Genomic DNA, 144,179 nt, shown 5'->3' with positions numbered 1-144,179 from the left:
GATCAAGAATATATATACTTTATGGAAACGTCTCCTTCACTGTGTTCAAACTTCTGACTGAAATTATTTTACCCTATGCAAGGATATAAAAATAAAAATAATATACATTATTTCGATAGCTTTGGAAATCTTCAGCCACCTAGAGAAGTTGTTAAATACTTGGGTTATAGAATATAATACAATTACGATAGAGTTCAAGACTTTGATACGAACAACTGCCTCGCTTTTCTTCTTTCTTTCGTAGAAGATGTGGAGTCATAACAGGTATAAATGGTTGGTTAATTTACATTTGGGGGGTTGAAAATCAATGTGTGGGTACGTGTACGTGTGAGCTCTGTATGGTATAAAAAGAAGACCCGCACGCGTAGTGAACTTTGATTATTTTTAACAATAGACTAGAACAGCTGGTAAAAAATAACAAATAAACAGAAAAAGTACAGATACAGTACAGTTACAGTACAGATACAGTACAGATACAGTACAGATACAGTACAGATACAGTACAGATACAGTACAGATACAGTACAGATACAGTACAGATACAGTACAGATACAGTACAGATACAGTACAGATACAGTACAGATACAGTACAGATACAGTACAGATACAGTACAGATACAGTACAGATACAGTACAGATACAGTACAGATACAGTACAGATACAGTACAGATACAGTACAGATACAGTACAGATACAGTACAGATACAGTACAGATACAGTACAGATACAGTACAGATACAGTACAGATACAGTACAGATACAGTACAGATACAGTACAGATACAGTACAGATACAGTACAGATACAGTACAGATACAGTACAGATACAGTACAGATACAGTACAGATACAGTACAGATACAGTACAGATACAGTACAGATACAGTACAGATACAGTACAGATACAGTACAGATACAGTACAGATACAGTACAGATACAGTACAGATACAGTACAGATACAGTACAGATACAGTACAGATACAGTACAGATACAGTACAGATACAGTACAGATACAGTACAGATACAGTACAGATACAGTACAGATACAGTACAGATACAGTACAGATACAGTACAGATACAGTACAGATACAGTACAGATACAGTACAGATACAGTACAGATACAGTACAGATACAGTACAGATACAGTACAGATACAGTACAGATACAGTACAGATACAGTACAGATACAGTACAGATACAGTACAGATACAGTACAGATACAGTACAGATACAGTACAGATACAGTACAGATACAGTACAGATACAGTACAGATACAGTACAGATACAGTACAGATACAGTACAGATACAGTACAGATACAGTACAGATACAGTACAGATACAGTACAGATACAGTACAGATACAGTACAGATACAGTACAGATACAGTACAGATACAGTACAGATACAGTACAGATACAGTACAGATACAGTACAGATACAGTACAGATACAGTACAGATACAGTACAGATACAGTACAGATACAGTACAGATACAGTACAGATACAGTACAGATACAGTACAGATACAGTACAGATACAGTACAGATACAGTACAGATACAGTACAGATACAGTACAGATACAGTACAGATACAGTACAGATACAGTACAGATACAGTACAGATACAGTACAGATACAGTACAGATACAGTACAGATACAGTACAGATACAGTACAGATACAGTACAGATACAGTACAGATACAGTACAGATACAGTACAGATACAGTACAGATACAGTACAGATACAGTACAGATACAGTACAGATACAGTACAGATACAGTACAGATACAGTACAGATACAGTACAGATACAGTACAGATACAGTACAGATACAGTACAGATACAGTACAGATACAGTACAGATACAGTACAGATACAGTACAGATACAGTACAGATACAGTACAGATACAGTACAGATACAGTACAGATACAGTACAGATACAGTACAGATACAGTACAGATACAGTACAGATACAGTACAGATACAGTACAGATACAGTACAGATACAGTACAGATACAGTACAGATACAGTACAGATACAGTACAGATACAGTACAGATACAGTACAGATACAGTACAGATACAGTACAGATACAGTACAGATACAGTACAGATACAGTACAGATACAGTACAGATACAGTACAGATACAGTACAGATACAGTACAGATACAGTACAGATACAGTACAGATACAGTACAGATACAGTACAGATACAGTACAGATACAGTACAGATACAGTACAGATACAGTACAGATACAGTACAGATACAGTACAGATACAGTACAGATACAGTACAGATACAGTACAGATACAGTACAGATACAGTACAGATACAGTACAGATACAGTACAGATACAGTACAGATACAGTACAGATACAGTACAGATACAGTACAGATACAGTACAGATACAGTACAGATACAGTACAGATACAGTACAGATACAGTACAGATACAGTACAGATACAGTACAGATACAGTACAGATACAGTACAGATACAGTACAGATACAGTACAGATACAGTACAGATACAGTACAGATACAGTACAGATACAGTACAGATACAGTACAGATACAGTACAGATACAGTACAGATACAGTACAGATACAGTACAGATACAGTACAGATACAGTACAGATACAGTACAGATACAGTACAGATACAGTACAGATACAGTACAGATACAGTACAGATACAGTACAGATACAGTACAGATACAGTACAGATACAGTACAGATACAGTACAGATACAGTACAGATACAGTACAGATACAGTACAGATACAGTACAGATACAGTACAGATACAGTACAGATACAGTACAGATACAGTACAGATACAGTACAGATACAGTACAGATACAGTACAGATACAGTACAGATACAGTACAGATACAGTACAGATACAGTACAGATACAGTACAGATACAGTACAGATACAGTACAGATACAGTACAGATACAGTACAGATACAGTACAGATACAGTACAGATACAGTACAGATACAGTACAGATACAGTACAGATACAGTACAGATACAGTACAGATACAGTACAGATACAGTACAGATACAGTACAGATACAGTACAGATACAGTACAGATACAGTACAGATACAGTACAGATACAGTACAGATACAGTACAGATACAGTACAGATACAGTACAGATACAGTACAGATACAGTACAGATACAGTACAGATACAGTACAGATACAGTACAGATACAGTACAGATACAGTACAGATACAGTACAGATACAGTACAGATACAGTACAGATACAGTACAGATACAGTACAGATACAGTACAGATACAGTACAGATACAGTACAGATACAGTACAGATACAGTACAGATACAGTACAGATACAGTACAGATACAGTACAGATACAGTACAGATACAGTACAGATACAGTACAGATACAGTACAGATACAGTACAGATACAGTACAGATACAGTACAGATACAGTACAGATACAGTACAGATACAGTACAGATACAGTACAGATACAGTACAGATACAGTACAGATACAGTACAGATACAGTACAGATACAGTACAGATACAGTACAGATACAGTACAGATACAGTACAGATACAGTACAGATACAGTACAGATACAGTACAGATACAGTACAGATACAGTACAGATACAGTACAACCACAGTAAAGAAACAGTACACCCCTGTTCATGTAATTACCATCCAAAACCAAGTCTAAACCATCAATAGGTCCCACGTAATTTTATATGATTTTACTGGAAACTTAGTTTCGGAGCTAATGTAAATAATAATATTTTGATTATTCTTGACCTCTCTGACCGTTGCATTTTTGTGCTTATCGGTCAATATACGAGTATGCTGACGTTCTCTTGGAGCCAGATATTTTTCACCGCAAGTAGGACATAAAAGTTCCATTTTAAAATCCTTTTTGTTCTCGGTAATTTTAATTTTTTGGGTTGATTAAGGTTTTCCTTACCCTCCTCCAATCTTATTCGTTTGAGAGCATTAGCGGATGTTGTAGGATGGTCGTCTAAATGTTGTAGTCCTTGGTTTAGTTTTTGTTGTTGTTGTTTTTGATGCTGTTGTTCTTCTTCTTTTTTTTGTTGTTGCTTTCCACCATTCATTTATAAAATGCATTTTTGGGTCCTTCACAATTTTGATAGTGCTCATCAAAGTCATAATTGCTTACCTTAGGAGAGCACAAGTCACATCTCTAAAGCATTACGAGGCTTTGAGCACTTGGCATAATGAGCTTCAAACTCACTTATCTTCACATTTTTAGTGCACAAATCACAAACAATTGATGACTCCATTTATCGGTTTTAGTTTTTGTTTTTTTGTTAAGTAAGTTGGTATAGGTATATTATATAAATATATAATATGTGAAATAAATGTTAATAAATTTAACCGAAATAAAAGTAAACGCGCTATAACCGGCACCAAAATGGATCGATAATTTAAATAGAATGCAGTACTACGGCATTTAAAGAACTTATCCTCAGCAATTTGGGGGGTGTCATTTTTATAGTCTAGAATGTTCACTTAACAGGTTGTCACCTACAGGGAGTGCATACAAGCATGTTGTACTCCTAGAACCAATCCGATTGGTTCTCGAATATAGGAAGCAGAACAAGACCTCAGTCGAATGAATACTAGAGAGAAAAGGAAGACAAGGATTGCTTACCGGGGGGTGAACGTGGTGTAGAAGGGTTCAGTATGTAGGTAAATATCGATGGTGCAGCGGCTATGGGATAGGTTACGCTTACTAAAGATAATTGTAATTGTAGAGGGTAGAGGGTGATACTAGAGTTCGTGGGTATGCAAGTGCACTTTCTCCTGGACATTCTCAGAAGATAGCGAGGGGTCAGAATATTTTGAAATGCAATAAAACGATAGAATTCCCTCGGATAGCAAAAAAAAAAACCGTCGAAAACACCTCTGATCCCCCTATTATAGCTAGTGGAATAGATGATTCCAGTATCCCATATTTAATATATATGCCTCCTTCTCTAGCCAATATCCTTCTTCAATCATTAAAAGTGATTTAAAATTGTATTGAATACTTTGACACCTAGCCACACCCACCAGTGTGTTGTAAAAAATAAATATACGAGTATATATATAAGACATAATATAATTTATATAATAATAAAAATATAATATATAAATGAGAAATACAATTTTTAACATAAATATATAAGGTAACCCCTTCCCCTCCACTATCACCAGCGAACAGAATAGATAAGTTCCAGACCTTTATATCTGACCTTTTTTCTTTTTTCGACTCTAGGATTATGGTTAGCAATGGGTGATTTGCTTGATGGGACCTAAATTATTAACAGACAACAAAGGATAATATTGACCATTAGTTGTGGGTACACACATTTGATATGGTAATAAAAAAAGAAGGGATAAGCTTATTTGGTTTTGTTTTTACGTACTTACACCAGAGTGATTTCAACTATACAGAGAGAAATATTGAAATAAATAATCAACCGCCACTTCAACATGATTCAAGCACCTTAAAAAAATTTTTCAATTTTCAAAATATCATTACATATTTAATTTTTTGTATATCCTTGCATAGGGTAAAATAATTTCAGTCAGAAGTTTGCAACGCAGTGAAGGAGACGTTTCCATAAAGTATATATATTCTTGATCAGCGTCACAAGACGAGTAGATCTAGCCATGTCCGTCTGTCCTTCTGTCTGTCCGTCGGTCCGTCCGTTTCTACGCAAACTAGTCTCTCAGTTTTAAAGCTATCGGGCTGAAACTTTCCCAAAAGTCTTCTTTCTATTGCAGGTAGTATATAAGTCGGAACCAGCCGGATCGGACAACTATATCTTATAGATCCCATAGAAACTATCTGGAAAAATTTTTTTTAACATATACCTTTATACGCTTGGATATAACATTTTTAAATTACTTCTGAATTTCGAATTAAATTTTATCAAAATCGGACGACTATATCATATAGCTCCCATAGAAACAATCGAAAAATTAGTGGTAAAATAATAATGAAAAATTATATCTTCGGGGTTTTTTAACTTATAACCTCCTACGCTTGGAAGAATTTTTTATTTGGTTTTGAATTTCGAATTAAATTTTATCAAAATCGAATGACTATGTCATATAGTTGCCATAGGAATAATAAATATTATATCTTTGGTGTTTTTGAACATATAACCTTATAAGCTTGAAAATAAAATTTTTTTTTTGGTTTTGAATTTCGAGTTAAATTTTATCAAAATCGGACGACTATATAGCTGTCATAGGAACGATCGGATAATTAATGGGAAATAATGTGAAACATATTATAGCATTGGGGCTTTTTGACATATTGTCTTATAATATTGGGAATATAAATTTTTATGTTTTTAAGAATTTCGAATTCAATTTAATTATTAATTTTTTTTATAGCTGCAAGGGTATACAAATATTAGACCCTCAATGTTTTCAAAATATGTAAATGGCTAATGGTAATGACTGATGAATCAAATGAAAGTTTTTAAAAATTGTATATATTAGAAGTATTTATAAAAAAAAATAAATAAAAAGTAATAATAATTATACAAAATTATCTTATCAGTGTCTTGCGTCGTCGCATGTCTCTTTTATCAGTGCCTTTCGACTTGGGTCGTCACTATCTATCCAATAATCAAGTCTAAACCTTCAAGTTAATAGTTAAATACAACGTGTAGCCACGTATAAGACACGCATTGAAATTCACAGTCTAAGTCTTTACTTCACATCGATCGTCATCTAGTGAACAAGAACTTTGATTATTCTTAACAATAGACTAAAACAGCTGGTTAAAGTTGACAAATAAACGATACTGTATAGATACAGTACAGCTACAGTATAGAAACAGAACAAGTAATTACCATCCAAAATCAAGTCTAAACCAACAACGGGTAACACCATAGGACGTCCAAAAAGCTCAATCACCATCATGAACCATGAAAACCAGAATATTGTAATCAAAGAGTTCATTAAATTTAATAAAAAGACGCTGATATCGAAGACAAGGATGCCTGAAAATGTAAGATTCCGGATCCTCAAGGCGAAGCGCAAAACAACAAAGGTTGGAGAATCTATTGAGCCAGAAATCAGACGAAATTACAAGCAAGTCAGAATCAGACAAATGAATTACATTAACTTGTTAAAGAAAATAAAAACAAAAGATATCTAATGTAAAAGACAGTATAAAAGTAAAACGTGAATTGAATAAATATACAAAATACGATGATGATGAGAAAGAGTTGGACGATTTATAATCGAAATATAATTTCACGAACGTCTTCCGATGAAAGTAATTCCTATAACGAATTCTTTTCACAGACGAATATAGAGGAAGATGTAGAAAAAGAGAAAAAGGAGACGGAAAAGATTGAAGAAAAAGGGGCAACACCTTCACCAATGTATACAGAAGAGCTCGATATGGGTCTGGACGCAGATCTAGAAGATAAAAAACACAAACTATAATTAGGTTTTGGTTACATGACCCTTCAGCAGCCATATCCAAAGTACGTATACTGAAATGATGTTAATGAGTTAGTTGTACGATTGGAAATTTTAGTGGCATCGAAAGCAGCGGGTAACACTAGTCACAATAATGAAATTTTTTCTATACTAGAGGAGTTGCGTGAGGAAAGGATTATATTTTAATGTTTTACAATTATAAACAACATGTCTGTCGACAAGTTTGGTCATTTTTCTGTTGATAAGAAATATCAGGAAATTTGAAAAGACGTGTTAAGTCTACTGAAGGATTATTCATCGATGAGGACGAAAAACTAAATGCTCAAAATAAACGTATCAAGAATGGAACAAAACCTTTAGATAACGATGATATGATATACTGATGAAAACATCGGAAAGTTGGGAGAAAATTTAAGCAAAAATTATAACTATAATATAAAAATAATTATAGCTCAAAATATTATTCGTCGGCTCAAGAAAATTTCAAGCTTAGAAAATAAAATTGAATTGTATAATAAGTGGGCAGACAGCGCTGACCAAATTTTTGCTAAAATTCTAGAAAAGATTAAAAGCATTGAGGATTACATTTTTAAATATGTAACAAACCCAATATCTTTGCCGAAAAAAACCACAATTGAGATAGGTGTCGCTTTTTAGCCAATTAGAAAAATATGATTAAGCGAGAAATTGTAAATGAGTTGCATGGACCATCTCAAAAAAAACTTTCAACAAAGGCGAGTGATTACAAGGGGTATAAATGATCTTTGGCAAGCAGATTTAGTTGAAATGGGAGCCTTTTTAAAATAAAACGATGGGTACAGATACTTGTTACTGTTATAGCCACATTTTCGAAATTTGGTTGGGGTGAAGCATTTAAGTCAAAGAGTGCTAATGATGTTTCTCAAACCATGGAAAGAATATTTAATAGGGTCATGGAACGCCAAAAAAAACTGGAAACTGATGATGGTACTGAATTCTTTAATTCGAAATTAAGAGTATTAATGAAAAGTTATAGGATAAGTCATTACGTTTTAATAGAACTCTTAAAGAACTAATGTGGCGAGAATTTAGTTTCAATGGAAAATATAAGTGGATAGATATGTATAAGCAATTAATTCATTAATACAAATAATATAAATATATAATCGGGTGCACAGAATAATTAAAATGAGTCCAAGTAATGTCAATTCATCCAATGAAAAACAAATATTACAAACGTCCTATAATCACTTAAAAATATTTGCTCCAAGTAAATTCCGTAAGAAGGACCACGTTCGTGAAATCTTTAAAATTGGAAGGGTGAACTATAGCTACCCTAAAACATACTTACTTAAAGATTTAGATGGTAGTCCGATTCAGTGCGGATTCTATAAAGAAGAACTCAAAAGAATACGATTCCCCCATACATACCTAGTTGAAAAAGTTGTAAGGCGAAAAGGAAGTAAAGTTTTAGTTAAGTGCCTGGGGTTTTCAAAGACTAGCTGGATAAATAAGGAAGACAATTTTGAGTATAACAAGTGCTTTATTTAATTTATTTTTATATATATATATATGTTCAGCTTATCTTATACTTAGTTTAATAGTATTTTTGTACAATCTTTACTTAAATAAATTTTAAAATAATAAATAACCTTCTTACAAACCCAAAACAATATTTTCTAAAGTCTCGATCATAATAAACATCTCCAATTCAATTGATTTATAAAATAGTTCTTTTTTAATGTATTTTTTTTTTGCAACTTAAAGGTATCTAGTGATTCTCCATCGTTAACATAATTGTTTTGTATCATCTCACCTAAGCTAAAAGTATTACTTTTTAACCATTCAACATTTTCTAAAATATCTTTTTCAATTTGTCTCTGATGTTTTATTGATGTCGTACCATGATCTACGTTTTCTTTTGTTATCTTTGCCACAAATAACTTTTTTATTAATTTTAACTGTAGTTATTTTGTGTGCCTTTGGTCTAAACATTGTTATATTGCCATAAAGTGGGGCGCCAGTTAATAAAAAGTTTTTATAGTGTTCAATTGTTAGATTTCGTGAACTCACTCCCTTTGCTTTATTGTGTGAAGATTCAACTTGATCTTTTTTATAAGAATAAACCTTTGAACATATACCTACAAATTCTGTCATGAGCTTACCATTAAGCTCATCTTTAAAAAAAACCTAAACCTTTTTATTAACTCTTTTAAAGTTATAGAGTTTAATCCTTTCGTCCGAATAGTCCGATGTATCTAATTTGGCTTCAAGATCATTACGAATATCGTTATAAAAATCCTCAGTTTTTATTGTTTAGATAAATGAATCAGTATCCATATAATTCAATAGTAACTTTTCCTGAAACTTTGGCTTCATATATTTTCCATTTCGATAAGTCTAATACTGCAAATCCTAAATACATGAGCTTATTAAATAGAACGGACAATCATTTTCATTTGAACTGCATAGAAATTTTCATTAATTTTAGTTATACTATGAAAATTTGATTTTGAAATTTAAGTTTTGGCACAATGTGTTTTTCGTCCAGTCTTGTTGCTATCCGGAGCTTCCCAAGTACTAACAAGTTTTATATCGACTCTGCGCTCGGGGTCCTCCATGATTTTCCGTAAACAGAGTTGTTCATCAACTTAAAAAAATCGTTTTCAAATTTATTTATTGCATTTTGCCTATGGAAAGTATTTAGCTTTTGTAAGAATTGGACTCCTCTATGGATCTTTTTCAGTACTAAACCATTCTGTACACATTGTTGCAAATTCCGACATTGTATTACATTATTTTTCTTATTTCCTAGGTCAGCAATTAATTTTTTTACCTTATCCTCTTTTGAGGCCAGACAATTTGATGGACAAAATGGAAGATCATTATGAAGATCATGTATCATATATTAGGTCCACTGACAAAAAATAACCATATTTGCCATCAATTGCAATATTATGAATATTAAAATTTTCTATGTCTGTGGTAGACATCCACTTAAAGTCTTTATATGGTAAAGGTTGTGACATTGCCCAACCATACAAGTTATTCGCATCCACATATATTAAAAATAAAGACTCCTTCGAGGAATCGCAATCTTTTGTGTATCTATGACAACATTGGACTGAACCACCTCGATTTTTTGAATCTATACATAATTATATCTGTCAATTGAATATTTGTGGTTTTCAACATTGCCTCGCAAGAAAGACCTGGTGTCGTAGAATACTGAGCTGGGTCAAGTGGATAAATTTGCATACAAATTTTTTATGATTTATAACTTTCTAATAAAATACTGAGATGAGGTAGCAACGAAAATTCAGCTTCACTCAAGAAATTTTTAGGTAGGATCAAGTCTGATCGATCGTTTACATACATGTAATGCAATATTTTTCCCCTGAATCATTCAGAAATTTTCTTGACTCTTCCATTAAGGGGTTGAATTGCATTTCGCTTATGGGACTCTGAGCAGACATGATTTGACCATCGACTTTTTTGCACATCACACATGCAGGATTGACAATACTGATTTTGGGTTTTCATTTTTTGATTTTATTTAATTATTTTTCACGATCACTTTTTCACTTTAACTTGTGCTTGATGCAGCAGACTAACCGACTTCAATACTTTTTTTAGAGGACTAACTATTGTCCTAGGCCATTTATAGTGTTTGAAGTGGGCGTGTACGATATATTGAAAGTGAGAGGTGCGTATTTAGAATTTTGTAAACTTAAGAACAATATAGATAGTTCTAGCAGGGCACAAATACTATTCCTTGGTTAGAAGAGATGAGAAGTATAGGTTTTGAAAAATGTTTGATACAAGTGTAATCAATAGTATACCATCAATCGATCAAGGAGATCCCCGCATATGCAAATGAGTAGGGGGGGCCATTAATATGCTAATTGTGCCAGAATCCGCGTTTCCTATGTACTATTATTCCACACAACTTCCATATTGTTGAATTAACTTTTTCTATACCGTGTGATAGAGTTTTAGAAATAGATTTTATTAAACAATATATTATAAAACATAAGTAACAGCATGTCTCTTGTCCTGAAGACTGATATCATCCAGCTATGAAATTCACAATTTGCCTCCCCTGCTCTGATACCCTCTCTCCGTTAGTTTCTCCAACTAAAATGAGATGTTTTTATTAATGGGACTATACTCGTAATAAACATAACGGTAAGATTTCTGATTATAATTAGACAGACTTGTACAATTGTACAGACATTGAAAATGCCACTGAACTATTCTATATAGTGCTAAATACTTTTGTTAATGAATGCGTTCCTGTTAGGTTTCATTCAAACCTAAACAGGCTTCCTTGCTCTACCAATGCACTTCAAAGACTTAAAAACCTTAAATCAAACACTTATAAAAAGTATAAAAATTGGGTAGGCCAGCAGATTTTTCGATATATGTGGTGGCTCGAAAGGACTTTAATGTTCTCAACAGTCATTGCTATTCTATGTATCTAAATCGATGTAAATTTCTATAGATCCGAAAAAGTTTTACAACTTTGTTAATGCCAAGCGTAAGTGATCGGCATCGGTACGTCTAAACTCTATAGAGTCATCGACGGATTCTGAAATTGCTGATTTATTTGCTGAGTTTTTCCACACTACTTATATATTGACAACTCGGTCAAATTCTAACTACCCTAATCCCTTAAATAGGGCAAATTGTATTTTTATACCCGTTACACGTAGAGTAAAAAGGTATACTAGATTCGTCGGAAAGTATGTAAGGAAGCGTTTCTGACCCCATAGAATATATATATTCCTGGGCTTCCTGCGCAACGCAAGTTTGTTTCAGCGGGGTGCTACGCCCACTTTAACGCCCACAATCCGCAAAATCTGTAACGCAGTTACAGTTATTATAATAGGATCAAAATTTCAACTGAATTGTGTTCGTCTCATCAATACCTATCGATTGACCCAACAAAAATGAGTCACGCCTATTCTAACGTCCACAAACGGTTTAAACGCAAAAATCTGACTGCCTGATCTACTGAAATAGCCAGTAGGTTGCACCCTAAAATATCGATTTGCTGGCTATATATCTTAATTTCCAATTTGCTCCCTTAAGCTGAGTATCGGGTATCTGATAGTCGAGGCACTCGACTATAGCGTTCTTCCTTATTTCCCATGTAATCACCGAAAGCTCTCTCTTAAAAGATTTAGCAACAACAACGCCAACTTTTTCTCACGGTCCAGATGGACTTCCCGAATGTGTGCTTAAGTTTTATGCGTCAACCATTTGTAAACCGATTCTTAAACTTTTTAATTTGTCTATTTCATCATCAGTTTTTCCTATTAAAGACTGTAAGTACTCTTTTATTATTCCACTCCATAAAAAGAGTACGAAGGCAGATGCCCAAAATTATAGAGGTATTTCCAAATTGTCGGTAATTCCTAAAGCATTTGAGCGTATTATCACTTCTCATTTGAAACATTTATGTTCTTCGCTTATATCACCGTGTCAGAAAGGTTTTGTTAAGCGAAGATCGACAACCACCTTCTTGAATTGACATCTATTGTAATAAATAGGTTTAAGAAAAAAATGCATACTGCATACCACTACATATAATGCATAATTTGATAAGCTTGGGTTTCCTGGTAATCTATTTTCTTGGATTTCTTATTACTTGAATGGTAGGACTCAGAGGGTTATATTCAAGAAATTGATCTACATTACATCTGGAGTACCTCAGGGTAGTCATTTGGGCCTATTGCTTTTTACTTTGTTTATTAACGATCTTCCCTCAATCATAAGACATTCTCGTATACTATTGTTTGCTGATGATGTTAAACTTCGTTTATCATATAATAATATAGCGGCGGGATTTAACTTACAGTCAGATATTGATTGTTTTCATGAATGGTGTGAGTACAACCTTTTAAATTTGAACTGCCTTAAATGTAAAGTTATGAATTTTGATAGGTGTTAAGCTTTGTTTATCATAAAATGATATAGCGCCGGGACTTAACTTACAGTCAGATATTGATTGTTTTCATGGATGGTGTGAATACAACCTTTTAAAATTGAACTGCCTTAAATGTAATGTTATGAATTTTGATAGGGTTCCCTACGTTTATTATTTACTTTATTAAAAATACGCCACTCGGCCTATATTTTATTTTTTGCAACGCAGTGAAGGAGACGTTTCCGACCCCATAAAGTATATATATTCTTGATCAGCGTCACAAGACGAGTCGAGCTAGCCATGTCCGTCTGTCCGTCCATCTGTCCGTCCATCTGTCCGTCCGTTTCTACACAGTCTCTCAGTTTTAAAGCTATCGGGCTGAAACTTTCCCAAAAGTCTTCTTCCTATTGCTGGTGGTATATAAGTCAAAACCAGCCGGATCGGACAACTATATCTTATAGCTCCCATAGAATCTATCGGGGAAAAAATTTAAAAAAAATTATATCTTTCGTGTTTTTTAACATATACCTTTCTAAGCTTGGATATAACATTTTTTAATTAGTTCTGAATTTCGAATTAAATTTTATCAAAATCGGACGACTATATCAAATAGCTCCCATACGAACAATCGGAAAATTAGTGGTAAAATAATATGAAAAAAAATTATATCTTCGGTGTTTTTGAACTTATAACCTCCTACGCTTGGAAATAACATTTTCTATTTGGTTTTAAATTTCGAATTAAATTTTATCAAAATCTGACGACTGTATCATATATCTGTCATAGCAACGATCGGATAATTGTTGGGAACTAATGTGAAACAAATTATAGCTTTGGGGCTTTTTGACATAGTATCTTATAATATTGGGAATATAAATTTTCATACTTTTTAGAATTTCGAATTCAATTTAATAAAATTATTGATTATTTTTTAAGCTGCAAGGGTATACAAACTTCGGCTTGCCAAAGTTAACTTCCTTTCTTGTTTTGACATAACTTCCTCCTTGGAAATAACATTTTTTATTCTGAATTTCGAATTTAATATTATCAAAACCGGACGACTATATCATATAGCTCTCAGAGAAAGAATTGGAAAATGGGTGGGAAAATAATAATAAACAAATTATGTTTTTTGACATATCTTATAATATTGCGAATATCATTTTCTTCATTTCTAAGACTTTCGAATTCAATTTCACTGCGTTGCAAACTTTTGACTGAAATTAATATACCCTTTGCAAGGCTATAAAAAGACCCTTTTCAGGAGATCGATTTATAGTATCGGTTTGGATTGTCACGACAAGAGTGCATAGATAAAATTGTGTGGGGTTCGAAGATTGAGTCCTGCTCAAATCTAATTGATTTTGTGCAATACAATATAGTTCATAAAATTGCTAAGGAAATATTTTATGTTTCCCAAAAACATTCGACTTTCTCTTACTTATGTAATTCATCGGACTCTCGCGCGGAGAACCCCGGATCGATTCCCACCTCGAAGAAAATGGAATTGAATTTTTTTTGCGGGTATACAGTATTAAATTATTTGTATTCACTATAATAAACGATTTATTTATATATTTTGTATTATTATCGTCAAATAACAGTTAGCATTTTTTTTTTGCGAGATCTAAAAAGCTGCCCATCTTTTTTCTGGGTGAAGGTTACCTTCTTGCCTAGGATTTATCACTTATTTTGGGACTATATAAATCGAAACTTCCTAGTTTTGACGTTAAGAAAAAATACACTTTAAATTTGGATGCCAGACGTACAAATTAGCGTTATGGGCGTTAGAGTGGGCGCGGAACTTCGATCAAACATACTTGCGCTGCGAAAAAAAGCTTAATATCAACATTCTAGCTTTTATACTCTTGAGATTTTAGCGTTTATACGGACAGATAGACCAAGACTCGCAAGGCAAGATCGACTTGTCTTCAATCGGAAAAATCACCATTTTGGAGGTCTTAAACTGAGCACAATTCTGGTTTAAGTGAACATCAACTCAAAAAGTTTTCAGGACCCTAAAAACCGTGTTGGGACAATCTGACAAAAAGAATATGACAAACAAAATAAAATGTTTACTTTAACACTTTCACCGCTCTTTATCCCAAACCAATTGATTTTTTAAAGTCCAGTAGGCAACCCTTTTTATACCCTTGCAAAGGGTATAGTAATATATATTAAATATAATAATGATTTCAGTCAGAAGTTTGCAACGCAGTGAAGGAGACGTTTCCCATAAAGTATATATATTCTTGATCAGCGTCACTAGACAAGTCGATCTAGCCATGTCTGGCCGTCTGTCCGTCCGTTTCTACGCAAACTAGTCTCTCAGTTTTAAAGCTATCGGGCTGTCTTCTTTCTACTGCAGGTAGTATATACGTCGGAACCAGCCGGATCGGACAACTATATCTTATAGATCCCATAGAAACTATCGGGAAAATTTTTTTTTAACATATACCTTTATACGCTTGGATATAACATTTTTAAATTACTTCTGAATTTCGAATTAAATTTTATTAAAATTGGACGACTATATCATATAGCTGCCATATGAACGATCGGAAAATTAGTGGTAAAATAATATTGAAAAATTATATCTTCGGTGTTTTTTAACTTATAACCTCCTACGCTTGGAAATAACATTTTTTATTTGGTTTTGAATTTCGAGTTAAATTTTATCAAAATCGGACGACTATATAGCTGTCATAGGAACGATCGGATAATTAATGGGAAACAAATTATAGCATTGGGGCTTTTTGACATATTGTCTTATAATATTAGGAATATAAATTTTTATATTTTTAAGAATTTTGAATTCAATTTAATAAAATTATTGATTATTTTTTATAAATGCAAGTGTATACAAACTTCGGCTTGCGAAGTTAACTTCCTTTCTTGTTTCATATTATTTTACCACTTATTTTCTGATCGTTCAAATATATATTTTTGAATAATACATCGATGGTTATAAAGGGACTATACGTAGTTTCGATTGGACACTTTAAGTACAAATGCTAAATTAGGCTTCGAGTAGGCGGTAGAGTTAGCAAGTCAATCCATATACTCCATGTTCGTGGGGCGGAATAACGAGTCACTTAATTTCAACAATTGCGTTAGACATGTTAAACTTTTTACTTAGACAATGGAGCCTGGTGAGAGGGATGAACAGTCGTCCGATATTGATAAAATTTAATGCAAATTTCAGAACTAATTAAAAAATGTTATTTTCAAGCTAAGAAGGTTATATGTCAAAGAGCACCAAAGCTACAATTTATTATATATTATTTTCCCACCAATTTCCCGATCATTCCTATGACAGCTATATGATATAGTCGTCCGATTTTGATACAATTTAATTCGAAATTTAGAACTAATTAAAAAATGTTATTTTCAAGCTTACAAGGTTATATGTTAAAAAACACAAGATATAATTTTTTCATATTATTTTACCACTAATTTTCCGATCGAAATTCTGAACTAATTAAAAAATGTTCATTCCAAGCTTAGAAGGTGATGTGTTAAAAAACACCGAAGATATAATTTTTTTTAAGTTTTTCCCCGATAGTTTCCATGGGAGCTATAACATATAGTTGTCCGATCCGGCTGATTCCGACTTATATACACCTGCAATAGAAAGTAAACTTATGGGAAAGTTTCATTTTCTCAAAACTGAGAGACTAATTTTATTAAAATCGGAAGACTAAATCATATAGCTGTCATAGGAACGATCGGGAAATTGGTATGAAAATAATAAGTAACAAATGATAGCTTTGGTGCTTTTTGACATATAACTTTCTTAGCTTGGAAATAACATTTTTTAATTAGTTCTGAATTTTGAATTAAATTTTAATAAGATCGGACGACTATATCATATAGCAGTCATAGGAACGATCGGGAAACAATTTATTTACTAGAGTTGATTATTTCTTATAACTGCAAGGGTATGCAAACTTCGGCTTGCCGAAACTAACTTCCCTTCTTGTTTTTTTTATATTTATTTTTATCTATTTTTGTATTTTTTGTATAATTTATTTTAAAAAATTAATTTTGTGTGTCTTCTATGAGTTGAGTCTTTAGACCTTGGTCAAGGTTTTTCCAATGCCTGTATGACCTCCTTGTACTGGATCATCATGTAGTGTAGACAATATAGCTTCTGTATCTTTAACATTTGTTAATGTGGTCACCGGGTTGAGTAGCGCTACTCTCATTGTTTTCAAGAATTTTGTGCCTATAATTTTGAAATTATCTTTTGAAATTTTTTCAAAGATATTTTTCTACGGTGCCATTTTCAATTGACTGATTTTTAATATACCGGATTATTTTTCGAGCCTTGGAAATAGTTGTCCTAAGTCAATTCTTGCCATAATTTTCTTACCATGTTTAAGAAAACATAGCATATCTTTTATATGCAAGCTTATTACTTTACGTACTTCATCATTATTAATGACTTCGTATACGTTGGGCTGAGAAGCTGCTTTGGTAGATTGCCTTGGCATCTCTACTATATTGTTTTCTGCGCATAATGTTACTCTACTTGATACCTGGTAGTGAATTTAGGACTTTAACTTGTATGTCTTGAAGTTCTTGGATGGTTATCTTCGATAACACATCGGCTACAAAATTATCTTTGCCTCTTAGGTATTTTTTTGTAAAATTATACTCCTCTAATTTAAGTCTTATAAGCGATAATTTAGACCTAGGGTTTGTCATTGAGAACAGAAATGTATGTGGTCTATGTTCTGTTTTTACTGTGAAATGAGTTCCGTAGATATAGCGTCTAAATTCGGTTATTGCCCAATGAATAGTTGTTAACTCTTGTTGCGTCGTACTCTTGTTACTTTCTCCTTTGGTAAATGCTACTGGAAGTTGAATTGTGGGCTTGTGTTAGTACTGCCTACAGGCTTACTGTGATTCTACAAAATTCGTTTGTAAAATCAGGATATTGTAACAAAGTAGGCTTAATTAATTGAGTTTAAGATATTCAAATGCATTTTGACATTCATCAGTCTATTCAAATGGAACATTCTTTTTATGTAATCTTGTTATATGAATAGAATAATCGTCAAAATTTTTGATGAATCGTCTGTAGTAATTACAAAATGCAATATAACTTTTATAGCTGTCAGAGTCATGTGGAACTGGATAGTTTAATATGACATCGAACTTTTTGTCATCTGGCAAGATTCCCTTATCTGTGCATTTGTGCCCCAAAAATGTGACTTCTTGCATGAAAAATTAACATTTTTCTGGATGTAGCTTGAAGTTGTCTTTCCTACAACACTAATTAAATTGTTAAGCATGTGTTTTTCGAAACAATCCATTACGATTAAATCATCCATATAGAGGCATGCCTGTGACGGTTCAAGTCCAGAGAATGCTATAGTCATCATTCCTTAAAATGAGTTTGGCGCTATTTTCAAACCAAATGGCAATCGCCTGAAGCAATAAGATCCATTCGTCTAGCTCATTCTGAAGGAATCCTGGCATTAAGTGAAGGCAAGATAAATATTTTGATCTTCCTAGTTGATCTAAGATATCATCAATCCTAGACAGTGAAAATATGTCGGAAAGTAATTTTGTATTAATTTCGCGATAGTTAATTACCATTTTTTTTGGTACTAATAACAAGGGACTGTTTTAGTGAAACTGAAGATTCAACTATTTTATTTTTAATTAGTTTATCGACTTAAGCTTGATTTTCGTCTTTTTGACTATAAGGATTTCTATAATTTTTTGTATATACATGTTCATTATTTTTTAATCTAAGTTTCTGCTTATACAAATTATTTGTTGTTATTGATTCGGTATCAAATAAGTCTGTGTATTTACAACAAAGTTCTTTTACATATTTAGTAAATAATTTTGGAAAATTTTTAGTTAACTTTGACATATTATTATTCGTTCTAGTTTTATTATTTATTTCGGATATATAATTGTTTGATAATGGCTTATAATTTAACTTGTTTATATTAATTATTTGATTGGTACTGTATTTGGTAATCTCGCAAATGCTTTTGCAGTTGTTACTGCTGTATCAGAATTTGGACAAAAAAATTATTTTTATACCCGTTACTCGTAGAGTAAAAGGGAATACTAGATTCGGCGGAAAGTATGTAACAGGTAAAAGAAAGCGTTTCCGATATATATTCTTGATCAGGATTACTAGCCGAGTCGATCTAGCCATGTCCGTCTGTCTGTCCGTATAAACGCTGAGATCTCGGAAAGTATAAGAGCTAGAACAGTCAGACTTGGCATGCAGGGCTTTCTGCGCAGCGCAAGTTTGTTTCAGCGGTGTGCCACGCCCACTCTAACGCCCACAATTCAGAGGATTTTATGCAAAAGACATGAAATCAATCGGATAACTACAGATGGAGATATAGACGTGAAAACAGAGGGTACTTTTTAAAAAATAACGTTTTATTCCCTTCCAGAAGGTATAATGATTTCAGTCAGAAGTTTACAACGCAGTGAAGACGTTTCCGACCCCATATAGTACATATAGTCAGCGTCACTAGACGAGTCGATCTAACCATGTCCGTCCGTTCACAAACTAGACTCTCAGTTTTAAAGCTATCGGTCTCAAACTTTCCCAAAAGTCTTCTTTTTTTCTACGCATGGAAATAACATTTTTTAATTGGTTTTGAATTTCGAATTAAATTTTATCGAAATCAGACGACTATATCATATAGCTGTCGTAGGAACGATCGAAAAATTGGTGGGAAAATAATATGAAACAAATTATAGCTTTGGGGCTTTTTGACATATTATCTTATAATATTGGAAATATAATTTTTTATATTTTTAAGTATTTCGAATTCAATTAAAATAAAAATCGGACTACTCTAACATATAGATGACAACAAAATTGTATGAAAAAACAGAATGAAATACATATTTTTTAATATCACTGAGGTCAGCAACAATCCTTAAAAATTTCACAGAGTGTTACTAAAGTAGTTTATTTTTTATAACTGTAATGGTATGCGGCTTGCCGAAGTTAACTTTCTTTCTTGTATTTACAAACTTTAAAAAATTATAGTAAAAAAAAATTTTTTTGGCCAAATCATGATACACGTAAAAAAGTTTCAGGCAAATCAAAAATTTGAAATTACATATACTCGTATATGTACCTTTTTCCACTGGTCGAAATCCATAGCATAAACATAGTAACAGATAGGCCTTGCTAGATCGACTCGGTTAGTAATAAGGGGTATTATATTTTATACATACTTTCCAACGATTCTAGTAAGTTAATTAGGTTGATGCGGCACAAACAATTGAAGATAGTGTATTATTTACTCACTTTTACTAAGGGCCTGCTTAAGATGCTTCAAATTTTTTAAATTTCTAATTTTTGTTAAATTTTTTTGGTTTTGTTTGTCTCGGATGAAAGTTGCGACCTGCATATTTCTCACCGCACGACATATGCACACTCGAGGCGCCCCGGCATATTGCTTGTACATATTTAATAGAAAAAGTTAGAGAAGATGATTGAACTGAACAATAATAAAACCTGAAAGTTTCGATTTAATCAAAAATTGTCTCCCTTCCCAAAAAAAATATCAAAAAAATAAATTTTTTGAAGCTTCTAGAGCAGGCTCCCCCTTAAAACCAATTTTCGTCACAAAAGCTGATATCAGACCAATTTTTTTTTTAATGCACGATCAAAGCAATTTTATTCTTGTTTGATATCAGAAGTTTAAAAAGGGGCAAGTAATTTCATAGCTAAAGCCTATTGTAAACTTAACCTCAACTCAACCACTTGTAAACCATTTTTATGATTACGGACTTAATAAAGTATATACGTATCGGGACCACTAGTCGGGTCGATCAAGCCATGCCAATGTCTGGAGATCTAGAAAACTATAAAAGGTAGTAATAGGAAGACCATTAAAAAGTTATGATCAAATAAAGGAATCTGCACTAGGTCGTGCGGTTACGGGGTGTGCACTATCTACCCTTAGCTACTTACTGGTCCCTTATAGTCGAGGCTGTTGACTAAAGCGCTCCCTCTTATTATACCCGTGACTCGTACAGTAAAAGGGTATATTTTGTTCAGGAAAGCTTTGGTGCAACACGCCCATTCTAGTTCCCACAAACCGCACAAAGCTATGAGGCCCACAGTTATCAGCAATGTTAGCTGAAAAATATTTGTCTCATCTTTTCATTTTGTATCAAACCATACTAGCAAATAATTTATTGCTAGATAATTTAAAAATCGGGCCATCCATTAGATAATTTGTAAGCTACCTATGTTATGACGTAGATTCATTAATTTATTTCCTGTCTTTTGTTTGGATAGATTATTTTGTCAGAAGTGGATTGTAAATAATAATTAAGAAATCATATTTATAGACATTATTCAACAAATAAAGTGTTTTCGTGCCTTGGTCATTACCCATTACCGTTCAATAAAATCAGATTGCTTCTAAATTTGATTTCGATTTAGATTTCAGCCCTCTTACTAGTACTTTTTGTATTTTGGGGGTTTTGTTGGTGGTCATGACGTCTAGTATACATACGCTTGAACGTAATGACTCTCGGCCATACAGACTAAGATTATAAATGTTCCTGTTTATCTGTACATGGGTATATCAATCAAATGGCGATAAGTCAACTCGGACAGCTACTTGACTCCAATGCACCTAAAATATTAGACAATTTTAGGCTATTTAATATTAACAGACAACTTGTTTATTAGGTTTGAGATGGGTAAGTCCAGGAGGCTGCCGTCGGCTATTAATGGAAACTTTTAGCAGATATTTTGTTCTTTTTATTATCATCAACACTACTGTTATTTTAATAAAATAGTCATTGGATGCATTCAACAGAACGAAATGATACCGTATAGATTTCCCATGAAAGTTTTACTGAACCCACTTGAAAGCTTATCATGATGCACAAATTTTTTCATCAGGATTCGTAAAAAAGCAGCTAAAAAATAGTCCGCTGTCATTTATTGATAAATACATCGTGCAGATGACCGAAAACGCAATTTAAATTAAAAAAAAAAAAACAATAAAAGAAGTAACTTCGGCAAGCCGAAGTTTGTATACCCTTGCAGTTATAAGATATAATCAACTTTAGTAACACTATGAGAAGTTTTTAAGGATTGTTGCCGACTTCAGTGTTTAAAAAATTATTTTATTCTTTTTTTCAGACCATTTTTGACATCTATATGTTAGAGTAGTCCGATTTTTATTAAATTGAATTCGAAATTCTTAAAAATATAAAAAATTATATTCCCAATATTATAGAGTGATATATAACAAGAACGCAGAAGCTATAATATGTTACAAATATTTTTCCACCCCTTTTCGGATCTTTCGTATGACAGCTAGATGTACTCATCCGATTTTGATAAAATTAAATTTCTAAAATTTATAACTAACTGAAAAATGTTATTTGCCAGCGCAGAAGGTTGTATGTTTAAAAACACCAACTATATAATTTTTCCGTATTTTCCGACTAAATTTCCGATTGCTTCTATGACAGTTCTATGATATTTTCGTCCGATTTGATAAAATTTAATTCGAAATTCAAAACCAATCAAAAAATGTTATTTCCAATCGTAGGAGGTTATATGTTAAAAAACACCGAAGATATACGACTTATTATTACCTGCAATAGCAATAGGTCTTTGGGAGGGATTCTTCAAAAGTTTTGATATCAACTTTTGTGACGAAAATGTAATCTACGATCTACTTAATAAATACACTACCAGTAGGATGGTACTGGTGCACTTTGGATGTAAATTAGTGTGTGACTACTCCACCTTAGTTCCGATATTACTTTCTCGGTCAACTTGCTAAATAAATACTTTCTGTCAGCAAAGAGTCAGGCAACTTGTGAGAGTTCCCCTTTTCTGGTGCGTAGACCCGGTACAACTACAAAATATTCATCAGGCTGATGAAGGGGAAGGACCAAGGAGAAGGATCGGGAAACGCCGTTAAGGAGGAGGAGTAGCTGAGTAGATGGAGGGGCTGCAGAAAAAGGGAAATACATCTGGCCATAAACCGGCAACCTGCACAACCGATTTAACTCGTCTAGAAGTACTAGAGAGATATCTTGGTAAAACCGTCGATGCGAAGTTACTCCGCTGCCTCTGTCGACGTTACCGCCGCTGCCGCTGCCGCTGCCTCTGCCGACGCCGCCGCCGCCGACGGCGCTGTGTATTGTTAAGACGGGCGCGAGCGGGTCGCAGTAATTAGTTGTTCGATACAATTCTAGCCAAGCGGATTGCCAGAGTTCGCCAGCGACGAGAACTACCGAGTACCGAGAACGGAAGTCCGAAACTTCCAATATCGGAATACCAAAAGTTTGAATTTCCGTGGCAGAAACGAATTCTAGCGCCCCGGTGCGCATACGCCGTGTGTGTCAAGGCACAATAAAAATAGTTTTAAGATCGGTTAAAGTGCCGCCAGCACGTGCATTATCTGAAGCACTTCGTCGCCGCTTGTTTTTGTTTTTTTTTTAACACTTGATATTCAAAATGGCCAAAACTGGCCCCCTTTTGGCGGGCATATTCATAATAATATGCGGATGCCTTTTAGCAGATACTCAAGCGGAAGGTGAGAGCCAATTGGTGACCAACAAAGGCTGAATGAATGAAGAAATGTTAAATTTTTAGAAAATGATTTTAGTCCGACGACTACTTTATATACTAGTTGCCATTAAGCAGTCAAATATATATGTCTGCGCTGGGATACAAACCTTTTTTATATTTCTAGGACTACGAATTAAGTCTTATAAAAATCGGCCTGCCATAATATATACCCGTCGTAGAACAAAGCGGGCATAATATATTAGTCAGGAAGTATAAAAAAGCTTGAAGGAAGCTTTTCCGACCCCATAAAGTACATATATTCTTTATCAGGATCACCAGCCGAAGCGACCAAGCCATGTCCGTCTGTCCGTTTAAGCGCTGAGCCCTCAAAAAATATTAAAATTAGAAGGTTGGGAGAGTCTTGGGCTTCGGCCCACTAATACTCGCTTAGCGCCCACATTTTTAATGTATAACATTTTATGAGAGTTATTTCCCAATACCAACCTACATGCCAAAAATGAAAATCGGACTATTCATTATAATGTTACAACAAACAATAGTTCAATCCAGATTGCACACCACATGCAGCAAATAAACTGTTTTCATTGGTACGCCCCCAGCTCGCTAGGGCGCTTTACTGGCGATATAGGCTAGGTGGCGCAAGGTGGTGCTAGCCAAAAGCAAGTATACCTCTCGCAAATACAGCCTATCTTTAACTGCTTTTACCAATAATTATGCTATAACAAATACTTAAAATAAATTACAGCTTGAATCAATTTAAATGTATGCGCAAATTGGGTTAATGAATCATTTCAACATTATAGTTCGGCTAGGCCCCATAGATTAGTTTGAGGACTTGAGGGCTAATCAAATACAGCCACTAAAATGTTTACCCTTAAATTAGAAATGTTGCCAAATATTTGCGTGCCTTTCCGGCTCTCCACCAGTACAAAGGCTTTAGACCCTAGCCTAATCATTACCACCTCGCTTATCTAGACTTCCTGTCGCCCAAAAGCGGTTCAGTCCGCACATATTACTGGATGTATGGATCGATTCGATCGATCAATAATGTCGCACTTCCACATCGACGGCAAATGGATGATTCCTTGGCCATTATATTGGTGGGTTGCTTTTATATTTTCGAGGATGCACGGGTGGCTTGTTCCCTTATCAGAGCACACAGAGTAAATTAAAGTGAGTTACCCGTGATTCAAGCCCGAGGTCTGTGGAAAAACGCGAGTCGCCAAATGGTACGTATGGTGCCTACACCAAAAGGGACTTAGATCCGAAATAGTCAGCGCAGTTATACCTATTTTTGTAGTCGGCCACTATCTGGTGTTCCGGTCATTTAAATTGTACCGATTCCATTATCTCCACAAGCCAATTTCCTTTCAAAATTCTTGATTACGCACTATGGGCTGAAACGGCCGTGAACACAATTGTTTTTCACTTATCTAGGTGCTCTGATATTTTCACTGAACTTAATCTGATTGGACACTCTCCCATTAGCAACACTTCAGTCGAGATTTTCAAATAACCTTTGATTAAATGTGTCAAAAAAAATTTACGGATTAGAAATGTATAAAATAAAAAAACCGACAACTCAAATAAATTGTACTGCTACTTTTTTCGTAATTTGGTAGTGTACGTGAGAGCAGATACAAAAAGTTTGACTCTAGGGCTATCATATGCATTCAAGCAACACCGGACTTTTTTGTGTTGCAGCTTCTAGAACTTCTTTCGCAGCGCAGGGCGTGACACTCTGACGCCCACCTTAACATTCACAAAAGCCCATAACGCTAAGATAACACCCACATTTTTAAAATAGTAGCTGAGGCTTAGTTTGAAATATCAATATCCATCCACATGCCAAAAATGTTATAAGCAAATAAAGGAATCGGCGCTAGGTGGCGCTCTTTTAGTGGGTGCAATCTTGTCGCTTTGCTGCGGCCTATTCCATCTCAACTGCACTACCCTCAGCAGAATAAGGGGTATCTGATAATCGTATCCGTGGGCTATAGCATTCCTTCTTTACTATTTTAGTTCATTTGGTTCAACCTAGAAAATAAGTTTTCAACAAACGTTCAAGTAACGTAACATGTTCTCCTCCCATTGTTACCCACTTCAAGCTGACTAATTTGTCTATTCATGATCTTGATCTTTAAGTGAGCACACTCATCGCCTAATCGACTTGCACAATAAAGAGCGGCGCTTGGAGACTGATTTAGATGGGTAGTCGATGGGTAAACGATAGCAGGCCGACCAGGTGATTCCCAGATTCCTTAGAAACACTAATATCATCCCAAACCCAGAGCGCCGAGATCTATAAATACGATGCCCACATTAGATGCCATATGCGATGCGATATGCTCACTTGGTGTTTGGTAATTCCGAATTGCAATTTTCGCTGGAACGATGAAAGGGAATTTGTGGGTTGGTGACGTTGGAGGCTGGCTGCACTTAAGCCACAGATCAAATTTGGGAAGTGCCAGCCGGGGACTTTTCGCCGAGCTATAATTGTCCACTGGGGCCAGTAATTACAGTCGTTTTCCGTCAGCCCCCTTTTCCTGTTGCCGATCTTGAGTTCGAGTTTAAGCATTACTATCTATTTATTTATATTCACCTATTTGTGTAGTGCTGCCCGGTATTGTTTTGTTTTGTTTTGCTTGCGCAAACAAGTAAACAAGCTCGTCCGTCAACGTGAGACAACACCGTGCAACATGAGTTCAGAGCACTTATTTCTCCAGATTTTAAGAATCATCCGCATAAATAAATATTCCCATATGTATGTACTCTTGACAGCCACGTGAAACAAAGAGATTTTTCTTTCTTCAGATCAATGCTTGAATGTCAAAGTAGTAGATTTCCTAAAGTTATTTTAGAAAATAAAATAGCTTAGGCATTTTAATCTTAATCTATAACGTTTCCATTCTGCATTAATCCCCAATCTTAAAACACATACGAGCAAGCAAACAATTCTTTCTATTTTAACAGTTTCTGAAGTCTGTACATTGTTTGAGAACAATATTTAAAGAACATTACAAAATATTTTAATGATTTGATATTCAATAATTTAAATACTCATTCGCCATAGGACAACTAGCAGCGGAACAATAAATCTTGTATACGAATACATTCGCCCATACTCTTGAATTCTCCGAAACTTTAAAGCGAACTCCCATCTTCCAAACTCATTCGAACTCTTGATTGGGCCCTTGCTTAAGGTAATTGGAACAAAGAAAAACCATGGTAGTTTGATGCTCCACAGTTGATCGAATCGATGGGTGGTGCCTAAGGTTGCTGATTAAGCCCTGAGCGAGGGCTTACGGCTTGCGGCGAAATTTCCCAATTTCCGCCAGCCGGCTCAGCTCTCAGGCATAAAACTCGACTTTGACTGGAATTATGACTCTACTTTATATTGGGTATTCCAATACATCTCATTAGGTATGCGCTGCAGCCAAGAAACCTTTTCCATGAACTCAAGGGAGTTCCCTTTATTTTTAGATACCCCACACGTATAAAACTTTTTATACTCATTTGATTCCTTCCCCTTTAAAAAACTTCGCTTCTTGGAACTTGCCTTAACTTGAAATTTAGTATTCTTTGCTGCAAATGTTGCAGGTCAAATGCTTTAGTTAGTATTAGTAGAGGGAAGGATTTCCCAAATACTATAAGTACACTCAGAAGAAAAATGAAGCATTTTCGGTGTCAAATTCGCCAAGCGTGGAAAATATAGAACTCGAGCACAAAATCCTGCTTTCAAGGACGAATTTTTAAGACCGAAAATACAGGTAAAGACAAGAACGACTTATTAATAAAGGATACCGTGTAATTTACGTGCTTTATATAGCGAGCACTTTCAGAATAAACAAATGGAAATTTTAGAGTTGGTAGAAATTTTTAGCACAATGTTTCCCTGAGTGTACTAAAGTGTCACTTTTAGCGAAATAGTTCTATGTCAACAGTCAACTATAATATAAAGGAAGATCGTTTAACCAGTGTTGACAAGCACTAAAAGGTAGAATATGGATCGGAAATTTATGTTTGTAAAATTGACGGCCAAAACCCTTCAGAAATCTTTCTGCTTTCCAATTAGTCTACTTCTTACTCTCGTATCCGCAAAATCCAGGTGTTTAATGCGATTCCTTGCAAATTTCCAATCCGTATTCCAAATTTAATGCGGCCATCCTAGCATTTTAATTTAACTTTTATCAATTTTTAATCTAAAAAGCTGTGTAACGGGTATTTCATAGTCGAGACACTTGACTACAGCGATCTCTGTTGTTGATCTTAGGGTATTAGGGACTATATTGGTGTATTAAGAAGCTCGAGAAAAACATTGAGCGATAAAATGTGCAACCCGTTTCAGTGCTGTGGGAAAAACATTCTACGCTTACTTGAATGCCCAGAAAGGAATATGTTTAATATATATTTTGTAGGTTTAAGAAAAACATTTCAAATCTTGTCTCGATTAAAACTGTTTTAGAAACCCCAAAACCAAACAACGATAAACTACAAATAATTTAAATTGAAATTGGGCAGAAATCTGCATGCCATAAATAAATTTGAATGTCAAATTTTGGGAGAAAAAGGCTTCTACAAAACCAATACACCTTCCAAAATATATTATTCGGCAAAATGTGCTTATTGCGGAGGTAGAACACGCCTACCCTGTTCTTTGTAACTCTCTAGCCCTGTTAGAAATAACAAAAAATCTTACTTCTAAGCAATCCCATTTTCAGTTCAAACTAGCTTTCCCAATTTACTTCGAGTGTTTCCACTTCAAAGTGGCAGCTGCCAACAAGTTCAATAAACTTGTTTGTCTGCTGAGCTCGGCTCGATTCGGGTTTCGGCCCGTAACACTCGTAGACACGTTCTTCGACTGTGATTACGACTGAATGCATTCCAGATGCAATGCCAAGTTAGTTTTCAGTTGGCCAAGACTTTTCTTCTCGGCGGGAAGCGTCATGAGTGCACATGGTTGTGAATATGACTTCGACCCACTGGGTTTGAGCGCAGAGAGTGTGTAAGATCGCCCGATGTTTGCTTTATGTTATTTGCCTTTGTTTTCCCGCCGCAACTGGCTGCCATGTTTTAATTTTCCACCTGGCGATTGCAGGTCGACAAACAATAAAACAATTATTGCTCTTGTCGCGGGATGTTGCTGCTGTGCAATCGTCGATGTTGCTGCTAAGCTGCTGCCGCAATTCTTGGCACGCAATATACAAAATAGAAAAAATTAAGTGCCAAACAATGGCCAAGTGATGAAAACCCATTGAGCATTGCTGAAGCATCGAGATCACCTGGGAAACGAGTCCAGAGGTCGCCCCCCCTTTGTGGAACTTGGACAAAAAACGGCACAAAAATAAAAATATTTGCTGCCAGTGACACCGAAACAGAAAATGATGACTGACATTGGTAATTAATTTACTCGTCGGGGGGTGTAAAACTGATAACGCTCTAGACCTAGACGGAGTCCTCGCCCTTCTGCAAGATAAAGAACCCCCGGTTGGGAATCATAAAACAATTGCACAAAGCCAGCCAAACATAAACAAATCGTCAGTCGGCGCCCATGACTGTAGCACTTATTTCGGGTCGCCAATGCAGTTTTTCAAAGCCAAGGAAATTAACAACCAGCAGGCAACAAATAACAATGTTGTAAAAAGTTTCCAATCAAAACCAAGCAGAGGCATTAATTAAAGCCATCCAACTTAATTGCGCGCACGGCAGTATAATTGATTATTTGACCACGAGTATGAATGGAATGTTTTTGTTTTTCTTGAGCGTTTCGTGCGAACAGCAGAAAATATAATGAAATCATAATAGTCGGGAACTAGCAATGAGTAACTTAAAAGCCAATAAAAGCTATCTGGAACAAACTGTAGATAAGTCCCCTTCCACGGAAAGATGGATACTAATTTCCGACTTTAGGGAAAGTAAAATTCATTGTAATCTTAGATTAAAAGTTAGAAAAAAATACATCAAATCAAACAATAAAACCAGAACAAGTCTGTTTGAGAACCGTTTAGGAACAATTGTTCTTAAGGGCAGCCGAAACATATGCTTGACTTGGTTTTTGACGAACCCTCCGTTCTCAATCTCGTTTAATGTGGGCCGCTCTTTTACAGGCCGAACGAATTCCGCAATATATTTTCTTACGCCTTTTAAGTTGCCTGAGACTTACAAAAAGTACAGGTTTCAAAGGATTAAGTACGAAAAAAGTAGAAATCAATCAGATAAATGCAGCGAGAGATACATATAGAGACTTGTTAAATTTCTTTTTAGTGTTTTTCTATAAATTTGTGACCCAAAAAAAGGTGTTCCGTCTGTAACAGGACGGCCTATATCTGCTTTATATCGATAAGGCAGTTTTTAGAATACCTATGTCCTTTTTTTAGCAAAATCAATCAGTCAAAAGTCGCGCCGTTACTTCATTTAATATGCCAATCTTTTGGGTCTTAACCACCTTGACAACTGAGGTTTTGTTTTTCTTTCTCTGCACCTTTATCTCATCGGTCAGAGAATTCTTCATCAACATAGAAGACATATCCATCTCAAGAAGCCGATGTCAATCGATTTATAAACTGCTCTTGTTTTTCCCTCTAGCAGCAATTGGCAATGAAAGCCATTTTCTAGAAATATCACTGCGGTATTTTGACGAGCAGCTTCTGCTGGATATTCTGCCACGTGCCACGTGTCCTGGAGAGGATGAGGGATCTCCGATGGACGAATTCGCCGACCTTTTTACGGGTAAGTTCACTTCCGGCTCGTGCAGAGATTACCGTTATCTACTAGTGACCCAAATGCGCCGAGCGAGTGTGAGCTGTAAATAGATTCCGTAGTAAACTTGAACCTATCCGTGGACGATGCCTGTCTGCCTACGCACTGTCCGGTGCTTTGGCTCAATGTCTTTTCCTGATTTAGCTCTATCAGCCGCCGCGATAATGAGCAATTCAGTGGCAAATAAGTAAGGCAAGCCGCATAGTCTGTTCACAGAGTCGTCATCACATATATCACCCACTGGAGTTACGGACAAACGGACACGGGACTGAGCACTCGCGGATCGCTTTCTTATCGCTGGCAAAAGCATACTTGAGAACTTACAGCTCAGATGGTGATATCTCCGGGGAACGAGTCTAGATTTCAATAGCAACCACGATAAGATTTCGTCTTTTTGAGGGGTCTCAGTCGTACACAAAGCAGTTCTTTCGGGTCTAAGTTTAGGAAATGACTACGATCGATCGCGTATTTAATTCACTGTTCGTTGCTAGATTTGGATCTGTGAAGTGTGCGGCAGCTCCAAATGAATGAATATTTTAGGCAAAGGCACAAATTTTTTTCACATTTTTTAACTTTTAAATTTAATTTAAAATATTTTTTATGGAATCGTTTGACGTCTAGTTGACTACCATTGAGATTCTTATAGAATTTTGAAAAAATAAAAACATTAGAAATTATGTTCGAACAATATTGGCGCCTTCTTGAAACAAGGAAGGAACAACAATGTAGTTGAGTGTATCGACTATCACATACCCGTTACTCAACTAAAGAAAGCGAAAGGGACAAGGGGTCGTTAACAATTTCAGTTAACTTTTCTTTCTAGCATCATCACAGTTTTTGGGCGTAACAAACGGGCGCTGCGTACGAAGACAATAAATCTTAATTTGATATGTCAACTCACTAGATCTTCTTATCTCAATACCTGTTAGGAAAGCCCGTTCCACCACAGTTTCTTGCTTAATTTTATTATAAAATTGTTTACCAATTGAAAGCCTATATGAGTCCGAGCGAGAAAGGACAAATAAGATTTCCGAACGAGATTATTGCTGCTAGGGGCAGAGCATTTGGCAAAAATGGATTCAAGGTTCAATGACTGCGTCCAGCAGAACAACATGATACCAGATCACTGATGGAATTTATACTATAGTTCTGCTGAGCGCACATGACTACTAACCATGATGGAAAAATTCATACTTCATGATCAGTGAAAGAGGAGATACCTCTTTGTGATACCTGATACATTGCTGCTTTCGTGTATCGATGAGGCAATTATCGATAAGAATTAACACACCCAGAAAGAAAGAACGACACAAATCAAGAACATTTTGCATGATTTGCGAACAAACCGTTCTTCATTTTTAGTTCTCACTACTCGAACGTTTGTTCCAAAGTTAAGACCGAAATGTTCCCAAACTGACCCCATTCGTTTGGAACGCCCGTTCATAGACTGTCAACCAACGGGCTTAGGCACTTTTTGACTTTTGAACGATTCGAAAGGATTTTTTCTGGGTGTAGAATTAATAATAATTAAAATATTACGAAGTAAGTCTTTGATTTTTACGTGTCAACAATTGCTGATCGCAAAGGTGCAGTTGCAGTGGCCACCAATATCGTTTTTGCATACGACATTTCAGTTATAATCTGAAAACTGATTGTTTTGCTAAACACGCTAGTTTCAATTTCAAGGCTTACTGCGTAAATTACACGTGTTAAAATAAAAGTTCACCTGCAAACGACTGCAAGGTTGTCAAGGGTTGTTTTTATCACATGTAAATACTTACTCTTTTTAACTGTATTTACGTTTTAAAATCGTAAATAAAAATGTTTAAATGCAATATTAAAAAAAATTTGTTTGACTGAGGGTACGTGTGCCAGGTACAGTGAGTCATAAAATTAAAAATGCTATAATATCTTGTGTTATTTCGATTAACTTTCTTATCCGTTACTCTTGGTGCAGTAAATCCTGTAATCCAGTAATAGTCGTCCGATTTTAATAAAATTAATTTGGAAATTCAGAACTAATTAAAAAATGTTATTTTCAAGCTTATAAGGTTATATGTTAAAAAACACGGAAGATATAATTTTTGTTTCATGTTTTCCTACTAATTTTCCGATCGTTCCTATGGCAGCTATATGATATAGTCATCCGATTTTGATAAAATTTTATTCGAAATTCAAAACTCAATAAAAAATGTTATTTCCAAGCGTAGGAGGTTATAAGTTAAAAAACACCGAAGATATAATTTTTCAATATTATTTTACCACTAATTTTCCGATCGTTCATATGGCAGCTATATGATATAGTCGTCCAATTTTAATAAAATTTAATACGAAATTCAGAACTTATTTAAAAATTTTATATCCAAGCTTAGAAAGGTATATGTTAAAAAACACGAAAGATATATATACTTTTAAATTTTTTTCCCCGATAGTTCCTATGGGAGCTATAAGATATAGTTGTCCGATCCGACTGGTTCCGACTTATATACTACCTGCAATAGAAAGAAGTCTTTTGGGAAATTTTTAGCCCGATAGCTTCAAAACTGAGAGACTAGTTTGCGTAGAAACGGACGGACAGACGAACGGGCAGACGGACATGGCTAGATCGACTCGTCTTGTGACGCTGATCAAGAATATATATTGATTTCTGACTGAAATCAAAAATGAAAATGAAATGAAAAATTCCTTTTTTTTGCGTTCTCCCCGCGGCTTTTGCAGGATGCCCGCCGAGGTCGCAGTCGACTTCGTGCTGATTGAGCGCTTAAGACGTGTTCAGAAGGTCGTTCTTGTGGGACCATTCCGATTTTTAGTAAACTAAAGACTAATTATTATTATAATACATTTTAATTAACTACCGTCTATGTTTAACAAAAACAAAATTTAACGGTCTTGGTATTATTTGGACATTATAGCAGCTATTGATAAAATCGTACGGGTTTCTTTAAAGTTTATTCGAGATTTTGAAATATTCTAAAATCAAAAAGGTAAAAAAAGAGTTTTATTTTTTTGTTAAAACGTTACTTTTAATAATCCTTTTGGATCTATAAATACAGTTTTCGAATCCGGCTCGCTCCGACTACAATAGAACTAGGAATCTTCGAAAACTAAGAGATTAACGGAACGCGGGACATGGCTAGATGGACTCGTCTAGTGATGCTGATCAAAGTATATACAGTTTATGGAGTCGGAAGCGGTTAAACGCAGCTCGAGAAAAAGTTAATCATGGAATTGCCAAAGAAAGTCTTTAAAAATCCAAAAGGGAGATGGAGATATACATACAAGCAGCAAGGCGAGATTTTAAGGCCTAAATACACGGTTAGAGCCAGAGTTTTGGGAGGTTGGAGAGGGTTAGAGTGAGCGTGGCAGACTCTCGTGACAAACCTGCGCTGCTTACGAAGAAAAGGAAACTAAATGTGAAATCCCAATTCTCTATCTTTGATTCTCTTTGACATATCAGCCTTCAAATTTACGATTTTGTGAAGTTTGTGGTTGTAACAAGCTTTATCGGCGTACGAAAATAAGGTCTCTAAATCTGAAATCTTAACCCTTTAGCTCTTATAATTAGAGCGTTCATGCGGACATGGCTAGTCAATCTAGCTAATCCGCTAATCAATTATATATAGAGTATATACTTTATGGGGTCGGAAACGCTTCTACAGGTTACTTACTTTTCCCCGAATAAAATATACCTAAGAGTAACTGATATAATTAAAACAATGAAGAACGCTATAGAACGCTATCAGATAACCGTTACTCAGCTTAAGAGAGCAAAAGAGAAATTTAGATAAATAAGCAGCAATGCGATATTGGAAAGCGCCACCTACCAGCTAATTCAATATATGGTAATGTGGGCGGCAGACAGATGTAAGCGTTTTGGACATTTGTGGGCGTTATAGCGGGCGTTTCAAACTTTTTTTAATTCAATCGATTGATATGGGTAAGGCTAATACATTTAGTAAAAAAAATGTTGTTAGTAAAAGTGGCCTTGGTCTCAGTTAAAATTTAGTTTCTAGCATAAAAGCTGTAGGCGCCATAGTCTTTCGCGAATTGTGGGCATTAGATTGGGCGTGGCACGTGCTGAACCTGCCTGCCAAGCCTGACTGTTCTCGCTTTTATAGTTTCCGAGATCTCTGATTTCATACGGACGGACGGACATACAGACAGACGGACATGGCTAGATCGACTCGGCTTGTGATCCTGATCAAGAATATTTATACTTTATGGGGAAACGCTTCCTTTAGCCTGTTCATACTTTCCGACGAATCTAGTATACCCTTTTACTCTACGAGTAACGGGTATGAAAAAATAAATAAAGCTCTTTCTTATACGACAAATTTGTGAAAAGTTTAAGTTTTTCACGGTTCAGCGCAGTAACGGATCGAGTCGAGACACTCGATTTTAAAGGTTTTTCATTCATAGTAGATTACCCATATTTTTTCTTCGATCTCTAGTGGAACAACTCCGCCAGGGCTGGGTGGTCCTCCACGTCTTTGCCGCAGTTTACTTTTTCATCCTACTGGCTATTATCTGCAATGACTACTTCCTGCCAACGGTGGAATGCATCTGCGAGGACTTGCACCTGTCAAAGGACGTCGCGGCGGCCACTTTTATGGCAACGGCTACTTCCATGCCCGAGTTTTTCACAAACACAATCAGTACGCTAATCTTGGAGTCGGATATGGGTCTTGGGACGATCATCGGTTCGCTAATGTTCAACACACTGGGCGTGGCTGGACTGGCCGCACTCGCCATCGATAAGGTAAGGAGCAGAAATGGACATATATGTATACAAATTTTCAACTTCGGCCAAAATTATTTTGAACTAACTAAGAAGTTTTATTTTTTAAAATATAACATTTTACCGATAGCCATTAACCCAAAGGGCTAAAATATGAAAGCACGAAAGCATCTTTTTCCGAGATCGCCTGGCGCTCCGAGTGGCAATTAAGTTATTTAAAAAGTCAGATCTTTTACAATTTGAAGACAGGTATACTGGTATAAATTACCATAACTTAACAAAATTTTTTAAATCTTAATTTGTATCCTTCAATCGATCGCTGAAAAACAGTTAGAAAAACGGTTTTAACACGGAATGACCCCCCTAAAGTGAATTATTCCAAGCATGTGCGTTTAATATTTTCTCATTTTTGGGCCAAAAACAACTAAAAGCGCCCTTGAAAATTCCCTTGAAATTAGAAAAGCGGAGGATAGCCGCCTAATGCGGTAAACTTTCAAAACCTTCTAAAATCATCTGAATCACATCACCATTTATAATACACAAAAGGACACTGAGCCCACAAAAATTAAAAATACTGTCCAAGGAAAGTTTATTGAAAGTGGTTGCCGAGAACCAGCAAACATGTCCCGATTTTTGATAACAATTATTATTTTTAATTAGGACACTTTAAGGGAATTTACCTGGTTTTGCTGATAACTTTTTAATGAATGGTGCGCATATAACCATTTTTGGCATGAGTATAGATATTTATAATCGAAATAAGATTGCTTTAGAATGGACGAGGCACTTCCGCTGTGCATGAAGCTAAAGAATATGCACGCCAAGTCTCAAATGTTGAAATTGATGCACTACTTTTCTTAACCCATTCGATACTTATTGAAAATTACGAAATGTTGACGAAACTTTCATAGTCTTCCTTGCCAAAAAGCAAATACATATATTTATTTGGAAACAGAAATTATGCATTTTTCTTAAATTGTTTTAAAAAATTTAGTTTTCCACAAATAATTTATCCGTTTTATACCATTATTTCAGCCAGATGTTTGCAACGCAGTGAAGAAGACGTATCCGACCCCAAAAAGTACATATATTCTTGATCAGCGTCACTAGACGAGTCGATCTAGCCTTGTCCGTCTGTCCGCCTGTCCATCCGTTTCTACGCAAACTAGTATCTCAGGTTTAAAGCTATGGGGCTGAAACTTTCCCAAAAGTCTACTTCTTTTACCAGGTAAACGCAAGTGAAAAAGACGAAAAAAAACGTGTGTCTACCAGAAAAACAACAACAACGGTTTCGCACATGGAAGAAGGGTTATGCACTTTATAACTAAAAAAAAAATATATTAATCTTCCCACATAATTTATTTAAATTATTTGTAATAACGTTTACTAACAATTTTGCATTATTTAAAATGCAAGGGTGTACAAAAGCTTACTTACTTTAATTGCTAGGCCTATTTACCTTCACCCGCATTTTTCAGGGAAGACATGCAGAACTGCAGGGAACAACTACAAATAGCTAAATTTTGTACACCAGAAACTTACAAGCCACTAAAGCTACATGTTATTAGAAAGGTATTTAAATATGTGGACGCCTTTCTAACACGATATGTTGAAATATAAAACAAAAACTTTTGATATAAAAAAACACCTCTTAACGAGGTAAATGTATAGTGTCGATCACACCTTTAACAACCAAAAGTTCTGATACCACAGAAGTTGGCGAAAATGTAATATACGATCTACTATATAAATACACTTTCTAACTACACTTTCTACATTCTACAGTATATATTATTTAGTAGTCGTATTTTGCATTCACAGAATTTGATATCAGAACTTTTGCAGAACATCTGCATTTACTTTTAGTGTGTATTAATAAGATCGTAAACAACACAATACAACTTTTAAAAGTCAAAAAGAAATTAATTTACGCCTAGAGCTGTAGAAGTTAACTCTGCCTTTATTTTCCATTAGACTTCTCCAGGAATAAGACTAAGTTGCCAGTCCGAACTAACATTTTTTACTATTAAAAAAAAAGAAAAAAGAAGAAAAAAAAACAAGAAAGGAAGTTAACTTCGGCAAGCCGAAGTTTTTATACCCTTGCAGTTATAAGAAATAATCAACTTTAGTAGCACCATGAGAACTTTTTTAAGACTGTTGCTGACTTCAGTGATATTAAAAAAAATTATTTCATTCTTTTTTTAGACCTTTTTTATTGATTTCCGATTTTTATTAAATTGAATTCGAAATTCTTAAGAATATAAAAAACTTATATTCCCAAAATTATAAGACAATGTGTCAAAAAGCCCCAATGCTATAATTTGTTTCATATTATTTTTCTACCAATTTTCCGATCGTTCCTATACAGCTATATGATATAGTCGTCCGATTTTGACAAAATTTAATTCAAAATTCAGAACTAATTAAAAAATGTTATTTTCAAGCTTAGAAAAAAACACAAAAGATATAATTTTTTAATTTTTTCCCCTTTAGTTCCTATGGTAGCCTTAAGTTGTCCGATCCGGCTAGTTCCGACTTATGTATATACTACCTGCAATAGAAAGAAGACTTTTGGGAAATTTTCAGCCCGAAAGCTTAAAACTGACAGACTAGCTTGCGTAGAAACGGACGGACAGACGGACATGGCTAGATCGACTCGTCTTGTGATGCTAATCAAGAATATATATACTTTATGGGGTCGGAAACGTCTCCTTCACTGCGCTGCAAACTTCTGACTGAAGTCATTATACCCTTTGCAAGGGTACAAATATGTATACCGGTTAATAAAAACATATACTAAATACCTTCTGTGATATCATCAAAATAATTAATCTAACGATACACAATGCTATTTTTATATTTGATCAACAGCCGGTGCAGCTGGACTGGTGGCCAATAGCACGCGATTGCTTTATCTACATATTCAACACGATTATCCTGCTGGTCTTAGCATGGGGCGGAAGTATTAGCTTTACAGAGTCGTGCATAATGATGGGATTCCTAGTACTCTACTATTTAATCACGTTCAACAACAATAAGTTTATGCCATCCATCCGCGTGTTTATCGAGGACCGGATGAACTGTTGCTTCTCCACACGATATGGTGTGTTTATCTAGAGAAACACTTAACATACAGGTTTCATAAATTCACTTTATTCTATTCAGACCTTACGGAGCCTCCAGAGAACAGTGCTAAGGCCCAGCTGCCGCTCAAAAAGGACCCACTTTCCGGCGATGGCCTCTTTGTGGTCAATCTTCCCGAAAACACTTCATCCATGTCCTCCACAGCTAACCTCACATACTCTAAGCACTGTAAGTTTGCTTTCGCTTTCCTTCATTGCAGTTTGTACACGAGTAACCGTCTGCACCCACATTTTTATTCATTATAAAAATTTAAATTTTATTTTGCTTTGAATATCAATGTCATTCTACAAGCCAACAATTTTTTTAATCGGATTATTCATTCTAAATTTGAAAGTTAAAGTAAGTGTGCCATTTTGGGAACAGTCGCTTTCCTACCTACGCATTTGCATATTCCTCGCTTTCCCCTTAGCTACGAGCAACGGGTATCTGATAGTCGATATAGCGTTCTCTATTGATTTTTTAATATAACCATTTATAATATCCAGGGAATGGCGAGGATGACGAGCAGGGTGGTATGCCCGACAGCATATACTCTTATCCGCAGGATGTTTCTGGATGGATGCAATTTTGGTGGATCTTCGTCTTTCCCATTAAGTTCACACTGTCCCTGCTCATCCCGCACCCGATGAGGTATCGCCGTCTGTATCCATTATCCTTCATCATGTGCATCCTATGCATCGGTGGGAATGCCTATCTTATTGTCTGGATGCTGACTGCCTTCGGTGTGGCAATCCATGTACCCACTATTGTGATGGGTCTAACCTTTCTGGCGGCTGGGTCTACTATGCCAGAAGCCGTGTCCAGTCTTATTTCGCTAAGAAATGGTAAGTAGGGAAAAAAGTCCTTGTTTATATACCCTTGCAGAGGGTATAATGATTTCAGTCAGAAGTTTGCAACGCAGTGAAGGAGACGTTTCCGACCCCATAAAGCATATATATTCTTGATCAGCGTCACAAGTCGAGTCGAGCTAGCCATGTCCGTCTGTCCGTCCATCTGTCCGTCCGTTTCTACGCAGTCTCTCAGTTTTAAAGTTATCGGGCTGAAACTTTCCCAAAAGTCTTCTTCCTATTGCAGGTGGTATAAAAGTGGAAACCAGCCGGATCGGACAACTATATCTTATAGCTCCCATAGAAACTATCGGGGAAAAAATTTTAAAAAAAATTATATCTTTCGTGTTTTTTAACATAAACCTTTCTAAGCTTGGATATAACATTTTTTAATTAGTTCTGAATTTCGAATTAAATTTTATCAAAATCTGACGACTATATCATATAGCTGCCATAGGAACGATCGGAAAATTTGTAGGAAAACATGAAATAAAAATTATATCTTTTGTGTTATATAGGTTATATATAAGGTTATATGTTAACCCTATAAGCTTAAAAATTACATTTTTTAATTAGTTCTGAATTTCGATTTAAATTTTATTAAAATCGGACGACTATATCATATAGCTGTCATAGGAACGATCGGAAAATTGGTGGGAAATAATAATAAAAAAATTATAGCTTTGGAGCTTTTTGACATATTATCTTATAATATTGAGAATATAAGTTTTTATATTTTTAAGAATTTTGAATTTAATTTAATAAAATTATTGATCACTTTTTACAACTGCAAGGGTATACAAACTTCGGCTTGCCGAAGTTAACTTCCTTTCTTGTTGTTTATGATGTTGGCTTCGGCAAGCTGAAGTTTCTATACCTTTGGTATTTTGCCTATGGGAGCAATAAATGTAGAAAGCTGTGGCACTTTTATAATATTGAAAAATAAAAATTGCAGAAATATATTACTAGCATATATGTTTAAGCGATAGCGAAATACGTTTTTTTATTATTTTGACATTAGTTTTTGATATGTCCTATCATACACACAGTCCGATTTTTATTTAATTAATTTTAAAATATAAAAAATTAAAGAGTAGAAGAGAATATGATCAAAAATAACAATGCTATATTTTTGTATTATTTAAGTCAATCGTTCTGATGCGTCTTTATGACATAGTCGTCCGATTTTCAACAAAAAGTTCATTTAAAATTGTATGGTATTGGTATTAGCAAAACAGAAATTAATACAGAAATAAAACAGAAATACATTTTAGCAAAAAATTCCTAGCATGAAAACTGTGGCCACCATAGTAAGGTACTGATAAGACAAATACATTTCAGATAATTTTTTTCTATCATAAAAACTGTAGGTTCCACAGATTTCCCCGGATTGTAGGCGTGGACCCCGCAGAAACAAACTTACGCAGGAAGCCCAGGGATCTGCATGCCAAGTCTGATTGTTCTAGCTTTTATAGTTTCCGATATCTCAGCGTTCATACGGAAGGATGGGCAGACGGACATGCCTAAACCGACTCGGCTAGTGATCCTGATCAAGAATATTTATACCTTATGGGGTTGAAAACGTTTCCTTCTGTCTGTTACAACTTTCCGACGAATCTACAATTCCTGGGCTTCCTGCGCAGCGCAATTTCAGCGGGGTGCCATGTCCACTGCTACCCCCACATAACATCTAACCGGCTAATATACCCTAATATATCGCGTTGCTGCTTTATATCTCCGTTTCCCTTTTGCTCCCTTAAGCTGAGTAACGGGTATCTGATAGTCGAGGCAATCGACTGTAGCGTTCTTCCTTATTTTTGCCGAGGTCTTTGATTTTCATTTATTCACTGAAAGATCAATAAGTAAACGCACAAACTGTTGAATTTCAATTTGACAGTCTGGGACTATATTTGAAATGTAATTATCTGCTCTATTTGTGCCTTCTTAATTTTATAAATGCATCTAAATTTGGATAGAGTAGATGGGTAGACTTTTGGAAAAGAGTTTTATAGCTGTTGGTCTTATTCTGCCCTTTCCGCACTATAAGTGGAAAAGTAATTCTGTTCAGGTATACTCACTTTTTCCAACATCGATTTGTTTGCAGTACGAGTATGTCGTAGCAGGAAATGCGGTGTAAGCAAGAATAGCCAATATAATGCCGAATACGACTATGATAATGCTGAAGATGGTGAATTTTAATAGTCCAGTCAATTTTTTCATTGGAATTAAAAATAATTTTTTTGGAAAAGAAACATAAATATGTATTTTCACCGAGAGCTCAAAATTTTCAATTTTTATAATTTTTGGGGGTGGAAGGAGTGACAAAGTGATATTAAAAAAATTGTTCAATATTTCTCTGATAGTTATAGCTTATACAGCTATATGTTAGAGATGTCAGATTTTTCTTAATTTAAATCGAGTGTCATAAAAATATAAAAAATGATATTCCCAATATTATAAGATAATATGTCAAAAAACTCTGAAGCTATAATTTGTTTCATATAATTTTCCCACAAATTTTACGATCGTTCCTATGATTTTAATAAAATTGAATTTGAAACTCAGAACTTATAAAAAATGTTATTTCCAAGCCTAGAAGGCTATGTGTAAAAAACGGCGAAGATACATTTTTTCATATTATTTTATCAACAATTTTGCGTATGGCAGCTATTTGGTATAGTCGTCCGGTTATACGTGAAAAAAAACGTCTCCTTGACTGCGTTGCAAACTTCTGACTGAAATCATTATACCCACTGCAAGGTATAAAAATACCTGTAATATTCCATTTTTCGTTTTCTGGGGGGACGGGGCCAGATAAAGTGGACATTTACCCCTTAGTGCGTTGGACTACCTATTTTTGCGGTAGTGTAAAGAGCTATAAAACATCATTAAAAATACATTTGCTTTTTTCTACAGTTATTTTCGTAAACAAAAAGTAGCAACATTTGATGTTTTGAGTTAAAATAATAAAAATATTTGCAAAGGTAGTCTGTTTTGTGAAGAATGAAGTTGTGATGAATTAGTATGGCAGACTGACGAGTCCAACCTGCTGTCCAGGCTTGGCAAGCAGGTCCAAGGTCAGGGATCGTAAGCAGTGAAGTGTCACCAAACGATGTTCCCGTATGGTCCCTATCCAGTCAGTGATGATCTCGATCAATGACGTACCTGAGTACTTCGCTTGGTTGCTAAGGGTTAGACTGCTTTGGTTTGGAAAGGGTTAGAGTAGGTATCTAGGACTAGTTCGGTTTCTTCTGTGTGTACACCCAGTCCACAGGCCGTTATCCACCATGGTAAGATGTATAGGACTGTCTCCATCAGGTCGCAGTGTTTGGGAACATGTTCCTGTTGTTTTCCGCATTCTCTAGAAGCTTGAGTTTGTCTACTACACCTACTGGCGGGGCTCCTCTATTAACATTGCAAATCGCTTGGCAGAGCACTGAGTGGAGTACACTATTCCGCTGGCTAGCATGGCATGTAGGAGTCCCAGTGTCGGCCGCCAATTTCCAAGCTCAGTTGGTGCTTCAGTGAGAGTTTTTAGGGTGACTTTGTTGAAAGCGCCTCCTATCTCCAGGGACGATTCCAGAGAGTATTCAGAGTGCTAGGCAGCTGAGGCACATGACCTTCAGGCAAGGGGAGGGTTGTGTTCAATGTCAACTATTTCATATAACTGAGGAAGAAACAATCGGAAGTTAATAAGAAAAAAAGAACAAATCCCCTCCTACACTTTAGGACTTCAATATTGTTCAAGGTAAAAGAGAAAAAGATGGCTAAATGTATAACAAAGTTGCAGTTTAATAATACGATAAGGCAGTTAAATTACTGTCAATATAAATCACAAAGTTAAAGTCCTTGACAGATCTATATTTTAAAACTGATTCGAATGTACCAGTCGGGACTTGAATAACAAATATTCTAATAATATATAATAAATAGATCTTAAAATAGCATTTGTTCGTTAAGGGACATATATGTTAGAAACTGCTGTTAAAAATTTATTTTCTTTCATCCTGAGGATAATTTCATAAAAAAATTTCTCTGTTTTTAGATATATTTATCTGTTTTGCTCCACATTTTAATTAAAAGAAATTGAACAAACTTTTTTTCGTGGTGATAACTGTTACACTTCTTCTTCTTATTACACCCTTGCAGAGGGTATAATGATTTCAGTCAGAAAATTGCAACTCAGTGAAAGAGACGTCTTTGACCCCATAAATGTTCTTGATCAGCATCTAGTCATGTCCGTCTGTACGTCCGTTTCTATTCTATTGCAGGTAGTATATAAGTCGGAACATCGGAAAATTGGTGCAAAAATAATATGAAACAAATTATAGCTTACGGGCTTATCTTATAATATAATTTTTATATTCTTATGATTTTCTAATTCAATTTAATAAAAATCGGCCTACTCTAACTAACATATAAATGTCAAAAAACGGTCTGGAAAAAAGAATGAAACATTTTTTTTTTTAATTTCTCTAATGTCAGCAGCAATCCTTAAAAATTGTATACGGTGTTACTAAAGTTGATTATTTTTTATAACTGCAAGGGTATACCAACTTCCGCTTGCCGAGGCTAACTTCTTTTCTTATTTGACATATTATTTACAATAATTGGGGATATCTTTTTTATATTTTGAAGAATTTTGAATTAAGTTCATTAACAATCGGACGACTTTAATATAACTGTCAGATAAATAATAAAATAATTTTTTTAATGTACTGAAGCTACCAACGATTCTCAAAAATTTAACATGGTGTTACTAACGTTGATTATTTCCTATATCTGCAAGGAGTTCACTTCCTTTCATGTTTTTAATGTGTTCTTTTTATTTCAGGTGAAAATGGCATTGGAGATTCAAATTAATGTGTTCTTTTTATTTCAGGTGAAAATGGCATTGGAGTTTCAAATTCGTTGGGTGCCAATTCGCTGGCCATCTTGTTGTCCTTGGGAGTGCCGTGGTTCATCAAGAACTGCATCCACTACGGAACTGGGGAGCCCCAGCAGGTTGGCACCCAGGGCATAGAGTACAATATTCTGATCCTGATCATCTCCACGGTAGCTCTTTTCGTAATCCTCAGTTTCAGTGGCTATCGCCTTACCAAGAGGGTGGGAGTAGCCCTCTTCACAGTCTATGGGGTCTTTATCATTCTGCAGATCCTTATCGAGATGAATGTCTTCTTTCCCAGAGACTGCAGTAGCTAGTAATGAAACTGCATTTGGAAACCCAAAGATGGGGAAAATCAAAATTATGGTGCTGGCACCATAAGGCTATAACCCCAGCAAACCCAATTTCAGGTCTGAATTCGTTTTTAACAATTTTTGGGTACTACTAGATCTGATCAGCTTGGATTCAATTGAGACGATAAATCCGACTTAATGTAACTTGCTATTATCAATTTAATAAGCAACCAAAAATCAGATACAGTGCATACCCAGTATTTTTTTTACACTAGTTTACGCTTTGATTATTGCCTAAGACTGTCATTAGGTTTAGACGACAAAGCTTTCAGCAGCGACTTTTTTTATTTCGCGTTATACACATATTGTTAATGTTTCTGTGTATATTCAATAGCATGTAATACCACCCAAGAATGTTTAAACCGTTACCAAAGTCCAAAATGAGATAGTAGCATTAATATTTACCAATACTGCCCAGGCCCGAAAACGCAATGAAAAATTTACAAGCCCACATACAAAAACCTTTTTTGATATTGTGCTCTTTCATGTATGCTTTGCGCAGTAGAAAGGATTTGTTAATGTTATTGATTACCCTTAATGCCATTGTTATTAACTTATAAATACACACTAAGACAAATGTTACTTATCATGCCTTTCATTTCTTATTATTTTGTAATGTCGGAAATTCCTCCTCGAAATTTCTGACCAAAGTAACAATACCAGTTTTAGGGTACAATAAAGCAGTAATACTCGGATGGCGGTTTGTCTTTAAGTTTAGTTTCATTCGCATTTCAGAAATATTCGAAATATCTCGAAGTACATCACAAATAATACATTTAAATGAGATCAAATAGATTATTACACACAAAAAAAAATTGAAATCAATTTTACTAAAAATACCTAAGCTAATTAATAAATGTGTATCTGGGTTTATAAATAACGTTCCTTAAATATAAATTTATAAAGGTAAATATGATCGGAAGCTTGATTCGATTAAACATAATTTATAGTTATTTTGGGGGTTTTAGTTTTTTGTTTGCACACAATGTGTTGGCAAGTGCTTGGAGTTACAGGGTTAACCTAACCGTTTACACAAATAAATACTTACAATAACTAGCTTGGCTTTAAATCGTTTTTTTTTTGTTTACACAAATACGCATACTTCATTTGGTATGCCAACAAATGCACACACAATGTATAATAGATATCGAAAAAGTTTTAGAAACTGGTCAGGGACTTCTGCGAATGAGTGTGCGGCCTTGACATTGCTACCTGTCTCACTTTCAATCTTCTCATGTTCAATAAACAAATCAGTCTGATCAATTACAATTCAAATGTGCCTGTAGTTCGAACTGACACCTTTTAGCTGCCTTCTAACAATCTCTCGAACCAATTGGCACAAATCTCGATCGATATGCCTTCGCATACGGATAGGTGTGCTCTGCATATGGTAACTAAAGGCGGCTTGCGTGCAACATAATATCCTGTCCAAGCTTGGACATGGACAGTGTCGCTAGTGAGGATGGCCAATTATTAGGTGCAGCATTGGTGTCCGTTCTTAACGTAGTAATTGTGCATGGCCACTGTGCCGTTTTTGCTATAGCTTCCGCTGCCACTGCTACTATTGTACTGCATGTTGGACGTGGAGCTACCAGCTCCGGACCCACCTCCTGGTTTGGGTGAGTCGTCGGTGCTGGTGGCGGCGTCGAAGGCCTTGATGGGATTCTGTATAATCTTGCATGTAAACTGGCGATGGGGACCAGGTTCCTGCTGAAAATATTTTACAAATTTGGTTTACTACAACTTCAAAGTTCCCGAGAAACCCACCTTTGGCTGTATGGGGAAGCAGCACCACAGGATGAAGGCTATAAACGCCACCAGTGTGCCAACCAGCAAAATGAAGTCTTCGATTGTCTGTGCAAGGTATAAAGTTAATGTCTGCTGTTGATCGGAAGCGCGGGGCCCACTTACCGGCTCCTCTCCCAACAGTACATGATTGATCAAATAGACAAAGTCGTCGAATGGTGTCATCGTGGCTATCCAGGTGCTAGATTCCGCAACGGGGACGCGTGCTTGCACTTTGTTGTGCGATTGACAACTGCAGCAGCTGCAAATTACGAACGCCGCTGCAAGCCGCAGAACTGCATGGTCGCCCGATGGATTAAAATATTTTTTTTTTTTTTTTTAAATATTAAGTTACTTCCTTCCGTGAAGAGGGAAGAATTATTTGGCCGCCCCGTTGGAACGGGTTAACGCCACTGCCAGGATTAAAATATAATTTTCATGGCATGGCCTCCGAATATTACTCGATTTTCATACGGCTTTCTGGCTATGTGACCAGGGGCTAAGGTGGAGAAACGTCGATTTATCGATGTTTTTAAAGATTTCAAAAACATCAGTCCTTTTTGCCGTCTTTCGATGTCTGAAACATCGCGAATAGCCTACTCACACAGATGGGGTTTCGGTTTCAGCGCCCAAATTCCGCCCCAGAGACTTTTTTATTCATAACTCTAATACTCGTTACAGTAGAAGCTAGCCAGCCATATGCAAATAGGCGGCTGCTGGGTTGGGTCTGTTTTTCAGCGCGAAACTCAGATGAGCTAAGCTAATACCAGAAAAAATACCAAAATTTACATAGGAGGTCAGTGCAGCCTAAGAGATGCTGGTCATTACCGGAATCAATACGGCAACAGGGCGAAACCGCAGAATAATGACAGTCCCGGGAAGAGTACAATCGAGAAGCCCATTAGAAGGAGCAAGACCAATGGGACTTCGCTCCAAATAAGGTCTCCGTCATGCTCTTCATTGGGGAAGCACTAGTCTCTACCATTACCAGCTATTTGTCGGCTAATACGGAGCTGATGGACGCACTGGCTTCTTTAGGGAAAGGAAATAAGGCCAGCCGCTGAGGGACAGCTGGATGAGCCATTACCAGCCACTGCCTGTACGCTGGCCGCCCTTCTGCATCATCAGCGGTACAACTCCGTTCCCATCCCGGGTCTAACTCCCCCAAGGTCCATGTCGGCATTGGAAATCGGAACTGCACGGAAAAGATGGCGGCTCTAGAGGAAAGGCTAAGCCATTGATTAACATAAATAAAAAAATTCCTTTAAACATTCAAATTATTTTTATTTCTTTGTGCACCAGCCGATTCGTCTTTTTTAAATTGTTTAAATTTTTTGCGGCTTGACAGTAAAGCCATGCTACGGAACTTTGAAATCTAGTGAAACTGAGCCGATCTGAGTACTAAGCTTATCCATATATAAATGGGTATTAAGTAATAATGAAATTTATCTGCTTTTTGGCTTATGAAGAATAAGCAAATGCTGTTCTGCAATGTAATTGATTAATAACATACCATATTATTTGAATCCATGGCCACAGGAAATGCTCCTGGAAACAACACTGCGTGGACTATCTAAAAATCCCAAAAATACCGCGTCTTAAGTGTTGTTTTTTAACCTAAAGTAGTATTTTTATGGCTTGGTGGTATTTTTATAGTTATTGATGCGTTCACACTGATCATCACGGTATTTATGTTCGCTTTGGTCAGACTGCCTTCAACAGCTGACGAGACGTTAGGAAAAAAGGGCATCTTTTCATAACTTATTGTTCCTTGATATTGAAGAGTTTACACAGCTAAATGGGCAAGCGACGTAGTCGGGAGCGTGCTCGCGACCAGGAACCACATTTACCCGGCCATGAGGGGGTCACCAAAATGAACGAACGCAACTCGACCAAAACGCTGAAATCCAAGCGAACGCGGGACCGCCATTCCTCCCGTACATCGGATTCTTCTACGGGAAGCAAGAAATCGAATCGCAGCAACTTGCCAGATGGAAAAAAGCAAAGGCCCGTCAGGAAACCCAGGGCCTCCCCTGAGGCCCATGAGAAGCACTCCAAACAGGCGGCGAAACTCTCAGAGGAGGTGCAAGAGCAGCGCTCCAAGTGGGACAGTCCGGAACGCAGCAGTTCCCATCGAAACAGCACAAGGCAGCGACGGCACAGCCGCAGTCGATCCAGGGATCGCGGCGAGCGTGAAGGAGAACGGGAGCGGGACAGAGATCGCGATCGGATCCGCGATCACGAGCGGAATCATCCCATGCACCGCAGCGGAAGAGACCAGGAGCGCAGCAAGGAGCGACGTCAGCGATCCCCACATCAGCAGCTGCCTCGGAGCAGCGAGCGCAAGGATCGCCAACGGAGGTCGCCGGAAAGGAAGCGCCTTCGGTAGGTAAAAAAAATTACAGCCTTAACAATGGTAAAAAATCAAAAAATAAAACCAATTCATTTAAGATTAAGTTCGATACACAGAGCAATCAAAAAGCCAAGAAGCAAATAGTGCAATACCTGAAAGTAGAGAAGAACTAAGCTTTAGTTTAATACATGTTATTCATAGAGTTGTTCTGGAAAATGTCTTAAGCAGGCAGAAGGAAACGACTCCGACCTCATAAAAGACAAATATTATTGATCAGGATTACTAGCCGAGTCGATCTAGTCATGTCTTTCTGTCCGTGCGAACCCTGTGATTTCGAAAACTATAAAGGCCAGAGGATTGAGATTGATACGCGATCGTGTCACGCCCGCTCTGAAATTGTGGCTCCTACAATTTACATATATTAAAAAATAAGTTATACCCTTGATTTCAGTCAGAAGTTTGCAACGCAGTGAAGGAGACGTTTCCGACGCTTCTTGATCAGAGTCACTAGACGAGTCGATATAGCCATGTCCGTCCGTTTCTACGCAAACTAGTCTCTCAGTTTGAAAGCTATCAGGCTGAAACTTTTCCAAAGGACTTCTTTCTATTGCAGGTAGTAGGAACCAGCCGGATCGGACACCTATATCTTATAGCTTTTTAAAAAAAAAAAAAGATATTATTGGTGTTTTTTAACATATAACCTCCTACGCTTGGGCATAACATTTTATAATTGGTGTGGAATTTCGAATTACATTTCATCAAAATCGGACGACTATATCATATAGCTGCCATAGAAACAATCGGAAAATTATTTGTAAAAGAATATGAAAAAAGTATACCTTCGTTGTTTTTGTAACATACAACCTGCTACGCTTGGAAATAACATATTTTATTTGGTTTTGAATAAGAATTAAATTTTATCAATTTTGGACGACTATATCACATAGCTGTCATAGGAACGACCGGAAAATTAGTCGGAAAACAAGAAATAAAAATTATACCTTTGGGGTTTTTTAACATATAACTTTCTAAGCTTGGAAATAACATTTTTAAATTACTCTAACACATGTCAAAAAAATGGTCTGAAAAAATAATCAAATAATTTTTTTGAATATCACTGAAGTCAGCAACAATTCTTAAAAATGTTACATGGTGTTACTAAAGTTGTTTATTTCTTATAACTGCAAGGGTATACAAACTTCGGCTTGCCGAAGTTAACTTCCTTTCTTGTAGTATCTAAAATCTATTGGTCTTGTCAATAACTATCGATTGTCAAAAAAAATTTGCACGACCTCTCCAATTCCTACGAACCGTCAATAACAGTGGCGTCCGCAGTTTTAAAGCTGGAAAACACTTTTAAGTGAAATGAATTTTTCTCGTAAATACCTATTTATTGACCTAAAAACCCGCTTATTTACTTATAGAAATTGCGGGTAGGTGACCCGTTACGATTTCGCAATGCTAATTGTATAACTCATCCTCCTTTCGCTGCCTTTAGCTGAGTAACGGGTATCTGATAGTCGACGCGATCGACAATAGCGTTCTTTCTTGTTTTATTGATATTATTGCCTAACTAATTTGGTAATACACCGACTAAAAACATTTTATTTGCTATACTAAAATTTAAAAAAAGAGCCCTGTAGCTGTAGGGTGTAGAGAACATGATCAAAAATTATTGAAATTATTAAATTGATCCTGCGGAGATTTTTATTTCGGAGATTATTGATGCTACTATTATCGCTGACACATATATTTACATACGTACTTATGTTTGTTGTGATTTACAAAAATATTTAAGCCCCAAAAAAACGCTAAATAAAATCCATCGAAGGATCGCGGATTGACTGTAAATGTTTTTCCGGGAAAATGTGTGATTCTCCAGCAACTGAATAGAGAAGTATAATGATTTCAGTCAGAAGTTTGCAACGCAGTGAAAAAGAAGTTTCCGACCCCAATAAGTATAGATATTCTTGATCAGCATAACTGGACGATCGATGTAGCCATGTCCGTCTGTGTGTCCGTTTCTACGCAAACTAGTCTCTCAGCTATCGGGCTGCAACTTTCCCAGAAGTCTTCTTTCTTTTGAAGGTAGTTTATAACTCAGAAATAGTCGGATCTGAAAACCAAATCTTATAGTTCCCATAGGAATAATCGGGAAAAAATTGCAATGATATTTTTGTTATTATTTAACATATAACCTCCTACGCTTGGAAATACAATTTTTTCATTAATTCTGAATTTCGAATTAAGTTAAACAAAAAACGTGCGGCTCTAAATTACAGCTGTCAAAAAAACGGTCAGAGAAATAATGAAATAACTATACCCGTTACTTGTTGAGTAAAAGGTAAAAGTAAGACCTCGTAAACTATAAGAGCTAGAACCCTCCTCGGGCGCTTCGTCACTGACAATGATAAAAAATAAGAGAGCTATTCATTCGTTGTCACATTAATAAGAATTCTTAATTCGAAATGTGTATATGTAATTATAAGTTGGGATCACTAAACGATTCGCTCTACCATGACCTCTGCCTTGTACATATGTAGCATAAAAAAACACGCGACTTTTAAATTCAATCGGGGGCACAGTCCCCTGTTCTATACTATTTCCAAACACTACGAGGTAATCGAAATCTTACATCTTTACATTCTAATTCTAATTTTCTACATTCTAATCTATTTACATTCAAATCTATTTACGATTTTAAATATAAAATGAAAATGTAACGTTGTCTTAATAAGTTTTAGTTTTATATTTGAAGATATGTATTACTTAGGTATAATAATTATATAAACCCAACCTGCAAGAAATCAATTTTTTAATTTTCAGCCGAAGTAAAAGTCCCCGTGACCATTCTCATAGCGGTGGGCCCAACTTTGGTCAAGGACGACATCAAAATCGGCGTCGCGACAACTGTAATAGGAATGATGACGAGCATTACAACTGGGGAAAGTCAGGTGACGATAAGGCGCCGCCCGAAGACGAGGAGCCAGTAGACAAGGAAAAACCAAACTTCGGTCTAAGTGGCGCACTCACCGAAGACACCAACAAGGTGAATGGCGTAGTGGTTAAGTATTCCGAACCCTCGGAGGCCCGCAAACCCAAGCGCCGCTGGAGATTGTATCCATTCAAGGGTGAAACGGCGTTGCCCACTCTGCACATTCATCGACAGAGTTGCTTCCTGGTTGGGCGAGACCGCAAAGTGGTCGACCTAGCGGTGGATCATCCCAGTTGCTCAAAACAGCATGCCGCCCTGCAGTACCGACTGGTCCCCTTCGAGCGGGAGGATGGTACCCATGGGAAACGCGTGCGGCTATACCTCATTGATCTAGAGTCAGCAAACGGCACGTTTCTAAACAACAAAAAGATTGATGGTAGAAAGTACTACGAGCTGATGGAGAAGGACGTGATCAAGTTCGGATTTAGTTCGCGCGAGTATGTGCTGCTTCACGAGAACAGCAAGGAAGACCAGGAGGACGACGATGTACATATCAAGGATGAGCCTCAGGATGCTCTTGCTGAAGTGGCCAATCCTTAGGTCGCATTTTGTCTTCAGTTGTATTTGTTAATTTCGTTAAGCCAACTGCAGTCTTTTAATGTATTGCGTTTAGCCACAATGGCCTTGGGCGAGAGAAAATGTATGTAAAAAGTTTTACGGAACACGGTTTTGTGTGTTTACTGCCAACAAAAAATAAATTGTACTCGAAACTGACTTATCTCGAAAAATCTACTGAAGGCCAACCGAAAAGTGCTGACCCCGTGTATTCCGTGGCTTGCAATATCTCCAAAAGTTCTGTTTTCACTTTATAGTCAACACCATGCTCTGGAAGATGACGATATTGTGGCTCTTTGTTTCGGTGTATGCCGCACCTGTTTTAAGGTGGCGGCGGCAAATAGTGACGCCTAAGCACTTGATGGGACCCCCTTTGCCGACCGCCCTACACGACAAGGTAGTAATCACACCGCAAAAGCTAAAAGAAGTGGCAGACCTGAGGGCCAAGATCCATAAGGCCATCGATGAAGACACCTACGTGGTGGCCGCTCCGCCATCGACAGTGAGTAAACCAATTGTCCTTCAACTGTTTAAGATAAAAACATAGACCTAATAATGTAGTGATTCAGGCGCTTTCCTCAGTATTCTTCTTCATGGGCTCTTGAATTCGTAAAGTATTCATGTGCATCCGGAAGCAATTTTTGTGAAGTCAACGTCAGGGTGGGGTCGTAAAATCTTTATGTACAAGGTACATAGTACATATTTCATAAATAAATAAGTCTCTTACTGCAATTGTGTTCCTGCCAAATAAGCAAATAATATCCAATTAAAAATAAGAAGAAAAGTATGTCGATTAAAACGGAAAAACGTTTGCTTCATGCAAAAGCCGCGCACTTTTTTTACGGTCATGCAGCTGAACGCGCATAATACAGTACGAATAAAACATGATTTTTTCACGATTTTGTATACTCTTGCGAAGGTATACATTTGTAATGCAGTAAGGAAGCGCCTACAGTGTTTTTTCATGTACTGGTATACCTTTTTTTTGATGCATTTTTCCTTGACCATGATTTTTTGAAGCCTGGTTTATTTATTTGTTTTGACTGCTATGGTATTTTTACAAAAAGCTTTCGTATTCACCGTTGGGGGGTCATCGTAATTTGAGACCATAACTTTGGGGACAAATTTGGTTCAGAACGCTCTACGGATTACGACCTCCACGCTACACCCTACGGCTTATCAGTAATAAGAGGTATATGTATATTTCATTTGAATTAAACTGTCTTTTTTTAAACATTTCAATACTACAACGAAACGTTTAATAAAACAAATTTTAAAACGTAAAATGTATATTCCTGTACTTGATGGCTTGGGGGTGACTCAGGAACCTTTTATTTGCATGTAATTTCCGAATACCATCTTTGCTATGCTCATATTAATGTATCACCTTTTAAATCAATAGGATTTTTTAACTACTCTCGGTGGAAGTTGGCAAGCACCTTTATTTTTGCTCCAGCCCTGGACTGCACCAGCCTTTAACTTTACCATCGTTTGGCCCAGATTTGGCTGACAGCATAACCAACCGTTTTATTTCATATTTGTAGCTCTTAATAAAGTCAAGATGACCGATTAAAGAGATGCGGAAGTCGAAGTTGCTTCGAACCGCGGCGCTGGAAGAACTGAAAATAACAGAGATCAAATAACAAATGGATCAAATAGCATTTCTTTAGTTTTTATTGTTACTCAAATCGACAAATCGAAAAAATAATTGAAGTTCTATGTGAAATCAACTACGAAACAGTACTGTATAAAAAATAACGGTTGTCTTTTTTGTTAAGAACCCATTTTAAATGTGTAATATATGTCTGTACTATATGCCTGTACAATGTCTTTCTAACTATTCAATTAGCAGTAGCTCTTTATTTAACAAATAATGTTTTAAAATATGTGTTTACGCTATTAGATATTAGGGTGTGGGATCGAAATCAAAATCAATTACGCAAAATCGGGGTGACACACAGTTCTCTTAGCAAAAAAATGTAAATGTAGTTCTTACAAACTAGGATATATTCATTTAAACGTCAATACAGCAGAGGTCCTTCAGACATTATTTCAGCGCTAAGTCGTATAAAATTTATACGATGCACATAAGAAACTCAACCAACTTCGCGCTCTCCGATTTATGTGACATCCTCGTATGTTTTACATCGTATATAACAGCTACATATATCTAGGCCAATATATCAATTTCTTTAAATTTTAAAATCATTTTTTTCGACTTGCTGCTTTTGTTCCCATTGCAATGAAAAACAATTTCCAATGAATTCTCAATGACATCAAAAATGGGAAATAAGAATATCTTAAACTTATATAGTCGCTCATATCTCGACTATTTGGCAGCCCAGCACTCTAAATGATAGTAGGTGGATTAGAGGGCATCTACAGATTTCATTTTATTTTACTTTTTAAATCAGCTTTTCTACAACACTTACACATTTAATGTGTATGTTTTCAATTGTCTAATTTTGTTTTTTATACTTAGATGAGTGCGAGCCAGGAATATCATTTCGATATATTCGGTAGTTATTGAGTTAAGGGGTTCAATACACGTTTGCTTGCACTTTCTTAAAATATATAGTTTTAAAAAAGTCACACAAATTTCATTCCAATCGGTCCGTTAGCACCGAAGATAAAGTATTTTATTGCGAACTACCTTTGTCTTCCCAAACGCTTTATCTCGAAAGATGCTTTCCCGAAAATGATTTTGCGATGGCCACTTATTCAGGACCGATCGTTTCCGTTTTTTATGTACTTTTTCTAAAATGGCGTTCTTGATCGATGAATGCTAGCCCAGTCGATATAGTGCACCATTCCGTGTGAAGGCTGCGATATTGGAAACTTTAAGAGCTAGGGGTTCAGATATCAGATTTATATTAATTATTTTTGTAAGCAGTGAACATACCACGCCCCCTCAGACGCCCATTACCGTGCAAAACTGTGGCTCTGAGTTGAACCAGCAAAAATATTGCCACGCACACTGTTACGGAAACAAACCGGTCCCGAATTTAAAAAATCGTAGGTTTGAACCATTGCTATCTCGAAACTATCAAAGATAGACAATTGGGATTTCAGATTTAAATCCCCTAGCTTCGTACGCAGAACAAGTTCCTTGCGCGAACATGCCTCGCCCACGTGGCGCCTGAGGTATCTGATAGCCGAGGCACTATACTCAAGCGTTCTTTTATATGGTGAAAATTAGTGTAAGCATGTATAAAATGACTGACAAAAGTTGTTGATTTAAAAATGGTGGAAAAGGCCGTTTTATGGGCTCATTCACAGACTTATTCAAAAATTAGAGATTTAAATTGCCTTGAAGTGATATTTCCTACTACATATTTTTAGTTGGTAATTAAAAAAAAATTGGGTGTGCTGGGTACCTTTCCACCTTAATACAGAGTGCGGGGCGCAGAAACAATGCGAGTTTCATACAGTTAAATTGGTTTGCGTACATATGTAGCTTGTACATCAGTAGTAGTTTCTAGTTCAGCTTGAGTTCAGCATAACTAGGTATTCGTTTAATTTAGCTTAAAGATGTCGCAGTTACGATAAGGCGAGCTGCTCAAGTAAAGAATGAGATGAAGCAGCAGATACTCGGGAATGTCGTCTGTACTTTCTGTGTTCTGCAGATATTAGTTATATCACACTAAATTCGTCGGAAAGTATGTAAAAGGTCGAAAAAAGCATTTCCAACCCCAAAAACCATAAATATTCTTCATCAGGATCAATAGACGAGTCGATCTAGCCATGTCCGTCTGTCTGTATAAGCGCTGAGATCTCGAAAACTATAAGAGCTAGAATTGTGATCTGGCAAGTAAGTTCTGAAACTTCGTGCATAATAAGCAAACTCAATAAAGTACGATAGGGATCAAGATGTATTTATACACAAATTTTCACATTATGGGGAGGGTAGTGAAATCTAGAAAACAGTCGATAGAAATTAACGATAGGTGACGCTTTATTGAAAGCTGGGCAACTGGTATATTATAGTCGAACCCGTCGACTACAGCTTTTCTCTTGTTTTGGAATAAATCAGGTCACTGTCCGGGAGAATGGTATAGTATAGTTATATGGCTCACTACATGCTAACACAACGGATGGCTAGGCTCATGATTGCACGATCTTAAATCGTAAAATAGGTAATATTACGCGAATGTCGGTCGGGCTAATGCATAAATCAAAAATTTATCTCAAGCAGCAAGCCATCTAAACCGAGTCCGATTGATGCTGCGGTCCAGATGGTGATGCTGTGGATGTGGTCGATACTTGTTGGCCAGACGGGTGGAGATGTTCTTGCGATTGCTTCAGCTCCTCCTGATGATTCTTTTGCTGCTGCTGATGAAGATGTGCGGAATGGGCGTGGAATCATACATAGGGAGCATATATAGGTTTTATCTAACCTCGTCGACGTCCTCGCCCTCTGATGAGCTCCGTATCGTGTTGTATTGCGAATTGCGGCTGCGCAGCATTCGCAGAAAGCTTCCCACGGCAAAGATAGATCGGCGATGTCGATGAAAAATACCCTGGTATAAGGCCTCTCGTAATGTCTTCCGGTCCTCTACGTCTACTGATGACGTCAGCGATGTCTGATGCGGCAAACGTGCTAGAAGTATACAAAAAAATTCAGAATACATATTTTGTAAACAGAAATCGAGCCGCAATCGAATCAATAATAATAGTAAATGCGATAAGAACTGCTGCCAGAGAAAATTCTGGCAATAAGGTCAGATTGCTGGCGCAAACACGAAACGTTCGTGAAAACAAAAGAGAACACTGCAGTCGTGTGTCTCGACTATCAGATACCATTTAATAAGTTTACCTATTGTACTTACTTATGTCCCAGATGGCTCTACAACTGATATTGAGGCCACTGACAGAAGTTTGCAATAACGTTGGCGAACGAGGAGGAGTGGCCAACTTTTGTCTAGGTATAAACATTGGTGTTGACAAAACAATAAATGCTAAACTTTCAGTTCGAACACATAAATATTTGTGGGGTACAGATTGACGGAGCAATTTAAATTGAATTTACTTTCAAATAGCATGAAAACTGCCCGCTCTGAGATGTCTGTCCATTCTTTCTGGGACCGCGCATGCTTAATTCAGCATGGTGGCACACCTACTCCAACGTCCACAAACGACCATAAGCCAACTTAAGCGCACACAATTTCAGAAAATGTTGTAAAAGGGTAAATATATATGTTGTTTTGTTCAGCAATATCCATCTTCAAATCGGACCATCCATCAAAAAGGTGTAGTGGGATAGCTAAGAAAACACAAATTTTTCAAAATAAGGAGAGTCGGGGTTGTCATTTGTAATATTTCGCATTACAAATAGTTTAGATTACAGACATAAGATATGAAAAAATGTTTTGTTCAATGTGAAGTCAATGCTGTACTACTCCAATCAGTTATACTAACCAGCTATAGGTGACTTGGGCGACTTAAGTGAGTATTCGTCGCTGCTCTTGCCAGCAAGATCCAGTTTGAGGACCTTATTGGTGATCTGCTGGGTGGCCGCCTCCATGTTGCTGGTCTTTTCTATCTTGATATCAACGCTTCGCTGGCTGACTGCGCTCTTAGTGGGCATAGCCGCCTCCGACCCAGTCGTTCTTGAGTTTGTCGGTGCAGTTCCTTTGTCCGCATCCGTCATGTTATTGTTGGTGATATTGATGTTGCTGCCACAATGGTCGTTCTCTTTTTCCTGCCGAATATGGTCCTTCTGAGTATCCTTTCGACGATGGAAACTCTCCGCTTTCTGCGGCGCTTCTGTATTAGTCGTTTTTGTAGTTGTGTCTGTATGATTGTTATTGACCGCTGTTGCTTGTGCACAGCCGACAAATGGTGGAGACCCAGCGGTACCGCTTTCGACACCACTGCTGCCGCCGCTCCCGCTGCTGCTGCTGATGTTTTTAACGACGTCGGCAGCGGCAAATACAACAACCATTGTTCGAGAGCTCAAGCTTTGCTATGTGTGTTTTACTTTGTTCTACTTAGCATATAAACGATTTCCGCTGACGTGCAAGCGCCTTTGGGATCGGTTCCGTTCTGTTGCAGGTTACGCTGTCGCTTTCAGTTCGCTCGATCCGATCTAGTGCGATTCCCTTTGATTGAACTGTCGATTGTTCCTTTCTATACTGATTCTACGTGGCTTTTACTCTGAGATTCGGTGGTCTGGGATCGTTGGGCATCTGCAGCGCCCCAATGTCGAGACTGGCACTATGCAGAGCCACCTGTTGAGCGGTGCAGTCGGCAAGTGTAATGGCGGGAAGGGTGGGTGTTAGTTGATGGCCGCGTCTACTGGTATCTTCAATGCTCAGGTGGCTCAGATTGTCGGTGATCTCATAAAGACGTCGTTGGTCAGGGGAAATGAATGTGGCATCAAAAAGAGCAGCTTCGTTCGTTGAAGTGGCGAGTGTGACTCTGGTTGCGGAATTAGTCACTCCTGCGGCTAACGTTTCAGTGGGTCCACCTGATTCTGTAGTTGTACAGCCCAGAGCATAATAATCACACATGCTATCCAGCTGCTCTGGCGGTTCCCCTTCTTGCTCCTCCGTGTCAAAGCCCTCCTCCTCTAGCCACAGCTTCCTCTTTGTTGGCTCCTCTCGCTTGAACGACCTTATGCTGACCCAAAAATCGGGATAACCTACCGGCTCCTTGGCCGCCTTGTGTCGCAAACTATTGAGCAGTTTAAGCAGTCGATCGCTCAACCTTTGGACTGGGCTCAGGGCTCGCTGCCTTGCGTCCAAGAACAAACTCAACGGCGGCGTTATTGCATTACGGTCCAGCTGTCCAATCGATTGCAGGTACTTGACGTTGGCCTGCAACCCCCGCTCGTAATAGCTGTTAGCCAGTTTCAAGTAGCCGTAAAAGTCCAATGGCAGTTGCTGTTGTAGGCTTTCCACGGGGCACTTATTAATATTTAGCCTATTATTGAGACGGCCAGTTTTGCTGGTTTGGCTTCCGGGCGCGGGGGCCACCTGCGCCTCATAACTGCTTCTACAATTGCTCCTCCATTGAATTCGGTGGACCAGGTGACGCAGCTGCTCGCAGCTCTCCGCGCGCTTTATGCGGCGCACAGAGACGTTGTAGGTTTCGTCAGGCGGCTCACCGTCGCACACTGTCTGTCGGCCTCGCGACGCATACGTGTTATCGTCGGCTCTGTAATTAGTGAAAGCACCAATTAGTCGAATAGAATGAAACCTAACAAAGCATTAATTACAATGGCAAGTGTAAGCACGTACGACAAACAAGACAACTTCAGTCCCCACTTGTAGTCCTTAGCCGGTACCTGATGTCAGCTCTAGGCCTGCACTGGGGTAGTGTAATTAAAAAGACAACTACCGCTCCTCATGGGAAAATGGCTGTCAATTTGTTTCCTGTTTATTTCTTTTGAAGCCCAGGAAGCGCTAAAAAATTTTTGTTACCCAGGCTTTGTCATATCGCATTGATCAAGGCCCCCAATATTCTCAATTTAAACTTGAACTACTTTTAAAGGGTTGGTTAATGAAGCTCAATAAACGTAGAAGCTGAAATGTTGTTTAGACCCGTTGCTCGTGGATTTAAAGGTAGTAGTCGTAAGGTAGAAGGACCCATTTCAGACCCTGTATGTTATATGTATTAATTATCATGGAGTTCTGCAAACAACTGTGTAAACAACACAGGCTTAAAAGAACAATGATTTTAGTCAGAAGTTTGAAACGCAGTGACGGAGACCTTTCCGACCCCTTGAAACCATATATATTCTTGATCAGCATCACTAGACGAGGCGATCTAGCCATGTCCTTCTTCCTGTTTCTAAGCAAACTAATCTCTCGATTTAAAAGCTATCGCTCTGAATCCTTACCAAAAGCCTTGTTTCTACTGCGGGTAGCAAAATCCTTAAAAATTCAACATGGTGTTACTAACGTTGATTACTTCTTATAACTGCATGGGTATACAAACTTCGGCTTGCCGAAGCCAACATCCTTTCTTTTTTAATAATTATTTCATTATTTCTCTGACCGTTTCTTTGACACCTACATATATGTTAGAATCGTCCGATTTTTACTAAATTTAATTCGAATTTCTTCAAATAACAAAATATGATATTCTCAATAGTAAAATATAATATGTCGAAAACACCGTCAATTTTCCGATCGGTCCTACGACAGCTATATGATATAGTCCTGCGGTTTTAATAATATTAAATTCACAACTGAGAACTAATTAAAATGTTAAAAACACCAAACACCAAACCTTACAACCTTAATAACCTTTTATTTTTTTGTGAAACTTTTCCGCAATCATACTATGAAAGCATATTGAATGCAGGGCTGGCGATTTGGGTAAATAAGTACGAAAATTCCATTCTAAAGAATTTAAAAATAGTAACTTTATTTTGCCCTTAGGACCTTTTAAAAAAAGTATAAAAATGCTATTTTTCTTATTGACTAGGATTCAATTTTGAAACGTCGACCTTAAAGAGCTGTGATCGGAGAAATAGTCATTCAGACTACCTCTTCTTTTTATTATTTAGCAAATTTGAAGAATCTCAAAAAATAAGCCTACTTTAGCAAGCCGCTAAAATGTCACTAAATAATCAATTTCATTATGCACGAAAACGAAGTCATTAAAAATGTGGACACCGGGCAGATTTTAGAATTTCGTGCGATTGTTGCCCCACATGTAAGGAAACATTTTATCACCTTTGCCAGTTTACATTTACATAAACTACAACATACTACTACAATAGACTTTAGCACGGAAATTCGAGCTGCAGCGTAAACAGCATGACAAAGATCTGTTCTGCTAGTACCTAACTACCTAACGGCAGACACCGTCAAAGACTTCCACACTCAAGGACTCGTATTCAGAGGTAAATTGCCGGTGGGCAAAGGCTCCCACAACCCCCACCACCAAACCTGGGAAAGTAGTGCACATTGGTTGGCCACACATCGCGGAGCTGCGCATATCCTGACGTTGATGAGGCAGATGTATCCAACACGCGCCTCCTCCTGCGTCGCCGATGGCCCAACGATCCGGATCCATAGTCATATCCTAGACGCTGCTGGCGGTGATTCTGCTGCATCTTGTAATCCTTATAGTGATTGGCCACCTCGTGACAATAGCGCTCCGGTCGAAAGCACTTGGTGTTGTATTCCCTTTTCATGGTCAACCTGGGAGAAAACTGGCGACCACTGCCCAGCGGAATGCCTTCGACGACTAGTCCAAGAGAGGAGCACATGTTTCAAGGATCCGGGAGTTTGATAGCAGACAGCCAACCGTCGGCGAATATGGGATAATGAGCCGCTTTATGCCAACTGGCTTGTCGGAAGCCACTAAGTGATCTACAAGGACTGGGATTGATGGCTCCTTCCAATCGCCCGTTGTTGTTATTGGAAATTGAAATGCAAGGAAGAGGGGTACGGCGCATCTAAGTTGCACCGTTGATGGGTGCTTCGAATTATGTACATACATTTATTAAATAACCAAACAATACGAATTCTGTTGGCAACAGCAATTTGTGGTTATTTGTTATCACGTCAGTTCGCGATTTGATGTCGTTTATTTGACAGGGATATGGAATAGGACCATTAAAGGAAAGACGGGTTGTTCGATTGGTGCACAGAAACTCGAAATACCCTTTAACACTATGGAGATACACAAGGCCATAGCAATAGTAAAACCTACTAAATGATGCGGTAATATATGTGTCTCAATCAGGGTTTAATTTATATATTAAGACTAAGGAACCGATGAATTCAATAATAATCAGGGTAAATGAATTTTGCAGATTTGTTTTTCTGCGACAACAAAAGCCGCTTAAGCTTTATGAGCGAGGGTAGCCCTCTCTCAATGCAAAAATAAGTAGCATTTTCTATGGTCCCTTGACCTGGTACAAATCGGTACAATTTGCATATTTCGACTCACGATAAACTACAATAAATAACGACACAAGGAAAACAATGTTAAAGAACGTAAGAAAAGCTGTGGAATAGGTTTTGAGGGTGTACATTGTACCAGTCGTTGTCACCACAACAAAACTCGCTCAAAGCCCCGTTATTTTGATAGATGTACATGTAGTTCAAAAAAGAAATATTAGCGTAAATTCACTTTCACAGCCGTACGACTAAAGTTCAGTTTTTGTTTCATAGTTTTTTTTTTGTTAAAGCATAAAATGCTTATTAAATGCCCTTATATATGAGGTTTTCAAAAAAGTCCTGCGGTTTTCCTTATTGGAATTTACTTAAAATGGTTTGTAAAGGTTTGATGACTTATGCCCAGCTTTAAACATGCTACGGACTCTTTCGACTAATTCAGCTATTTTATCGCAATTTTCGACGGAGCGTGGCGCATCTTCGTTGAAATCATCGTTGTGCTGTGGAAATGAAATCTGTATCGAGTCCATAAACTGCACACATTATTGGCGACGATGTCTTGGCGAAGATGTATTTTTGCCATTATCGTAGTAATACTGTAAAATATGCCGCATTTCCAAATTATTTTGCACCATGATTGCGACGCTATAGCTCACAAACGACAAAAAACATGAAAGGAAGTTAGCTTCAGAAAGCCGAAGTTTGTATACCCTTGTAGTTATAAGAAATAATCAATGTTAGTAACATGTTAAATTTTAGGGATTGTTGCTTCAGTGATATTACAGAAAAATTGTTTCTTTGACAACTATGTATATGTTAGAGTCGCACGATTTTTATTAAATTTAATTCAAAATTCTTAAAAATACATGTAGGCAACCAACGATTTGAAGTATTCTTAGCTATACCTGGTATGTGATTTTACTTAAGAGGATCCAATTATCATAGAATACTAGAAAGGCGTGGCTTGTTGGCGTAACCTGCGCTACGTACGTTAAAAGCAAATATCAACCACTTAGCTCTTACAGTTTCCGAGATCGCAGCGTTCACACGAACAAATGGATAGACTTGGCTTGAAGGACTCGGTTAGCAATGCCGATAACGATTAATATACTGTACAGGATCGAAGACTCTTCCTCCCACCAGTTAGACACTTTTCCTTATCTTTTACTCCACGAGTAACGGGTATAAATATACGGATAGTTCCTATAACAGCTATGTGATGTGAGTCGCTCCATTTTTGAATAAAAAAAATTAAAAATTCTGTAATATTTAAATAAAGTATTTCACTATTATATTTTGCGATCGGAATTTTGACGTATAAATTGCATCGGGGCTTTCGACTCCTCCAGATCTTATTTAACCTGTAGGCACACAAAGCTCCGTATATTTTTACCCCCAACTTACTATCTAAGGCTATGCCGCCAACGGAGTTTTAGACCCTTACAGATAAGGTATGAATATTATAAGTTAAATTGGTATTCGGGACTGATGCCATGAACCCACAAATATTAAGGAAGTGGTCTTCTTGCATCAAGCTAACCCAGGTTTTTAAAAACATTCACCACTTTGGGGCGGTTTTTTTTCGATCAATGAATAGATAGTGATGAGACAAATACATTGCAGTTAAAATATTGTTTTATCATAAAAAGTGAATTACATTACATCACTACATTTTCGCGGAAACAAACTTTCTGTGCGCAGGAAGCCCAGGAAAAATAAAGGACATATTTTGTTAAGGCTTTAAACTTAACTTTAAGGACACTAGCGAGGAAATCACATTGAACTACGAACACAAAGTTAAAACTGTTATCACAGTGGGTATTATGTTTAGGTATGTACGCGTTACTATTAACCTCAGGTACAATAATTCTTTAAAAATGTCGGTCAACACAACATTCAACATTAACATTGTGATCCGACTTTTGTTTACATTTGCCTATTCCTAGACTTTTTAATTCAATCCATTTGTGTTTTATGGAGCAGAAGATTTCAAATTTACGTTTATAATGATCATTTTTAAGAAACCTTATCTTTTTTGGTCACGATATTCCTAGCATTCTTATATTGAGTATGAAACTTCTCTGTTCTATAGCGCTTCCATTTGGTATATGCTAAATCTCGCATAACCAATCCAAAAACTTTGCTTTGCAAATTAACATTTAAAGCATTTAACAACTATATCCTATGGCTCCCAATAATAATAATATCTTTGATGTTTTTTAAATATAACCTTTTAAGCTTGAAAATAACATTCTTTGACATATTATCTTTTAATATTGGGTTCTTCAAAAAATCGACATTTTCGAGCATTTTTTTGGGAAGGAAAGGTTTTATTGTTAAATCGTCTTAAACAGTCTTCTTAAATTTTTTCAATTTATTATATGTCATAAGGTATGCATTACGCCGAGGCGCCGAGAGTGTGCACAAGTCGTGCGACGGAAAAGATACAGGTCGCAAATTCTATCCGAAAGAAAGAAAATCAAATGTTGTACTCTTTTTAATAGTGTAGCTTTTAGTTAAACCTTAACAAATAAACAAATGAGAACTTCAGTATTGTTTTCAAATAAAAAAATACGATTTTTTTTAAACAATTTTAGATTGCTTAAAAAGTGTGTTAATCATAACGTACTTTTTAGGTACATTTTGTGCCGAATATAATAAACGTTGTCACTTTTTTCCCTATCATTCACGCCAATTGGGTAAAATTGTGTACGGAAAAAAATCCGAGAAATCGCACGTCAAAGTTGTGCGGCCAATTGTTCACCTCCCCGACGCTAGTTCACTATTCCTTTAGTAACTTAAAAGTACTTGGAATTTACTTCTGACACTTTGGGGACACATTATTGGATAGTTGGAGTACACATTTATGCAAGAAAAGATATATCGTTTATCTAAAGCCTCTAGAGAAGGCTCGCCCTTAAAAGAGTTCCGAGTCGGAAATTTAGGAATGTTTGCGTTGCAAACATCTGACTGAAATCATTATATCCTCTGCAACGGTATAAAAAGCTAGTTTTCAATTTGTATGTATATTGTGCAATATTTACATCGGTAAAAATTATATATTGTTATATTTGTTATAAATTATAAATTCGTATTATACATGTACATAATAGAATATATTAAATATCTTCCAAAATACCAAAAAAGAAATGTGGACAGCAAGGGCTGGACTGCGTAAGGATAAAAGGACAAAAAGTATACAGTGAAGTTAAACACAGATAATAAAAATTATGAAATTTAATTACAATATTATGTATTTATCGGAAAATCTTAAAGAAATTGGTGCAGAATATATTTATTTGATGCATTTCTTGGTACAGCTTGCAGTCGCTTTACAAAAGAGTGCGTACACAATGTGTTTAGTTGGTGCATTCCTGGATACAGATTATAGGCGCATTCTAAATGAATGAGCGCCAGAGTTTGTTTAGGTGGTTCATGCAGGCGCATTCTAAATATTTGCATCTAGTGAGCACTCACTATTAGCACTCAAGAAAGAAGGCATCAACTGCCAACTGGGTCTGCTCCTCTTTAAAAACAATAGCGTCACTTTGTGACACACTATTGCGCCTTATCAGACACACAAATACACATGTATAAAAAAAGTGAATGACGAGAGTGGCGCTTTTCTTGTCGGCTATTAAACCGTCAGAACGAATAAGCAATGTGCCAACCGGAAACAAGACCTGAACCTTTTACCAATAAATAATTAATTGGACAGCAAGAGAAGCCAGAGACAAAATGTCTATTGATTCAGATTGCGATTGCTTACCCTTGTACCGCTATTCCACGCAAAAACAGCTGGTTGGCACACCTGCTCCTGTTTTTGTATTGCTATCCTGAAACTCGCTTAAGCGTGTTTGAAGGCAAGCAACTCAGAGTACCACTTTCTCGTTCGCTCAATACTTTTGTGAATTTTTTAAATTGTTGACCAAACTTCTACTCTGGGTTTATTCTGTATTTTATAATCCCTAATCTATCATTCCGCTACTAAATGCGTTTAGTTTCGTTTAGAGGTGGAGAAACATCGATGCTAACATCGATGTCGCCGATATTTTCAAAACATCGCTAGCATCGGCTTACTAAACATCGATGTTTTGCATCTCTGCGTCTGTAATATAACCCTTTAAAAATGCAACTTTGTTATTTTCAAAAATATCGCTTCTATTAACAAATCAAAATGTGTCGCAGCACACAATTTTTCATAACTCAAACAAAATGCACTATGTCTTCTCCTTTTGGTTTCTTGCTTAACATAACGGAGAGGCGTAAAAAAAGAACCGGCCAATAGTTGTCTCTCCGAGTGCCGAGGGTAGGCAAATTATAAGACACAGAAAGACAGGGAAATCTCCGAAGATCTGAAACTGTTTGTTGCACGATCGCTTCCGTCGGCACTCTTCTACTCTGTGCCGACTCCTCTGCTTGAGTCGACAGCAACTCCTCTGCTTACGTAGGGTAAAATTTGGTGGTCATAGTTTAAAATTGCGATTCAAGATCAATTTTTGATGTTGCTTTGGACCTTATCAATCCAGTTTATTTGAAAGACTGTTGCCAGTCTCGAACCATAATGCGTATAGCTACCATAATTGATACTCGCTTCAAAAAGCAGGGATTTCTAAGCCAATCCAACTCTGAAGCTTTAAGAAAAAGGAAGAATGCGTTACTAGAAAATCTAGAAAATCATTTTCGACCGTCACACTAGAATTTCTTCTGCGTCGTTAACGAACTGCTGTTCCTAAGCCCTAGTATTTATATATACTGTGTTTATACGATGCCTAATTCACGCTATCATTTCACGCTTTCAGCCGATTCGTGTGTGTATAAACGCCATTACGCTCTTTCGCTCTTGCTTTGGTGCCCAAGAAGCACTTCGTGATTTTCGAAATTAATTTTCCTGTTCTTATTTTCCGATTGTAAATGAAGAATTTTAGTTTATCCAGCGTTGTTTGGTTTGCTTACATTTAGATTACAAATGTGACCAGACTAAAATACCAAATTTTACACGTCTGGCATCTCTACTGAAAGCAAATCACGAAACGATGTGTCTTTTAAACCGGGGTTATTACTACATATATCGCGCTTTAAGAAATCGTGATTCCTATCGTATAAACATAGTAATAGGCTATGAGTTCTTTTAGTCGAAAAAAAGACAAATCTGCTAGTACACAAAGAACAAAAAAAAAAAATGAATTTTTAAAAGAATCTTTTTATTTATGTTAATTTGTAGTTCAGTCTTCCTTCTAGTGTGGCGGATGCTTCGCCATCTACAGTGCATTACCGTTTCCCAAATTACCAACATGGGTCTTAAGAGGCGCGGAATGGCAAAGGAGTTGTACCGCTGATACTGCAGGAAGGCGACCAGTATAATGGCAATGGCTACTGATTGCTGACCAAAAGGTGTTTTTCACTGACAGACGATATATATCAGGTAGGACAGTGTTAAAAAATAATAAGAAGATAAATTGATTAAAGAGGTATTTGTATACTCGTGACAATCTTACATAGTCGCGGGGAATGTACATTAAAATTATCCTTCTTCTTCGTTGGTTTTAATTTGCTTAGTCCGATCAGCTGTTTCTGCAATAGTGGTTTCTATAATAGAGCCGTGTGCAAAGGGTGTAATAAATGTTTTTACCCATGATAATTTTCATGAATTAAGTAAAACCAACTTTTATTAAAATTATCCTTATTCGCATGTATTTTTCCTCTTCTCCTTTCGGTGGTGGAATGTTTTATAATGGATTCGATACATCTATTTTTTAAAACAGAAAGAAAAAAATGTATGTAATCGATGTTAACATCGATTTTTCCCCTGCTCTAAATTAAACCTTCTTCGATGCAAAGTCGCATTGCAAAGGAAATTTTTAATAATTAAATTTTTTTAACTTGGCAACCCATGTCAAACTGTAAAAAGATCACGAGGAGTCTGCCGACAAGGAAGGACCGATCTTCAAAGTAGAACGAGCAGGACAGTATCGGAAGACGCGAAAAACGCCGACTAATTGACGCGGCAACACAACCAGCAGTTTAGTCAAAAAAACAACACAATGTCGTCTGCCAGAGACCTTATCAAAATTGATATAGTAAGTACACTGTACTTTTAAAATAGTCAGTTAAAACGTATGTTTACCCAATGACCACAAGGAATGGGGCATGGAGCGCCTGGTGCGGGCCCAACAAGTGGTAGAGCTTCGTCCCTATGATATTGAGTCCTGGAGCGTAATGATCCGCGAGGCGCAAACTCGTCCCATACACGAGGTGCGCAGCCTCTATGAATCGCTTGTTAATGTGTTTCCAACTACTGCCCGGTACTGGAAGCTATATATCGAGATGGAGATGCGCAGCCGGTTCTACGAACGTGTGGAGAAACTCTTTCAGAGGTGTCTAGTCAAGATCCTAAACATTGACCTCTGGAAGCTGTACCTGACCTACGTGAAGGAAACCAAATCGGGTCTCAGCACGCACAAGTAAGTAGCTGGTAGTGTCTACTCGATTATCAGAATTTATAGATAATAGAGTTAATAAATGTATAAGCACTACCATAACTGATTGAACACTGGATGTGTATGCGTGCCACCGCCGCAGGGCTTAAAAACTACTTAGGTTTCATATTAGACCCAGATATGTAACAAACCCAGCATGAGTGTACTTAAAAAGCCTACTACTTCGACTTTCAGCAAAACGCCTCGTGTAAATCACTGGAGTAATAGGAGTTGGTGCCACGATTTTTACTAAACCAATTTTTGTTTGTAGAATGACCTGTGCCCATTAATAGCACACCTTGGATTTATATTGGGAACCGTTGCTCTGCAAAAATAAGAAAAAAGCATAGAAAGAATCTTCTTTACGATTTGTTTGGGATAATGTAATTTCCAAAAAGTTCCAAGCCATTTCTTTTGTTAGTTTAATGCATTCATTTACAAGTAAGTAGTTGTCGCCCTAAAAAATCATGAAGAGAATGGAAATTTACAAAGCCTTGTTTTAACACTATTGAGGAAGATTCACTTTTGCCTCCTGCCAATATCAGAGCTGCAACCGCTGGTGTAGTTTAATTGTGATTTCAACTGGAAATTGAAATTTTTAACATTATTAAATTCGATGGAACTAACTAACTTTGACATGAGATCATACCAATTTAGACCGACCTAACCCTTCTAAAATTACCGCACACTTCTGATGCCTCTTTATGGATTTAGTCGGTAATTTTCACATTTCATGCCTAATGTTTACTCAGAATAATGTTAAATTATTCGAATGCGTTTCTTTAACCTTTTATATGATTATTTATGGTATTAGCGGTGTTATTTAATCAAACAAAAATATCTCCTAACAAGGTAAAGATGTCAAAAAAATGGTATAAAAAATGAAATTTTTTTTTCTAATATCAATCCCTGACAATCCCTAAAAATAACACTATGTGATAACTAAGGTTGAGTTCTTATAACTGCAAGAGGTTGTTGCTGACTTCAGCGATATTAAAAAAAAATTATTTCATTCTGTTTTTCAGACCATTTTTTTAACATCTATATGTTAGAGTAGTCCGACTTCTATTAAATTAAATTTAAATAAAAAATGATATTCCCAATATTGTAAGATTATATGTCAAAAAGCCCCAAAGCTTTAATTTGTTTCATATTATTTTCCCACCAATTTTCCGATCGTTCCTATGGGAGCTATATGATATAGTCGTCTGATTTTGATAAAATTTACTTCGAAATTCAGAATTAATTAAAGATATTATTTTCAAGCTTAGAAGGTTACATGGTTAAAAACACCAAAGATATAATTTTTTTTGATATTTTCCTACAAATTTTCCGATCGTTTCCATGGCAGCTATATGATATTGTCGTCTGATATTGATAAATTTAATTCGAAATTCAGAACTAATGAAAAATTGTTATTTCTAAGCTTAGAAGGTTATATGTCAAAAAACACCAAAGCTATAATTTGTTTCATATATTTTTTCCACAAATTTTCTGATCGTTCGATTTTGATTAAATTATATTCGAAGTTCAAAACCAATTAAAAAATGTTATTTCCAAGCGTTGGAGGTTATATGTTAAAAGAACACCAAAGATATCATTTTTTTTACATTTTATATATTTATATATATATATAGTTGTCCGATCCGGCTGGTTCCGACTTATATAATACCTGCAATAGAAAGACAACTTTTATGAAAGTTTCAGCCCGATAGCTTTAAAACTGAGAGATTAGTTTGAGTAGAAACGGACGGACATGGCTAGATCGACTTCTCTAGTGACGCTGATCAAGAATATATACATATACTTTATGAAATAATTATAAAGTAAAAGAAATGAATAAGACAAATGATCTTTGAAAGGTATTTTGAAATACCTTTCTACCGACACATAGCACAAGCTTTCAGCTTAAGTAATTGACAAATTACGGGTGTAAAAATGAGCTATTTATAGCTAAACGTTGTTAAACGATTTTGACAGTTGATGTCATTCGACACGTATTTAAAGTGATAATACTATATAACAGGATAAAAGCCGAGGGTGTTTATCCCCATCGGCCCCAATAGAACAAATGTTCTACATTTTCACTTTTACACTTTTTTCGCTCTTTCTTCCAGACCATTTGATTTTCTGAAAGGATTACTTACCAAGTAATCCTTTCAGTTTTTGCAATTACTATTGATGTATCACTCGTAACAAACGGACGATAACAGTAGAATTTCATTTCAAATGTGCCTGCTTGTTACGGTGATTTGACAGAAAAAATTTTGAATACCCGATTCGTTAGAGAGTACGTAAAGGTTTAAAGCTTTTCCGAACTCAAAAAGCATATATATTCTTGTAAAGGATCACTAGCCGTGTGGATCTACCCATGTCCAACTATCCGTATTAATGCTGAGACTTAGAAATTTATAAGAGGTAGAATGTGGAATTAATCATGCAGATTCTTGTGCTTCCTGCGCATCGCAAGAACGTTTTTGCAGAGTGCCACAAACGCCCAAACATTAATAAGAGATTTTATTTGATTGGATTTTATATATATATATATATATATATATATATATTTTCATGTAATCGAAATTTATAAATATATTTATCATATCATATATTTATCATTTTTCCAGAGAAAAAATGGCTCAAGCTTATGATTTTGCCCTGGAGAAGATCGGTATGGATTTGCACTCGTTCAGCATCTGGCAGGATTACATCTACTTTTTACGTGGCGTTGAAGCCATTGGTAATTATGCGGAGAATCAGAAGATCACTGCAGTTCGTCGTGTCTATCAAAAAGCGGTAATCACACCTATTGTGGGTATTGAACAGCTGTGGAAGGATTACATCGCTTTTGAGCAAAATATCAATCCAATAATATCGGAGAAGATGAGTCTGGAACGATCCAAGTCCGTTTCCTGCGTAGCTTTTATTAGAACTTCTGTCTTAAGTTATGTTCTTAACCAGGGACTACATGAACGCTCGTCGCGTGGCCAAGGAACTGGAATACCACACTAAAGGCCTTAATCGCAACTTGCCCGCCGTTCCGCCAACCCTCACCAAGGAGGAGGTGAAACAAGTGGAGCTGTGGAAGCGTTTTATCACGTACGAGAAGTCTAATCCGTTGCGGACTGAAGATACGGCCCTAGTAACACGTCGCGTCATGTTCGCTACAGAACAATGCTTGCTGGTGCTAACTCATCATCCGGCCGTATGGCACCAGGCTTCCCAATTCTTGGACACCAGTGCTCGGGTGCTCACCGAGAAAGGCGTGCGTACTCTTGTTCTCCTTCGTTCTCTACGTTCCTGTGTCAAACAAATAGAGTGGATTTTGGCCTTGCCCGGTGGCGCGTCAATATCAAAAACAAAATCAAACATAGTCTCTTGTTCGCTAAGAAGTGTCGCCCCTCGAGTAAAGAAGCACGCGGTGCCTCGTTTTCCGCTGCTTGCGCCTTTGCCCTTGGTCAGGCCGCACGCGTTTTACTTGAACTAAGTGAAATGTCAGAAATTTCTTTGCTAATTGCATTTGCCTATATTTCAGGACGTCCAGGCGGCAAAGATATTTGCAGACGAGTGCGCCAATATTCTGGAGCGCTCTATTAACGGTGTACTAAACCGGAATGCGTTGCTCTATTTCGCCTATGCGGACTTTGAGGAGGGAAGGTTGAAGTACGAAAAGGTGCACTCCATGTACAACAAGCTATTACAATTGCCAGACATTGACCCCACACTGGTACGAACATAGATGTAAACCAGTGGTCGGCACACACTTCAACGATTTTTTTTAATTTTGCGTAAGTTATTTGTCCTGCATAATTTACTGTTCATCCTGTGTGTGTGCCGACCGCCGCTGTCCACTGTACGTTTTGCGGCATAGATCGAGCAGAGGTATTCTCAATGCTCGATCAATGGGAGACTGCCGATATAAACACTTTGAATAAAAATCTTTAAGCTTGATGTCAAATACTCTAGGTCTATGTGCAATATATGAAGTTTGCCCGTCGTGCTGAGGGCATTAAGTCGGCGCGTGGAATTTTTAAGAAGGCACGCGAGGACGTTCGGTCGCGCTATCACATCTTTGTGGCCGCCGCTTTGATGGAGTACTATTGTTCGAAGGACAAGGAAATCGCATTTCGAATCTTCGAATTGGGACTTAAGCGATTTGGCGGCAGTCCAGAGTATGTAATGTGCTACATTGATTACCTGTCCCATCTGAACGAGGACAACAACACGCGGGTCTTATTCGAACGCGTACTGAGCTCCGGCGGCTTGTCGCCGCATAAGAGTGTAGAGGTTTGGAATCGCTTCCTTGAATTCGAGTCCAACATTGGGGATCTGTCCAGCATCGTAAAGGTCGAACGTCGGCGCAGTGCCATCTTCGAGAACGTGAGTTTTGTATTTTTATTAATTATTAAACTTTAATAAAAATACACAAATTATTGTATATTTATATTTTATTAAAGCTTAAAGAGTACGAGGGCAAAGAGACTGCCCAGTTGGTCGACCGTTATAAGTTTCTGGACCTCTATCCCTGCACCAGCACCGAGCTGAAGTCTATTGGATATGCCGAGGTGCGTAGGCTTTTAAAAAACTTTATTATTTTGTTTTGTTAAACAAAAACACCTCTTGAAGATATGAAAAACAAGAAAGGAAGTTAATTTCGGCAAGTTTGTATACCCCTGCAGTTATAAGAAATAATTAACTTTAGTAACACCATGCGAAATTTTTAAAAATTGTTGCCGACTTCAAAGAAATTGTTACTGATTTCAAAGATATTAATTTTTCATTTTTTTTCAGACCATTTTTTTTATCATCTATATGTTAAAGTGGTCCGATTTTTTAAAAATTGAATTCGAAATTTTTTTTTTTTAATTTTTTTCCCGATAGTTCCTATTTGAAGTTTGAAGAATGAATTGATTGAATTTTCATTCTTTTTTCAGAGCATTTTTTTTATCATCTATATGTTAAAGTGGTCCGATTTTTTAAAAATTGAATTCGAAACTTTTAAAAATATAAAAAATTATATTCCAAATATTATAAAATACTTCCATGTCAAAACGCCCCAAATCTATAATTAGTTTCATATTATTTTCCCACCAATATTCCGATCGTTCTTATGACAGCTATACGATATAGTCGTCCGATTTTGATAAAATTTAATTCGAAATTTAGAACTTATTTAAAAATGTTATATCCAAGCTTATAAATATATGTTAAAAAACTTAAAAAAAATCACTTGGTTTGGGAGAAAGAACGGTGGAAGTGTAAAAGTGAAAATGAAGTAATCCGCAACAGAAGAATTTGTGTGACTTCTTAAAATGCTAATTTTATTTTGTTTGTCCCAAAACGTGATTTTAGAGTCCTGAATTCTAGACTTGTTAACAGCTCAATATAAGTAACATTAGTTATACCACTTTTAGAAAAAATAGCTAGCTTGGCGAGCAAAACAGCTATAAAAAGCTAAACTTTGTAACATTTGAACCATTAATGCTACAGGCTTGTGCTATACATCGTTGGAAAGGTATTTCAATATGGTATTACTTTTATACTTTTAGTACCACCGTTAAAAAATTATGGGTTAACGCTTTTTTTTTAGGTTTTTTTCTGATTTCTCAAAAACGGCTCTAACTATTTGAAATTAAATTTTACTGTTTATGGCCCTTGAGATTCCTCACATTTTGATATACGACACTTTCTTGTAAAATTAACCGTGTCAACGTTATTATTCAAAAGAAGAAAGAACGCTATATTAAAGTGCCTCGACTATCAGGTACCCGTTACTCAGCTTGAGGCAGAAAAAGGAAAATTGAGATATATATGCAGCAAAGCAGTATTGTAAAGTACCACCTAACGGCTGTTTTGGTATATGTTATGTCGGCGTCAGTTTGGGGACGTTAGAGTGCGCGTGGAAGTATTTTTTAGGTCAATCGAAAGGTATTGATAAGGCAAATACATTTAAGCAAAAAATGGGCAATCGATATATACTGATGAGACAAATACATTTCAGCTGCAAGTTTTTTTCTATCATAAAATCTCTAGGCGCTACAGATTTTCGCGGATTGTGGGCGTTAGAGTGGGCGAAACAAACTGCTGCCCAGGAAGCCCAGAAATCTGCATACCAAGTCTGACTGCTCTCGTTCTTATAGTCTCCGAGGTCTCAGCGTTCATACGGACATGGCTAGATCGACTCGGCTTGTGATCCTGATCAAGAATATGTATACTTCATGGGGTCGGAAACGCTTATTCTGCCTATTACATATTTTCTGACGAATCTAGTGTACCTTTATTTACCAGTTCAGAGCATCTTACACTGCATTAGCATTGACCTTTTTTTGTGCGACTCCAAACTTTATTTGAAGGTCCTGGAAATTTAAGGAAGTGAAATAGCCTAATAGAAGAAACTTTACTTCTACAACTTTTGGTGAAATTAGATAGTTTGTCGAGAAAACAGCTATAAATAGCTAAATCTTGTACACCCTTAACTTGTGACCTTCTAATGCTACAGGTGTTATTAGTAAGGTATTTTAAAGTGTTTTTACGCTTTTCTAACATTATTTGTCTAAATACAACCGTTTAAAAATTTTGGACAAAAATATTTACTATACAAATTTTTTAGCTTTTTTTTCTCAAACAATAAAAGTGGATAAATACACTTTCTACATTTTTTACATTCGGCACGCCTCATCAAATTCAAAAACTAAGCACAGCATGGCGAATGTAAGAAGTGTAGGAAGTGTATTTATTAAGTAGATCTAATTTCGTCACAAAAGTTTATATTAGAACTCTTGTTTATTGAAGGTTCGATCGTCACTATATTTTTACCTCATTAAGATGTTTTTTTTATATTCGTAATACTGCATCAAACAAATTTTTGTACCCGTTACATGAAGAGTAAAAGGGTATACTAGATTCGTCGGAAAGTATGTAACAGGTAGAATGAGGCGTTTCCGACCTTCGTAAAAATATATATTTATAGTCACTGACCTAGTCGATCAAGGCGTATCCGTCTGTGATCTCGTAAACTATCTAAACTGCAATACTGGGATTAGGCTTGCAGATTCTAGAGATTTCTGCGCACCCCATGTTTGTTACGTCAAAGTGCCTGGCCCACTATAGCGCCCTCAAACAGTCCAAAACTACGATAGCTAGAAATGTGAGATTTTATACCCTTGCAGAGGGTATAATAATTTCAGTCAGAAGTTTGCAACGCAGTAAAGGAGACCCCATAAAAAATATTCTTGATCAGCGTCACTGTCTGTCCGTTTATACGCAACCTAGTCTCTCAGTCTTAAAGCTATCGGGCTGAAACATTCCCAAACGTCTTCTTTTTATTGCAGGTAGTATATAAGTCGGAACCAGTCGGATCGGACAACTATATCTTATAGCTCCCATAGGAACTATCGGGGAAAAAAATTAAAAAAAATTATATATTCGGTGTTTTTTTTAATTAGTTCTGAATTTCAAATTAAATTTTATCAAAATCGGACGACTATATCATATAGCTGCCATATGAACGATCGGAAATTAGTGGTAAAATAATATGAAAAATTATATATTCAGTGTTTTTTTTTACATATAACCTTCTGCTCAGAAACAAGATTTTTTAATAAGTTATGAATTTCGAATTAAATTTTATCAAAATCGGAAGGCTATATCATATAGCTGTCATAGGAACGATCTGAAAATTGGTGGAAAATAATATATAACAAATTATAGCTTTGGTGCTTTTTGACATATAACCTTCTCAGCTTGGAAATAACATTTTTTAATTAGTTTTGAATTTCGAATAAAATTTTATTAAAGTCGGACGACTATATCATATAGCTGTCTTAGGAACAATAGGAAAATTTGTGGGAAAATAATATGAAAAAATTATTTACTAAAGTTGATTATTTCCTATAACGGCAAGGGTATACACTCTCACTTCCTTTCTTGTTTCAATACCTATTAATTGTCCACAACAAATGTTGCCACATGCAGCCTAACGCCCACAAACCACCAAAAATTATCTGTATGAGCGTAGATTTTGGCCGATTTTACCGCTGAATTTAAAAGACTACCAGGACAAACCTCTTAAAAAGTTCATTATTTTTCAGGACATAACACGGTCATGCTAAAAATGTTCTGAACAGTCCTGTCCTGACTCCACAGTTTTACTGTAGTTAAAACTATATTTCCTCTGTTGGAAAGGACAGCCGACAAATGGAGCCAAACGGGTATATTAAAAAATTACGAATTTTAGGGTAGTAAATTCTTAACTAGATTTTAAATGTCCGTCGATAGTAAATTTCGGGTGGTATAAATGCAGACATTGATAATAATAATAATGATAATAATTTATTAACAGCCTAATGTTTTAAATTTTATACCCTTGCTGAGGGTACAACGATTTTAGTCAGAAGTTTGCAACGCAGTGAAGGAGACGGAGTATATATATTCTTGATCAGCATTACTAGACGATTCGATCTAGCCATGTCCGTCTGTCCATCCGTTTTTACGCAAAGTAGTATCTCACTTTTAAAGCTATTGGGCTGAAACTTTTCCAAAAGTCTTCTTTCTATTGCAGGAACCAGCTGGATCGGACAACTATATCTTATAGCTCCCATAGGAACGATCGCGGAAAATATTTAAAATAATATATATATTTGGTGTTTTTAACATATAACCTCCTACGCTTGGAAATAACATTTTTCATTAGTTTTGAATTAAATTTTATCAAAATCGGAAAATTGGTGGGATATTAATATGAAGCAAATTATAGCTTTGGGGCTTTTTGACATACTATCTTATAATATTGGAAATATAATTTTTTATATTTTTAAGAATTTCGATTTCAATTTAATAAAAATCTGACTATAACATATAGATGTAAAAAAAATGGTCTGAAAAAAAGAATGAAATAATTTTTTTTAATATCACTGAAGTCAGCAACAATCCTTAAAAACTTTACATGGTGTTACTAAAGTTGCTTATTTCTTAGAACTGCAAGAGTATATAAACTTCGGCTTGCCGAAGTTAACTTCCTTTCTTGTTTCTTGTTTCTGGTTTTTTTTTTTTTGGTTTGCGTGTTAAGGGTGAATATGAAAATTGTAGTCTAATACACAATTTAATTTAATTTCAATTAAATAAGAATTTCTATAAACCTTTCACTTTTGCAAAGAATTACTTTAATAACAGTATGCGTGCGTAAAGTGAATTAAGATTGTTAATTTCACTTAATGACAACTTCAAATTATAAAATTCCGATTATGTTAACGTGAAATTAAAACCGTCGAAAATCATCGGTAGTGCGCAGGAGGGGGCTTCTCGCTCGTTTTCTCTTTATACCTCACCTGCAGTGCATTCACATGTGCCAAAAAGAGAGAGACGGATGACGGTATGTAGTTAAAAGACCGAAAATGCGTGAGCGTAAAAGTGACGGGCGAAAACTGTACTGTTTTTCATTTAGTTTACGACTAACTCTATTATGACGAAAACCCTCTGTCTAATGCGATTTTTGTGTGAATTTTTGGGTTGGGTTGGAAGCAGCATATGTTTAAGTATGATGCAACCGCAAAAGCGTGACCTAGCGTCGATTCCTTTATTTGAAGGAAACCTACGCTGTCCCAGAAACTAAAGAATCTGCATTTCAAATCCCAACTTTTCGAGATCTCTACGTTCATACGTATGGACAGACAGACATGACTAGATTAACCCAGCCCACCTTTAAGCTTCTTTCCGTCTCTTCGAGTAACAGGTAAAAGAATATATACTATGTTTAAACGAAAGGAATCACGATTTCTTAAAAGCGCGATATAGAAATAACCCCTGTTTATACGACATATTTCATTTCGTGATTTGCTTTATTAGAGATGCCAGACGTGTAAAATTTGGTATTTTAGTCTGGACACACTTTTACAAAATGCAAACAAACCAAACAACGCGATGGATAAACCAAAAAGAAAATATAAACACTAATATATGTAACGCCCATACAACAGAATGTACGGCGAAATTTTTGGTGTATAATTTCGTTTGCTCTGCCGCGAAATTGGCTCAATGTCGCTTCTGTCTGACGCGCCGTAACAAGGCGCTGTGGGCTAGAGGTGTAGTCGCTTTACTGCGGATCTTGCCGGACCGACTGAAAACAACTATTTTTTCTTTTGTAACATTGTTTAATCAATATAAATTTTTAAAGTTGAAAGAAAGATAAACCATTAATAGATTAAATAATTTCGGTGCAAATACAAATACAAAAAAATTTAAAAGAAACAATAAAACTACAACAAAATTGAAAAACAAACAAAAAACTGCAACAAAAATTTAAAAAAGAAACACAAAAATACAGCTAGAAAATTAAATAAATAAAAACAAAAATTAAATAAATAAAAAAAATATACAGCTAAAAAAAAACTGCTTCGCCTCAGAGTGGACTCGAACCTTGATCGCATTATCCGCGGGCCACCAACTAACTTACTTAACTTAACTTAACCCTTTTGAAATGTTTTGCGCAATTTACCTTTTAGGTTGATTCCTTTGGGCAACATAATTCAAGAATCGACAAATGGGACAAAAATTGAATTTTGACTTAACGGCAGCTCGGAGTGCCGTGAGCGAGAGAGCAAATGAGCGAGAGAGGAAGAAGTAAAGTAACGGCACTCTAAGTAGAATAAATACGTGTGAGTCGAGTTTGACAAAAATGACGCTGCATCCGTACATTTTCTTGCTCCTCGTTACACCTCTTAGTGTTTATATTCTCTTTGGATAAACTATAATTCTTCATTTACAATCGGCAAATAAGAAACGGAAAATTTATTTTCAAAGTTACTGAGTGCTTTTTGGGCACTAATGCAAGAGCCAAAGAGCGTTGCCACCTGGTCTGCGTAGCGTTAAGTTATTTGCGCACCACAAATTGAATTCGGCATCGTATAAATTTAGATTACTTATTATCATTAATATAACAATACACCAAATAATGTATACAATAAATATTTTTTAATCTCCATTTTACATTTTGTACGGGCCAAAATAAGTTAATGAATTTATTCGTGGCATTCATGATAAAAAAGCGAATTATAAACATTATTTATTTTTGAAACATGTAATATTAATAAAAGTTTTCTTGGATATAGATTTTTCCCTACGAAACGTGCCGAATGATCTTTTAACCTTAGAGTAACAGGGTATACTAGACTCGTCGGAAAGTCTGTATCAGAAATCTCGGAAACTATAAAAGCTAACTATTAACTATAGTCTTTTATTCATGTATCCGTTGTGTGTTTAACTTAAGACGTTAATAAAATCATATATCACAACTGATATATAATATACTTGACTTTAATTTGCCCTCCTGGATCGATCTTAGAACTTTTGTATTCTTTCACAAAAGAGTGACGAGTGGAGAACCAAAAATTCTTTCCAATAAACTTACCCCAGCGACATCTTAAATATCGAAAAATGACATATGCCCTTGAACACAAGAGAATGCAATTTTTCATAAATAGTATTCGTTTATACAACAATCTATGGTACCAATACCAAACGATTAGGAATTCAACTAAATTGTATACAGGGTTAAAGATCTCTTAAAAAGTATTACTAATTAAATAAGTGAAAAATGGTGTAAATATTTTAAAATATCAGCTCCATGTGACTAGCGCGACAAAATGTGCACTTGTAGCGCTGGGATATAAATAAAAAAAATAAATAAATATAATACATGTCGGTAACAAAAAACTAATAAAAGAAGTTTTTAAAAAGCACGAAAAAACACTGACATCAGTGCCTCGACTATCAGATACGCGTTACTCAGCTTAGAGGGCAAATGGGAGATGGAGACATACACTAGTCAGCAAAAGTATTTTGATGAAACAAAAGTTAATATACTCGTAACTTGAACTTGCTTCGCTTAATTTTGGCAATAATGGAAAGGTAATTTCAATAACTTTTGAATGATGTAGTAACGGGTATTATTATTTAAACTTAACCATTTTTGTTTATATAAAATATGTTTCAAATAAGTTACGAATTTAATTAAGTGGGTCGGTTTTTGCAACGCTCGATCTTATTGTTTTAGAAAATATTTTTTTTTTTGTATTCAGGAGACATTGCGGCGATAGTAGAAAAAGTTTAAAATTTACGGGTCTTTCAATTTATATTCATTCCCGAAATACGCGTTGATTGGCACCAAACATTTGCAATACGATAATCAATTGCATTCATAAAACTTAAATTAATTCTAGGGCAATTTTAGATCACAATTTCTGTGCTATGGGTCGTTAAACGAGTAAGCCGAAAAACATTTTCTCTACAACTTTTTGAAAACCCTTTTTTAAATTGAAAGGGTGGCGATTTCTAAACGCTTTATACAAAAAGATCATCACCGACCCCTTAATCACTTCTGATTTTTTTTATAAAAAGTGGTGACGATTTAACCACAGCTAACGATTTTTGAATGCACAATAACTGGACAAATTCATCACCTTTTCGGCTTCTATTCGCTTTGCCGTCGCTCTTTCCCCACGTAAACAAGCGTGCAATGGACGTAAAACGATCTTTGAAAATTGTTTTGCCTTTGCTTATAGCTTGCGACACGAACTTATTTATATTTTTTTTGTATACCCTTGCAGTTAAAAGAAATAATCAACTTTAGTAGCACCATTTAAAATTTTTAAGGATTGTTGCTGACTTTAGTCATATTAAAAAAATATATTTCATTCTTTTTTCAAACCTTTTTTTTTTTACATCTATATGTTAGAGTAGTCCAATTTGTATTATTATAAGATAATATGTCAAAAAGCCCCAAGGCTATAATTTGTTTCATATTATTTTTTTCACAAATTTTTCGATCGTTCCTATTACAGATATATGATGTAGTCGTCCGATTTTGATAAAATTTAATTCGAAATTCAGAACTAATAAAAAATTTTTATTTCCAAGCTTAATAGGTTATATGTCAAAATGCATCAAAGTTATAATTTGTTTTATATTATTTTTTCACCAATTTTTCGATCGTATCTATGGCAGCCATACATATAATTCAAAATTAATAACTAATTAAAAAATGTTATTTCCAAGCTTAGAAAGTTATATGTTAAAAAACATTAAAGATATAATTTTTTCATATTATCCGACTAATTTTCGGATCGTTTCTATGGCAGCTATATGATATACGATTTTGATAAAATTTAATTCGAAATTCAAAACCAATTAAAAAATGTTATTTTCAATCGTTGGAGGTTATATGTTAAAAAACACCCCGATAGTTCCTATGGGAGCAATAAGACGATGATCAAGAATATATATACTTTATGGGGTCGGAAACGTCTCCTTCACTGCGTTGCAGTGACTGAAATTATTATACTCTCTGCAAGGGTATAAAAATTACATCTTTTGTGTTTTTTAACATATAACCTTCTAAGCTTGGAAATACCATTTTTTAATTAGTTGAAAGATGAAAAAATTTTTTGAATATCACTGAAGTCAGCAACAATCCTTAAAAATTTGACATGGTGTTTCTTATAACTGCAAGGGTAACAACCTAACTTCCTTTCTTGTTTCATAATATATTTACCCCATAATGTTGTTTTTTTATAATGTATTTTGGTAAACTTAATGCGCGCCGTATAATTAACTACTGCGTATTAAATAACAACTCTTTTTTCAGAATGTTGGCATTATCCTGAACAAGGTAGGCGGAGGAGTTCAAACCCAAAACACCGGAGAGGTCGAGACGGATAGTGAGGCTGCTACCCCTCTACCACGTCCGGATTTTTCTCAGATGATTCCGTTCAAGCCGCGACCATGCGCTCATCCTGGTGCCCATCCACTTGCCGGAGGTGTATTTCCGCAACCATCAGCTCTGGCCGCTTTGTGTGCTACCCTGCCCCCACCAAACTCCTTTCGCGGGCCCTTTGTCAGCGTCGAGTTGCTCTTTGACATCTTTATGCGGCTTAATCTGCCCGACTGTGAGTGGTCTTTATTTTGTATTACCTTTATTTTTATTCATTACTGTATTCTGCCATTAAGCTGCACCGCAACCGAATGGAGACAATGAATTGTCGCCAAAAATCTTTGATTTGGCCAAGTCAGTGCACTGGATTGTGGACACAAGTACTTATACGGGTGTTCAGCATAGTGTAACGGCCATTCCACCGCGCCGGCGACGTCTGTTGCCTGGTGGCGATGACAGTGACGAAGAACTTCAGACCGCCGTGCCGCCCACCCACGATATTTATCGCCTGCGGCAGCTTAAGCGTTTTGCAAAGTCAAATTAAGTTCCGCGGTACAGATATATTCCCACTTATTTTTTGAATAATGCATTTACAATAAATATACGAAAAATAAACAATACAGGATGTGGTTGTTTTCCAGGATGTTTGGGAACGCGTTTGCCTTCCCCATCATGGTAGGGTACAGATCTTAGGGATTCCGACTCCTAAGTATATATTCCATTTTAAATTATAAATTTAAAATATAAGACATTCTCTGGAAATCCGGCCACCAAAATCGTATTGTTATGCTTCATTTGTTTCAATTTATTAAAAAAAAAAATTATTAAAATTAAACACAAATAATTTCATTTTGTGTTTATCGCATGTATGTTATCCATTGAAATTGGAACAGACATATATATATGGACGTTGATGCACTTCGAACAGTACAAACAAATGGCCCAACGACACCAAGCACGCGCGGGGCCATTTTATCAATTTAGGCAAAAAATGCGAGTTCGCGAAGAAAATACATAAAACATACAGAGACGGAACACAAATGAAAATAACAGGCACAACTAAGAATGAAGCAAATGAGTTAAAATATTAGTTTTTAATACCGGGATAGAAGTTGAAATGCAAATTAAATTATAAAGGTTGTTATAGTTATTACATAGAACGCCAAAGGGCTCGTGCAGACGAAAATTTACATCGTGGCAAATTTAGAGGATAATAGTTTCGTGTTAGTGTAACAGGAACATTGAATGTTAGGTGGTTTAAAAGATCTGCAGAATCAATGTCACCTCTTATAAGATTTTGTATAAAAGTTGTACCAAGCATTTGTTCTATTCTATTTGTTTTATGCATGTTCTACGATTTACAAGTGTAGGTAAATTAAGCAATTCTAATTTACTCTGGTAGTAAGGTAGCCTTACGTTTCGATCCCAGTTCAAACTACGCAGGGCAAAGTAACTGATAAACTTAGGAGTACCGCTATAAAAAGTCATAAAGTTGCATTTAAGGCAGTTCAAATTTAAAAGGTTGCCCTACACCATTCATGAAAACAATCAATAACTGACTGTAAGTTAAATCCCGGCGCTATATCATTATATGATAAACAAAGCTTAACATCATCAGCATACATTAGTACATGAGAATGTGTTATGATTGAGGGAAGATAGTCAAAAAACAAAGTAAACATCAAAGGGCCCAAATGACTATCCTGAGGCACTCCAGATGTCACGTAGATCAATTTTGAAACAGCATTCTTGAATACAACCCTCTGGGTCCTACCATTTAAGTAACATGAAATCCAAGATAAAAGATTACCAGGAAACCCAAGCTGATGTAATTTAAATAAAAGAAGAGAGTGGTTAACGGAGTCAACGGCCTTACTATTTGTATAACGGTTAATATAAGGTCTTTGATCAATTTTATTTCGCTTTATAATCGTGAATTGTGAATTACACATGTTTGACGTGCAAACTGTCTTTTAAAGCCTTGTCACACTATGTAGGCTTATCTACCGGGTGAGCACAAAACCTAATTACTACAAAAAAGGGTTTACACTCCGTTCTCTTAAAACCCGCATAACTTTTTTGGGTTACATTTTTCATGGGTCCTAATATTTTTTTAGGTATACTATTTGGTTAGTAAGGAACGCGTGTATCAGGATTTGGGCGAAAAACTCCGTTTTTTGTACACTTGGCCCTCGCTTAACACGGGGGTTACGTTTCTAGAATTGCTCGTGTTAAGCAAAACATGGATTCAGTGCAAAAATAAATAAAATTCAAAATTGGCAGCAAACAACAAATTGTATTGTTCGAATTCCGTCTGTTTTTATCAAAGTTTCATACATTTGTTTAAAATAAATATTATGTATATGCCTTTAATAAAGGCAAAACATTCATATGTTCAAAATTAAAAATTGATATAAAAATGTAAAAGCTGAATTATATTTGTTTAAATATGTATTCACTTTTTGATTTAATCAAGCTGTATCACCTTTTTACTTACCACAAAATCTTTGACTTGTCATACCCTTGCAGAGTGTATAATGATTTTAATCAGAAGTTTGCAACGCAGTGAAGGAGACGTTTCCGACCCCAAAATGTATATATATTCTTGATCAGCATCACGAGGCGATATAGCCATGTCCATCTGTCCGTCCGTCTGTAGGTCCGTTTCTACGCAAACTAGTCTCTCGGTTTAAAAGTTATCGGTCTGAAACTTTCCCAAAAGTCTTATTTCTGTGGCAGGTAGTATATAAGTCTCAACCAGCCGGATCGGACAACTATATCTTATCTGGGAAAAAATTTAAAAAAATTAGATCTTTAGTGTTTATAACCTCTTTATAACCTCCTACGCTTATAAATAACATTTATTAATTAGTTCTGAGTTTCGAATTAAATTTAATCAAAATCGGACAACTATATCATAAAAAAAAATCAGACGACTCTAAGATATTGCTGTCCAAGCCAGCAACAATCCTTTAAAAAGTTATATGGTGGTGTTACTAACATTGAATATTTTTTATAACTCTAAGAGTATACAAACTTCGGCTTGCCGAAGCTAACTTCCTTTCTTGTTTTTTTTGCATCTGCAAGGCTTAAGAGTTTTGCACCCACTAACACACGCGCGTTAATTGACGAAAACAATATATATATCAATATTTTGCATTCGTCTAATAAAGAGGTTTTTAGCGTATTAATAGGTGGAGAGGAAGGTGTAACCGTGTAAGACCGAGTTTGTGCTAAAAGAGTCCGTGCTAAGCAAGGGCCAATGTATTTTATACTTTTTAAAATTGGCAAAAAAAAAAACGACAAATTAAAAAAAAAGTCTCTTTTTTTGGAAATATATATCTGCAGCTGTATTTATCCGATTGACTTCATTTCATTTATATAAAATATTCATTTTGAAATCAATTTTTTTAAATTGCTTTTTAATGAAGCATCTAAAAAGAGTGAGCAATAAAGACTCTTAAATTATCCATAAAAAGTAAATAGGGATAGAATACGCCGGTCCTTTTGATATAAAAAAACTACACCCGAAGAGCTTGTCTCTTTTCTACGAATACCATCCTTTTAGAAATCTTGCAGCCATCGCCTGTTTCGTATCTAGAAGAGGGTATCCTCACCAAGTCTTGTCCGACAATTAGTCGACGCTGCCACCTTGCTTACCCAAAACTTTCTGAAAGCGGTTAAAGGGTCTATGACTGATGCGTTTAGTCGTTTAGTAGTTCAACAGGCAATTTATTTTGTCTGGGGCACACCATAGGGCTCCCTGTGGGATGCTGGTGTCAAGAACTGCAAGACTTTATTTTACAAATCCACAGTTAAAGTATACATTTGAAGAGCTTTTGACCCCCTAGCAAAAATCGAGGCTTGTCTACACTCCAGACAACTATCTACCTTGTCAGAGAATGTTACCGATCGGCTAACGTTTACACCACGTCACTGTTTTGTCGGCGGATCTCTTCTGCCCATAGTGGAACTCGAAGTAAAGGGAGAATCCAAATCCGTTAAAAGCCGTTGGCAATACTAAAAGGCTCTCCATTATTAGGACATTACCCGTGGTAATTAACATAATAAATAGTCCAGATGTAACCCCTCAGTTTAGCAAGGATCCGATCCTCGCCCGAATATCAAAAATTCCATTTTTATAGATTTAAGGGATTTTGTGCATACTACGTGCACTCTAGACGCCATGATTTCTTGCCCTTTGCTGCAAGCTTCTCCCAAGGACGGTTTCTTCCCAGCCTAAAGTGTTTTAATTTTAATCCCGATCGCGCCCGTATAACCGCGTGTGAAATTCTTGGCATTTTTTTTTGAGCAGTACGACCTATCAACATTCCCAATATTGGTGGTAAGATATTTGCGATGGAGTATAGACAGTATCTAACCCTAATTCCCTCGGAGGGTCCGCAAGTTTTTACAGTCCTCCTTCTGCGCACAGCAAGGAGCAGTTGCCGCGTGCAGCGATTATTAAGCCGTACCATATTTTTCTATAACGTGAGGTCGGAATCTACATTTGAGAGCCTCATACCGCAAACCGCGTGAAGAGGATCTTTTATCCTTGCTAGACCTGGATTAATTTCATCGTCGTCAAACCACAAGCGGCCTCAAGGATCGCCGGCATCAACCCGCGTGAGGTTTTGACCACACCAAGTCCGCGTCACGACCACATACACAAATCGAATCAAGTTGGAGTTTGGGCGAATATAGCACCGCCGCCGATTCTTCTTAATTAGGGGAAGAGCGCGCAAGCACGACGCCGCATCCCAATTGAAATTTTCCAATTGTGGACTGACAACTTGTTTTTTATCGCTAGAGTGATTGTAGTTAAGTTTTCCTTATTTGAAATATTTTTAATACTAATTTCTAATTCAATATACGATTCCTACATTCGTGTATTGATAAATATTAAACAGGAATCGTTTGCCTTTATATAATTTAACGTAATCTACCAAAGTTGATAAATTTTTTAATAAGATTACCGTATATCGATAAAATATGTAAACAGGTTAGTAATAACTTAAAGTAAATATTCCTTTATTTTCCTGTTTGATAATCTTGTACTAAAACACGTTCAAATAGAGAGTAGTTTGGCGTGAAAACCGTTTAGTTTTAAGGATTTAGAGTTTGGATTTGTAGTATTAAGAACCATGAGCTATACTATATTATTTAGCGTATTAAATTAAATTTTGAGGATGATGAGGATGAAGCGCAGCGGTTGTTTTAAAGGGTGGATTCTAATGAGACTTCACAGGTAGGGTGGGTATAAAAAGTGGTCAATAACATCTAGGCCTCCGCCGACAGTCTTTTGTACGACTACAAATTGTTGTCTACTATTGTTAGTTCTGTTGCACTCTTGTTCCATTTTAACACAAACCCACACCATACCAGCAAAAATTCTATACTTATGTTATGCGTTTTTTATCCGTTCGGTTATACTCGAACATTATTGTTGAATATTTTCCATTTTGATTATTAGAGACTTCGTAATTTTAGTACTGATTTACTGATTTAGTCGGGTTGTTACCAGGTTCTCAGTTTTCAAATATCATCTTCTATCAAATTAAAATTTCTATTTGCTCTAGCTCCGGTTGACTAGTCCCTGTTTCGTTTGGTTAGACCACAAAATTCAATTTTATCATTAATTCATTAATTTTGCATAGATTTTCAGTTCATAACTAGTTACCTGTTGAACAAAAATCAACCTGCTGCTGCATTACTACTTAGGAAAAGCCCCTCGTATTTTTTTTCTGATATTATCGCATTCCTTATTTCTTAAGGTATTTTTCGTCTTGTGTTGAATTATTATCGTTTACTTCTATAGCTATCGTATATTTCTATGGCATATCGTATATCTTTTTAAGCTTTTTTAAGCTTATACTATCCATATTTCGAATTCCTTTGAATTATCCGTATTAAAGTATTTTTCCTTAAGTTCAGTTACTTGTTTAGTTATGGCTTAAATCCATTTAATAAAAAGTGCTTGTAAACATTGCTTTCATAAATTGGCTGCAGGACAACAACACTTGCCCTATATGTTCTTAACCATGTTCTCAGTCCTATATGGGATCTAATCCGAATTCCTGTATGTATAATCGAATGATGACCAGATCTATGTCTCGTAACGCCGATAATCAGAACAGAATTTCAAACATATCGAAAAACTGCAAGCAGGAAAAATTGAATGTCGCCATTATCCTCGGATAAACTAAGTTATCTGGATGCTGCGACAATGAATAATTTACCTAATTTGTTTTCTTCCAAACCTAATGATGACTAGAGCATGAGTATCTTAAGCGAAGGCTCAAACCTGTTAGAGGCAATTCTCTCTTTGCTTACAAACTTCATTCTACCCTGCGTATTCGCAAATTTGCGAAAAAGAGCTTTAGAATCAAATATTGAGTTCTTAAAAGTACCTTTTATTCAACAGAGCCTGATATGCGGTATGGGTTTCTGAGAAACCTTTAATCCAACAATCGTTTTAAGTTAACGAAATTGATTGCAAACCCGACTCCTCTCACATCTGTTTATCCAACTGTCAGAGATCAAAGCTGATAAAGGTGATCGACGTCTTTCCATCATTCGAAAGTGAGGGCCTAGATTTGACCAGATTGACAGAAGATTTACACATTTTTCGCGAAACCAATCAAACAAAGGTTTATTCCTTTATCGCCAGCTAAGGAAAAGCTTTTGTGTGTATCGTATGTTTTTGTCTCGATGCGCGGAAACTTGTTCTTTTATTAAAGCTGTCCAAAAAATCCCCCTGAATTAGACACCACATGTTTGACGGTCCGACTGGGCAGGAGTAGTCCAACGATGAGTTTCATGGTCTCGTTAACATCTTGCATATCACCCTTGTGGTTAACGATCTCCACGGTGTTGATAATATCAGCGGTGATGCCGGCCACATTAGACGTTTTGCTGCCCGTCTTGAGGTCCTTAGGTCCTTTTCTCCTGGATAAGGGTGGTTTCCAGGGAAGGATAGGAAAGTCGTCTTCCAGTCATGATCCTCACTTAGGGGAGTTGTACTTCGAGATCAGGGAGATCAGATCAAGATCTGTCCGTCTTCTCTATTCGGCTGGGGTCTATTATATCGGACTAAAGCTTTCGCTAGCTCCCCATATTGGATGAATTAACTAGGTTTTCCCACCTAGGGATAATTTTTCTCTATTTCCCCTATCCTAGGAGTCGATGGCCGGCTGGTCCACTTTGCCACCTGCCGGAGTACGGTTACCAGTAGGTCGATCGTGGTCGTTGCTCTGGCCACGCGACACCCGGGAGTTGCAAATTGTATTGCTGATCTGCCCTTATCATTGTAAATGTGGTTAGAAATTAGCGAACCCTACCCTCAACTCAAGATGGCTGTTTTGCTGGGGTAAATCTTTGCATGGGAAGGACGTACTCCTCAAATTACGTGTTCTGAACCGGTCAAAGATAGAAGTTCATCCGATACTTTGCAATTCCATTGTTTAGACAATAGTTATCTAAAAGCGACTTTAACGAAATTTTATTGAAATGAGATATCAGGCAACCTGTTGGTTCCGGTCGACTAATCCGTAAAACCTCGAAATAGAATCGCAATTCCTAGAGACCTAGCTTACCGTCATCCAAATCCAAAAACTTTTTCTTATTCTTGTTAAAATTATCGTCGCTATTCCGTCCCCGAAATACAAGTGCTCATTGAATAAATTGAAAACAGGAAACTTAACTTCAGCAGACTCTAATACAAGTTTAGTTGACAACTTGTAAAGCAAAATGTGAAGTTAAACCTGCGCTTAAAAATCGCTTATTTCTAGGCGGATTCGCTTCCTAAGAACGTAAACATCAACTGGTTAGCAATTGATTAGTATTTCTGTAGTGGATAGCTATTGTCTATAGTTTTAAGGTCTGCGTTCATAGGTTAGTGTTTAGTAAGATTCGGGCTCGTGCACTTTGTATTAATTAAAGTCCGCTATGTATTATTTAATCTCATTTCTCATTTAATAATTTTATGTTGAACCCAAAACAAATACTTTGGCCATCAGCCACGGCAAGATCTTTATTCTCCTGCGCTACCTGCGAAAATTGGCAGCGGTCGTAATTTCTATCTCAAAGTATATGCTTACAAATGTATTTGGCTGATAGCAGCGAGAGCGCGAGAGAAGTTGTATTTGCATTCATTGTATGTGTCTGCACTCAGTCCATGAGAATATGCTGACATTAACACTTTCCATAAGTTGGGTTCTGAGGCGCGTTCACATTTCGGTTGGCCGCACAAGTTTAGCATTATGTATTTGTTTAAGTACACTGTAACACAATGTTGGTATCGCCACAGTGGGTACTCGCTACAATTATTAATGCACTTTCCCTCTTTTTAAAAAATAATGTAATGTAATGAATTATTTTCTAAAGAATATGTTTTTTTTTTATTTCTTTATTTTTAAAAGTAATAATATGAAATTTTTTATAGTTATTAAAATTATCTTCTAAAACTTATATATTTATAGATTTGTTCAAACCAGAAATGATTGATATCATGTTTTTTTTTATATTCAGTGAGTCAGTTTCAGTCAGAAGTTTGCAACGCAGTGAAGGAGACGTTTCCATAAAGTATATATATTCTTGATCAGCGTCACTAGACGAGTCGACCTAGCCATGTCCGTCTGTCTGTCCGTTTCTACGCAAACTAGTCCCTCAGTTTTAAAGCTATCGTGCTAAAACTTTCCCAAAAGTCTTCTTTCTATTGCAGGTAGTATATAAGTCGGAGCCAGCCGAATCAGACCCCCTACGCTTGGAAAAAAACATTTTTTAATTGGTTCTGAATTTCGAATTAAATTTTATTAAAATCGAAAGACTATATGATTTGCTGTCGTAGGAACAATCGAAAATTTGGTGGGAAAATAATATGAAACAAATTATAGATTTGGTGCTTAATGACATATAACATTCTAAGCTGCTCAGACATAAGTAGGTCATCAGTTTCTCTCTAACAAATTGGTCTGTGGTCAACTAAAAAACAAATTTCATGTATCCGTTTTGTATTATTATGATCGCAACTTTGCAAAAAAAATAATTATTTTGGCTTTGTAAAAAGCATATTTATTATTTTTGTTAATATTTAGGAAAATATTGTACAAATATGTTAAGAAACAAATATAAAAAGTAGTTGAATAAATCAATTATTATACTACGAAATGTCTTCCTTATTTATCCAGCTAGTCCTTAAAAACCATGCGTCCGACGCAACCATACAGCGCACGAAGAACGAGAACGATCACCGCTCTGCGGTGCCTAGCCGACACCATGGAGGTTAGTGCGCATCGATTGTGTGGCCCTAATATGAGATTGAGATTCAGATGCTCCGTTCAAAAGGTGATCCGAGGAAGATGTGGAGGCTAAGGCTCATTCCTATGAGGTCCTCCGATGACGAAAGAGGTTAGGGCGCATCGATTTGTGGGCGCTCTGAGGTATAGGATAAAGAATACGACGTACGATGCCAGTTCGTACAATGTTGATGTTGTCCACGTGCGCTTGTTATGTAAGTCTTGGTAATTCCAGGTCGAGAAGACGGCTGAGATCCAGTGAGTCCACTCAGGGGCCCAAAGCTTGCTCTCGGAGCAGGAGTAAATATGCAACTTTCCTTTGGATTAATTGAAACATTGATTAGCATTTACCCATGTAAAATTGTACGTTTAAACCAAGACCTTATTATTCCAATAATGTTAACAACTAGCTTTCTTTCGATGTTCTCCAACATAATACTTAGGTATTTCTAGCGCTTTGTTCTTCAATATAATACTTAGGTTAGTATTTAGTATTTGTAGTATCAGTATTTGTAATATCCAGTATTTTTAAAATGATCGATGCTTACTGACTCGATGCGGATAAATTATTAGCGATGTCAGCTGTGCAACACGCCTACTCAGAGTTATCGATAGTCAGGTACTGCTTTAAAAATAATTAAGAATTAATAATATTACAATAAATTTAAATTATTTAAATTATTTGTATCTCCCCCCTCTAAAGTAATTCTCCCCTCCTTATAAAATATAATTATACGGAGTTTTTGTTTTTTTTAAATTTTTAAAAAATAGTAACTTTTTGGTACAGTAAGCATTCAAATCCTTAATCGACCCGAAACACTTTCCCCGGATTGATATCTTGGGCTCTGGGAATAGCCAGGCAGCCACACAAAGCCATGTCAGCTGACTCCACTGCTAGCAGGTCCATCGGTATTACTCCTGATATTACTAGCGTCGCGTCATGGGATACCGTGCGGAACGCACAGAAAACCCTAAGGGCACACAGTCTCTGTACGGAATCACCCTCCTGCAAATAACTCCCATTTTTTGTGGCACGGGCCCATATGGGAGCAGCGTACATCAGCGTCGATGTGACAACGCTAACCAGTAATCTACGTCCTGGTTGCCTCGGTCCACGAGTGTTCGCAATAATTCGCGAAATTGCGGACGCGGTTCTGCCTGCCTTGCCACTAGCGTACGCTAGATGCTCTTTGAATGAAAGCCGGTGGTCGATCGTGACACCCAAGTACTTTAGGCTTGGGCGAGGTTTTATGGTGGGTTTTTAATAGTGGCCGTCTCCACTTTCTGCCTGCTACTTATCAGGACTGCTTCGGTCTTATGTGCTGCCAAGGCGAGACCCTTAGAGTCGAGCCATGCGCTTGCTCGTTTCCCAGCTTCATTGCAGATTCTTCCGCGTCTGGGAGTTTCTTGGCCGTAACTACTATGGCTACGTCATCCGCGAAACCAATGAGTCGTGCCCCTTCGGGCATCGTGATCCTAAGGATCTCGTCGTACGTGACATTCCACAACAAAGGGCCTAGGACTGATCCTTGGGGGACTCCCCCGGTGACCCTGTGAGTCGATTGCCCTGATTCTGTTTCGTACAGGAGCAGACGACCTTCGAAGTAGCTCGCTATTACTCGCTGTATGTACACTGGGACATTAAGTTTGCTTAGTGCATTTAGTGTGTGGTGCCAGCTAGCGGAGTTGAATGCGTTTTTAACATCCAATGTTGCCGCTGTGCAATACTGCTTAGAGCCGTACAACCACCTTTTCCCCCAATGGCTTTGTCTGCGATCTCACACAGTTTACCAATGGCATCGATTGTAGATAGTCCCTTTCGAAAACCATACTGCATCTCAGAGAGGCCGTTGGTTCCGACAAGGGCACCTTCTAGCCGGGAGTGGATTATTCTTTCAAGAATTTTGCCTACCGTATCCAATATACAGAGTGGCCTATACGAGGAAGGCTCCTCCGCTGCCTTGTCCCCCTTTGGTATGAGGACCAACCGCTGAGTTTTCCAGCGACTAGGGAACACACCTTCTGTTAGGCATGCATTGTACATGTCAACATACTGTTTTGTGTTTGCTTTTATGGCTATTTTTAATACTTTATTCGGGATTCTATCAGGTCCCGGTACCTTATCGTCCTTTATTGTCTTAAGAACCTCAAGGACTTCCTCAGGACTTGTGAGCTTAATGCTTCTCGTGTCTACGATCTGTGCTATACGCGCCATACCCTCTTGCTCAGGGAATAGTGTTTATACTACCCTTTTTAGGAAGACTGGGCATGTCGGCGACGGTCTACTAAATGCCCGAAGCCGTTTTGTGACGAGTTTATATGCGAAGCCCCAAGGGTTGGAGTCTATTTCTTCGCATATATTATTAAAACACCTGCGTTTGCTTTCTTTTATTAGTTTTTCCAGGGCTCGTCTTTTTTCCCTGTAGTATATCTGAAGTGCCCTAAATTCGAGTCTTCCTCTTGCTCGTTGGTATGCGCGTCTTGCTCTATGGCATTCTTTCCTGGCTTCCGCAATGGATTGGTTCCACCAGTATGCCGGTCTTCTCGTTGATGGGAGTTCCCCCTTTCTTTGGAACGCGTGGTGGGCCATCTGTGGACTTAATCGTGAAAATTATTGCCGCATGATCACTACCCATATAGGCGTCACTAACCTCCCAGCTGGAGCCCGAAGCCAGTCCAGCGCTCACAAATGTAAGGTCAATGATGGAACTTGTTCCGGCTCTAGAGAAAGTGGGTTTTGTTCCAGAGTTCAGCAGTACTAGCTCAAGTGCGGCGAAGTTCTCCAGTAGCGCCCTTCCCCTCGCATTTGTCGGGGGGAGCCCCACTCCGTAGCCCAGGCGTTGAAGTCCCCGGCAATTACGGCAGGGCGATTTTCCCGGGCGTCTTCTGCAATCTCTTCGAGCACATTTATTGCCTGGGGGAGGCTAAGGCTTGGCGGCAGGTAGCAGCTATAGAAAGCTATACCATTCACATGGGCCCTGGCGAAGCAATTTCCGCTTTTTTTCCTGCTAATCTGGCGCCTTGGGTTTCCGCAGCTCCATATTGCCGATTTTTTGCTACTATTTGCTAGCCGTTCACCGGTGTTTTTATTTCTATATTGCTCGCTTATGAGTGCCATGTTTTCGTTTTGATCGATGACATTTTGCTCCAGCAACGATTGGGCAACCTCGCAGTGGTTTAGGTTGATCTGAAGAATCTTCATTAGCCCCTTAGCCTTTGCAAAGCCCTCCTGAAGTACGGACATTTTCCACTCATTGTTGGGTGGTCACAGTCCTTCTCCTTTTTGCGCTTGCAGAGCATACATCCTATGCTTTGCAGCCTCTGGCTTGGTGCTCCTTCGCGCCGCAGTTGTAGCAGCATTTAGACCAGTCCTCCTGGGATCTACAGTTCCCTGCTATTTGGTTGAATTCCATACACTTAAAACACCTTTTGGGTGTTATCTTTGACCGGATTCTGCACCAGGTCCATCCCAACCTGAGTTTTCCCTTTTTCATGAGACGCCTCCCTATGTAGGGCATAACTCTTAATGTGGCGGTTTGGGTACCTCCGTACGCCGCCCGTAGTCCTACCACCGCAGATTCTGGCAGTTCCACATCAAATTGGGACTTAACCGCACATATGACAACCGTTTTGTCAGTGGTCTCGTCGATGTCCTTCACCTCGATCAGCGTTGTCTCATTCAGCGCTCTGACGTCAACATTGCTGCTGAAAGCGGTCCTTTTCATTTTGTTCTGAAGCTCTGCGGTTTTTGGGTCAGAGACCTTGTTTAGGAGGATTAGCAGTTCCCCCTTTGCTGAGTATGCCTTGCACAGCCGACAGAACTTCTCTCTGAAGATAGTCAATTTCATCGACTATGTCCCGCATAGGGTTTGTGATGGAGCGCTTTCCGTCCATTAGCTTCTTCAGCTCCCTGGCCTTCGATCCAAGATCAGTAAGCTGTTTCAGCACATCCCCTTGCTCTTCATCAGCAGCTTTTGGGCTGCCTTTCTCTACTATTGGGGGGGTGCCAGCTGCTTGCCGATGCTCTCCGCCCTTTTTTCTGGCGATCTCGCCATCCGTTGATTTTAGTGATAAGGCTTAAAAGTTTTTTATTTATAAGTTTCCCGCGAAGAAATACCGCCCAAGGTGTTCCTACGTGCTGCGGCACGCACTTATGTGCTTGGCCTGCACCCTGTCCGAAGCTTGCTGCTATGACACCCGCAGCCCCTTTCGCACACTACGATCAGCTGGTCGCGCAAGCGCTTTGCACCACTTATTTAGTGTTTACGAACAAAAAGCGCGAGTGGAAAATTTGGCAACAACTAAACAAACAACGAGTGGAGATAAATAAGAGGAAAAAGAAAAAGATGCCTCCTCTCCCTCGCCTACAACCGGCCCCTGCCTGGCCGCCAAACCTGTTGGGGATAAATTCCCGGGTTGTTCCTGGATGCCGTCCACGACCTCCTGGCCACTAGCTGACGTCAAGGTATGTGTCCAGATGCTCCAGGCCGGATAGCCGGCTTTTCCTTCGGGTTTTTGCTGAAAACTTGGGAAAATAGACGGAGCGAATTAAAAACGCGACCGCAGTATACCACGAGCTGTGCTTTTTGCAGAAAGACCAAGTGTTCAATTATTATTTCACTTTAATTCGCAATTTTTATACGTTGAATCTCGCATAGTTATTACTTACTTTCGAGGTACATCCCATAAATCATATTCTTTAAAAAACTCTTCGAGCTTCGAGTCACTTTTTGCACCCGTTTTCACATAACTTTGATAGTACATGATCTGATTAAAAGTGAATGGCTCCTTCTAGAGCTGGGGCTACCATTCAATAGTAGTGATATGTCAAATATCTGCCATCCTGTGTTGATTCGAAAGTAAACTTAAGCTATTATATGTATAAAGTCAAAGGTTCTGGGAACTAAAATATTAATAATAATATTGCGCTTTTTGCATATATTTTCGTGAATTTCACCCCTATTTTTGGGATTGAGTTGTACAATAAGCCACATAGAAATGTTGTTAATAAATCTTTATAGACATATTTATGTAGGTGGCAAGACAATAAAAGGTAATTTATTAAATAGGTTTGAACAGTTCTTTATACTTAATATACTTAATGCTTTGATTCAAATGATAATTTTTATTTTATTCAAGCTTCCAACTATCGATATTTTTCCAGTTCACCGTTCTCATTATAAGAAAAGACTTGACTTATTTAAGTGTAGTGCAATTTTTATTTAAATTAAGCAACATTTGTTATCTTTTAGCAAACATAAGAAGTTGGTTATATTATTGATTTAAGCACAAACTGTACTTGTTGTTATACTTTATTTGAGAAAAAAAAATGTTGCCACCCGCACTCTAACGCCCACTAACCGACCACAACTGTGGTGGTAACAGTTCTCATGCTAGAAAAAATTCGAACTGAAATGTAATAGTCTGATTGATTGAAATTGAACAATTATTTTAAAAGTTAGAGCGAAACATACTCATTCAATATAAATGAAACGTGAATAAAAATATTGTAATGCTTGATCCAGCCATTAATTTTTTTGGTAGTTTCAATGATTAAGCTATGGGTGTATAAATATTAAAAGTGTAACCGCAAAAGGCTTATTATAGTTGTGGTGAATCATGAGCAAAACACCATTAGGAAGATGTGCTTTTGTTAAGCTAAAACCAAGCGATCGCCAGATCGGTTTATTGGCAGAACTCGACGACAAATCATAGAAATATCTGCCCTATTAACTTTTGATAGTAGCATAGCAGAAAGAAGGACCAATTAGAGTAGTCTGATACCAGCAGCCGTGGCAATTGCAGCTCCAATAGCGTATAATAGCTGTTAAAACGTTCGTAGTTGAACTTCTGCTGTATGCGGGTACAACCAAATCTCATCTATACCTAGCGACTCACCAAAAAAAAGGTACCACGACCACTCTAACGCCCACAAATGGCCAAAACGCTTAACATCTACTGAAAAATCCGATAGGTGGCGTCCTAAAATGTCACTTTATATCCGGGATAATGGATGGATAATGGATTTGCTCCTATAAGTTGAGTAACGGGTATCTGATGACTTCCTTGTTTTTCTTAAAATAGTGCCTCTTAGTAAAAACGAAGAATACAAATTTGTTTGTTTGATCAACATCAATATAAGAAATATATTTAGTTTAAATCGTTTTTAACTGCTTAATATTTTAAGGTGAAATGCTATATGACCTTAATTATAAAGCTTAACCTTAAAAGTGTGGTAAAAAGTACAACAATTTTAATTTTTTAGGCAGTCCATGACCTAAAAATAAACATGTAGTTCTATTTAAAATGTTTAGGTCATGCGTTACCTAAAATGTTGTCCACATTTTTTTCCGGGAGAAGTACAACATACGCTTGTGGTAGCTACTATATCTTTATGAACGTATTACCGGTGAAGCTCTTACATGTGATTAGATACTTGTATTTTTTCAAACGTTCCTTCAATTTAAAACCCTTTATAAGTGCCCTAAAACGAGTGCTATTTAGGCCGGTACAATTACTTTGAACCAATTAGAGTTCTTAAAGCAGGCTTATAATGCAAGAACAATCTGCGCATGGAATAATAAATTATGACTGTTCTGTTTTCATTGGTTTTAGTATCAAAAGAAAAATAGCAGCTTTTAAGCATTTGTATTACGAAGCAAGAGGTAAAATTCTTGGGACGTCGTAAGACTAACATAAGCAAGAACGAAAAGTAAAGGGTTAAAGACGATCAGATACCACCCTAGTTCTAGCCATAAACGATGCCAATTAGCAATTGGGATACTTTAATGGCTCTCTCAGTCGCTTCCCGGAACACCAAATCCTTTGGACTCTAGGGGAAGTATAGTTGCAAAGCTAAAACTTAAAGGAATCAACAGAAGGCCACTACCAGGAGTGAAGCCTGTTTAATTTGTAACATCCTAGGTCTCAACATCAGAATCGAATCTATGGGTGGTGGTGCATGGCTGTTTTTAGTTAATGGAGTAGTTTGTCTAGTTAATTACGATAACGAACGAGACCCAAAAATATTATTATCGCGTTGAAGTTTATATAGCTTTAATTCTTGGTGGCAGTAAAATGGTAATTTAGCTTGATTGTGTTTATATAAGTAAAGCCGTACTTATGGTTAGTGCCATTATAAGGACCGCTTGTAAACCGCTAAGTGTGGGTCATTAACTCACATTGATTACGTGCTTGCCCGTTGTACACACCGCTTGTCGCTACAACCGAATGAATTCTTTAGTGAAGGGTCGGATGTGTTGCAGTTGTTCAAACTTTAATATTTAGAGAAAATGTTTGTGCCTAAGCGATGTAAATACTTCTGGGTCAGAATGCGTTTCCAAACCCATAAAGTATACATATATATTCTTAGTCGGGATCACTAGTCGAGTCGATCTAGCCATGTCCGTCCGTGCGACCGTCCGTCTGTCAGTCTGTCCTTCTGCCCGTATAAACTATAAAAGCTAGAATAGACTACACCCAACAACTCCATTACCATTTAGTGTAAATAAGCTTTTAAAGCCAGTTGTTCAACACATACATTTTTTAAAGCATCTACATTTTTGATCAGAAAATAAAGGTATTGAAATTTGAAAAGCTTTATCCTTCGGTTAATATGTACTGTGGGTGGCATCGCCACCTATAACCACATTTTCTGTAATTTGGTATTAGGACATCGCGCGTTTTTGAGCGTTAGTGTCAGCATGGATATATTCTTTTTTGGCCAATCGATAGGTATAGACAAGAACAATACAAAATGTACAAGCCACAATTTCAGGCAGTTTGTGGGCGTCAGAGTGGGCGTCGCAATTTTGTTAGCAAGGTAATCCAGATTTGAAATTTGAACTCTACAGCTTATACTTACCGAGATTACAACATTGTTTTGTTCTATAATGGTTTTTATACTTACTTAACTTTTAGTTTACTTTGACGCGCTTATGAGAATTGACAAGATGCGCCAGCAGTATGACAATAAATACACCTCGAACTGTGCTGGTAAGCTTTATGGCACCGAGTGTTTTCTGTGTGAGGAACGGCCCTTGTGCGCACTTTCAGAATTTGCAGAGCACAAGGACGTGTGTCACTCAGATTGGCAAGCCCATGAAGCCGACAGCGATGAGGCTTTCTTATAAATTCCCGTTCCCGAAGATGAGCTAATGCAGGAAGTCGTAGCGGAGCAGTGAACTAATGGCGGTGACAACGAACTTAGGGAACAACTTGTGCTATGAATGCAGTAGAAGATAGTGTGTTGCCAGGTCAACCAGAAAAAGGCTTAGCACAAGTGGATAAAGTGACAGAAGGAATGAGAGGCGCTGGCAACGATTTTTTTAAACTTCTGAAATACTATGAGCATTTTGATAATAAAGATTCCTATCTAGTTCCAGATTCCAAAGAACCTGTGCTTTAGTAACTAAAATAAATGCATTAACTTCCAGATGAAATGAATTTCCTCTTGTAATATTACATATAAAAATAAAGTTTCTGCCCTAGGCCACTTCTAGCCATATTATAACCTATTGGCCTTGTCCCAGGAGAAAGTTGTGTTGGCTTGTGTTGCTGCGCTGGGTCTGAATGGCCTTTGACTAAGATTTTGCTTAGTCTTACTATATCTTTGAATCCTCCTAGGGACTCGTAAAAGTTACATTAATATTATCTCTTGGCTACGTAGCTTACTCTCTTTGTATTACCTTATATGGTTCTTAACTCTTGGTATCAAAGCTGATGTTAAAGGCTTTGCGCAGCCTTTTCCTATGGTCACATGGTTCCTTGCTCCATCATGTTGTTTCCTGAAAATCGTTTGTTAGTGTATTCGACAAAGGATTTTAACCAATTTCGGATTAGTGTGTGCCAATTTGTTTTGTGTGCGTTATCCCAGGGTGCCGTAATATTGTAGATAATATTTTTTGCTCTAAAAAAATGGTGTTTCGACATAATCTATTTCTCATTTTTATACCCTTGCAGAGGGTATAATGATTTCAGTCAGCAGTTTGCAACGCGGTGAAGGAGACGTTTCCGACCCCATAAAGTATATATATTCTTGATCAGCATCACTAGGCGAGTCTAACCATGTCCTGCCATGACTGCTATATGATCAATGTGTACAGCAGTCCACGTAAAGACGAGAGTATGCAAAAGCGACTACCATAGAAACAAAAAATTAAAGTCTATTGTGATATATCAATCGAAAGATATGATGGCTTATTACTTTTATTTTTATGGTACTGAAATTCGGAAAAGCTCCCTTCTTTGGCGGGAAAACCGCTATAGATAGCCGAATTTCGTATATCCGTGACTTTTAAACTACTAAGACTACAGGCTTGTGCTATATGTCGTTAAAATGGTATATTGAAACACTGTGTATGCTTTACTTAATACCATCGCTTACAATTTTTGAGCAATAACCTTTAACAGACAATAGTTTTTCTATTATCTTATAGAAAAAAATGTGTTATTTGATTTACTAAATATAAAACTTCTAACAACAGAGTTAGACTCCGATATTGTGAAAATAAAGTCACAAATTTTTTTCAAATGTTTTTTTGAACGATTTTTTTCTGAGATCACAATGTTCCAACGGAAAGACAAACAGTCGAACATGCATAAATCGACTCGGTTTGTAAATCCGACCAAAAGTGTATATACTTTATGGGGTCGGAAACGTTTCCTTCACCTTGCATATACTCTGTGCAAGGGTATACGGACAGACAAACAGACAGATCGATTCCTGATCAAGAAATTATAGACTTTAAAAGTCCAGAAACGATTACTTCTCAACTTTTTAAAGAACTAAATTGACCCTCTTATTTTATTAAAAGCGTGTGTAACCATCAATGACAACAAATAAATTGAATTTCAATGCATACATACTTTCTATCCTATCTTTTTCTTCAGAAGGTATTACCCGTTCCGGAGGGCCAACGACTCTCGACACAGCATGTGCATCGCCTGATCGAGCTGTACCGCTTGGAACCTCGCCTCTGTAACCAAGGGGATAAACAGTTTTACAACACGGAAGTGTGCCGCGAGTCCTGGAAGGTTTAGTGTTACGGATGTTCGAATTCGGGTGTCAACCCTATGTCAGAAAATTCATAAGCAACGGGAGCGTTAGGAGGCGGATGGAGTCAAGTTCGCGCACTTTGACCAACTTGGCTTTCTGTGCGAACAGCAATCGCTGTTAAAACGGCATCGTAATTATGCCCGGGAAAACCGGAGGTTACTGCAGCTATACGAGCACTATCCGATTTGTGGCATAATGCGCGTAAGCGTGTGCGTTGTGTGGATACCGTGGGCCAAAGACAAGACGCTTACCTGGGTCTGCAATTGGCTATGAGGCTATCGAAATTTTGCCTGTCCCTCGTAGTCATCCAGCGACGCTTGCAATCGTTGCGAAAACGTTATCGCATGGAGAGGATAATCTATTTGCAAAGTGCGGTCGAGGGTAAACAGGCAGAGTTCGTATCAAGTTTCGAGCACTACACCGAAATTAAATTCCTATTTAAGCATATCGATCCAAATGTGTCTGCTGTGTGCGGAACGATCTTTAAGAACCTGATAGCTCACCAAACACATGTCAAGAACAGCTATGAGTTGATGATTATTGGTGAGGTAGAGAATTATGAAGAAAATCAGAAGCTGGATAAATACTTAAGAAATGATTTAAATGAGTATATGAAGCTAGTTGAAAAAGTTATTCAGCAAACGTTTTTTTTAAGGAAAAGCTTGGGAAACCCGTTATTAACACTTTATTAATGGAAGATTCTCGAGAGACGCAACTCACAGGTTCGCAAAATCTCCGCCCGCTTAGCTTGTCTGAGGCCAGTGAAATAAACGAATTGAAAGATGCGATAGATCTGGATATCTGAATTCCTGAAAGCCGAAGTCTACGTCATCGTTTAAGTCTTTCAGAAACTCAAGACCTTATCCGACTGTATCAATTCGACATTTGTCTATGGGAACCCAATCACCATGACTACAATTCCCGCAGACAACGTAGTCTGGCCTGGCAAGGCATTACGAAGGAGATGATTTAGAAAACTAGACAGAGATTAACGTGGAAGATGCTGCACCGTAAAGTCATAAATTACATCAAGTTCTACCGCATGGAGAAACAAAAGAAAAACAGGGAAGTTTCCTCTAATGGGAACCTTTTTGAGAAACTCCGCTTTCTAGATGAAGCACTTCCCATCAGCAGGGAGATGCACAGGACCCTAAACCAGCGGCCTAAGAATCGCCTTCTTGAGTTCGTCATTGCAAGGAGGAATTATGGACCCCTACGAATATTATGAATCGTTGCGCTTCCTGGATCTTCACGTGGCGCCCTTCCAATGTCCGAGGTTTCCTGCATCCTTTAAGAGACGCACAGACTACCTTTAGCACGAGAGGAATGTCCATGGCGACGTGGAAAAGTCACTGGACGGGGAGCTTTTTTAAGTTAGGCACCGCAAACGTAAGAAATTTAACGAGAAGCTTTTGCAGCACGATCACGACCTCGCAAACATACGAGTATGTCATATTTGTGGTCTGAAGTTTTCTCTGAGGAACAGCCTTTTGGCCCACCTGCGTCGTCACGGACACGTACCTGGAAGTCAGCTGGTGGCCAGGAGGCCGTGGACGGCACATAGGAACAAGCCGGGAATTTATCCCCAACAGGTTTGGCGGTCAGGCAGGGGCCGGTCGAAGGCGAGGGAGGGGAGGCACCTTTTTTTTCTCTTCCTAATTTCCACTCCTTGTTTGTTTAGTTGTAGCCAAATTTTCCACTCGACCTTTTTGTTTTGTAAACACTAAATCAGTGGTGGAAAGCGCTTGCGCGACCAGTTGGTCGTAGTGTGCGAAAGGGGCTGCGTGTGACATAGCAGCAAGCTTCGGACAGGATGCAGGCCAAGCACATAAGTGCGTGCCGTAGCACGTAGAAACACCTTGGGCGGTTTTTGTTCGCGCGAAAATTATAAATAAAAAACTTTTAAACCTTATCACTAAGATTTATTCCTTTTCTTTTAAATAACTGGGCAATGTCCGATCGAAGAGAATAAGGTCACTGCGGGTAAAGAACCAAACATCGTGCAGTACCGGGGATATGGTGGGTAGGGGGCCGGGGGCACAACCCCCTGGCGCAAGTCTGGGAATGGTTCCCCCAGAGGAAGAGGAATGGGGATGTGCTTACTGAGCTTGGATCGAAGGCCAGGGAGCTGAAGAAGCTAATGGACGGAAAGCGCTCCATCACAAACCCTATGCGGGTCGATAAAATTGACTATCTCCAGAGAGAAGTCCTGTCGGTTGTGCAAGGCATACTCGAAGAACAGGAAAGAGCTAAGGTGACTGCTGAAAAACCTGCGCAGAAGGTAAAGTCAGATCCGCAGCTGGAGGACCTAGGTCATGCCGTACAGGCCGTCAGGCGAACAGCCAAGGGGGAACTGCTAATCCTCCTAAATAAGGTATCCGACCCAAAAACCGCAGAGCTTCAGACCAAAATAAAAGCGGTCCTGGGCAGCAATGTCGACGTCAGAGCGCTGAGTGAGACAACGGTGATCGAGGTGAAGGACATCGACGAGACCACTTACAAAACGGATGTCATATGTGCGGTTAAGTCCCAGTTTGATGTGGAACTGCCAGAATCTGCGGTGGTGGTCATCGAGCAAAACGTAGACATGGCACTCATAAGCGAGCCATATATATATATATATATATATATATATATATATATATATATATGAATATATATATACAAATAAAAACCGGTGAACGGCTAGCAAATAGTAGCAAAAAATCGGCAATATGGAGCTGCGGAAACCCAAGGCGCCAGATTAGCAGGAAAAAAAGCGGAAATTGCTTCGCCAGGGCCCATGTGAATGGTATAGCTTTCTATAGCTGCTACCTGCCGCCAAGCCTTAGCCTCCCCCAGGCAATAAATGTGCTCGATGAGATTGCAGAAGACGCCCGGGAAAATCGCCCTGTCGTAATTGCCGGGGACTTCAACGCCTGGGCTACGGAGTGGGGCTCCCCCCGACAAATGCGAGGGGAAGGGCGCTACTGGAGAGCTTCGCCGCACTTGAGCTAGTACTGCTGAACTCTGGAACAAAACCCACTTTCTCTAGAGCCGGAACAAGTTCCATCATTGACCTTACATTTGTGAGCGCTGGACTGGCTTCGGGCTCCAGCTGGGAGGTTAGTGACGCCTATATGGGTAGTGATCATGCGGCAATAATTTTCACGATTAAGTCCACAGATGGCCCACCACGCGTTCCAAAGACCGTGGTAGGGTACAAAGTAGAAACGCTAGATGTGGAGATGGTGCAGATGTTATTCGAGGACCTCTCTACAAACGGATCAGCAGACGAAAGGGCAAACCGCATCGCAGATTACACCAAGGTAGAGTGTCATTCAGAGGAAGGGGGAACTCCCATCAACGAGAAGACCGGCATACTGGTGGAACCAATCCATTGCGGAAGCCAGGAAAGAATGCCATAGAGCAAGACGCGCATACCAACGAGCAAGAGGAAGACTCGAATTTAGGGCAGATATACTACAGGGAAAAAAGACGAGCCCTGGAAAAACTAATAAAAGAAAGCAAACGCAGGTGTTTTAATAATATATGCGAAGAAATAGACTCCAACCCTTGGGGCTTCGCATATAAACTCGTCACAAAACGGCTTCGGGCATTTAGTAGACCGTCGCCGACATGCCCAGTCTTCCTAAAAAGGGTAGTATAAACACTATTCCCTGAGCAAGAGGGTATGGCGCGTATAGCACAGATCGTAGACACGAGAAGCTCACAAGTCCTGAGGAAGCCCTTGAGGTTCTTAAGACAATAAAGGACGATAAGGTACCGGGACCTGATGGAATCCCGAATAAAGTATTAAAAATAGCCATAAAAGCAAACACAAAACAGTATGTTGACATGTATAATGCATGCCTAACAGAAGGTGTGTTCCCTAGTCGCTGGAAAACTCAGCGGTTGGTACTCATACCAAAGGGGGACAAGGCAGCGGAGGAGCCTTCCTCGTATAGGCCACTCTGTATATTGGATACGGTGGGCAAAATTCTTGAAAGAATAATCCACTCCCGGCTAGAAGGTGCCCTTGTCGGAACCAACGGCCTCTCTGAGATGCAGTATGGTTTTCGAAAGGGACTATCTACAATCGATGCCATTGGTAAACTGTGTGAGATCGCAGACAAAGCCATTGGGGGAAAAGGTGGTTGTACGGCACTAAGCAGTATTGCACAGCGGCAACATTGGATGTTAAAAACGCATTCAACTCCGCTAGCTGGCACCACACACTAAATGCACTAAACAAACTTAATGTCCCAGTGTACATACAGCGAGTAATAGCGAGCTACTTCGAAGGTCGCCTGCTCCTGTACGAAACAGAATCAGGGCAATCGACTCAAAGGGTCACCGGGGGAGTCCCCAAAGGGTCAGTCCTAGGCCCTTTGTTGTGGAATGTCATGTACGACGAGATCCTTAGGATCGTTATGGCGAACACTCGTGGACCGAGGCAACCAGGACGTAGATTACTAGTTAGCGTTGTCACATCGACGCTGATGTACGCTGCTCCCATATGGGCCCGAGCCACAATAAATGGGAGTTATTTGATTCCGTACAGAGACTGTGTGCCCTGAGGGTTTGCTGTGCGTTCCGCACGGTATCCCATGACGCGGCACTAGTTATTTCAGGAGTAATACCGATGGACCTGCTAGCAGTGGAGTCAGTGGCTATCCGCGCAGGTAGCACAAGGGTCGAAACTGTCGAATCCCTACGAAAAAGGTGCAGACAACTCACCATTGCAAAGTGGCAGGGGAGGTGGGCAAATAGCAGCAAAGGACGATGGACGCATAAGCTTATCCCAGAACTGCAGAGATGACTGGGAAGGAAGCATGGACATGTAGACTTTTACTTAACGCAACTGCTGACAGGACATGGATGCTTTAAATACTACTTGAATAGGTTTAAGCATGAACGTTATCCGCACTGCCCACTCTGCGAGTCGGATAATGAAGACGCAGAGCACGTATTTTTCATGTCTGTCAACGCCAGCCGTTTGTAACCTGGTGGAAATTATGCTTGAATCAGAAGTAAATTGGTCCGCTGTATGTAACATGGCGACAACAGTTCTTAAAAAACTGCGCATCGCAGAAAGGCTGCGAAATTCCAATAGGATAGTATCCTAGAGAGCCCTTAGGGCATTCCGCCGGGGAAGCGGGGAGGGGGTGGAGTTTTTACTGGGTTAGAGTCCCAGACTTCGGTAAGCTAGCACAGCTCCGAGTTGGCTTTCGATGCTTTAAACCACCACTAACAAAAAAAAAAAACCATTTATCAAGAATTAATATTTGTGGAATTTTTTCTAGGAAAAATCGCGTGTTGTGACTTGCCGACACACACACATATATATACTCGTATGTAGATACACTGGCAAAGCACGTGTTAAGGCTTTCATTAATAATTGCTATCAAGTAATACAGTTTGGCGGGGTTTTATTAAATGTTACTAAATTTTTAAGACTTGTCGAATTTTGTCAATTTTCTGTCCACTGTGCAAGCCTGACCATGAGTTTTGCCACTGTCTATAAATACGTAAATAACACAATAATTTCAATCTTCGTCTTTTCCTTTGGCTTTGGTTCCCCAGCTAAGCTAAACAAATCAAAATTAAAGTAGACATCAGCTTTCGTTCGAAGCCCAATCAATTGCGCCTTTTGCGTTTCAAGTGTCCGCCAGCATAATTGAATTTCACAATGCGACAGTTTCGTTTTAAGCTTTTAATCTAAACATAAATTGAAGTTCTAAAGTTCAAAAAGAAAGGCTCCTCGCCGAGGTTCGTTGGATTTTATTTAACATGGGAGAGGCAGTCTTATTTTGACCCGAGCCGAGATCAGTAATGTAATAATGAAACTAAAGAATTATTTTTTCTTAATAATATTTTCAATAAAGGTTTAACATCATAAAATTTCCACAATAAAATTAATTGGCACCCAACGTGGGGCTGCGTTTTAAATAATTTCCTAATAATTATTTAATGAAAAATAAGTTAAATATCAACGCAGCTCGCGCGGCCAATAACCCAACATTATTAGTGGAAAAATTAAAAAATCCATCACCAATGAATTAATGTATTAATCTATTTACACCCGGAAATATATTAAAGGTGAACCGAAAGATTTATTATCAACACCAAATAAAAACCAAGCAAAATATAAAGTGACAGAAATAAATAAAAAAAATGAAAAGTCAAAGAAAATCAACTACAGTGGCGAAAAATAATAAATAAGGATAGAAAAATTTAACAAAGAACAACAAAGTGAATTAAGAGAATCTTCAAACCAATTATAAAAAGAAAGGGCTGTGGGACAATCCCTCGCCAAACTCAATACGATAACAAATAAATAAACTTAAGAAGGAAGGAAGGGCTTTCCCTCGCTAAAATCAGCACGACAACAATCAAACAAACTAAGGAAGGAAAATCAATCGGGTCAGTTTTGTGAGGAATTAATTTAAAATAATACAAAATTAAACATTGTAATTTAGGTTCAGGGAATTAAGAAAAATAATATTATTGATAAAAACAATAAGAAAGGTTCGCGAATTGAAAAATATCATCTAGAAACAATCTAGAAGATGTAATAAATAGCTTTGGTGAATTAAAATTAAAAATGGCAACCGGAGCACCAAATTACTCTGCAGGTAGTATAGCCACAGCTGGCGGCCTAACAGTGAAGTTAATTCATAGATTAATAAATGTTAAGTTGAATGAAGTGAACAGGAACAGAAGGTTATGAAGGAAGATTAGCCATAGATGCAAACACTGTGGAGGATTATAAAATACAAACACCAAAGATATAATTTTTTCATATTTTCCGACGAATTTTCCAATCGTTTCTATGGCAGCTACATGATAAAGTAGCCCGATTTTGATGAAATTTAATTAGAAATTCAAAACCAATTAAAAATGATATTTCCAAGCGTAGGAGGTTATATGTTAGACAACACCGAAGATATAATTTGTTCATATTATTTTACCACTAATTTACCGATCGTTCCTATGGCAGCTACATGATATAGTCGACCGATTTTGATAAAATGTAAGTTTAAATTCAAAACCAATTAAAATATGTTATTTACAAGCGGAGGTTAAATGTTAAAAAACACCAAAGATATCCTTTTTTTTTTAAATTTTCCCCCGATAGTTCCTATGGGAGCTACAAGATATAGTTGTCCGATCCGGCTGATTCCGACTTATATACTACCTGCAATAGAAAGAAGTCCTTTGGGAAAGTTTCAGCCCGATAGCTTTAAAACTGAGAGACTAGTTCGCGTAGAAACGGACAGACAGACGGGCGGACAGACGGACATGTCAACCCTTTTCTAGGGTATAATAACTTTACTAATAAACAAAACCATTACGACACGCGGAAAGGACGGCGTAAATACTAAGGAAACAAACAGAACAACAAGGAGCAAAGCGAATATTTATATTCGGATCAAATGGATCTATCTCAAAAACTCTTTTCTCATTAAATCCACCAGATTTGCCCAATGCTCTGGCAAAGGTCCAGGAATTAGAATCAAACGTGCTCAATTTGCAAACAGTTTTAATGGATTTAAAAATGAAAATAAATACCAGGGAAACTACGTACGATTTGATCAAGTACGAAATAATAATAACAAGAAAAAACCCTATAGTCGAGTGCCTCGACTATCAGATACCCGTACTCAACTTAAAGGAGAAAAAGGGGAATGGAGATATATAAGAAACAATGCGATTTTTAGGGCGCCACCTATCGGCTTTATCAGTAGATGTTAGGCGGCAGACAGATTTAAGCATTTAAACCGTTTGAGTGCGTTAGAGTAGGCGTTTTTAGGTCAGTCGATTGGTATTGATGAGGCAAATACATTTCAGTTAAAATTTTGATTCTATCTTAAAAACTGTAGGCTCTTAAGGTTTTTGCGGATTGTGGGCGTAGGAGTGGGCGTGGCGCTGCGCAGGAAATCCAGGGATCAGCGTGACAAGTCTGACTGTTCTAGCTCTTATAGTTTCCGAGATCTCAGCGTTCATACGGACAGACGGACATGGCTAGGTCGACTCGGCTAGTGATCCTGATCAAGAATATATATACTTTATAAGGGTCGGAAACGCTTTCTTCTACATGTTACATACTTTCCGACGAATCTAGTATACCCTTTTACTCTACGAGTAACGAGTAAAACAATTCTTTTTTTTTGATAATCCAGTAACGAGTTATGCTGCTCACCGCACAACCTCTTTTCTTGAAGGCGCCTACGGAGATTGGCTGCAAACGGCAAACAAAAAACCCTTTTTGGCCGAATTAACCATTTTATTTTAACTAAATTATTGACAACATCGCTAACTATCTGATTTTCATCACTGGTATTATTAACAACAATGCAAACTATTTGCTTTTCATCGCTAAAATTGCTAACAACAAAAGTATTTTTAATTTTCCGATCCATAACCGTTTTTAAGGGCTCAAGGCTAAAAATTAAGATTACATGCATCCATCAAATCTCGTCCCGGGATGGCATCATTACTCATATATTCGGTTGCCACAATAACTAAATTTAAATTTATTGTATAAAAACGTTCATATATATATGGAATGTTTTTAAGTAACTTTTATTTAAACCATGATATAAACTTAAAACCGGTAATGTTGTCTGGTACTTTGGATATTTTGATAAAAGAAATCGGACTGCCTGTACCTACGCAATTAATCTGGTATTAGAATCTTTCATAATTCTTTTTAACATATCATAGATTACTATTGTTGCCCTCGTTCCTAGTTTGATTCTTCACACATTTTCCAACGAAATTCTTTATCTCCCCGCACAATCAATTCTTCCGCTTCGACTTTCTGCACTCGTACGCCCAATGCCCTTTAGCAGTACAATTAAAACAGCTAGTCTCCTTTCTGTCCTAGAGATTCGTTGATGATTTCGGCTTTCCAACTCTGAATGGTAAGTCTTTCCCTTTAATTTAGCTAATCATCAGCATTTTTGTGTACTTTCCACTTATCCCATATATTCTTGCTATATTATGCATTTAAGTAGAACGATAAGTCGGTGCTCTGGTTGAAATTTTTCTCCATCGCTACGCTGCCGTTTTTAACCCGACACACGCTTCCTTTTTAGGTTCCTAAAATTGTTCCCAGCATAGTTGGGCATGTCGTCTTCTGTAAAATGACATTCCTATCACTACCTTTCCTATACTCTCCGCATTTCATTCCGCATCCATTTTCGTTGCTTCCTTTTTTCCTTTCCTTTTTTCCTTTTTTTTTATTTATTATTTATTTGCTTCGTACACAACGCAAGTTTTTACGCAAATATGACACGCTCCTTCTTTTACTCATAAACCGCCAAAAACTGTGGCGCCTACTCAAAAGCCGATTTCGACAACACACGAAAGTTGACTATTACTGTGTTTATGCGATGCCAAATTCACGCTTACGTTTCGCGACTTCACCAGATTCGTGTGTGCATAAACGCGATTTAGTGAATTCGCCAACACACAAAAGTTGACTACGTAAAAGCGTGATATGGTGACAATTAAACTGTGGTAGCTTGTCGCATAAAGAGAGGCAACTTTTACATCACGTTTTTAAGAAATCATAAAAAAAATCGGACAATAGGAACAATCGGATAATTAATGTGAAAATAATTAATACATATACCTTTGCCTAATTTTTACACTCGTTAATCGTAGAGTAAAGGAAAATACTAGATTCGTCGGAAAGTATGTGACAGGTAGAAGGAAGCGTTTCGGACCCCATAAAGTATATATATTCTTAATAAAAATTACTAGCCGAGTCAATCTATGCCCGTCTGTCTGTCTGTCCGTATGAACGCTGACATTTCTGAAACTAAAAAAGCTAGAACACGCATACTTGCCATGCAAATTCCTGGGCTTCCTGCGCAGCGCAAGTTTGTTTCAGGGGGGTGTCACGCCCACTCTAATCCGCGAGAATCTGTAGCGCATCCAGTTTTTATAATAGAAACAACATTTTAACTAAAAGGTGTGTTTCTCAGCAATACCTTTCGACTGACCTAAAATGTGCCGCGTTCTTCCTTGTTTAGTTCGCTAAAAATCAGAAGCTCTGTATATACAATGCTCCCATGGGATGGACCTGCAGGGGTATACAAATTTTGACTTGGTGAAGCTACCTTCCCTTCTTGTTCCATTATTCACTCGATCATTCTTATGGGGTTAATAAAATATGTTTGTCCGCTCCGGTTCGTTCCGAATTATCTACTACCTGCAATAGAAGTATGTCATTTGGAAAGGGCTTATCCCAATGAACTGCACTTCACCGCTTTGCAAATTGTTATCTGAAATTAATATGCATGACTCTGCAATAGAAATCCACCAAAAAACATAACCCTCTTAAATTTGTGTGGTGTTCTTTATGTATTTTCGTGTTTGATTAGAGTATCTGTTGTTGGTTGCGTTTGATTGACTGATCTTCTGGCAGATGTACCAAATTCAGAACATTTGTATGTGTATATTTATACAAATGAACAACTAACGTAGACTAACCTGCTTAACTGCAACTGGCACTGACTTAGCCGGTACTCAGAGTATTCCAGATATTTATTTGAGCCAAAATGCAGCCCATAGTAAAATCTCGGGATCTTTCTGTTCAACCTAGGATAATTTCCCCGACTTCATGTTAATCGAAAAGTTTGCGTTTACACCAAATTTTTTGACCTATTTCTTTAGGTTTGAAACCTGTGTACTTTTAGCTTTCCATAAGGACCAGAAAACAGACCAAGAGTTAAGAAATAATATTCTTTAAAATCTGAGCAAATTTCTACTACATCAGAAACATTAAAAATTGTTGGACACCAAGAAATTTTTCTGTCTAAGAGTCCCGAAAATGTATATAGATTTGTAAGTCTTCCCAAGTAAGATGTATATGCCATGTAGAGCATAAAAGCTAATGGGAGGTTAACATAACCCCGCTAAAAATCTTAGTTTTACATTTACAAGAAAACTAAGCCTACATTAGATACATACGTATATATATAGATATATATATAGACATATATATATGTATGTATGTATGTATACCTTGGCCACCTAATTAACAGTTATATTAACAATATATATATATTTTTTTAATTTTAGGCTCACCGCTTGCCGGCCACAAAAGTTACAGTGACAAAGTTTTAAATTTACAATCGTAATTTTTTAGTTTTTTAATTTTTTAAAAGCCTTCATAAAAAGGTTTATACATTGTAAGTCGTGTGGCAGGCATGCAAGTTCGTTAGGGTTGCAATCCTTATAAACTTATTCGAATTAGTCGGACAGGGTTTATGAGAGTTGGCATCATACAGTTAGTCCTATTACCTGATTCGCATTGCAGTGAGCTAAAAAAAAATGATTATTGGGGTACCTAAAGGCTGGGCTTATATAATCTACAACCTAAAAGCGCTGCGGTAGTATCTCGTTTTTGATACCCCTAAGCGCGTGTTTTTTTTTTCGATGCGTAGAGAGGTTGCACGACTGCTTAAAGGAGGCAGTGCAGAGTTCACAATTAAACCGACGCTCCTTGCTATGTACCACCCGATGCAGCTCCATTCTGGACTTATACTTAAACTTCAGACCGCACGTTTCATAGTCGCAGACGTACCAGCGTTCTCCGTCATCCGAGGACACTGCGCTCCCGGCGCTTGCGGTCGTGCTGTTGGAGTCCTTAGGCAACTGCTCTTGACTTGCGGCCAGCAAGGCGGCAGCCATTGCCGTTGAAGGAACGACAGACATATTGATTTGCTGCTGCTGTTGTTGATGGAGCACATTGGGCGGCGTCGTGCTGACCGTATTGGATGTGCTGGTGCTGGCGCTGACACTCACAAATCCTGACGTAGGAGGCGGGGGCGGACCAGGTGCAGGCACTAACTGTGGTAAATGGTAAATGGTCCCGCCACCCGCTGCAGCAGCTTGCATTTCGGGTGTAAGTGTAAGACTGGCAGGCTCTATCTTGATGTCGATGCCACTGTTGCTACGGGTGCCTTCCTCGCCAGCTGTGGCTGCGTGTAGTTCGGCCAGCTCCTTGGCTACATCTCGCTGATGCTGCTGGGCTTGCTGTTGCTGGTGCGCCTGCTGTTGCGTCTGCTGTTGCTGTTGTACCTGTTGTTGCACTTGCTGTTGTACTTGAACCTGCTGTTCGTGCAGGTCCACCTCACGATGCTCCTCCTCGGAGTACTTAGTGGTGCAGTGATAAAGGGCAAGGGGCACACTAAGCGCAGTTGCGGCCTGCTGGGAGCTGCCACCTGGAGTGGTCGCCGCCGCCGCAGCCTCCACATCTGTGAGACAGTAGCTGGAGGTCCGATTGTGCTCCTGCTGCAAGGAAGCAACGTTAATAAGACCTTATGAAACGAAATCCTTCTCAACCCACCTTGGCCACCCCATGCAGAAAGTTGTGCTCATCCTGTATGTGCTTCCAAAACTGATCTTGTGTCTGCAGCTCCTCCTGACACGTATGGCAAACAATCCAAAAGCTGTCCCCTGACAAACAGAACTCGCCAAGCTTCGTGTAAATCTTGTTGTTCTTGCTAAGGATCCGCGGAAAACCCATTGCGTCGTTTAGTTTCGACGTTCTCGTGTTTGTTTATGTTTATGTTTTATGTTTATTTTTGTTATTGTTTTGCTATCGGCAAGATAGGGCGCACTCGATAATGTCGATAACTATCGCCATATTTTTCAGATCGGCTAAGAGTTTTACTAGTCGAAAAATCTTATTCTTTGTAGTGTGGCCGAAAATTTCAAACTTTATCCGAAATGCATTCAGCATTGTCTTACTGTCAGCCGCAAAAATATTGAGAAATTAAAAAAAAACGAATATCCTGGTGCACAAAAAAAAACGTTCAAAGATTTTTTAACCCGTTACTCCTAGAGTAAAGGGCATACTAGATTCGTCGAAAAGTATATAGAAGGAAGCGTTTTTCAACCCCATAAAGTATATATTCTTGATCATTTGGTCTTGTCCGTCTGTCCATATGAACGCTGAGATCTCGGAAACTGTAAAAGTTAGAATATGCAGACTTGCAGATTCCTGGCCTTCCTCCGCATCTTAAGTTTATTTCAGCGGAGTGCCACAATCACAATCCGCGAAAATCTGTGGCGCCTACAGTTTTTATAATAGAAAAAAAAAATGTTAACTGAAATGTATTTGTCTCATCAATACCTATCGACTGAGAAAAACATGTGTCCCGCCCACTCTAACGCCCAAAACTGTGGTGGCCACAGTTTTCAAGATAGAAAAATTAATTTTCCTAAAATGTATTTGTCTTATTAATACCTATTGATTGACATAAAAAAAATTTGCCACGCCCACTCTGACGCTTAAAACTGTGGTGGCCACAGTTTTCAAGATAGAAAAATTAGTTTTGCTAAAATGTATTTGCTCATCAATACCTATCGATTGTCCCCAAAAAATTTTGCCACGCCAACAAACCGCCCAAAACTGTGGTGGCTACAGCTTTCACGATAGACAAATAAGTTTAAACGCTTAATTCTGTCTACCCCCAATATAACATATACTGAAATATCGGGTAGTTGGGGCTTTACAATATCGCATTGCTGCATATATGTATGTACATCTCCACTTCCCTCTTGTTCCCTTAAGCTGAGTAATGGGTATCTGATAGTTGAGGCTCTCGAATACAGCGTTCTTCCTTGTTTTATTTATGTCAATAAGTATTTTTATGTTTCCTTCTAGTGTAGCGGATGTATCATCTTCCCCGTGTCTCATGGGCCTTGAGGGAGTTATTGCCGGGATGGGAAGGGGGTTGTCTCGCTGATATTGCGTAAAGGCACCCAGCATCCTGGTAATGGCTCCTCCAGTTGTCTTTTAACGGGCGTTTTTTTCCTCCTTCCTATAGGAGCCAGAGCGTCTTTCAGCTGTCAAATAGCTTGTTGTGTTGGGCTCCACCAATTCCCTAATGAAGATGTCGTCAGATACTGGTGGCCCTCCTAAAAAGATACTTATATTAGTAAAACGTAATCAAATTTGTTTGGCCAGAACTTCTTTGAGAGAAAGAGGTTCACTGGTAAGGTTCCATCTCAATGAGCTCTTCGATTGGAATTTCTCCAGAACTTCCAATCTCTAAGCTTGGTGATTTTCTAGTATTATTATTACACATTGAATTATAACGTTTATTGTTTAAACTTATAACTCCGACTCATTTAAAAGTTATTGAAGGTAGATGGTGGCAATCGGAGCTTCACATTTCTCAAAAATTACAACTGTTTCGAACGAATGGACTCTTTGGGAAGGAGGTAATAGTGCCTTTCCACGGAGATCCATCCACCATCCATTGAACGGATGTTCCATAAGGTTCGGCCGTTCCGAAAATGTTCCAGTAAGTTTCCCATCCAAATTTGACTGACTATTTTATGCGATAGTTGGGCGATGATTTTGGCTTCAAAAATGGAAGGCACAAAAGCAACAGGTTACGTTTGTTTATCCTTAGGTCTTCAGATCAGCTGTTATCGGATGGTAGATGGTGGAAATGCCCTGTGGGAATCGGAGTTTCATATATATAAAAAATCCCAGCTGTTTTAACGGATGGTCTCTGTGGGAAGGGGGTATAAGTGGTGCTGTGCACTGTGCTGGAGGCACTTGAACAATAATCGTCATGCAAATGAATTATTCACACTCTTATAACTTTTACGTCAATACGATTCATATTCGGGGGTGTCACAGAAATCCTTTCCAACCAAAATCCGTTATGTTTCTTACGTATGTACATCAATGAACTAAACCCATCGTGTTTGGTTGGAAGAATTTCTGTGACACCTTCGATTGCTACAAGTCTGGTGGTCGATATTGTTTTGTTCAACGGCCTTTCTTATGAAAAGTATTACTTAAAAAGTTGTTTTGTCGATACATTCTGGACTTAAGGAATGCAAATCCGATTTAACATTAGAGATTTTAGCGAAAAAAAATGAAAACAATGGGGAATAAAGCATTTAAACGCTATTAGCAAATTATTTAAGGGTAAGATTTGTATTAAGACAATTATATTGAAAATTTAATATAGGCTTTCGTGGGCAAAACGTAATTAGATTTTCTACAGATAAGTTTGTACCACCTTCGTCACAAACGTTTTTTCTAAATCCTTTTGCTAAGGGAGAGGGATGCGTCTTTAAATGGCTTTTTATTAGATGTAGTTAATGTAAAACATTTCCACACTTCTTCGAAAACTTAGTTACCGATCGTCCTGGAACATTCCCTGTACCTAAGTCCACAGGTACTGACGAGTTATGTATTTTGTAATTATTTTTTATTTTATAATAATTACCTCGGACACATTTTAACTAATTAATAAGTTTTGGCTTTTGATTTTCTGATGATCCATTAACGAGTACACTCCAAACCTCTTTTTCTTAGAGACGCCTACGGAGCTTGGCTGCCAACCACAAATTTTTATTCCCTCTGAAAATTTTATAAAACGTGGCTTAAATGTTGTACTTTAATAGCTATAAAATAATTTCTCTGGCATTAATCTTGAAAATAGGGGTTTTTAACCGAATTGACAAATTAACATTGCATTTCTATAAGTTTTTCCCCCTTCCATATTACAAGTTCTAATGGGATTTGGGGCGCTTTAAAAGGGAATGGTTGCTTACTGGACTATCAATATATAACTATACTATATAATTATCATAACTAACTATAAACTAATTAACTACTTTTTAGATGTCCGTCAAATTAGCGTCGGCCAGTTAGCAACGACCTTAACAAAGGTTGTGCCAATATGCATAAAAAACCAAGCTATTAAGAGTTCATTCAAGCTTTTGGGTAGAAAGTTTTATTAAAATCAAACACATAAAAATGACTTCCAATGGAATAAGCACGGAAAAAAAATCAAGATTCCTACGGTTGCACTCATGATGGTTGTGGTAATATGCACCGTTGCCCAGTTAGTTAGTCCATCCAGATTTGACGGAGTCTATTTTGCGATAGGTATAGGTATTCCCACAGAGATCAATCCATCTACCATTCGATAAGCGGACGGTCCACAGGGTTTTGCCGTCCCGAAAGTTTCCCAATTAGTTCTCCATCCAAATTAACTGAACTCTTTTTTCGGTGCAGCTCTGAAACATACTACGAAAAAGTAAACAATAATGATCAATCGAAAATGTAAGACCAAGACTAGCCAAATCAGCTGTTATCGGATGGTGCTCTCAGGGAATCAGAGATTCACTTTTAAAAATGGGAGCCGCAAAAGCAAGAGGTTTGGTTTGATTTGCCACAGGTGTTCAGATCAGCTTATATCGGATGGTAGATGGTGGATAATCTGGGAATCGGAGTTACAAATTTGTCAAAAATCCGAATCGACCCTAGTTAGGCCATCATTTTTCGATGCAAACCTGAGTTCTTCTTCTTTACAGTAAAAATTGAAGCATTCACTACGAAAACTTAAACAATGTTGATCGGAAACTCTTGAAAATGGAAGGCATCGAAACTATAGGTATAAACAATAAATGTACTTTATATTTGTTACTTTGTTTATGCTTCGGATTTAAAATTGCGACAGTCCGAATTCATGCTTTTCTTCAATCTCAGCTGACCGATTATTATCGGTCTGCCAACTCCGATATTTATATAGAGTTGCCATTTGCAAAATTCACGAAATGGCGCTTATGCACACACGAATCGGCTGAATTTGCGTAATGAAAGCTTGAATTCGTCATCGTATAAACACAGTATGTAATAATTCATTCATCAACTAACGCTCCGAAGCAATATGAATAAACAACAAATGTTGTTTATATATATAATAATTCATTGTTTTTAATTTTACAGTCGATAATATGTGAACCGCCGGTGGCCAGCTAAGGTGGTCTATGCAGATAACCTCGTACGTCGAGTTTCATCGACATCATCTTTATGATAATAAATATCTAAAACCGGAGATTATGTTAGCTTTTTCTTAAGGTTCAGTAAACAATTTAGTTCATTCTCCTTGAAAAAAATTCCTTATATTTTCCTAATATATATAAAATATAAGCATAAACCCAAAAAACTTTGATTGATTGCATAAATTTGCATTTGTCCAATCGCAGTTCTAACTTATTATAACTTATTTCAAAGTTTTTAAATGTTCTTCTACATCCTGCTTGTTACCATAATGCTATCCATATAAACGATAACTTTATTCTCTCTAATAAATCGGCAAAAATCTTGTTTACGAATAATTGGTGAAGTGTATTCCGATTCGCTATTTTGTATGATTTCTTTTTCCATGTATTTGACTATAATAGTCGCCTAGGTGAACAACTAAATGGCTTTAATTTTTCTAAAATGGTAATGATCTTTTTGGAGTAATATATAATTCCTTGAATAAATTTTCACTGTAAAACGGGAACTTGTCATGAACCACCATGATGTTTAACATATCCTCTTGAAATCTCTCTTGTAATACGCTTTTTGGCAGGCTTTCAATCTCTTTTCGTAAAAGTTGCTGTTCACAATTCTTTTTTGTCTCTACTTCTACGAATTGTGCTTTAACAGTCGCTTCCTTCGACAGTTGATCCATAACAGTATTTTCCTCTAACAGTTTTTCTTTAACAGTCGCTTCTCTTAACAGTTGATCCATAATAGTCGTTTCCTCTAACAATTGTCCCTTAACAGTCGCATAGTTGTTCCCAAACAGGCCTTTTTTTTATAACAAAGCATAACGTTTTTCCAATGACGTTGAGTTGGCTCTTATTTATGCCATAATACTCAGTGCTCACTTTATTAATGTTTAGAAGACTTTAAAAAAGATATCGCGCTCCCAGAGTCTATAAGGCATTCTGCAATAATTTTATATAGTTGTTTTTGTCATTAGCGCTTATCCTTTGAGGACATTGTCGTACGAAATGCCCCATTGCTCCACAGGCGAAACAGGAACCTGAAGCCCTTTTTAGAGTGCGGCAATCCTTTGCAAAATACCCCTTGGAGTTGCAGTTCCTACAGCGTAGCTCATTGTACTCAGTGCCCCCGATCAATGGCTTCTTTGCTGTGTTGCTTTCCGACGTCTTCGGGAGACAGATATTGGCAAAGGCTTGCTTGCTTCTGTTCTGGGTTGGCGAATCGTTGGATACGGGCTTGATCCCTCAAGGTTGCTGATGGTACTGTTTCAATAATATGCTGCAAGAGCTCGTCTGTGTGCAAGTTGATGGGATGGGCTAACATCATTTACCCGAATGATAAAATTTTTTCTTCCAATAAAAAGCGCGCAATGGGCTTACACAGTTCCAGTAAATGATAATATGTTTTCTGCCAATAAAAAACCCGCAAAGGGCTTACACGGTTCCAGTAAATATACAAGTATACAAGTAAAACACATTTTTTTAAACACATGCCCATATATTTTTCAGGAGCGTTAGACAGGGATTCGAAACACCCAGTTTAAGTTTAGGTGGCGACGAACGTAAAAAATAATTAAAAACACAAAAACTAGTCTAACTAACAACAACTAAAAATTCAACTGAAACTTAAATAACACAAGCGGACATGTCACTCGTTAGTCACAAGGTGAATTCACAGGTGAAACTTTTTTTTCGGAACTTAAGTGTTGTAACAGGGAAGGCGAATTTGCAAAAATTTTAAAGATAAGAAAATACACAAAATATTTAACAATAAATCAATTATGCATTTAGGGGAAATTCCGAAGGTGTAATAATGAACAAGGAACATCAACAAATATTAAAAAAAAATTTTAATGGACGCGAGACATTAGCATAATAATCTAAACTAAGTTTTAAACGTTCTTACGGGCGAATTTTTCGGCTTGTAAGCGGTTTGCGGGCGCTATAAAGGGCGAGGAATTATACTATATATAATACCAATATTTAAATTCTAGCAATAAACTTGTTGGTCGTTGTTGTTAACCTATTGTTATCGCAATCACGGCATTTACATGGACAGACTGACATGGCTACAAGGTTTTTCTGATCAAGAATAAATTTAATTAGTGGGGTCGGAAACGCTTCCTCGTATGTAACATATGTACTTTCCGTCAAATCAAGAATACACTTATCTGTAATAAACTCAACCAAATTCAAACGTTTAATCTTTATTATTGTACTATACCCAGTGCAAAATAACAAGTTCGGCAGCGATCAAACAATTAAATTAGCCGCGATTTCTTCAGTGGATGCCTTTCTGTGTAAAAATACATTTTTCGTGTAAAGAAATTCTTCAGAACAAAAGGTTCATATTTGTATTTCATATAAGTGAGCACAGGAAAGCTCTTTTTGGCCACGAAATTTTGAAACAAATTGCATGTCATTTTTTTAAGATTTGAAATATTTTAATGCAATGTAGAGAAATTTGTTTTTCTAGAAAAGCAGAACAGAAGTAATTTCACATAAAAAGCATTGTTAGCCTAAGTAAACATAAGCCGTTTTGACACCGGTCCCAACTGTTATTGTGGGAAACTTTTCCCAGAGCGAAAAAATTAACTTTGCTCTACCAGAAACTGAGCTTGACAATTGTTTCCTGATTTGATATGAGTCTAACAGGATAAAGAAAAATGCTTCAGCATATTTTGGGAGCTTTGATCACTCGTAAGAATCAGAAGATCAAAGAACGTTTTTAATTTTTTCGTGTATGTATATATAGTACTCTTCTGATGTGCTTTATCACTACGTGGACTGCCGTGACTGATAACACAACTTTCCACTCATTATTAAAAAATCGCATTATTAATAACCATTAAAGACTTGTCCATGCCATGTAATGTAAATATCAATGTTTTATTTTTACCGCTATCAAAGCTATAATTATTTTAATCCGGGTTAATAGACTAACCGGTATCTTATAGTCAAAGTGCTTGAATGTAGCGTTCTGTTTATATTGAAATTATTAATCCGAGACCTCGTAGTTGTTGCAGCTTGCTTGATTACGGATGACCTAAGATAAACAACACGATTAATTTAGAATGTTTTAAATGTTATAAAACTGTCTGTTTTTTCAATTTTAAAGTTATAGTTTTAAGTCGAATTTCTACATCCCGAGAATTAATTGTAATTTATAACAGCCAATACAGCAGCTGTTATGTAAACAGAAGTGCCCTCTATCGAAAATCCATAAAAGTAACTTTGAAAATTGGCCCTTTATTAAATTATGCCAGATTAAATCATTTTTTTTGGCGACTTTTATAGAGTAGGTTGGCTTTCTGACCCTGCAACAATGTGCTGACAGCTTTTGCGGGTCAGTTCACCGTCGAGTTAGTGAGTTGTTAAGTCATCCGTTGACAGGGGTGGAAAATCTAGACGGATGGTCTCTCCATATAATTTCTCTAAGTCATCCACAGTTATGGGTAGGTATGCTTTTGATAGTAAATATTGAATTCTAACGTTATAATGTGGATCATTGTCTAGGATTCTTTTTAATACCTTGGTAATGATCATTTTTGTATATATATATAAATATATTCATAAAAATGAGAACTTCGTTACGACAAACTTGACCCGTTTTCCCGTTTGAGATCTCGACTTTCCAGATCCTGGGTTTTGGAAATCTTTATAATTGGTTTATATACATATGTATATGTACGCAAGATATTGGATGACGGTTAAGAGAGTCATAGTTACTCCCGCCGTTGACCCGCGCTTACTTGAATTTCTTCACTTTGACATTCACATTGTGTCAACACCCGCTAGGGCCATCACAATGCTTTGTTTTAATTAGACAGTCGGATTCCCCAAGTCCGTGCCAGTTCTGAATTGATTGTTAATTGATAATCGTTATAATTAATAAGAACTAATTGGTTTAACCCAATTAGTATTCTTAAAAATTTTAGCAAGAAAGTTCCACAATTGGCTACGTAACTAAACTATCCGGGGAACAAGTAACTAACATAAATGCTAGAAACTCTATTTACCCAGAACGAGCACATAAACCATGTTATTGTTTCCCAATCAAGCCCGACTATCTCAATCTTCAGAGCCAATCCTTATCTCGAAGTTACGGATCTAATTTGCCGGCCTGTTGAGAAGTTGGCGTGTCCCCACCATAAATTTTCAAGGTCCGAGGAGAAAATATCGACACAAAAGTATATGTCATGCTCTTCTAGCCTATCTATAATATCTCTCTGCGAAAGACTTCCATGGTAGTACGGCTATAAAACAGAAAAGAAAACTCCTCCGATATCTCTCGACGGCTTCTTTATGGTCGTTCCTGTTGCCAGGATGAGCACGAGGCCCATATTTAATAACAAACGGATACTCAACAGGTTACGGAATTTGAACCGTATTCCCTTTCGTTCAAAATTATTCAAGTATATTAATTTAGCTAGATTTCATATGATATATATATATTTGTTTGGCATTGTATTTTACTTGAAAATTTTCGGCTTTCGCCTTGAACTTAGGACCGAGTAACTTGTGATCAACCACTGTTCACACGAAACCCTTCTCCACTTCAGTCCTCCAAGGTCTCATTCGATTATTTGCTACTACCACCAAGATCTGTACCAATGGCAGCTCCATGCAGGCTTACGCTAAACACTTCTACGCATACCATTGTACCTTTCTACTCACTAAAGTTTCAAAATTTATATTACAAGTAATATAAATCATCTACTTTAGCGGTAATGTATAGGTATACAACTTAAGCGCCATCCATTTTAAGGGCTAGTTGCTTCGGCAGGTGAGTTGTTACACACTAGCGGATTTCGACTTCCATGATCACCGTCCTGCTGTTTTAAGCAACCAACGCCTTTCATGGTATCTGCATGAGTTGTTAATTTAGGCACCGTAATATTACGTTTGGTTCATTCCACAGCATCAGTTCTGCTTATTAAAAGTGGCTCACTGGGCACATTATATCATAACCTTGAACTTCATATCATGAAAGTTATGGTTCTTACCCATTTAAAGTTTGAGAATAGGTTAAGATCGTTTCGACCCTAAGGCCTCTAATCTTTCGCTTTACCAGATAAGATTATTTTATATGACATTAAAATGCACCAGCTATCCTGAGGGAAACTTCGGAAGGAACCAGCTACTAGATGGTTCGATTGGTCTTTCGCCCCTATACTCAATTCTGACAATCGATTTGCACGTCAGAAATGTTTCGGTCTTCCATCAGGGTTTCCCCTGACTTCAACCTGATCAAGTATAGTTCACCATCTTTCGGGTCACAGCATATATGCTCAAGGTACGTTCCAGTTAGAGGAATAAATAATATAAATATCATTATACATAACTATATAGCACGCCCCGGGATTGTGTTAATGTGTTAATGCCCCCGCCTTTCTACGATGCGCAGTTTTTTAAGAACTATTGTGGCCATGTTACATACAGCGGACCAATTTATTTCTGATTCAAGCATAATTTCCACCAGGGTACAAACGGCTGGCGTCCTCCCAACCCTTATGCTCAGATCTTGACGTTCAAAAAATACGTGCTCTGCTTCTTCATTATCCGACTCGCAGAGTGGGCAGTGCGGATAACGTTCATGCTTAAACCTATTCAGGTAGTATTTAAAGCATCCATTTCCTGTCAGCAGTTGCGTTAAGTAAAAGTCCACATGTGCATGCTTCCTTCCCAGCCATCTCTGCAGTTCTGGGATAAGCTTATGCGTCCATCGTCCTTTGCTGCTATTTGCCCACCTCTCCTGCCACTTTGCAATGGTGAGTTGTCTGCACCTTTTTCGTAGGGATTCGACAGTTTCGACCCTTGTGCTACCTGCGCGGAAAGCCACTGACTCCACTGCTAGCAGTTCCATCGGTATTACTCCTGAAATAACTAGTGCCGCGTCATGGGATACCGTGCGGAACGCACAGCACACAGTCACAGTCTCTGTACGGAATCAAATAACTCCCATTTTTTGTGTCTCGGGCCCATATGGGGAGCAGCGTACATCGGCGTCGATGTGACAACGCTAACCAGTAATCTACGTCCTGGTTGCCTCGGTCCACGAGTGTTCGCCATAATGATCCTAAGGATCTCGTCGTACATCTCGTCGTACGTGACCCTGTGAGTCGATTGCCCTTATTCTGTTTCGTACAGGAGCAGGCGACCTTCGAAGTAGCTCGCTATTACTCGCTGTATGTACACTGGGACATTTAGTTTGCTTAGTGCATTTAGTGTGTGGTGCCAGCTAGCGGAGTTGAATGCGTTTTTAACATCCAATGTTGCCGCTGTGCAATACTGCTTAGTGCCGTACAACCACCTTTTCCCCCAATGGCTTTGTCTGCGATCTCACACAGTTTACCAATGGCATCGATTGTAGATAGTCCCTTTCGAAAACCATACTGCATCTCAGAGAGGCCGTTGGTTCCGACAAGGGCACCTTCTAGCCGGGAGTGGATTATTCTTTCAAGAATTTTGCCTACCGTATCCAATATACAGAGTGGCCTATACGAGGAAGGCTCCTCCGCTGCCTTGTCCCCCTTTGGTATGAGTACCAACCGCTGAGTTTTCCAGCGACTAGGGAACACACCTTCTGTTAGGCATGCATTATACATGTCAACATACTGTTTTGTGTTTGCTTTTATGGCTATTTTTAATACTTTATTCGGGATTCCATCAGGTCCCGGTACCTTATCGTCCTTTATTGTCTTAAGAACCTCAAGGGCTTCCTCAGGACTTGTGAGCTTCTCGTGTCTACGATCTGTGCTATACGCGCCATACCCTCTTGCTCAGGGAATAGTGTTTATACTACCCTTTTTAGGAAGACTGGGCATTTCGGCGACGGTCTACTAAATGCCCGAAGCCGTTTTGTGACGAGTTTATATGCGAAGCCCCAAGGGTTGGAGTCTATTTCTTCGCATATATTATTAAAACACATGCGTTTGCTTTCTTTTATTAATTTTCTCAGGGCTCGTCTTTTTTCCCTGTAGTATATCTGAAGTGCCCTAAATTCGAGTCTTCCTCTTGCTCGTTGGTATGCGCGTCTTGCTCTTTCTTTCCTGGCTTCCGCAATGGATTGGTTCCACCAGTATGCCGGTCTTCTCGTTGATGGGAGTTCCCCCTTCCTCTGCATCACAGTCTACCTTGGTGTAATCTGCGATGCGGTTTGCCCTTTCGTCTGCTGATCCGTTTGTAGAGAGGTCCTCGAATAACATCTGCACCATCTCCACATCTAGCGTTTCTACTTTGTACCCTACCACGGTCTTTGGAACGCGTGGTGGGCCATCTGTGGACTTAATCGTGAAAATTATTGCCGCATGATCACTACCCATATAGGCGTCACTAACCTCCCAGCTGGAGCCCGAAGCCAGTCCAGCGCTCACAAATGTAAGGTCAATGATGGAACTTGTTCCGGCTCTAGAGAAAGTGGGTTTTGTTCCAGAGTTCAGCAGTACTAGCTCAAGTGCGGCGAAGCTCTCCAGTAGCGCCCTTCCCCTCGCATTTGTCGGGGGGAGCCCCACTCCGTAGCCCAGGCGTTGAAGTCCCCGGCAATTACGGCAGGGCGATTTTCCCGGGCGTCTTCTGCAATCTCTTCGAGCACATTTATTGCGTGGGGGAGGCTAAGGCTTGGCGGCAGGTAGCAGCTATAGAAAGCTATACCATTCACATGGGCCCTGGCGAAGCAATTTCCGCTTTTTTTCCTGCTAATCTGGCGCCTTGGGTTTCCGCAGCTCCATATTGCCGATTTTTTGCTACTATTTGCTAGCCGTTCACCGGTGTTTTTATTTGTATATATATATTCATATATATATATATATATATATATATATATATATATATATATATATATATATATGGCTCGCTTATGAGTGCCATGTCTACGTTTTGCTCGATGACCACCACCGCAGATTCTGGCAGTTCCACATCAAACTGGGACTTAACCGCACATATGACATCCGTTTTGTAAGTGGTCTCGTCGATGTCCTTCACCTCGATCACCGTTGTCTCAGTCAGCGCTCTGACGTCGACATTGCTGCCCAGGACCGCTTTTATTTTGGTCTGAAGCTCTGCGGTTTTTGGGTCGGATACCTTATTTAGGAGGATTAGCAGTTCCCCCTTGGCTGTTCGCCTGACGGCCTGTACGGCATGACCTAGGTCCTCCAGCTGCGGATCTGACTTTACCTTCTGCGCAGGTTTTGCAGCAGTCACCTTAGCTCTTTCCTGTTCTTCGAGTATGCCTTGCACAACCGACAGGACTTCTCTCTGGAGATAGTCAATTTTATCGACCCGCATAGGGTTTGTGATGGAGCGCTTTCCGTCCATTAGCTTCTTCAGCTCCCTGGCCTTCGATCCAAGCTCAGTAAGCTGTTTCAGCACATCCCCATTCCTCTTCCTCTGGGGGAACCATTCCCAGACTTGCGCCAGGGGGTTGTGCCCCCGGCTCCCTACCCACCATATCCCCGGTACTGCACGATGTTTGGTTCTTTACCCGCAGTGACCTTATTCTCTTCGATCGGACATTGCCCAGTTATTTAAAAGAAAAGGAATAAATCTTAGTGATAAGGTTTAAAAGTCTTTTTTTTATAATTTTCGCGCGAACAAAAACCGCCCAAGGTGTTTCTACGTGCTACGGCACGCACTTATGTGCTTGGTCTGCATCCTGTCCGAAGCTTGCTGCTATGTCACACGCAGCCCCTTTCGCACACTACGATCAACTGTTCGCGCAAGCGCTTTTCACCACTGATTTAGTGTTTACAAAACAAAAAGGTCGAGTGGAAAATTTGGCTACAACTAAACAAACAAGGAGTGGAAATTAGGAAGAGAAAAAAAAAGGTGCCTCCCCTCCCTCGCCTTCGACCGGGGATAAATTCCCGGCTTGTTCCTATGTGCCGTCCACAGCCTCCTGGCCACCAGCTGACTTCCAGGTACGTGTCCGTGACGACGCAGGTGGGCCAAAAGGCTGTTCCTCAGAGAAAACTTCAGACCACAAATATGACATACTCGTATGTTTGCGAGGTCGTGATCGTGCTGCAAAAGCTTCTCGTTAAATTTCTTACGTTTGCGGTGCCTAACTTAAAAAAGCTCCCCGTCCAGTGACTTTTCCACGTCGCCATGGACATTCCTCTCGTGCTAAAGGTAGTCTGTGCGTCTCTTAAAGGATGCAGGAAACCTCGGACATTGGAAGGGCGCCACGTGAAGATCCAGGAAGCGCAACGATTCATAATATTCGTAGGGGTCCATAATTCCTCCTTGCAATGACGAACTCAAGAAGGCGATTCTTAGGCCGCTGGTTTAGGGTCCTGTGCATCTCCCTGCTGATGGGAAGTGCTTCATCTAGAAAGCGGAGTTTCTCAAAAAGGTTCCCATTAGAGGAAACTTCCCTGTTTTTCTTTTGTTTCTCCATGCGGTAGAACTTGATGTAATTTATGACTTTACGGTGCAACATCTTCCACGTTAATCTCTGTCTAGTTTTCTAAATCATCTCCTTCGTAATGCCTTGCCAGGCCAGACTACGTTGTCTGCGGGAATTGTAGTAATGGTGATTGGGTACCCATAGACAAATGTCGAATTGATACAGTCGGATTAGGTCTTGAGTTTCTGAAAGACTTAAACGATGACGTAGACTTCGGCTTTCAGGAATTCAGATATCCAGATCTATGGCATCTTTCAATTCGTTTATGTCACTGGCCTCAGCCAAGCTAAGCGGGCGGAGATTTTGCGAATCAGTGAGTTGCGTCTCTCGAGAATCTTCCATTAATAAAGTGTTAATAACGGGTTTCCCAAGCTTTTCCTTAAAAAAAAAAGTTTGCTGAATAACTTTTTCAACTAGCTTCATATACTCATTTAAATCATTTCTTAAGTATTTCTCCAGCTCTTGATTTTCCTCATAATTCTCTACCTCACCAATAATCATCAACTCATAGCTGTTCTTGACATGTGTTTGGTGAGCTATCAGGTTCTTAAAGATCGTTCCGTATCTAATTTCGGTGTAGTGCTCGAAACTTGATACGAACTCTGCCTGTTTACCCTCGACCGCACTTTGCAAATAGCTTATCCTCTCCATGCGATAACGTTTTCGCAACGATTGCAAGCGTCGCTGGATGACTACGAGGGACAGGCGAAATTTCGATAGCCTCATAGCCAATTGCAGACCCAGGTAAGCGTCTTGTCTTTGGCCCACGGTATCCACACAACGCACACGCTTATGCGCATTATGCCACAAATCGGATAGTGTTCGTATAGCTGCAGTAACCTCCGGTTTTCCCGGGCATAATTACGATGCCGTTTTAACAGCGATTGCTGTTCGCACAGAAAGCCAAGTTGGTCAAAGTGCGCGAACTTGACTCCATCCGCCTCCTAACGCTCCCGTTGCTTATGAAATTTCTGACATAGGGTTGACACCCGAATTCGAACATCCGTAACACTAAACCTTCCAGGACTCGCGGCACACTTCCGTGTTGTAAAACTGTTTATCCCCTTGGTTACAGAGGCGAGGTTCCAAGCGGTACAGCTCGATCAGGCGATGCACATGCTGTGTCGAGAGTCGTTGGCCCTCCGGAACGGGTAATACCTTCTGAAGAAAAAGATAGGATAGAAAGTATGTATGCATTGAAATTCTATTTATTTGTTGTCATTGATGGTTACACACGCTTTTAATAAAATAAGAGGGTCAATTTAGTTCTTTAAAAAGTTGAGAAGTAATCGTTTCTGGACTTTTAAAGTCTATAATTTCTTGATCAGGAATCGATCTGTCTGTTTGTCTGTCCGTATACCCTTGCACAGAGTATATGCAAGGTGAAGGAAACGTTTCCGACCCCATAAAGTATATACACTTTTGGTCGGATTTACAAACCGAGTCGATTTATGCATGTTCGACTGTTTGTCTTTCCGTTGGAACATTGTGATCTCAGAAAAAAATCGTTCAAAAAAACATTTGAAAAAAATTTGTGACTTAATTTCACAATATCGGAGTCTAACTCTGTTGTTAGAAGTTTTATATTTAGTAAATCAAATAACACATTTTTTTCTATAAGATAATAGAAAAACTATTGTCTGTTAAAGGTTATTGCTCAAAAATTGTAAGCGATGGTATTAAGTAAAGCATACACAGTGTTTCAATATACCATTTTAACGACATATAGCACAAGCCTGTAGTCTTAGTAGTTTAAAAGTCACGGATATACGAAATTCGGCTATCTATAGCGGTTTTCCCGCCAAAGAAGGGAGCTTTTCCGAATTTCAGTACCATAAAAATAAAAGTAATAAGCCATCATATCTTTCGATTGATATATCACAATAGACTTTAATTTTTTGTTTCTATGGTAGTCGCTTTTGCATACTCTCGTCTTTACGTGGACTGCTGTACACATTGATCATATAGCAGTCATGGCAGGACATGGTTAGACTCGCCTAGTGATGCTGATCAAGAATGTATATACTTTATGGGGTCGGAAACGTCTCCTTCACCGCGTTGCAAACTTCTGACTGAAATCATTAATATTATTATAATTAAAAAAATATTTTCTACAATATTACGGCACCCTGGGATAACGCACACAAAACAAATTGGCACACACTAATCCGAAATTGGTTAAAATCATTTGTCGAATACACTAACAAACGATTTTCAGAAAACAACATGATGGAGCAAGGAACCATGTGACCATAGGAAAAGGCTGCGCAAAGCCTTTAACATCAGCTTTGATACCAAGAGTTAAGAACCATATAAGGTAATACAAAGAGAGTAAGCTACGTAGCCAAGAGATAATATTAATGTAACTTTTACGAGTCCCTAGGAGGATTCAAAGATATAGTAAGACTAAGCAAAATCTTAGTCAAAGGCCATTCAGACCCAGCGCAGCAACACAAGCCAACACAACTTTCTCCTGGGACAAGGCCAATAGGTTATAATATGGCTAGAAGTGGCCTAGGGCAGAAACTTTATTTTTATATGTAATATTACAAGAGGAAATTCATTTCATCTGGAAGTTAATGCATTTATTTTAGTTACTAAAGCACAGGTTCTTTGGAATCTGGAACTAGATAGGAATCTTTATTATCAAAATGCTCCTAGTATTTCAGAAGTTTAAAAAAATCGTTGCCAGCGCCTCTCATTCCTTCTGTCACTTTATCCACTTGTGCTAAGCCTTTTTCTGGTTGACCTGGCAACACACTATCTTCTACTGCATTCATAGCACAAGTTGTTCCCTAAGTTCGTTGTCATCGCCATTAGTTCACTGCTCCGCTACGACTTCCTGCATTAGCTCATCTTCGGGAACGGGAACTTATAAGAAAGCCTCATCGCTGTCGGCTTCATGGGCTTGCCAATCTGAGTGACACACGTCCTTGTGCTCTGCAAATTCTGAAAGTGCGCACAAGGGCCGTTCCTCACACAGAAAACACTCGATGCCATAAAGCTTACCAGCACAGTTCGAGGTGTATTTATTATCATACTGCTGGCGCATCTTGTCAATTCTCAAAAGCGCGTCAAAGTAAACTAAAAGTTAAGTAAGTATAAAAAACATTATAGAACAAAACAATGTTGTAATCTCGGTAAGTATAAGCTGTAGAGTTCAAATTTCAAATCTGGAATACCTTGCTAACAAAATTGCGACGCCCACTCTGACGAGATTTTATGGTGGCTTCCTCAATTTTAATAGTAGCCGTCTCCACTTTCTGCCTGCTACTTATCAGGACTGCTTCGGTCTTATGAGCTGCCAAGGCGAGACCCTTAGAGTCAAGGTGACCTTCGAAGTAGCTCGCTATTACTCGCTGTATGTACACTGGGACATTAAGTTTGCTTAGTGCATTTAGTGTGTGGTGCCAGCTAGCGGAGTTGAATGCGTTTTTAACATCCAATGTTGCCGCTGTGCAATACTGCTTAGTGCCGTACAACCACCTTTTCCCCCAATGGCTTTGTCTGCGATCTCACACAGTTTACCAATGGCATCGATTGTAGATAGTCCCTTTCGAAAACCATACTGCATCTCAGAGAGGCCCTTGGTTCCGACAAGGGCACCTTCTAGCCGGGAGTGGATTATTCTTTCAAGAATTTTGCCTACCGTATCCAATATACAGAGTGGCCTATACGAGGAAGGCTCCTCCGCTGCCTTGTCCCCCTTTGGTATGAGTACCAACCGCTAAGTTTTCCAGCGACTAGGGAACACACCTTCTGTTAGGCATGCATTATACATGTCAACATACTGTTTTGTGTTTGCTTTTATGGCTATTTTTAATACTTTATTCGGGATTCCATCAGGTCCCGGTACCTTATCGTCCTTTATTGTCTTAAGAACCTCAAGGGCTTCCTCAGGACTTGTGAGCTTAATGCTTCTCGTGTCTACGATCTGTGCTATACGCGCCATACCCTCTTGCTCAGGGAATAGTGTTTATACTACCCTTTTTAGGAAGACTGGGCATGTCGGCGACGGTATACTAAATGCCCGAAGCCGTTTTGTGACGAGTTTATATGCGAAGCCCCAAGGGTTGGAGTCTATTTCTTCGCATATATTATTAAAACACCTGCGTTTGCTTTCTTTTATTAGTTTTCTCAGGGCTCGTCTTTTTTCCCTGTAGTATATCTGAAGTGCCCTAAATTCGAGTCTTCCTCTTGCTCGTTGGTATGCGCGTCTTGCTCTTTCTTTCCTGGCTTCCGCAATGGATTGGTTCCACCAGTATGCCGGTCTTCTCGTTGATGGGAGTTCCCCCTTCCTCTGCATCACAGTCTACCTTGGTGTAATCTGCGATGCGGTTTGCCCTTTCGTCTGCTGATCCGTTTGTAGAGAGGTCCTCGAATAACATCTGCACCATCTCCACATCTAGCGTTTCTACTTTGTACCCTACCACGGTCTTTGGAACGCGTGGTGGGCCATCTGTGGACTTAATCGTGAAAATTATTGCCGCATGATCACTACCCATATAGGCGTCACTAACCTCCCAGCTGGAGCCCGAAGCCAGTCCAGGGCTCACAAATGTAAGGTCAATGATGGAACTTGTTCCGGCTCTAAAGAAAGTGGGTTTTGTTCCAGAGTTCAGCAGTACTAGCTCAAGTGCGGCGAAGCTCTCCAGTAGCGCCCTTCCCCTCGCATTTGTCGGGGGGAGCCCCACTCCGTAGCCCAGGCGTTGAAGTCCCCGACAGGGCGATTTTCCCGGGCGTCTTCTGCAATCTCATCGAGCACATTTATTGCCTGGGGGAGGCTAAGGCTTGGCGGCAGGTAGCAGCTATAGAAAGCTATACCATTCACATGGGCCCTGGCGAAGCAATTTCCGCTTTTTTTCCTGCTACTCTGGCGCCTTGGGTTTCCGCAGCTCCATATTGTCGATTTTTTGCTACTATTTGCTAGCCATTCACCGGTGTTTTTATTTCTATATTGCTCGCTTATGAGTGCCATGATTTCGTTTTGATCGATGACATTTTGCTCCAGCAACGATTGGGCAACCTCGCAGTGGTTTAGGTTGATCTGAAGAATCTTCATTAGCCCCTTAGCCTTTGCAAAGCCCTCCTGAAGTACGGACATTTTCCACTCATTGTTGGGTGGTCACAGTCCTTCTCCTTTTTGCGCTTGCAGAGCATACAGCCTTTGCTTTGCAGCCTCTGGCTTGGTGCTCCTTCGCGCCGCAGTTGTAGCAGCATTTAGAGCAGTCCTTCTGGGATCTGCAGTTCCCTGCTATTTGGTTGAATTCCATACACTTAAAACACCTTTTGGGTGTTATCTTTGACCGGATTCTGTGCCCAGGACCGCTTTCAGTTTGCTCTGAAGCTCTGCGGTTTTTGGGTCAGAGACCATGCTTAGGAGGATTAGCAGATCCCTCTTTGCTGTTCGCCTGACGGCCTGTACTTGACTTGACTTAGGTCTTCCAGCTGCGGATGTGCCTTTACCTTTTTAAGGATATCCGCGTAGGACCCTCCAGTAGATGTTTCGATAAGTATCGCGTCATTTCGTGGCGGACGTACCTTGGGCTTCCTCGCCTTCGGTTCTACTTTTTTCCACTCCTGTGGGGGTTTTGGGGCTTACTGGTGCTCTCGGTCCCAGCATGTTTGCCCCTATTTCCCCCTTGGCTAGCTTCGCTTGCCGGCGCCTTATGTATCGCCTTTTTTGCTGGCATGGCTAGCGTTTTCCCAGTTTCATGTCCCCTGGGTCGCTTGCTATTGCCGCTCGCGAGCACTTCTGCGCAGGTTTTTTTAGCGGTCACCTTAGCTCTTTCCTGTTCTTCGAGTATGCCTTGCACAGCCGACAGAACTTCTCTCTGAAGATAGCCAATTTCATCGACTATGTCCCGCATAGGGTTTGTGATGGAGCGCTTTCCGTCCATTAGCTTCTTCAGCTCCCTGGCCTTCGATCCAAGATCAGTAAGCTGTTTCAGCACATCCCCTTGCTCTTCATCAGCAGCTTTTGGGCTGCCTTTCTCTACTATTGGGGGGGTGCCAGCTGCTTGCCGATGCTCTCCGCCCTTTTTTCTGGCGATCTCGCCATCCGTTGCTTTTTTTGAATGGGTCAGCTCCCATGTTGGCCCAGTCGGGTAAACTGGACAGTGGCGTGTGGAATCCATCCGCATTAGCGGCGCCGACAGTCCTTTGCTTACCGGCGTACCACCGCCCACCAACAGTCCAACTCCTAGGCTTGCTCCAGGGGGTTGTGCCCCCGGTCCCCACCCACCACATACCCACCTGGGGAATTCACCGGTACTGCACTAAAATTTGGGCCTTTACCCGCAGTGACCTGTTTCTCTTTGTTCGGACTTTGCTCAATTATTTAATATAAAAGGAATAAATCTTAGTGATAAGGTTTACAAGTTTTTTATTTATAAGTTTCCCGCGAAGAAATACCGCCCAAGGTGTTCCTACGTGCTGCGGCACGCACTTATGTGCTTGGCCTGCACCCTGTCCGAAGCTTGCTGCTATGACACCCGCAGCCCCTTTCGCACACTACGATCAGCTGGTCGCGCAAGCGCTTTGCACCACTGATTTAGTGTTTACGAACAAAAAGCGCGAGTGGAAAATTTGACAACAATAAAAACAAACAACGAGTGGAAATAAGGAAGAGGAAAAAGATGCCTCCCCTCCCTCACCAACGACCGGCCCCTGCCTGGCCGCCAAACCTGTTGGGGATAAATTTCCGGTTTGTTCCTAGATGTCGTCCACGACCTCCTGGCCACCAGCTGACGTCAAGGTATGTGTCCAGATGCTCCAGGCCGGAAAACTTGGGAAAATAGACGGAGCGATTTAAAAACGCGACCGCACTCTCTGCTTTCACAACTCTCACTCTCCGGGCCCCGAAGGTATCCTGAATCTTTCACATTGTTAATCCTACAAGTGCATATAATAAACACAAAAATCAATGATAATTATGCCATTATATAATTCCGAAAAATTAACGCACTGTATTCATATAAATCTATCAGCACTTTATCAAATTAATAACATTTATTTTGTGTTAAAATTTATGATAATTTTAATATTTTATGATAAAATTGGTATGCTAATAGATTACAATGTCCTAATATTGTTTAAATATTACAATTCTAATGATGAATTTTCCATAACGGATATTCAGGTTCATCGGGCTTAACCTCTAAGCAGTTTCACGTACTGTTTAACTCTCTATTCAGAGAACTTTTCAACTTTCCCTCGCGGTACTTGTTTACTATCGGTCTCATGGTTATATTTAGTTTTAGATGAAGGTTACCACCCACTTAGTGCTGCACTATCAAGCAACACGACACTTTGGAAACATCATCTAGTGATCATTAACGTTATATGGGCCTGGCACCTTCTATGGGTAAATGGCCTCATTTAAAAACGACTTAATTCGTTAATTTCTCATGCTAGAATATTGACGCTCCATACACTGCATCTCACATTTGCCATATAGACAAAGTGACTTAGTGCTGAACTGATTTCTTTTCGCTCGCCGCTACTAAGAAAATCCTTGTTAGTTTATTTTCCTCCCCTAATTAATATGCTTAAATTCAGGGGGTAGTCTCATATGAGTTGAGGTTGTGTATAACTTTTATTTGCAATTAATTCTTTATATATAATGATAAAACATTTTATTAAATTCGTTATATTAATAATATCTGTATATAAATGGCATTTGTTTGATTTAACGAATCAACGAAGAACAATAATATTGTCAACGGTTTTCTATTTTCTAATCATTAATAGGAGACAATTCTAAATAAATTTTTATGATAGACATTTCTCAGTATCATTTAATTGAAAAAGAAAATATTTCTCTTCGTTTTTCACATTCAAATTATTTACTAATGTGAGATAATGTTTTTCATATATTTTTTAATATTATGAATAAAATAATTAAATTATTATTATCCAATAATATACCATATGCTTATAAAATTTCATTATAAAATTTGTATAAGCAACTTAATTAGCATAGTCTTACAACCCTCAACCATATGTAGTCCAAGCAGCACTATAAAATTAATTAAAGTACATAACAGGATGGACTGCGATATGCGTTCAAAATGTCGATGTTCATGTGCTGCGTTCTTCATCGACCCATGAGCCGAGTGATCCACCGCTTAGAGTTTTATAAATTGGTTTCTTAATTTTGTCAAATATGTTTTTATTGAAAGAAATTAAAAATACACCATTTTACTGGCATATATCAATTCCTTCAATAAATTTATTTTTATACCTAAAACGAATGCTGCGAAATGTCTTAGTTTTATATAACCAATATATATCAAAGTATTTCTTTTTAAATTGCATTTATTGTATATAAATATATATATATATATATTAATACTTTTTTAGCGATATAAATTGAAATTTATATAAAACATTAACCTGTATAAAACCAGGTACAACATTGTACATTTTAGGTTGTTGCATTATCCAATGTATGCGCATAACTGAGATGAACAATACATATCGCAACGCGTGTATATTATGGTCCATATACACACAGTATTTTAATTGTGTTTATATACAATAATAATTTAGAATTATTATTTTAATAATTCGATTTGCATGTTCGAATTTTTATTTGTTTGCTTTGGCTGCTTATTATTTCTCTCATATGTATTAAATACAATATATAATTTTAATATTTGCATTATTTCGATTTGCTTGTTCGAAATTTCATTTGATCTATATTAGATCTCATATACATTTTGGCAATTCATATTTTATTTGTAATACTGATTTCTTTTCGCTCGCCGCTACTAAGAAAATCCTTGTTAGTTTATTTTCCTCCCCTAATTAATATGCTTAAATTCAGGGGGTAGTCTCATATGAGTTGAGGTTGTGTATAACTTTTATTTGCAATTAATTCTTTATATATAATGATAAAACATTTTATTAAATTCGTTATATTAATAATATCTGTATATAAATGGCATTTGTTTGATTTAACGAATCAACGAAGAACAATAATATTGTCAACGGTTTTCTATTTTCTAATCATTAATAGGAGACAATTCTAAATAAATTTTTATGATAGACATTTCTCAGTATCATTTAATTGAAAAAGAAAATATTTCTCTTCGTTTTTCACATTCAAATTATTTACTAATGTGAGATAATGTTTTTCATATATTTTTTAATATTATGAATAAAATAATTAAATTATTATTATCCAATAATATACCATATGCTTATAAAATTTCATTATAAAATTTGTATAAGCAACTTAATTAGCATAGTCTCACAACCCTCAACCATATGTAGTCCAAGCAGCACTATAAAATTAATTAAAGTACATAACAGGATGGACTGCGATATGCGTTCAAAATGTCGATGTTCATGTGCTGCGTTCTTCATCGACCCATGAGCCGAGTGATCCACCGCTTAGAGTTTTATAAATTGGTTTCTTAATTTTGTCAAATATGTTTTTATTGAAAGAAATTAAAAATACACCATTTTACTGGCATATATCAATTCCTTCAATAAATTTATTTTTATACCTAAAACGAATGCTGCGAAATGTCTTAGTTTTATATAACCAATATATATCAAAGTATTTCTTTTTAAATTGCATTTATTGTATATAAATATATATATATATATATTAATACTTTTTTAGCGATATAAATTGAAATTTATATAAAACATTAACCTGTATAAAACCAGGTACAACATTGTACATTTTAGGTTGTTGCATTATCCAATGTATGCGCATAACTGAGATGAACAATACATATCGCAACGCGTGTATATTATGGTCCATATACACACAGTATTTTAATTGTGTTTATATACAATAATAATTTAGAATTATTATTTTAATAATTCGATTTGCATGTTCGAATTTTTATTTGTTTGCTTTGGCTGCTTATTATTTCTCTCATATGTATTAAATACAATATATAATTTTAATATTTGCATTATTTCGATTTGCTTGTTCGAAATTTCATTTGATCTATATTAGATCTCATATACATTTTGGCAATTCATATTTTATTTGTAATACTAAAATGTATTTATTATAATATAAACAAATATTTAACTAATGGTAAGGATATACAATAATAATTTAATATTATTATTTAAATAATTCGATTTGCTTGTTCGAATTTTTATTTGTTTGCTTTGGCTGCTTATTATTTCTCTCATATGTATTAAATACAATATATAATTTTAATATTTGCATTATTTCGATTTGCTTGTTCGAAATTTCATTTGATCTATATTAGATCATATACATTTTGGCAATTCATATTTTATTTGTATTACTACAATGTATTTATTATATTAAAAACAAATATTTAATTAACGGTAAGGATATTACAACAATAATTATTCTTCCGCAGGTTCACCTACGGAAACCTTGTTAGGACTTTTACTTTCTCTAAGCAATCAAGTTCGGTCAATTTTTGCGAAACAACCGTAACACGCAAGGCGTTACAGTGATCACGTCCGGAGACCTCACTAAATAATTCAATCGGTAGTAGCGACGGGCGGTGTGTACAAAGGGCAGGGACGTAATCAATGCGAGTTAATGACTCACACTTACTGGGAATTCCAAGTTCATGTGAACAGTTTCAGTTCACAATCCCAAGCATGAAAGTGGTTCAGCGGTTTACCCGGACCTCTCGGTCTAGGAAATACACGTTGATACTTTCATTGTAGCGCGCGTGCAGCCCAGGACATCTAAGGGCATCACAGACCTGTTATTGCTCAATCTCAATATTGCTAGACGCAATTTGTCCATTTAAGAAGCTAGTGTCCTTATAATGGGACAAACCAGCAGGTACGGCTCCACTTATATAAACACATTCAAACACAATAAACATTTTACTGCCACCATGAATGAAGGCTATATAAGCTTCAACACCATAATCCTGAAGATATCTATTTAATATATTTGAGTCTCGTTCGTTATCGGAATTAACCAGACAAATCACTCCACGAACTAAGAACGGCCATGCACCACCACCCATAGATTCGAGAAAGAGCTATCAATCTGTCTTACACACTTATGTTCGGACCTGGTAAGTGGGAGGAACATATGAAAATACATACATACATAAAGGTATAGTACTAACCACAATTGTAAGTTGTACTACCCGTATGAAGCACAAGTTTAACTACGAACGTTTTAACCGCAACAACTTTAATATACGCTATTGGAGCTGGAATTACCGCTGCTGCTGGCACCAGACTTGCCCTCCAATTGGTCCTTGTTAAAGGATTTAAAGTGTACTCATTCCAATTACAGGGCCTCGGATATGAGTCCTGTATTGTTATTTTTCGTCACTACCTCCCCGAGCTGGGAGTGGGCAATTTACGTGCCTGCTGCCTTCCCGCTCCCTCTCCGGAATCGAACCCTGATTCCCCGTTACCCGTTGCAACCATGGTAGTCCTAGATACTACCATCAAAAGTTGATAGGGCAGACATTTGAAAGATCTGTCGTCTGTACAAGACCATACGATCTGCATGTTATCTAGAGTTCAACCAATATAACGATCTTGCGATCGCTTGGTTTTAGCCTAATAAAAGCACATGTTCCATAAGGTTCATGTTTTAATTGCATGTATTAGCTCTAGAATTACCACAGTTATCCAAGTAACTGTTAACGATCTAAGGAACCATAACTGATATAATGAGCCTTTTGCGGTTTCACTTTTAATTCGTGTGTACTTAGACATGCATGGCTTAATCTTTGAGTCAAGCATATAACTACTGGCAGGATCAACCAGAATAATGTTTTTATTCATATTTCATTCATATTTTTGAATAGAAATTAGCAATATATATGTTGTTATAGATTTTATTTCTATCGAATACGGTCATTTTTATATAGCATTCGAATACGTTTGTTTTCCAATTTATACTTGTTTCGCCACTAATAATAACAAGTTTTTATTGATGTCAAAAAGAATCATATTCTTTATAAACACAATATTTATTTTTCATATATTTTCTTTATATATGCACATTTTATTCTAAAATATCATTTTTGTTCAACACATGTACAATTTTTGTTTAACCAATATAAGATATTGAGTTAATCATTTGTAGATCTTCTTGTAGACACTTCGATCGTTGGAACTGCACCATTGCTGCTCCAACTAAATAAAAATAAACCCGAAATAAAAACTAAAAAGAATGACTAAAGTACCATACAACATGGCGACCGTGACCTGCAACGCAATTTTCGGATAAAGGACACTCAGAAATGGAAGACAGGAAGAAAGACTACAAAAACTAAAACTGGAAAACGGATACACGGACGAAAAAAAATCTGAGTGAGTAGAGTGAAAGCAATGGGCAAACGCGGAGGAGTTGCGCAAAAGATAAAAAAAAAATGGTAGCACACCTGAAGTGGCTACTCTGCGTAAATACTCCACCTCCCGCGTGAGTTACGGCCCAAAAACTACAAACAGAACTTGATTTTCTGCAAGAAAAATTAATAAATAATAAACGCCCAAAAATTGCGTCCACTCACTCAGTGCCAATAAGAAGAATTAATGAAACACTAAAAACAACAAAACCCCCATCCCCAAAGCAATGACCAAAACTTCAAAAGACGTGCCCGATGGATTGCCCTGGACCACTGGACAGCCCTCACTGCAACTACTCCTGTGCGAGGACCGGCACCGGTAACGCCTGAGCCCAAAAGGCTCCGGACAGCAGCAGCAGCAAAGAGAGTGCGGGAATATGCCACCTCCTGCGCCACCGAGGGAGTGTCAGCGTAGCCAAACCGGCGACGACCAGCTCACGTAGAAGGAAGGAAGAGAAACCAATAAAGCTGGAAACAAATTTTTTTTTTTACCCAAGCACTGCGCTGCATAATTTTTTTTGATTGCACTACGATGCATATTTTTTGTAATATAATACAATATTTTGTAAAATTGAGCGGAACCCTTTCTGCCCAATTAGAAAGTATGGCCCGTAAATCCGTACAAATGATAGGCAGGGAAATAGAATTGTAAAAAAAAACAGGGATAAAAGCCCATTCAATATTTTCTTTCTCACTCTTTTCTAATGAGAAGTAATAGCATAAGTAAAACAGATCAAATAAATGATTACTTGACTATTACTTCCTAGAAACATTACACTACACAAAGGAAAATAAGATAGAAATTGGAAAAAGGAAAATCGATACAATATCCAAAATGGGTTTGGTAGATACAAAAGTTGTAGATTCTACGGCAAATGTCGTTAATAAAATTGAATCTGAAATTTGATCTTCGAACAATCACAATATAGTTAATGATAATCGTTATTATAATGTTGCCAAGCGTATTACTAAAATTGTATAAATTACACAACAAATGTTTGAAGAAAAGATTCCAGAGTCAAGCAAAAACCTGAACAAAATCAAAAAAAAAAAAAAACAGAACAAACTAAAGTGATTACACATAAATGTCAACACCCAAAATCTAAGAAAATGAAATAACAAAAAAATAAATAGAAAAGTATTTCATGTAACCCGTTTTATAAAGTATGGTTAAACTAAAGGCATGGAATGGAACAAATTGTACGGGGGATTTTACAAGTCACTAACCCAGAATAGACCTATCTAAAAGAACACGGTTAGGAAGCATGTTAAAATATTAGTAGAGTGCTTTAATGAAGCGCGAATGGTAATACATGAACACAAGGAAAGATTAAATCAAGATCATTGGTCACATGTATCGAAACTTTTGATACGACTACGATCTAATTTAATATTTGTTAAACAAAAGTTCAGTTTAGAAATATCGGTACCAACCGTTCTAAACACTCCAATAGCAGTTGACACTGCACCTGACCCGGAAGCAACAGAAACGAACAAATCGGAGTCAGAAGAGCTTCCCAAAGTAAACCTCAAAATAGAAGATGAAGATTTGAATAATCTTACTATTCCGGCGGTATACACTGATCTGGACAATTCAAAAAATTCAGCTACTTCGAGTGTAATAGAAAACAAAATAAGTAACTCTATCACAATAGCACAATCAAATATTGATTTTATTAATACAGCATCCAAGCTTATACCAGTTTTTGATGGTAAGGCTGAAAATTTAACAAGTTTCATTGATGCTTTACAAATAATAGAATCAATAAAAGGCGAGCACGAAGAATTAGCTGTCTCCCAAAATAATAACCAAAACACATCGGAAAAGCCCTTTAAATACTCAACAATAAAAGAAGTCAGAGCTTACACCATTAATCTCAGCCAAAATATATTCGTTTCATTTTTTAATGTAGCTACTGGGAAAGAACTTATCTTTTTAATAGACACGGGTGCTGACATTTCCATTTTAAAAGAAACTTCGGATAACTTCCAAAACATCCAAGATGATTACGTCATAGACATAAAAGGCGTAAGTCAAGAAATAATCAAATCCAAAGGTTTAGTTTCTATAGAGATACGGATAACTAAACATAACATAATTCCACACGATTTTCATATCCTAAATTCACATTTCTAAATTCCATGTGATGGAATAATAGGCATCGATTTTATTAAAAAATACAACTGTCAATTTGACTTCAAGCCATCTGAAGATTGGCTTATAATTAGACCCAATAATTTGAAATTTCCAATTAATGTACCAATAGCTCATAGTTCTGGCAATAATTCAATACTTCTACCAGCAAGATCCCAAGTTAATCGGAAAGTTGAACTTAATTCAAAAGAAGACAGTGTATTAATTCCAAATCAGGAAATTCAGCATGGTATTTACGTTGCAAACACCATAGCAACATCCAATAATGCCTTCATAAGACTATTAAACACAACAAATACCGATCAAGTAGTCAGTACAGATAACCTAACATATGAATCACTTTCGAACTACGATGTAGTCAACACAAATTCAGACAATAGAAAAAAATTCGTACTATCACAACTATCAAAAAACTTCCCTCCACAGTTCAAGTCACAGCTTTCTAGCTTATGCACCCAGTATAGCGATATATTCGGATTGGAAACCGAATCAATAACCCCACAAATAATTTTTATAAACAGAAAAAATATGTTCGGATTGGAAACCGAATCAATAACCCCACAAATAATTTTTATAAACAGAAACTGAGATTAAAAGATGAGGAGCCAGTTTATATAAAGAACTCTCGAAGCCCACATAGTCAGGTGAACGAAATACAAAAGCAAGTACCGTCAGTATCCGAATATAACAGCCCATTGTTACTTGTTTCTATGAAATCATCCCCGGGTCTAATGTAAAGAAATTGCGATTAGTAATCGTAATAAAAAATTACTATCTGATAAATTCCCATTACCTAGAATTGATGATATTCTAGATAAACTAGATCGAGCAAAATACTTTTTATGTCTTGACTTGATGTCAGGATTCCATCAATTGAACAATTGAACGATTACCCTTCGGATTAAAAATAGCTCCTATTTCGTTTCAGAGAATGATCACTATTGCGTTCTCTGGTCTAGAACCTTCTCAAGCTTTTCTTTATATAGATGACTTAATAGTAATCGGTTGATTCGAAAAACATATGCTTAAGAACTTAACAGACGTTTTTGAGAAATGCAGGAAATATAACATAAAGTTACATCCAGAAAAATGTTCATTTTTTATGCATGAAGTGACTTTTCTAGGTCATAAATGCACTGATAAAGGAATACTTCCAGATGACAAGAAATACGATGTTATTATGAACTACCCAGTTCCGCACGACGCGGACAGTGCTAGACGTTTCGTAGCATTCTGTAACTATTACAGACGTTTTATAAAAAATTTCGCCGACTATTTACGGCACATAACAAGATTATGTAAAAAGAAATAGACGGTTGAGTGTGAGAATGCATTTCAATACTTAAAAACAAAACTTATGGAACCTACCTTGTTACAATATCCAAATTTTACTAAAGAATTCTGTATATTAACGGATGCAAGTAAGCAAGCATGTGGAGCGGTTTTAACTCAACTCGATATTACATTTCAGACCATATATATATGGAAACCATTTCTTAATAAGAACAGACCAAAGGCCTTTAATATACCTTTTCTCAATGACCAATCCCAGTTCTAAACTGACACGTATGAGACTCGAACTAGAAGAATACGACTTTACAGTCGAATATTTAAGGAAAAAAGATAATCATGTAGCTGATGCGTTATCAAGGATAACCATCAAAGATCTAGAAATATATTAAAAGTCACTACTAGATATCAAAGTAGACAT

General features: G+C 37.6%; 8 protein-coding genes and 1 long non-coding RNA gene across 25 annotated transcripts; 4 read left to right on the top strand and 5 right to left on the bottom strand.

Moving 5' to 3' along the window:
* Positions 1-23,635: 23,635 nt before the first annotated feature.
* LOC108033393 (sodium/potassium/calcium exchanger 3) lies at positions 23,636-45,263 on the top strand. 7 transcript variants are annotated; one of them, XM_017107723.3, is made up of 7 exons: positions 23,636-23,979; positions 30,564-30,704; positions 35,186-35,493; positions 38,344-38,575; positions 38,638-38,784; positions 39,102-39,440; positions 44,326-45,263. In XM_017107723.3, exons 1-7 carry the CDS (start codon positions 23,901-23,903, stop codon positions 44,643-44,645), a joined length of 1,566 nt encoding a protein of 521 aa, XP_016963212.1. In that variant the 5' UTR covers positions 23,636-23,900; the 3' UTR covers positions 44,646-45,263. The 7 variants fall into 7 exon arrangements, with proteins under 7 accessions (XP_016963212.1, XP_016963204.1, XP_043949216.1 ...); XM_017107715.3 differs by having other exon boundaries at positions 30,561-30,704; XM_044093281.2 differs by having other exon boundaries at positions 30,561-30,704; positions 44,278-44,343.
* Positions 45,264-45,376: 113 nt separating this feature from the next.
* LOC108033416 (uncharacterized) lies at positions 45,377-47,014 on the bottom strand. Of its 2 annotated transcripts, none has more exons than XM_017107741.3 (3): positions 46,593-47,014; positions 46,449-46,535; positions 45,377-46,391 (listed from the first exon to the last, which is right to left on the bottom strand). In XM_017107741.3, exons 1-3 carry the CDS (start codon positions 46,650-46,652, stop codon positions 46,155-46,157), a joined length of 384 nt encoding a protein of 127 aa, XP_016963230.1. In that variant the 5' UTR covers positions 46,653-47,014; the 3' UTR covers positions 45,377-46,154. The 2 variants fall into 2 exon arrangements, with proteins under 2 accessions (XP_016963230.1, XP_016963238.1); XM_017107749.3 differs by having other exon boundaries at positions 45,377-46,388; positions 46,593-47,011.
* Positions 47,015-48,161: 1,147 nt separating this feature from the next.
* On the top strand, positions 48,162-52,528 carry LOC108033352 (uncharacterized). The gene is made up of 2 exons (XM_017107666.3): positions 48,162-48,851; positions 51,646-52,528. The coding sequence occupies exons 1-2, from the start codon at positions 48,265-48,267 to the stop codon at positions 52,352-52,354; spliced, it is 1,296 nt and encodes a 431-aa protein (XP_016963155.1). The 5' UTR covers positions 48,162-48,264; the 3' UTR covers positions 52,355-52,528.
* Positions 52,529-52,624: 96 nt separating this feature from the next.
* On the top strand, positions 52,625-54,032 carry LOC108033382 (uncharacterized). The gene is made up of 2 exons (XM_017107705.3): positions 52,625-52,871; positions 53,772-54,032. The coding sequence occupies exons 1-2, from the start codon at positions 52,635-52,637 to the stop codon at positions 53,877-53,879; spliced, it is 345 nt and encodes a 114-aa protein (XP_016963194.1). The 5' UTR covers positions 52,625-52,634; the 3' UTR covers positions 53,880-54,032.
* LOC108033363 (uncharacterized) lies at positions 53,866-58,321 on the bottom strand. 5 transcript variants are annotated; one of them, XM_044093710.2, is made up of 4 exons: positions 57,788-57,911; positions 57,199-57,632; positions 56,767-56,969; positions 54,026-56,701 (listed from the first exon to the last, which is right to left on the bottom strand). In XM_044093710.2, exons 2-4 carry the CDS (start codon positions 57,302-57,304, stop codon positions 56,573-56,575), a joined length of 438 nt encoding a protein of 145 aa, XP_043949645.1. In that variant the 5' UTR covers positions 57,305-57,632; positions 57,788-57,911; the 3' UTR covers positions 54,026-56,572. The 5 variants fall into 5 exon arrangements, 4 of the variants coding, with proteins under 4 accessions (XP_016963183.1, XP_043949645.1, XP_016963166.1 ...); XM_017107694.3 differs by lacking the exons at positions 54,026-56,701; positions 57,199-57,632 and adding an exon at positions 53,866-53,988 and having other exon boundaries at positions 57,788-58,321; XM_017107677.3 differs by lacking the exon at positions 57,199-57,632 and having other exon boundaries at positions 57,788-58,321.
* Positions 58,322-58,499: 178 nt separating this feature from the next.
* LOC108033343 (uncharacterized) lies at positions 58,500-67,148 on the bottom strand. 3 transcript variants are annotated; one of them, XM_017107649.3, is made up of 2 exons: positions 61,270-61,989; positions 58,500-59,527 (listed from the first exon to the last, which is right to left on the bottom strand). In XM_017107649.3, the coding sequence occupies exons 1-2, from the start codon at positions 61,590-61,592 to the stop codon at positions 58,510-58,512; spliced, it is 1,341 nt and encodes a 446-aa protein (XP_016963138.1). In that variant the 5' UTR covers positions 61,593-61,989; the 3' UTR covers positions 58,500-58,509. The 3 variants fall into 3 exon arrangements, 1 of the variants encoding a protein (XP_016963138.1); XR_001768665.3 differs by lacking the exon at positions 61,270-61,989 and adding an exon at positions 65,996-67,148 and having other exon boundaries at positions 59,389-59,527; XR_006368165.2 differs by lacking the exon at positions 61,270-61,989 and adding an exon at positions 59,589-61,201 and having other exon boundaries at positions 59,430-59,527.
* A 793-nt stretch (positions 67,149-67,941) lies between these two features.
* On the top strand, positions 67,942-83,027 carry LOC108033342 (protein suppressor of forked). 3 transcript variants are annotated; one of them, XM_044093157.2, is made up of 10 exons: positions 67,942-68,003; positions 68,138-68,306; positions 68,368-68,690; positions 71,330-71,605; positions 71,664-71,967; positions 72,238-72,429; positions 72,669-73,082; positions 73,160-73,267; positions 82,342-82,642; positions 82,704-83,027. In XM_044093157.2, exons 2-10 carry the CDS (start codon positions 68,271-68,273, stop codon positions 82,949-82,951), a joined length of 2,202 nt encoding a protein of 733 aa, XP_043949092.1. In that variant the 5' UTR covers positions 67,942-68,003; positions 68,138-68,270; the 3' UTR covers positions 82,952-83,027. The 3 variants fall into 3 exon arrangements, 2 of the variants coding, with proteins under 2 accessions (XP_043949092.1, XP_043949094.1); XM_044093159.2 differs by lacking the exon at positions 67,942-68,003 and having other exon boundaries at positions 68,037-68,306; positions 71,664-72,052; positions 72,236-72,429; XR_007763923.1 differs by lacking the exons at positions 67,942-68,003; positions 82,704-83,027 and adding an exon at positions 76,793-76,912 and having other exon boundaries at positions 68,038-68,306; positions 82,342-82,444.
* Positions 83,028-112,092: 29,065 nt separating this feature from the next.
* LOC108032979 (AT-rich binding protein) lies at positions 112,093-114,402 on the bottom strand. 2 transcript variants are annotated; one of them, XM_044093747.2, is made up of 3 exons: positions 114,107-114,402; positions 113,134-114,051; positions 112,093-113,078 (listed from the first exon to the last, which is right to left on the bottom strand). In XM_044093747.2, exons 1-2 carry the CDS (start codon positions 114,284-114,286, stop codon positions 113,134-113,136), a joined length of 1,098 nt encoding a protein of 365 aa, XP_043949682.1. In that variant the 5' UTR covers positions 114,287-114,402; the 3' UTR covers positions 112,093-113,078. The 2 variants fall into 2 exon arrangements, with proteins under 2 accessions (XP_043949682.1, XP_016962547.2); XM_017107058.3 differs by having other exon boundaries at positions 112,093-114,048.
* A 956-nt stretch (positions 114,403-115,358) lies between these two features.
* LOC127010959 (uncharacterized) lies at positions 115,359-116,217 on the bottom strand. The gene is made up of 2 exons (XR_007763933.1): positions 115,736-116,217; positions 115,359-115,683 (listed from the first exon to the last, which is right to left on the bottom strand). It is a non-coding gene; the product is annotated as an uncharacterized LOC127010959 (long non-coding RNA).
* Positions 116,218-144,179: the final 27,962 nt, after the last annotated feature.

Source organism: Drosophila biarmipes, chromosome X (assembly GCF_025231255.1).
Source record: "Drosophila biarmipes strain raj3 chromosome X, RU_DBia_V1.1, whole genome shotgun sequence".
In the NCBI taxonomy this organism is placed as follows: domain Eukaryota; kingdom Metazoa; phylum Arthropoda; class Insecta; order Diptera; family Drosophilidae; genus Drosophila; species Drosophila biarmipes.
The sequence above is the reverse complement of the archived record's forward strand: the minus strand, read 5'-3'. Positions and strand labels throughout refer to the sequence as shown.

Bases quoted from the DNA above. Each gene is read 5' to 3' on its own strand.
- LOC108033393 (XM_017107715.3), top strand. From the start codon at position 23,901: ATGGCCAAAACTGGCCCCCTTTTGGCGGGCATATTCATAATAATATGC. The intron at 30,705-35,185 runs GTAAGTTCACTT...TTCGATCTCTAG, and splicing joins ATTCGCCGACCTTTTTACGG to TGGAACAACTCCGCCAGGGC. The intron at 35,494-38,343 runs GTAAGGAGCAGA...TTTGATCAACAG, and splicing joins CCGCACTCGCCATCGATAAG to CCGGTGCAGCTGGACTGGTG.
- LOC108033416 (XM_017107741.3), bottom strand. From the start codon at position 46,652: ATGACACCATTCGACGACTTTGTCTATTTGATCAATCATGTACTGTTG. The intron at 46,536-46,592 runs GTAAGTGGGCCC...TACCTTGCACAG, and splicing joins TACTGTTGGGAGAGGAGCCG to ACAATCGAAGACTTCATTTT. The intron at 46,392-46,448 runs GTGGGTTTCTCG...AAATATTTTCAG, and splicing joins GCTTCCCCATACAGCCAAAG to CAGGAACCTGGTCCCCATCG.
- LOC108033352 (XM_017107666.3), top strand. From the start codon at position 48,265: ATGGGCAAGCGACGTAGTCGGGAGCGTGCTCGCGACCAGGAACCACAT. The intron at 48,852-51,645 runs GTAGGTAAAAAA...TTTAATTTTCAG, and splicing joins CCGGAAAGGAAGCGCCTTCG to CCGAAGTAAAAGTCCCCGTG.
- LOC108033382 (XM_017107705.3), top strand. From the start codon at position 52,635: ATGCTCTGGAAGATGACGATATTGTGGCTCTTTGTTTCGGTGTATGCC. The intron at 52,872-53,771 runs GTGAGTAAACCA...TTAAATCAATAG, and splicing joins TGGCCGCTCCGCCATCGACA to GATTTTTTAACTACTCTCGG.
- LOC108033363 (XM_017107677.3), bottom strand. From the start codon at position 58,313: ATGGTTGTTGTATTTGCCGCTGCCGACGTCGTTAAAAACATCAGCAGC. The intron at 56,970-57,787 runs GTTAGTATAACT...GTATACTTCTAG, and splicing joins GCCCAAGTCACCTATAGCTG to CACGTTTGCCGCATCAGACA. The intron at 56,702-56,766 runs GTTAGATAAAAC...CATCTTCATCAG, and splicing joins AGGGCGAGGACGTCGACGAG to CAGCAGCAAAAGAATCATCA.
- LOC108033343 (XM_017107649.3), bottom strand. From the start codon at position 61,592: ATGTGCTCCTCTCTTGGACTAGTCGTCGAAGGCATTCCGCTGGGCAGT. The intron at 59,528-61,269 runs GTTTGGTGGTGG...CACTAATTACAG, and splicing joins AATGTGCACTACTTTCCCAG to AGCCGACGATAACACGTATG.
- LOC108033342 (XM_044093159.2), top strand. From the start codon at position 68,271: ATGTCGTCTGCCAGAGACCTTATCAAAATTGATATA. The intron at 68,691-71,329 runs GTAAGTAGCTGG...TCATTTTTCCAG, and splicing joins TCGGGTCTCAGCACGCACAA to AGAAAAAATGGCTCAAGCTT. The intron at 72,053-72,235 runs TATCAAAAACAA...TGCCTATATTTC, and splicing joins CTTGCCCGGTGGCGCGTCAA to AGGACGTCCAGGCGGCAAAG.
- LOC108032979 (XM_044093747.2), bottom strand. From the start codon at position 114,286: ATGGGTTTTCCGCGGATCCTTAGCAAGAACAACAAGATTTACACGAAG. The intron at 114,052-114,106 runs GTGGGTTGAGAA...GCTTCCTTGCAG, and splicing joins TTCTGCATGGGGTGGCCAAG to CAGGAGCACAATCGGACCTC.